The following is a 130,876-nucleotide window of genomic DNA, read 5'->3' as shown; positions in this document are numbered from 1 at the left end:
TGTTCTGCTAATCTTCAGTCACTATCAGAATCAAAACTTGATAGTTTTTGCATAGGAAATACTGTTACAATACAGAAGACAATTGTAAGTGCAATAACAAAGTAGATAAAAACAAAGCTACGTGGCAGCTGAAAGGCCTCATCTTCCTCTCCGGACACATTTTCAGTATGTTACATGAAGTGTTTATAGCTCAAGCAGTTAAAAATTATAGCTCAAGCAATTCTTGATTTTGTAAAGACAATAGTGAAAAAATAAGGGTCATGGAATAAATACAAGAGATGCCATTGCTTTTGATAATCCCCTGAACAGGACTAGGTATTCAATTCTTAAGGAAATCACTGTTACTGACTTTTCAGATTTCATGGTTGGAAGGTGGTTTTGATAAAGAATTACTGGCAGTAAGGTAAAATCAGGTTTAACTGTGATTTGCTACGTCTTAATGAGACTCCTAACAGCACAGGGCTGCACCTGATGCCTTGTGCTAATTGTAGTCTTTGCTAGCTAGCAGCAGTGAAGAGCAAAGCCTTGCGATTAAAAGTATTGTGAACAAAAAGGGAGAGGTCATATAACATATCTTGTTATTATAGGAAAAGAAAAAAGTCTAATGATGAAGACAAATTAGCAAAGAAAATTGCATAGGGGAAGACTCCCAGATTTTCTAGGTTTTGTGATTCGGTTGTTTTGTTTGTGTTTCTTTCAGAAACAAATAGAAAGTATGTCTGTACCCTAGCCATACTTGCTACATTCATATAATTACACATTCCTCTCCCTAGCTCCATTTTGTGTAAAAACCTGCAGTGGCAGGCTCAGGGAATTCACAAGCTATTTTATTTTACTTTTTAATAGCGAAATCCTTTCCATTTTCCAAGCACTTCTAATTTCGGATTTTACTAATGCAGTTGTTGCCCCTCTGCTGCCTATATTTCCTCCTGTCACAGATATGTGTTTGTGTGCATCTATGAGATATATCAAGGTAGGGAAAGATAGACCTTGAGTGCACTAGTGGATACATGGGTTTGCTGCAGCATCTGAGTTTTGGCTTCATCATTTTTTATGTGTCAGTCTCCAAATGCCAGGACCTGGGAATGAGAGAATGAACTGCCTGGAGGGCAACTTCTGATCTCGTGAATGAAAATATTTGTTACAGTACATGTACTTTATGTACATGCACCGTATGTCATTCAGCTGCAGAAACAGGCAGTATCTGCATACTCTTGAGAAATGGGCAGCAACAGAAAGAAGATTAAAAATGTATCTGGAAGTACTTAAAAAGGCTGCTGAAAAACTCAAGGGGAAGACTTTTATTTAATGAAAATTCATGTTGCTGTGTGATAAGTCTGGGTTTACTTAGTAGGGCTTTACTGTTTATTTGTACTTCAACTTTTGTGTTTTAATGTGTAAAGCATGCAGATCAAGCACCTGGGCACTTCTTTTCATTATAATTAACAATTAATTAATTAATGTCCAACCTTTACTTATAGTTTAAATACAGCATGTTTCAAACTCAAGACTCTGGAAAGCATTTAAAATGATGAAACTACATGTTAACAGACACTTATTATTCAAGTTTAAATGACACCATGCTTTGGGAAGTTGCATCTGAAAGGTAAGTTGGTACTTTGGAAGTTGACCCAATTTTAAGATGAGATGTTTCAGATAACATGGAATGCTTAATCTTTTCCACTCATTCTCCTCTCCTTTCACTTAAGGTCTAGTATTTTCTTGGAAGAACCTGGCCATATGCTTTCAGTGTCTTGCCCGTCTGAAAATAAGCTGCAAGCTTCCACTGCTTTTCACTTCCTCTGTATCTGTCAAAAGCTGTAACTGTTGCTGGACGTGTCACCCCAGGAGTCAGCCTTTGAAGAGCTGAGTGAAGGCTGAAGAAGACTGAAAAAGTAAAGCTACTTAACAAGACAGTTAACAAACATAAACCCTGTATTTGCTACATTTTACTGTGAAGGAACTTCAGATATTTATTCTGTGTTTCACCTTTCTATGTCAGGTGTCTGGCAAGATCACACAAGTACGAGAATTACTATATTCGTGGTAACCTATCTCTAGTAACAAGAATATAACACATTTGCAAAATTAAAACTGAAAAGCTGATCATAAGCAATCACCAAAGGATTGACTAAGGGTGGGTTTTTTTGTTTGTTTGGGATTTTTTTTGTGTGTGCTTGTGGATTTTTTTGTGTTTTTTTTTTTTCTATTGGAATAATGAACACTTTTTAGGCAAAATTAAATATTGTAAGATGGCAAAAAAAAAAAAAACGCAACTAGTTTTAAGCCCACTGCCTAAATGTTTTTGTTTAAATAGATGTTAGTAGACATTTAGCTTACTAATTGTCCAACACGGGACTATGCAACAGTTGTAAACTGCCTTCAGTTATCTGACATCATGGACATTTTGTGCTGGTATGTGTTTGAACATACCTGTCACTGAAGGCAAAGATACTATGCTGATTTACATCAGTTGAGATCTGGCCTTGTTATCCTCTGAAAGAAAAGCAAATTTGTTTTCCTTCCTTCTGTGCTCACCTCCCCCACCAGCCCCACTTTCACAAAATCCTGTTCCACCAGCAAATAATAATCATCACCACCACCACCACCACCACCACCACCACCTCCTCCACCACCACCACCACCACCACCACCACCTCCACCTCCTCCTCAGCCCCAGGCGGGTGTCGCTTCGTGAGCCAGGAAGCACGCGAACTCAGGGCAGGCATTCGGTGAGGGCCGGGAGCCACCTCTGTGCCGAGGGGGAGATCCCTTTCAACTTCATGCTTGGCTGGAGCTTTGTTCTCTGTTGAATGCTCCCCCCTCGGAGCCTTTGTGCTGCCGCGGTGGCTGAAGTGTGAGGCGGCCACCAGCCAATGCCCGCACCATGCGTGGACAGAGCATGACCAGTTTGGCTGCAGCCAGTCACTGCTGGGCTCGGCGTTACATCACCGTCAGCCCACGGCTCGGCCAGACGGAGCCGAACAGGCTCCTTGTTGTTTTTCCTCTTTTCATGGACGAGAAGAAAGCCTGGGAAAAGAGCAGGGATCCCAGACCTTCCTTGAGAACAGCCGAATATTGTCTGCATGGTAATGAAGGGAACAAAGCCACAAACTACACATGGCTCTCTGCCCCCTGCAGCCCCGGTGCACAAAAGCAGGGTGTGTAATCGGAAGGAGTGGGCAAAGGCAGCACAGTGTGGTGAGGAAATAACCTGCGGTCCCCCTGCAGCGCCGGAGGAGGCTTCTGCGCAGAACTTGCAGTGGCTCCTGGGAAGGCCAAACACCCAGAGTGCTTCCCTGGCTCCTGTTTCTCATGGCGATGACCTCGCAGTTGATTTGGAGGGTCTGTGTTGATGCGATAGCGCAGCAGCCGGATCTCTTCCAAAAATATTACTGTAACACATGGTGTGCGTTTGTGATTCCAGTTTTCTGTCCCACCCACAAAGTCAAGATGGGTACATACACACAGCTTATCCCTGTTTTTGTGAGCTCCTGATATTTTCTTAAGAGAAAGTGATAGCTTGTTTGTTCTGTTTTGAAATTCAAAAGAAGTTTAATTTTTCTGTTTGCAATGAGTCTCGGTTGTTGCTTCTTTCAGAAGTGGATGTATGTGTTTTGGACACCGTAAGTACTCAAACCTTTCCCATCTGCTGTGGGCAGGACCAGCTCCTGTGAAATTTCTGCAATCACAAACATCCATCTCTTGGCAGCCAGGGATGGTGTCCCTATGGAGGAACACGGTTGTCATGGGAAACTGCGATCATGGAGAGAGAAATAAGTTTCATGAGCGATTAGGGGACTTGTCTGTCTCTACCATGAAGGCAGGCAGCAAGCTGGTACTCCTCTGGAAACCAGAGCAGAGCTTGGCCACAGGGCAGTGAGCTCTTAGAAAGCTTCTGCTGCTGGTCTCTTCCACCGGACCTTTGAATGGGCTGGGGTCTGCTAGGACTCTCCAGGCAGGCATGCTCCCCCATGCCTCACTGTGTTCCCTAGCTCCATTTCTGCTGCATGTGATATTCCTTCTAAAACATCAGGACATAAGGAGGATAAGGATGACATAAGGAAGATGTCATATGGGTGGCTAGGAGGAACCCTGTCTATCCTAGGGCATCTATTGTTGCTGTTATGCAGTTGTGCTAAGTGACAGTGTCATTGCAAGCATTTATTTGGGAATTGAGATCTCATGCTGGACACCTCAGAATTATCAGAAGCTGTCTGTGCAGTCACATTATCATAAGTCTTTTACTGTATTCTTTTGTGACAACATTCCTGCGTAAGTTAAATCAGTCTAACCCTTTTCCAGTGTTAAGCCTTCTATTTTATATATAACAGGCAGTCATTCCTTCCCATACTTCTTTTGGAGACATCCAAAAAGCTGGCCACTTCCTGAGCCACCATTTAATGTTATTCTTGTCTTGCCTATGCATATGGGTTTATTTGTAGAGAAAACTACAATGTGGAGTTGGATGCATATCAAGATCAGGGCCAAAGATGGAGTACATACGTATTCATTGTGTAGAAGACATCAAGCAGCCTGAGTGTTTCAGGGTTCCTTGAGAGCCTTCTTCTCATCTGCTCCACTTTGATCTCATCTTTTTTATCAGGGCTGACCACAACAGTGCACCAGAATTGTATCAGTGGCCTGTAAAGCAGCATTCAGACCTCTCCATCCCTGGTAGAAATGTTTTTCCTCATGTGTTCTACAACTAACAGACACTGCACACCATTGCTTCATACCTATCCTGTGGTTGACCAACACACACAGGTTTATTCCTTCTTTATTACGTATTGTATGTGTGAAAAATAATATAAAATCTCTCCAGAAAAATACAGAACCTTGTACCTTCACTGAATATTTATTCATAGAACCTTCTTGATCTCTAGAGTGACAGGTTTTTCCACCAGTGCATGAGATCTGATTATAGCCTTGCACCATTACAAATGTTACCACTGGTTACAGAATTACCCACTAATTAAAAAAAAAAAAAGTTGCTGTAATTAAAAGTCTTCATTCAGATGTGCTTTTACAAAGAAAGGCCTCACTCAGTGCATGTTGTCAGTTGTGATAGTACACTCTGACAGGCAGAAAATGGGAAGAATTGTCTCAGCTTCTTATGCTACTGTGAACTTGATGGTAATTAATTATGTAAATAGATGCATGGTGTTCATTTCTGTTAACAAAATACATTCCCTTTGCACATGAAAATAAATTGTTGCTTCCCATAAGGAGCAAAATCCTTAGCAAGTGTAGTGAATTTGCAAATAACCCTGATTTCTTGGAGCTGCAATGAGGATTGCAGCCCTTTACCTAAACATGTCAGTTCTTCAGTGGTATCAGCTCAGCTAGAGCAGCGACCTTATAATTTTTACCCTAAAACTTAATGTGACTGACTAGAGACAAATTAAAAAACACGCCTAAATGTACTAGTCTGGTTCACACCGTGTCCTTACTTCTGTCAGAGACAACATGATTTTCGAAAACTACTGACAAAGATGTATTTTTCCTTACTTGGCTGAAAGATGATAAAGCACAAAAGCAAGCCTTGGCTTCAGCAGCTTTTCCCAAAGATTAAAGAAGTGGTTCAATCAACTAAAATAGGCTGTATCAATGTTCCTTTTTCATACAGGAAGTATACATGATGAGCCTGAAATCATTGTAGAGAAAATTTACAAGGTTGGCAAAGTATTCCTCAGCTTTCAGATCCATATGTAACTCTTTAGTGCCCTCCCCTGTCCCAGTTTGGAAATACCTTCCTGGTAGGGAAACCATTTGTCAATGGTGAAGAAAATAATATTGAGACTTTACTCTTAAAATTAAATATTACTGTTACCTGTTTTCTCTTCAAATCCAATTTATTTGTCTCAGAAGTGGGAGAAGGAGCATTTCATTCTTTTGGAGGAAAAGAAAGGAAAGAGCATGATTTCCAGTGGTCATAATGACACTGATTTCTTAGTAAAATATGTCAGAGACGCAAGTGAAAAAAACATTTTTCACCACTGTCTAGGTCCGCCAGATATTTTTTCATCTGGGTCATTTAGGATTGACCATGTTGTGCATTTCATGTGGATAAGAGAGAATATGTATGTCATGTGTGTGCTATCTAAACTGATGTTAATCAAAGAAAGAAGGAACATAAGGGTGGTGGAGGCAAGATACAGGAGAAAGAAGAAAAAGATCTGTTGTATTTGCAGATGTAGGAGGCTCACCTCATTGGTACTTTGAGATGGCTTTACTGGTACTGTACACTCCATCTTCACTGCCTTTCTGCCTTGGAACCATACCCCTGCAGCCTCACTGCATGCCAGACCCATGCAAGGGTAAGAGGTTCTGAGGCACAGTCAAGGACACTCAGATTGCCTTAGACTTTTGGGAGAGGTTTGCTGAGCTGGCTGTGATCCCTTATTGCAAAAGGATTATTGCTGTACATCCTTGGTCCAGCTCTTCAATAATATTTTCTTACAGAATGTCCATCTCATTTCTTTTCTATGAAAGAACAATTTCCCATGTGTTACTTTCTCATCTGTCTGCCACATCCTCCCTACAGAAAGTGGAATTCACTGATTAATTAAGCTGCCACATTCTGGTCTGTCCTTTCTCCTTGGTAGTATGTTCAGTTTGTAGCTTTGATGAGCTAACTATGAACCAACACTGATACAAGATGTATCAGTATAAGCAGCATCAAGGGTTTTGCCCTTTTTTGCTTTTGTCTCTTATTTCATTGTGGTCTTCTGGGATAATTCTGTGACTGTAATTTACTGGGGTAGAGAAATTTAAATCCTGCTTTCTACTGGTTTTCTTCTGCCACGCAATGTGTGCTAAAATAAGAATCTGTCCATCTGTCTTCCTTGGGTACACAGGTACTTTTTGCATGATTAAAATTGGATCTTCTATCCCGCAAGACATTTATATGGGTTAGCTTGTCTTAATATGCTTTAAAGACAAGTAAATGGAAGAAAGACAGTAACTAGAATATTTAGGTCAAAGATTTCTTCATCCTTCAGATAATCCAATTATTTTAAAAAGAAGCAGAAAGTAATCCTAAAAGCTGAGCTTATCCAAATCAATTATAAACATTGCTTCAAAATCCCTTACAGATTTTATTTTATATTGCAAAATATTTTTGAAAATATTAAGTATCTGAGTAAAAAAACCTCAAAAAACAAAAGAACAAAAATCCTTAGGTTGTTTGTTGGCTACTGGAAATGAATGTTTTCAAATGGTGATTTGAAAATGTTCTGATTCCAAGTATTTGAAATGACTGTGCCAAGCCTGCATTGAAGTTTTGCAGCATTTGTCAAAACATGCAAAACAGCCAGGAGCTAGTTTATATCTTGGCATTGAGTATATCACAACCATTTCTACAGGCGAATCTATGCAGAGCTCTCTTTAAGACCAAGGCTTCAAGATAACTCGCACTGCAGACCTAATCATAGGTACCTAGAGAGATGTCTGCCCACATTAGTTCAAAGCTAGAAGGAACAGTGGGTTCCATTCTCAGATGAGGCTAATTAGGAAAAGCATGGGTTTTTTTGTTTAGATTTTTTTTTAATTACAGAGCAAATAAAACAGTATTCCAGCAATGTACCATGCCACACCAGTAATCTCATGTGTCAAGGGTTTGCTAAGCATGACTCAATACTATTTGTTGCATATTTTACAGCATTCACCCGTTGACAGGATTTCCAAAGACAGCACTGCTAGTGAGCTCACCTTCCTCCAGCATCTGCTTGTCCAGTAGTGCTGTCTGCCTGTGGCCTCTCTGAATCAACTCCTTTCTTATCTCTGCACCACTGTGAAGCTTAAGCATGTCAGAGAACCATTATGCTGCTCTTTGTTTATCTCCAAAGACTAGGATAATCTATCTGCCTCTTGCTGAAGACTTTTCCTGGGACAGAGGAACATGTGGCTGCTGTGGTTTGCATGTTTCTGTAGAAAAAGAGCTACAGAAATTTTGTAGCTGTGCTAAGCATTCAAAACCAAGATGCTGTTACAGTTGGCTAAGTGTCATTAAAAGCTTCTGGGTTTAACAATGTGTCTTTGTGAGGGATAAAGGTAAGAAATTATTATGCTTCTGTAGGTAATCAGAGAGCTGAAGTGGAAACACCTTCCATTTAATATAAAGACATAGCACGAATGGGTTTTGATGTATGATGTTTTTCAGATCTGTGGGATGCAGAATGACTGAAATAGCTGAGAGAAAACTCTACAAAAAGCAATTAGAAACAGGCATATGTGAAAACAGAGAAATTTTGGTCTAAGTGTTGTTCAGAAAGGAGTGTTGATCTATGTGCTGAGAAACCTGCCTTTGCTGTTTAATTTCTGTCGAGTTCAGAGAAGGTGACTTTGAACACTTTTTCTAATAATTTGTATCTAAGATATGCTGGACTCTGTCAGTTTCTCCTCCATTTGAAATAACTCACAAGACCCCAGACTCTTGGATACCTGCTCAGGCCAGAAGAAGGTAACATCATCTTTTCTTTAAAAGAGAGAGATTGATTATAATGCTGCATTTATCATGAAATATTATGAATTGCATTGTATTAAAATGATCCTTACTGAGCTGGAGTGAGTTTCTGTTCTGCATTCTAAGTGGGTGGCAAGCAGCAAACCAGTTCATTGCCTGTGTCTCACTAGAGACTCAGCACACAGAAATCAGAATCACTGTTGTCCTTTCTGATTCCAGATGAAAATGGGAAAGATTAACCTAAATCTCCCAGCAGATGTATAGACTACAATGTATTCTAAAGCAGTGTAGAAAATACTGTTATATTTCTAAGTATACAAATACCTTGATGTTATGATTTATAAATTAGGTTCCTGAGTTCTGCTGGGAGCAGGCATATTTCCAACAGTAGGGTTCTTAGGTTATCTCACTTCTACAATCTCTTTGAATTCTCAAACAGGGACAAATTTTTCAAATCATAGTTGATTTATATTAGCAAAATACAGTTTTACTTTTTTTTTTTTTTTTGCAAGAACTGCTTTTGACTTGTTGGGCTGTAGCCTGAAGCTAGGAAATTTCACACAGGCACTTAAACAAATCTAATGTAATGATGTTCCAGCAGTGGTTGTGAAAGGGTGAGACTCTATCAGTTGCTAAATTTCTCTGCTTTGCTCAGATTCTTGCTTTTCTAAAAAAGAGACATTATTTTTGAACCAAGTGCTTGGGAAAACCCACTGTTGGTTTCAGAAGCAGAAGCCCCCAAAGATCTCTGTTGCCATTCAGATAAAGGTTTGCCCTCAAATTTGGTCTATTTCCCATTCAACACTTCTTGTGTCGTAGACATCAGCTGAAACTGCCAACTGCTTGGGATGCTCAGCTGCGCTTCATCACAGAGATGAAGAGGTGTCACTAATTTTGTTTCAGCCTTCCTTTTCTAGGAAAGTTGTTTATTTTTTCAGATGCCGTTGCTGCTTGTTGTAGGTTATTGACTCATGGTATATTAAACCTCATAAATAGAGATATAAAATAGAATTCAAGCAAATAGGTATACGTTGGAGACTTTGAAATGGAGTGTGTTATACTCAATGCACAGAATGGAATGCATAGAAGTCCACCTCTCTAAAGTATTTATTCTTAATTATTTAAAATTCCATACCACAGGATTGCTTTTTTTCTCAAAAACTAAAAGCTGGTTTTATACCTAGCATTCTCTTAATGATACAGTAATTAAACTTCTCAAAATGAAAATCAAACATACTGCAAAACATAATTTACTGGCACTCAGTGTAAATCGTACAATAAGAAAATACCTTTGCAATAGGTCATCTAATTCACTGACCCAGCAGTTTATAAAAAGGAGTTTCACTTCAAATTGCTTATTAGTTAGCTATATGTTAGATTAAATATAATTGAGTTTTTGTTTTAGAACCATTAATTCTAGTTTGAGAAATAACCTGAGCATATTTCTGCATTATATGTTGCATTACTAAGCCAAAAACCATGTCCATGGCAATACAGGCAATTCGTATTTCTTAGAGCTGGAAAAGTTAATGAAGGCTAAGAATTTCTTTTGAGGAGATATCTGTTTATTATATATGTAAACCAGGTTATCTAGTACAATTTCTCTAAGTATATTTGAAATTTATGTTAATTATGTTTGCTTATAAATTATTTACACATTAAATTATATTTGATGGGAATGGCATACAAAACACACCCTGTCTGAAAAGGATATATTAGCAGCGTATCAAGGGGTTTGAACTGCTTTGAAATCAGGCAGTACAGAAGCACATTTCCTCCTGGCATCATGATTGCCTGTGCTGCTCTGGATGTAGAGGGTGGGAGACCTCTACACACCACACTATGTGGAGTAAGTGGGTAGTGCTGATTATGCAACAGGCTCAAAGGGGAGCCCCAGCTACCCATGAGTCCTGGAAGAGTCCATGGACTGTCAAGAAAGCAGAGACTTTGGAGCGCTGCCTAAGGAGGTAACTTGTGCCAAAGGCCCTATGACATGAGAAGCCATGTACTGCATTTACCAATGGATCCTGTCTGGTGGGAAACCATCAGAAGTGGAAAGAAGCTGCTGTGTGGAGTTTCACATATATCAGGACACGGAAGCCACTGAAGGGAAAGATGAATCAAGTCAGCCTGTTGAAGTGAAAGCCATCTGTCCCTAGGGACTGCTGAATGAGGAAAGTGGCCAGTACTCTGTCTCTGTACTGACTCGCGGATGGTGGCAAATGCTCTGTGGATGTGGCTACAGCAGTGGAAATAGACCAACTGGCCGTGCAGAAATAACTCACATGTGCTGCTGCATTGTGGCAAGACATTGCTGCCTGAGCAGAGAGCATTGCTGTAAAGGCATGCCGTATAGACGCTCACCCACAATATTGTTGTGCCACTGAGGAATGTCAGAATAACAAACAGGTGGGTCAGGCTGTCAGAACTGAAGGTGATTGGCGTATTCATTGGATGTGGCAAGGTTGAAATGAAACCTCTTCAGTGAGGTAAAACCCAGAGCTATAAAATAAAAATAATAAATTGCAAGCTATCTTCTGGGCACAAAAATATGTAATCTTTCTTTATATGTTAAGAATATCTGCACTCTAACAGACATCTGAAGCCATCTAGTAATTTGCTTAGCTATTCATCAGTTCTCTTTTTGTCTCAGGCCATAAGATGTTCTGGATATATTTTCTAGTTTTTTCTCCAACAGATTTCTTATCTCTTAACACTAAATTGCTTCTTTTCTCTATTCTTATGACTCCTTATATGTCACATTTTTTTTCACAGTCTTAATATGTCACATTTCTTTTTGCGATACCAGCTGAGGTGAGGTTTGTCTTACAGCAAACACCTGAAGGAGTCCATCCACACTGTTACATGAGAATCTCCTGTAGGCGTTTGTGAGCTTGGACCTAGTGTTAGCTGCAGATGTGAATGCTGGTGGTGCTTAAGTCCAATGACTTAAAGACCTAAAGAGGAATTGCCAATCTTAAATCGCTTTGGGAAGGTAGTTTCTAATTTTGCCAATGAAATGAACAACTCTTCCAACAAGGAGCTCTTGGTCCATGTACTGATAAATGTACCATGTACTGAGAGCTCAACCCTGTGCCCAGAAAGGCAGTTGGCTTTTTTGTTCCCTTTGGAGTTGTGCTATGGAGCAGAGCACTAGGGGGTCATGTTCTTGGGTGCTAGTACCAGTAAAAGAGATTGCTGGGGTTTACATCATTTGAAGCTCTTTTTAATCTCATCATGTGCATTAGGTAGTACAATGAGGAATATTAATCCATCTTTGATGCTATGAAGATGTAGGTGGTAGTGACTATGTCTTTGATAAAAAATCGAGAGGCATAGCCTTCTCATAGACAGTTTTCTCTTAACCACGTAGTGAGAGAAGCTGTGGTTTTGCCAGTTCCATACATGACTTTTAACTGATTTAGCAATAGGAAATGCTTTATTTTCAATATTGTTATTATATAGGGGTCTTTTTAGTCAGTTTTTTGTCCCCTGATATTCAATGTATTGTATGAATTTAATTTATTAGCTTTATTTCCTTGATTTTTAAGCATAAGTTCTGTTTGATGGCTGAAAAGTCTCCATTGGGACATTTTCTTAAACCTGTGTTCAATGTCAAATAAATATTGCGTGCTGTCTTTGAAGCTTTGTTTTGTGTTTTGTTAGGTAATACTCCATTCTTTAAAATTTGACTCAGAAATCTCAATTATTTCAGTGCTCTGATACAGTTACTTTGCACATGCTGTTTCTTTAAATGTGAAAATAACTCCCTAAAACTTTGACTGAACATTAATGCAATCCATCTCCCCATCTTGTGTATATCTGCAACTCTCCTGTATTGCAAAAAATAATGTTTCATAAAAAAAAAGAGAGCTCTTATCCTCATTTGAAGTAACAGATTATTCAGCCTTGGGATCAGAATTTAAGCAGCAACTAAACAAACCTCACAGCAGAGAGCACGTGGAGAATTATGTAAATGAAAGCAGGTGGCCTTCTCAAACTATTTGTCTCTGAATTAATAAGATTATTTATGGAAATGCAATGTATGGAGAAGAATTACAGAGGCACCAGTTGCATCTTATGTAAAAAGCATGCTGATAGTAATGAAAGCAAGAAAATACAATCCTACTAATCAAAATACTGTCAGCACATTGAAAATCGGAGCATCTTTATGCTGAAACAACAGTATTTCTTGTGGAAAAATTATTTCAATTACCCCCCCAATCAATCTATCAAAGGTATTTATACCAATACTATTAATGTTGTTTTTAAGGACCTCACAGATCTCTGCAATGTGTAAAAAAATAAAATCATCCCAGTTTTAGAGATGAGGAGCTGAAGGGGACAAATGGGAACACGGCAAATCTCTTTGAGCAAACAACTGAACCTGTCTTTTCTGACAGGTTACCACCAGTCTGCTCTTCCTCTCTGCTATGCTATCTACACATGCATATATTTCTAGCATGATTTTGACATGTGTTGACATAGCTGCACTTCGAGTTACTTACCGTGCAAATAGATTACATTATCAGTGATGGCACTTACCCAAAATTGTATTGTACTTAGCCTTCATTTCTTCATGTTGTGACAGGTGGTGGGGAAATTGGGCTTCAGAATGACTAAAACTGTACACAGTTTCTTTGCACAGTACTTTTATCTGAAATATTGAAAGACTGACATTTTACTGAAAAACTACCTTTAAAAAAAGGGGTGAACATCAGCTTCTTGGCCTCATGTAATTTAGAGGAGACAGCTTTGGAGAAGATGCTAGACTGACACACAGTGAGCTTTGGCCATTTGTGAGTGCACAAACGCTCCTCTGCATCACTTTCTTTAGCCATGATGTATGTTCCACTGATGTTGCCAGACATTTGGGCCAGAGTGTGTGCAGTGTATCCTTTCAGTAAACTTGCAATCCTACATAAAATAGGCAAGAACATGTCATTTGAAGGTGTTATGATTATTAGGAATAATATATTTTACGTTATAGTAGCATTCATTAAGGTATGTGAAAGTGTTACTAGTGTTGCCTATTTAGTCTCTTAGACTATAAAAGGGAAATGATCTTATACTAATGAACAAAATGCAGTCTTAAAGATCATAAAATTGCTGTCTTTGTAGTCTTCTTTTTTGTGGGCATGGTGCCAGATTTTTGAGATGTAGAGTAATTGGTGTAGCCAGCCATGCAGTCAGTCTGTTGGTCTTTGAATAGCAAAATAACTGAATGAATAAAGTAGCAGTATAAGTAAGAGCCAAAGCCAAATATGTCATGGTATTTTATTCCTTGTGCCCAGGACAGCTAGGACTAGGTGAGATCTAGCTTTCCTCTCAACCTGCCCATGAATTGCAGCCGTTCAAAGAAATTTATCACTAAGCAGCATTAGTAATATATGCCCATGAGAGCTAAAAGTTAAGTGGCTTATTGTTTCCCACTGTCATTGTTTCTTACTCCTGCAGTTTAGCTATACCCTTTGGCTTATGATGTTGTGAGTTTGTTCTACCAGATCTGAAATAGACATGTGGGGTTCATACTCTCAGTGAAATTCAACTGGCCGTAAGTCTTCATTACAAAACCAGGCCACAGTTAGAATATGTCTTTCACAATGCATTCACATATGGACAGCGTATATAAGGAGATAAGTGAATTAAAGACACTGAAGTACTTTTTTTTTTTTTTTTTTAGGAAATAAGTATATGAAACAATGACTACCTGTTACGAGAAATGTTGCAGGTGAAAGGCTTTCAGTGTTTTGACCACGTCAGAAATTCAAGGGTGGATTGCTTGTGTCACATGTAGTAAACAGCAGGTAACTGCAAACATAATTGAAGCAAACGTGTATCTGACAATCTTACATTAGAACTAAATAGACCAGCTCTTCAGGTAGTATAGAAATGTGTCTCTCTATTGATTCTGATACAGATTTACTGGTTTACACGTGGTTTGTTTCTTTGATTATCACTGGGTGATGGGAGATTTTACACACAGAGATCGAGCTGATCAATAGAATAAATATTTAACATTCTTCAGAATATTTTGAGTCTACATGCCAGAGGTTCACCTTATGCCAGAGAAGAAGCTAGCTTTAACATTCAGATTGTGGTGTGTGAGAGGTTTGAGTCTGCTACTGTAATGGCAGACACTTGAGAGCTGTCCTATGTTAGACTGTCTGCTGAAAGACAAGCTGTTTAACAGAGCAAAATGAAATTTTGCCCCTTGGTGGTAAACAGGTATGAACTGTGATAACGTGTTGACTGCTGATGCTTACGTTTGTTTCGATTAACTCAAGGTGCCAGAAAGGGCCAGAATGTTGTAAGAAAAGGTTGAAGAGTTTATGAAACAGGAATTCCTGTTTTCTAGCCTGAGCAGCCCAGCCCATGCGCACTTAGACACTATATCCACCTTTTTTCCATTAAAGCTGCTCCATGGAAGCAGGAGGCATTCTTTAGCGTGTCCAGTAGGGTGCACTAAGAGGCTATTAGAGATGCAGCTGCTGGTAAATTGCACTGAGATCAAACGGCTTGAGGATTAATTTGTGTCTGCTGTATTTTCTTTTAAAGGTGACTATATTAATTTGGAAAACAACAGTACCTTTCATGAATGATCAAAGCTGTCATGTAAGAAATTACAGGGAACTTCACATATTCAAGCTATCACTGTGCTGGATTGGACCGCTTTGCTAAGAGAGGTGCTTCAAATACAATTTCATTTTGAGGACACCCTAAAATTGCAGCAGAATCATTCATAATGTGATTGAGGTCACTGATTTTATCTCAGAGTAGCTCCTGATAATGACTGGGTTTCATGTGTTATGGGTTGTGAGGAAGACTCTAATTACGTTTCCACCCTGTGAAGGGACTGGTTAACACAAAGAAATCTCATCTCCTTTTGTGATGTGCTCAGCCCAGCAGTTACTTTTGTTCTAAATTGGGCCTGGCAGTCTCTAGGGTGAATGATTGACATGTCAATGTGCTAACAGAAGCCAGAACCAATTCTCTTGTCTGACACCTCCTTCCCTCCTCTGAATATTAATGATGAGTGACCCAGCTGAATGAATGGAAAGTGCACACTTCCCTCATGGCTCTGTGCAGATGCTCAGAGATGACAGCAGGACTTGCCCAAGAGAGGACACAAAACCATAAAGCCATCTGGTATTACCCAGTGAGCTTAATCTGTTTATTGACTTTGCCAAATGTTTGGTAAATCAAAAGTTGACAGGAAAGGGTTCATAATATTTATGCTTAAAATACAGTCAAAACATCACAGAAAAATAGAGATCCTAGATGAATTCCTAGAGAAACAGAAGTAGAACAGCTCAGATTTTAAGCTGGGAGGATGGGCAAGAAAAAAAAAAATAGTTAAACAAGAATCTCAAACTGGTAATTTGCTTCAATTACCCTGTGATTGGTTTCAAATAACACAGGGTATTGATGATCACCACAGGCTTTTATAGTACTTCAGCACAATTTCCCAAAACATCCAAACGAGCCAGCCTAGGAAGCCATTACAGTCACTTGATATTTATCAGTTCATAATTAAGATATGATTGAATAAAATCTGCTCTTTCTTAGTCTGGGTTATGTAATATTTATTGTTATATTACAGATTGATAGTATTAAATGTGCACTGAGACTGTGAAGACTGGGTGGTATAATGCATAAGGGACCAGATTCCTTTATTTCACCACGTAAATTTTATTCATTCTTTGAATAAAATAGTTTCCCTTTGATAGTCTATGATTAAAGATTTCCTGCTTAAATGCTTCCAGTGTCTCAGTCAGCAATTCTGCCACAACAGACCTCCAGAAAAAATCCATACTAACATGAAATAGATTATTTCTCATTGTGAGGTCTAGAGCCAGTTCAAAGAGAAAACAAATAGTTTTTTTCACTACATTTTGCGTATTGTGTCTTTTATCTCCACTACAGTAAAAATACAACCTATTTTCATCTTCAGTGCCTTTCTCATCTTCGGAAGACGCTGTGGTTGAATGTCCTCTATTTTTGCAATATCCTAAAGACTGGCAATTCTTTTCCTTCACAGGAGACTTGTATTCATGCACTGAGCAACTTTTTTATTGATTATCACCAACATTTCCCCTAGCCACCTTTTTTATTTTCTTCTCTACCATATGACAGTACAGTCTGATTTACCTGGTTGCTGCAAAATCATTTTGTCCTGCTTTTCAAATCCTTTTGTATGACCCCACTTGATTACCTAATTACGTTATTTCCCATCTTCCATGTTCTTCCATCTTAACCCAAGGCCCTTTGCAGTTCACTTCCCCTTTATGTCTCAGCTGTTGATGTTGCTCCTGTTTTTACTTTGCATGCTATACATCTCACCTAACTGCTGCCTAAAAGCTAAATGTCTAGTCTAACCAGGTGTTTAACTTCCCCTATAGTTAGTGGAGAGAAAGGATACTTTCAGAGCACATTTATTTCATCTCAATTAAGATAAGCATCTAAGTTAATTGAGATGAATTGCCCTCTGGGTATTCTTTCGGTACACAGGGTGTCTAGACAACCAGTTTGGCTAATGCCTTACAAAGCAGGTAAAATGAGTCCCAGTTTTAATCAGCTTCCCCATAGTTTTCCCAAGTACCGTATTCCCTTCTGCTTCAGCGACTTCTTTCTCCGTACCTTATCCTCCTCCCTAGAATCTATTTGATACTATTTTCTCTACTTAAGTGTGCTATTAAAAATCAGGTTTTCAAGAAAATATGTCAACTGTTATTGTAAACACCAACTTAAAAAGAGATTTTTTTCAACATATTTTTTTGTTGAATTCTCAGTGCTTCACACAGAGTTTTTGTTTCTAGAGTATCAGGGTATTGCCATGTCTCTCTGAGAGTGCATTTCTGGTCTTTCTATACATAGGGATTATTAAGGAAAGGGTGTTCAAGCTTACAAATTAAACCAGCAATTTACAACAGAAACCTGTGTAACACCTGTTACATCAGCCCCTGAGAGACAGGGTACACCCGATGGCCAGCACTGTTGTATGCAGAATGATGATTCAGGCCTGAGGTTATGTAGATGCAGCATGGGAAATGTTTTCTTTAGAAGTTACCTGTTTGAACAGAATCCTTTCACTACATTACAGTAGTGAAATCGATAATAAACCCCCTGCCTTTAATATTTGGTTTTCTACTGTTTCAGAATAAAACATCTGACAAAATAGTTTAAGTAAAAAAAAAATAAGTAGCTGATTCATTCTTTATTCTTGCATCTTAAAAACCATTAAATAGTTAATTTCTAAATAGTTACAAAAAGAATCACTCTGGGTTCAGACCTTTGAAGGACAAAATTCAGCTGCAAGCATTTTTTTAATTTTACTTCTTTAATTTTACTTTTCTTACATGCAAATAAAAACCTAAATAATAATTGTGCAGTAAGAACAATAGGTTCAAGGTCCATAAAGAAAATAGAGCTGCGTTTCACAGATTTATGACAACTCTATGATTGGTCTCACTCAAAAGCAAAGAAGGACTTTTCAGCTGTGGTTTGCTGTCTAATGGGTTGTGCCCTTCCAGCTTAATCGAGACAAGATAATGAAAACTTTAACTGATAAAAGAATACATAAATTCTTTTGCTAATATAAACTCTTTTCCTGGAATTAAGAATATATCAACCTTAATTATTCTCTGATTATTCCAATGGACAAAGGCATTAATTCACTTTAGTAAAAACATTTGCTTTCTCATCTGCATGCCAAATTACGCTTTGTAACTCAAAGAAAGGGCTTAAATTCTTCATAAAGTCTTTGCAGGTTCCCTATGTCAACTTACTATTTACCCTTCCATCACAGTGTCCCAAATAAATCTCTACAAGCAATAACAGAAAGGTCTCCAGGGACCTGATCTAGGAAGGCAGTTACTTACATTTTGCATTTGGAGGGTTATGTCTCTGCAAAACTATTTTACTAGACCGTGCTGTGAAAAGGAAGCCTTTGTTTAATTTCTTAAGTGCTTTATTTTGTCTGTTTTTAAACTGATGACAGTGATCAGGTTCTCTGGTAGGCTGTGTTTCCACAGCGTTCAGCCAAGGTAGTTATGGTGCTGGAAACTGAACAGAGATCACTGAATTTTCTCACACCTGTGTGGGCAAGTTCTGCCTGCGAAAGAGCAGAGTAGGTGTCTGTACATATCGATTCTTCTGGTTAAGCCACTCTCAAAAAGGAAAACGAAACAAAAAAACTGGCAGGAGAACAAAGTTAAATCTGGAAAAGCTTTTAAAGCAACAAAAATTCCAGGCGCCTCCAACAAAGACAGTTGACATTAAGTTAGTGCCAAATTTTTGAAGGCTCAGCTGCATTGTTCCATTATTGAATGCTAAAACAGTTTGTCCTATTAGGATTAGATTTAGGGAGGTGGGAGTGGGGACAGGACAAGTTTCCAGTTGCCAGGGCCCAAGTAGAGAAACAGTTTGGATGGGAGAGTTCTCAGTTAAAGGGTAGAGGACATACTGATCTGTGATGGATGCATTTACAACATGGGATGCAGTCCTCTTAACCTGTGTCTCTGCTACATTTAGGATAGGATGTTACAGGGTGTTTACTGTCCACTGCCAGAGGGAAAAAAAAAGATCTGTTGCACTGAGTTAGAGGGGTGCCCCCACCAAATCCATTCAAATACGGATACAGGGCAGAGAAAAAAGAAAGAAGGAATGGACAAGCATACATTATACATGCTAGAGAGAAATGTGTTTTTACATGCAATTTTCTGCTGCTTAGTAAATATTCATTAAGTTTTGCAGTCTGGGACCCTCTTGGGATTCAAACAAATACATTAGATATTGACAGCTATGAACATACTATTTGGAGTTATAAATGAAATGAACTTATTACTGGCATGGCGAAGTCTGGAAACTGTTGATGGAAGACAGCAATTAAGGCACAGAGTACTAAAACTGAAGAGGAGGAGAAGAAAGAAGAAACATTAATGGAAAAAAGCTTTTTATTCTACTTTTTAAACAGAGTGAACATGAGTGATAAAAAAATCCAGCATAGATTTAAGGTTAGCAATTGAAAGGGAGATAAGAAGCTTAAGCCTGTTGCATTAGCACCAACTGGTGCTGCGCATGTGTTCCTGTGACAGCTGATGTAGCTGAGCTTGTGTAACTGCAGAGTAGACTCAGGCACCAGACAGAGAAAGGAAAACAACCAATTTATCAGCTGGGCACACCATAAACTCTGGCTTTCCAGTTTGTCCTACAGGTTAAGTAAAACTAATGAGTGCTTACCAGTGCCTTGGTTGGATATAAGGCCAAGCATCAAACTAATGAGCACTTACCAGTGCCTTGATTGGATATAAGGCCAAGCATCATCCTTTTCCTGGCAGAATTAGCCTTTCTACTGAAGAGGTGGTCCTACCTTACCTTAGCTTACCTAAGTGGGTTGCTTTTATTTACAACTGAATTAAAACCAGTACAAGAACCACAGTGAATATTGTTACTCAGATGGAAAGCAGATTTTCTTCAGATATTTAATTTCTGTTTATTTCTAAGTAAAAGAAGTCATACTTCAACCAAAAAAAACACCCCAACTCTTACATATGCACTGAAAAAAAAATGTTTAAGAAGCACTGTTCTGCTTAAACCGGTGCAATTTTGGCAACAGATAGGGTCTCATTCAAGGGAGGGATGTCTCAATTTGTAATGTCCACATGCTAGCAAAATTCTTAGCAATATATTCCTCAGAATAGGTGTTTTGCTTGAGTAATGTTTATGGAAGCAGGGTCTGGGTTCTCTGCTGACTGTGCTAAGAAAGTGTCAGCTGTGATTTTGCTTCTTGTGATATGGATTAGATCCAAGCTGAGTCTGATTTTTTTCCAAGTCAATTATGAATTATCTGAGAACCAAAGCAGCCAAATGAAATTGCTCTGAGCTTGAGAAAGAAATTAAATTTCTTGTTTACTTAAGAAAAAAGAGAACCTGCTATTTTTGAGGTAGGAAACAAATTTATTTTGTGGCTTTGGTTCATCAGAAGATGCTCAGATATTTTGTTGAAGAAGAGTCAGATAAAGAGAAATGGAAGCAGAGAGGAAGAAAATAGGCCAATGAAACTTTTCATAGGCCAATTGTTGTGTAGCATTTCAAGACATGTACTACAAGCATATTTCCTTATGCAATTCCCCACCAGCAAAGCAGCACCACTATGAAAATGGTATCCTCAAGTCTTGAGGTATGAAAAAGATGAGTACGGGTTTACCATAGTGTCGTGGTTTAAACCCAGTCAGGTAATTCGTTCGCTCACTTCCCCCCCTTTCTTGCCCTCCCCCAGCTCTCGGAGGGACGGAGAGGAGAAGCGAAAAGAATGCAACTCCCACAGGTTGAGATAAGAACAGTTTAGTAACTAAGGTATAACACAAATCACTACTGCTACCACCAATGATAATAATGATAAAGGAAATAACAAGGGAAGAGAATACAACACCTCAGCACCAGCTGACCGATAACTCGCCCCCAAGCCCGACCAAGCTCCGACCGATACCTCCTCCAACCCTGCAGTCTCCCAGCCCTTCCGGCTCACTCCCAGTTACATCCTGGGCATGACGTGCTGTGGTATGGAATACCTCTTTGGTCAGTTTGGGTCAGGTGTCCTGTCTCTGCTTCCTCCCAGCTTCCCCTCCTCCCTGGCAGAGCATGAGGCTCACAAAGTCCTTGGCCAAACCAAAACATCTCTATCAGCTCTGTTCCCGAGCCGAAAGTCAAAACACTGCACTGCACCAGCTACCAAGGAGGAGAAACATGACTGCTACTGCTGAACCCAGGACACATAGAAGCAACTTCTGAGTCTTTCCCAGCTCTAATTTGCTCTGTGGCACTCTGTTTTCCTACCTCAGGTTTTATTGTCAGTACACCTGGAATAAATAATGTGTAAGGCTTAATGTTAACAGATCTGAAGCATATGCATCTCTGACTAAAATAATTTTCATCTCACCTAGCTATATCAGTAGAATAAGATGAAACAACAACAGATATGTCTTCATCCTACCATAGCACAACTTTCAGTGTCTGCAGCTACCACTGCAAAACAGGTGAAATATGCTATAGTACTTCCTACTCTGAACATGGGCTAAGTGGTAGAAAACTGTGTTGTGAGATCTGTAGATGAATTATATCATGTCAGCATTCTTTTTACATCCACAAAGACCCAGTTATAGCAAAATCTAAGCATAAATGATGATCCATCCCAGATGTAAGTAGTGATAAAATCCTTAGAATTTACCTTAGAATTACCTTAGAATGTTTATAATGATTTTGGCCTGGTTTTGTTCTTTCAATGGAACAAAAACGTGAGGGAATCAAATTATATTCCATCTGCACTTTCATTTATGAATCCATTGCATCTTCTGTATCTTCATTTTATTTCCTTCATATGGTACATGTAAGAGCAATTTTATTGATTTTTTATCATTCTCTCTGTAGTTTTGTGGGAATAGATCTGCTTCTAAATCAGGCAGATACTGAAACTGTCATCAAATATTTAATGATTTTTCTAATCCTTGTGTCTTGAAATACTTCTGAAGAAGGATTTAAGTGTCCATTAGTACAGCATTGTTTCCTCAGTGGCAAAAGTAAAGTTTAAATAATGCAAGTGTGGCAGAATACTAAGAGATTTTTAAAGCTGTAATTTGTCACAAATTGGATGACTATAATGTTATTTTATAAAGCAAAATTTATTAGAATTCCCCCCACCCCCTTGCATTCTGGGCTGTGATACATACACATTTCCCCCTTCCTTTGTTATGCATGAAATGTCATCAAAGGTTATTACTATTTAAATTTTGGTTTTATTATAAAGAAAATTTTACACTATTTCACTTCTGGTATTCATATAATCACGCTTTCTTTCTATCAGACTACTCTTTATTAATGAAAAGAATTCTAAATGTTAAAATAAAGGGATTTTCAGCTATTGAGCAATTTATGTTACATGAAATGGATAGAAGATACAGTTCAGGAAAGCTGCATTAAACTAAATGTCTCCTCTCCACAGTATGCTTCCTACTAATAGCTACCCATTTACAAACTCATTCTTTGCATTAAAGAAGAATTAATTATGGCGATAATATCCAGGTAAAGTTGCCAAGTATGGCAGTGGTCATGCTATTAGAAGAGAGGGAGGCAGTTCAGACCAGCAGCAGCAGCTGTGCAGATACCAGCTCTCTCTTCAGCATAGCATGTTGTGAAGAAGAAACAGTGTTCGCAGCCCAAACCCCAGCTAATCATTGAAAGAAATTTTATTTCTTGGTCATTCAAGACACTCCTTTAATCTCTCTGAAGAATAAAAGGTTGAAGAATAAAAGATTCTTTCAGTTCAGAATGCCACAGTTTTTGCCAGTTCCAAAGGATGCAAAATCTATATAAGGTGGGATCAAATCCTTAAAATTTGTGGTTTATTTCTATTCTGAGGGAGGTGAGGGAGGTAAGCAAGGATGGATTTCTGTTGGGCTAAACTTTTTATTTTGTCTTTAATGTGATCAGTTCAGAGACTCTAAGCAAATACTTCTGCAAGACAGTAAAACAAGGCATGAACTCTCTTACATCGGAGAACAGAGAAGTCTCTGTTCTCTTTGGAGGTAATGGACATTGCAGCATACCTTATAAGTTCCTTCTAGAGTTCTTCAGTCCTAGTAACATGATGATCAATTTATAGAAGCTGAGAAGACTCCACACATGGGCTTGTGCTGTTTAGTCCTCATTTTGCTGAGTTTTTCAGATGAACTTGTTCAGTGAACAAGTTTTACACGCAGGCTATAGGTTACATTGTACATTGCTCTTCTCTTCTAGACCAAAAGGTTGATAGTAGCCACAAAGATACCCAGAAGAAGCAACCAAAGGCAGTGTCTGGCAACCTTGCCTAAGGTATACCGAGGATGAATTAATCAATGCTATGAACTGAAAAATCCCACTCTAATAATTGTTTGACTCCTAAAGAGAGCCTTGAAAACCCACACAAACATGAATCTGTCATGGCCAAGCAAAAGCAACCCAGAAGTCATAGTGAGGACTCAGTAGATGTCCTTTGCCCTCTGGGCTGCACAAAAGGAATTCTGGACAGCTTGGTCACATGCATCTTGCTGATTGCGACTGTCGGTTTGAGGAGATGATCAAGTGCAACCTATGAGAAACTGTCACTTCTCCTTCCATAAAGAACTCACAAGACCCACTGTGAGTCTTGTTACATTAATAGTTGAGATGAACATAAGCATAACCAAGGCAAACAGTACATGGAAAGGCAACCTTGAGGAGGTCTTGCTGTAAACCCAAGGAATTGCTTCAGAGAAGTTTGTATCTTCCTTAACTGTTTTTGGAACTCAATAAGGTGAGTTTTTTACTTACATTTTATAAAAGCAACCCTCATGCAGAGAAGTAGTAATGACATGAATGTGGAGGGTTGGCAAAGCCAGAAGCAACTGTAACAGCTATGGAGCTTCATTAATACTTCATTAATGACTACTCACACAACTGGGCAATGACTGATATGTCTTAGTTTGTTTGCAGGAGAAGTCTGTGGCTATAAACTTCCTTCCAAAGTTTTCTTGAAAGCTGTCATTCATAATTTTAGGCAGCACAGTGCTAAACAAAAGCCTGTACAGCATAAGCTTTATAACTGACTAGACTGTACACATTCACTGTGTGAACATCCCAAGTACACTTTTGTCTAGATCAAAGTAAAAATCAAAATTAGTAACAGCATGTTATTCCTAATTAAAAAGCTTTTGTTTTGGTTTAGCCTCCTAAAAAAAATAATATGGGAAATAGGTTCATATTAGGATTTGTGGTGTTATGCAACTGAAAGCTTCCTTAGATAATGTAAGTCATATTTAATTGATGAATTAAAAAGATAAAATTAACCAGCAAAATATAATATGAGGTATATAATACGCATACTTTTCTAAAAAAGTATATAGCATAAGCCTCATCACCTCCATACTGATAGTTTCTAATTCAATATCATTAAACAGTCAGTAATATACAGAGCATGAAAATAAATGCTATCAAAGATGTCAGTAAATTCATTTTGAATGCTGATATTGCAGTGTGTAGAGGTTCTTGTTCATCACAATGCAGTTTATGTGGGCTGTGCTCCATAGAAATTCTCTATCTCAGCAGCTCTGAAAGTCTAGCTTGAGTCAGCAACAAAAAAGTCCATTTCACTTACCAAAAAGAAGAAAATTTTCAAAGATGGGGCATAGGCTGATTTACATTCCTCCCAGTTACATACATGTATTTTTTTAAACTGATTTCTTTTAGAAATCATTAATAAAATACAACTTTAAGGGAACAGTCAAATAAGCTGTAAAAGACTGTCTTGAAATCAACATTCTGGATTATAGGTAGTTTCATTTGAATAGCCAAAGATTTATGCTGCCTCTGCTTCAACACATTTGCCTATTAGGACATGAATCTCCAGAGGTTTGCAGTGCCCCTGAAACGTCTCAAAGCCATGGACCAGTTTCAGCACAAGCAAAGAGGGATGAGGGAGGGACAGAAGGAAGCCATAAAGGAAGGAGGAACAGGAGGACAGATGGATGGATGGATGGATAGATGGATGGATGGATGGATGCTTTTTCATAATCCACTAGGAAAGAACAAAACACATCTTAATCCTGCCTTTTGCTCTTAGAATTTTCAATGGTCTTTCCTATCCAATACCCACGTTTTTTCCAAACATGATCATTCCTTTTTGCTTCTTGTTTCCCCTATAAGTATACACATTTATCCAAATAAAAAAAAAAAAAAAGGTAGTACAAGGGACCTAGAGAATTTCTACATCTCTTTTTGCAGGAGTTGCTGTCTGAAGCCCAATTTCTGAATCGAGGATTTACTTTCTCTCCCTGTCAGACAATCTTGATTACTGAGTTAGAGAAATTGATTAATGAGGAAAGGTTAAGAAGCTAAATACAAATAGCTTGGCTGCATGATGACTAAGACAGATGGGAACATCATAATAGGCTGCAGAGTACTATTGCACTGAGAAGGAAGGGCCTCTTGGGAAAGGCATAAAACATAATCTGGCTCATTTTGAGTCTTCCAATTGTCACCAGAACCATTATGGTGAAAAGGGAAGCAGGTGGCTGCTTTACATGCTATTTTGAATTTAAACAAGTCTCAGCAGAAGCACTTTGTCAGTTATGGGTTATCATAAGAGTGCAATATTTGCCCTGCTCCTTTAGATCAAAGCTTTATTCAGCTGTGAATCTTGCCTCCTGCAACACTGTGAAGCAGATGCTGTGGAGCTGAGCAAATGTGCAGTGTTCCTTCACTTGGTCTTCTCCCAGTTCCCAGCAGTTTGTGGCATAGGGTTTTCTTGAGGTTTTATTTAAGACCATTATGTTTAACTGCAAATTAAATTAGCTCTCCGTTATTCATCTACTTTTAATGCCATTAATAGTTTTGACATTGGGATAGATTTTCCTAGTTTAGTTATGAGTGGAACGCAGCTGTTGTCTAGTCAGTGGGTTGTTCTTGGCTGCTGTGTTGAAAGATACAGTAGTTGTCTTTCTAGTTGTACAGACCTTGAGTTCAGGCTTTATTTCATTTGTCTTGTTTTCCAGGCTGAATAGTCATGGTGTATGTGGTCTCTTCTCTTAAACATTCCCCTTAAACAGCCGTTCCACACTTCCCATTATCTTTGTTGCTTTTCTTTGTCCCCCATTTCAAGTCAACTACACACTTTAAGGTGGGGCACACCCAGTACTCAAGATGTGAGGCTGTCATGAACAGTGATCCTTTTGTTTGCGGACTTTTTGACTTAACTGCTGAGCAGGGATGACATATTAATTGTGCTATACTGTGACCCAGCATTTCTTTCCTACATAGTGGTAGTAAATCATATTGTGTTTGTATCAGTGTTGTTGTTTTATCCCAGCTGTCTAAAGCACTGTATGTTGAAAATGGGAACAGACTTCTGTCCCAGTCTAATATCTGTAGATGTGCAGCAGATAAAGCTAACTCTTTTACTTCTCTCCCACCAAGTACAAAGAAGAAGTTTTTTTTTCTTTTCTTCTCCTAAGTTAAGGTTACATGCAGATGATGGGTTTCAAAAAGCTAGGTCTTGCTTTGGTCCTAAGAGCCAAAGCCATGGGATTACTAGACAGGCAAAAATTCTTATTTTCTATATTCCTTCTCCATGTGTAACAGCTTGCTGCATCCAGGAGCAGCTGTAACGTGTGAAAGATGAAGAGAAAGTCTAGGATTTATATCAGTGGAAGAGAGGGAGACAAGTAGTAGATTTACACAGAAAAAGATGACAACAGGGGGAACACAAGGCAGTTCAACGCAGCAATGCTTTTGGCAAAATACCCAAAGGTTAGTTCAAATTGTGTAGAATACACGGAGCATTGATAAGACTGGAAGCTCTTCATCACTGATTCTTCATCACTGATACAAAAACAAAGCAGCAAAATAAAATTAAACCCATGTACAAGTTGCCCCAGTTTGCTAAGATTTTTTTTTTTTTTCAGTATGGACATTGACCTTTCTTTTGTAATAAATACATCTTTAACCTATGGAGTAGAATATATGATTTAAAATCTCTCTAATGAAGCATCTTTGAAACCTAAAGGAGTCCAAGTTTCCTTTACATCAACACCTTCCTAAGAAGCAGAACCTCTAGAAGAACACTTTCTCTCTAAAAATAAACCCTTTTCTGTTCAAAGAAATTGATAATATTAGAATAATACAGGGATCTGAGAAAAAGTGCATTAGTATACATATGTAGTTTGTGCTATTCAGTAGCTGTCATAGTATATTTAAAAAGTGATGTTCAAGCAATTAACATATTAATGCTAACATCTGAAACTATAACTGAAGCCTTAGGGCTGAGACACAATAAAGATAAAATGTCAAGCACTCGCTGTTCTTTAGGAAATGCAAAAGGCGGATGCAACTTGAACATGTTACAGTGCTTGTTTAACTTTATAATCTTCCAGAGGCTTTCCAGAAAAAAAAAAGTTCAAATACCTTTATCTTGATCTTTATATATGCAAAAGAACATCTGCTGTTGTTATCTGTGATGGCTCTGTGAGAAGGTTTTCCTGAGTACAAACAAAACACTGCCTAGTGCATAATATGTAAAATTTTTCAGGAAAAGCACATTTCAAATGAAATCCTAAATATAAATCATGATTTTGAACAAAATCATGACATGTATATAAGCACTCACAGACAAAATAATGCACTTATATTAATAGTATTATAGTGGATATTATGTATAACATTTTCAGAATTACTGACAAAGAGACCCTGGATAATTTTGTAAGAACTACTTTTCCCAGTAGAAATGCACCTTAACATTCATGAAATACATAATAAATATGGATTTTGCCTAAATATTTTGTCTCCCATTTTTAAATGAAAAATACCCAGTGTAGTAAAAGAAACATTTGTCACTTAAAAAAATATCAATCTACCAGGTGTTTAGTATCAGCTACCACTTCTAACAAACTGCTTTCTTTGAGTCTCTGTTTTGCTGTAATCAAATTCCAAGTGGAGGCCATGTTTTTTTCATAATATGTAATTGGATGGAGACAAAGTAATCCACTGTAATTTCATATGCTCTTAAATCCTGTGCCTTCTTCCACTATCTGCCCTAGTGGGGAAAATGATAAGTGTAGCATCAATTCCATAATTTCCAGAGTTATTCTTTGCTTTAGAAAGAAATTTATCTCTACAGACCTGGATGTCTTTAGTATTATGATTTTTATTTGGAACGCTGAATTAAGACACTGACGAACATAAGACATTCTTTCTAGATTGAAGAAATTATTTATGAGCTATTTTTCTGTTTTGCACTATGGGAGAAATTCCAAGCTGTCCTGGTTCACATACAGCACTCTGAAAACAGTTCAAGCACTGCATGCAAATGTTTTCCCTTTGTAGTATATTATTTCAGGCATTCCTCCTTTTCAGTATTTGTGGACTTGTTGATGAAAAAGCTAAACATTAATTTGTAACTTCCATTCTAAAATCACTCGTATTTTTATACAATGCCTGAGAAGGAACAGTGAAGCAGCCTTCTAATTAGTCTTTCATGTTACTGAAACTACAAGAAATCGTAGAATAGTTAGGGTTGGAAAGGACCTTAAGATCATCAAGTTCTAACCCCCCTGCCATGGTCAGGGACACACTAAACCATGTCTTCCAAGGCTCTGTCCAACCTGGCCTTGAACACTGCCAGGGATGGAGCATTCACAACTTCCCTGGGCAACCCATTCCAGTGCCTCACCACCCTTACAGCAAAGAACTTCCTCCTTATATCCAATCTAAACTCCCCTTATTTAAGTTTTAACCTGTTAGGCCTTGTCCTATCACTACAGTCCCTAATGAAGGCTCCCTCCCCAGCATCCTTATAGGCCCCCTTCAGATACTGGAAGGCTGCTATGAGGTCTCCACGCAGCCTTCTCTTCTCCAGGCTGAACAGCCCCAGCTTTCTCAGCCTATCTTCATACATATTTCTTCATCCATATTTCTTCATTAATGATGAAATACAAATGGTGGTAGAATACATTTGTGTATGCCATATCCATGAGTGGCTTACCTTTTTACATTTTCTGTTTTTTTTTTTAAGTTCTTGCTAATTCTTTTCTGTTTGATAGAGTATCAGCCAATAAACAAGGTAGAAGGAATTGATTCTCCACCATATCACCACAATATTTTGTGTCTTTAATTTTTGCTCTAGACAAAATCATGTGCTGTACTACTTCTTTCTTTTTTCTTGCATCAGGTTTACATTACTCATCTTTACAGCCAATCCTTTAAAAGTGTAACCTATTTGTTATCTCTCATTAGTGCCTCACACCCTCACAGGGAAGAGATACACAAGAGCAGTTTTTCTCAAGTAAAGGGAACTTACTTCTCTGTATTTAAGTGAACTGTGTTTTCTTCTGAAGTGATCAAAGAAGCACTTGCTACAAGCAAAAGTCATTACTGTTCACAATACCTAAAAGGATCAATAAGGGTGTGGATTTTAGAATATTTTTATTTTGCCTCTATTGAGGCAATGTGCAATGTTCAGAACCTGGAGTTAAACATCCTGACAGCTATTTTGCTAGCTGTGGAAGACAAAGGATGTGAACTGGGATGGATGTATAGTGGTAAGGTTCAGAGCCTGAGGCTGTTGCTCCTGGGGGAGCAGAGCAACGAATAGAACTACAGTCAGTATGATTTCAGAATCCATGTTCTCTTTCCACTGACTCTGATGGAAATCCAAGTCAATCTCTGGGAGGAATAGCACATAAAAAGATGTTTCTGTTTGGCCCTCATATTGTACTTACAAGCACAATGACAATCAATCACATGGAACGACGTGAAAACCCTGGGAAAGCGAAGACCTTGTAGAGGGGGATTAATTTTACCTAGTGGTAGCTAATCTAAAAGGTCAGTATCTGACTTAAGCTTGTTGCATGGTCTCCTTCTTAACAGCAGGAAAGGCACTGAGAGAAAGAACATTCTCCAAAAGGTGATCTATCCTACATACCTCAAGACATCTGCCTCATGACAGAGTGGGTGAATTGCCCAGGAGGTGCCCCTCTTTTTATTTATTATTCCCAGTGATTTGACTACTATTCTAGAAAAGACAGCTGATTTCTGATTGGCTAAAGTTAAGTCAATTGAACCTCATACTATCTGACTAAACAGCAGAATGTATTTTGTTGTGTTTCCTAGTTATGCATGGATAATAACTTCTTGTACCATGTGTTTTGGTTATATTAATGCTCATACAATATTTAAAAACTGTTCTTCTATTTTGTCAATCCTTCGAGTTTAAATAATAGAAAATAATATAATAATATTGATTTTTAACTGTATTTATTTTCTTAGCCTGCTTATGTAGTGTTTTCATGCAGATCAAAGCTTAATAAGAAGCATGAAATATTGCAGTGTGTGGAACCAAGCAAATTATGATTTCAGGTGTCAAAAGATACAGAAGGTTCATTTATAAAGGTAAAGAAAACATTGCTCTTTCTAAGCAACTCATTTTTATTTCTTATTGTCTTCTCCAATAATTGCAAAGATTCTGGAAGTCTTCAGGCATTTTACAACCATTATACAGAATACAAAGCATTACAGTAATACTATTCCCATGTTTGGTTTTGTGTTTTGTGTTTTGTTTGTTTTTTTTTGTCTTTTCTCAACAAAGCTCACCTGTTCTTTTTTAAAACAGATGCAAGCCTCCCTTAGGCTGGCTGTGTTGTCCTTGAGTGAGTTTTGCCATTAACGACAATAGGACACAATTCTAGATAATCAGTGGAGGCAGTCAGTATGTAGAAAGGTGTTTTTTTGCTGGCAGCCCAATGTGGGGTGCAACCTTCTGAAATCAAGGTTGGCAGAGAGATAATCAGGTAAGTGGCAAATGATGCATACGTGGTAGCAAGAGAGAAGAAAGTGTACTACAAAGCTGGTTGAGGGATGGGCTCATGATTGAGAATCATCAATAGCCACTGGTAAGGAAAATTAATGAAAAAACAATAAAAACCAAAGGCCAGTAGAGTCTCTGCAAGACCTGATTAAATTTTGTAGGTTTATGCCTTCTAAAGAGTCAAGCTGCAAGCAGGCAGTCTCCCATGAAGTTAGTATTCTGGAAGCTATGGTTGGAGTCCAGCAAGTTAGCACTCGTAGCTTGGCTGGGGTTTCTAGCTCTCAGAGGCCAAGGGCAAGTGTCTATCTTGTCTGTCCTGAGAGCTCACAGGCAGGAGCAATGGTTGGTCTGTACCGAGGTGTGGAAGACTGGGACACCTGCATACCTAGATGTCCTCACATCAGTGTGGTAAATGGCCTAGAATTGGTGCTTAACCATATCATCATATCATATCATATCAATCATATCATATATCATCATATCATACAATTTATTAAGTATTTTATAGCTCAAGAGCTTAGTCCAGTGGTTGATACTTCATAGGACATCTCTGAAGACTCCAGTTGTGCCATAGGCATGTTAGAGATTCAGAGAGGGAAGTGGTGAGGTAGAAGCTTCATCTTAACGAAGAGCATCCATGCTCCATAGAAAACTATGGAGTCCTGGACTTTTAAACTTCCAGGCTGAGGGCCATGACCATTGACACTGTTGTCTCCAGTCTTGTAAGCTATCCCAGATGTGACTTTTTGTAAGCATACAACTGATCCAGGAATCCAAGTTCCATTGACTTTGAACTGCCTGGAGTACCTGCCTGTGTCTTCTCCTTGATAGCAGGAAGACTGGGGAGAGAGAAGGGGTAGCACTGGTGTCTGCAAATATTTGATTTTCTCTTCAAAACAGTACCTACGACTCTCAGAGGCAGATAGTGATTACATTCTTGGAATGTGTAAGTAATAAAACAACCCTTGTGATCAGTTTAAAAATGTATAAAAAAGCACTTGCCTTCAGGAAAGTTAATGTTCAAGTTTCATTTCCTCTAGAGACAAATATCAGTTCAGAGGAGGAGGAGAAGATAGAAAAGAATGAACCAGGTTACTGTAAGAGCGTGGGGTCATCGTCATGTAATTCTAGACATTGTTGCAAAAGCTGGAATATTAAATCTCATGGAGTGGAGAGAAGGATGCAGACTGAGGGCAACCCAGAGGGAAATAAGACTGAACTAATGAAAGTTTGCTCTCTCAGTAGTATGTAAAGAATGTCTCCAATATTGTGCTCACTAAAATTGTGTCTCTGGGAAATGTGAGAATAATCATAGGTAGAAATGACACTTCCCTTCTAGAATCACATGAACAAGAATAAAAACCATGTCTGAGAGAACATGATCTGTAGAATCCAGCAAGCCTTCTCACTCTTAATGACATCTGAGTGTCTTCTGAGATTTCCTGACATGATGTGATTTTGGACTGGGTTAGGGGATGTCTTTATTTTCTTGAATCATAGAATCGTAGAATAGTTAGAGTTCGAAAGGACCTTAAGATCATCTAGTTCCAACCCCCCTGCCATGGGCAGGGATGCTCCACAGCAGACCATGTCACCCAAGGCTCTGTCCAGCCTGGCCTTGAACCCTGCCAGAAATGGAGCATTCACCACGTCTTTGGGCAACCTGTTCTAGTGCCTCACCATCCTCACAATAAGGTACTTCTTCCTTATATCCAATCTGAATTTCCCCTGTTTAGGTTTTAACCTGTTACCCCTTGTCCTACCACTACAGTCCCTAATGAAGAGTCCCTCCCCAGCATCCTTATAGGCCCCCTTCAGATACTGGAAGGCTGCTGTGAGGTCTCCATGAAGCCTTCTCTTCTCCAGGCTGAACAGCCCCAACTTTCTCAGCCTGTCTTCATATGGGAGGTGCTCCAGTCCCCTGATCATCCTCGTGGCCCTCCTCTGGACTTGTTCCAACAGTTCCATGTCCTTTTGATATTGAGGACACCAGAACTGCACACAATACTCCAAGTAGGGTCTCGTGAGAGCAGAGTAGAGGGACAGGATCACCTCCTTTGATCTGATGGTCATGGTCCTTTTGATGCAACCCAGGATATGGTTGGCTTTCTGGGCTGTGAGAGCACACTTGCCAGCTCATGTTAAGTTTCTACCAACACCCCCAAGTCCTTCTCTGCAGGGCTACTCTGAATCTCTTCTCTGCCCAACCTGTAGCTGTGCCTGGGATTGCTCCGACCCAGGTGTAGGACCTTGCACTTGGCTTGATTGAACTTCATGAGGCTGGCATTGGCCTACCTCTTTGGATGGCATCCCTTCCCTCCAGCGTATCAACTGAACCACACCGGTTTACTGTTACTGGCAAACTTGCCAGGGTGCACGCAATCCCACTGTCCATGTTGCCGACAAAGATGTTGAACAGGATCAGTCCAACACCAACCCCTGAGGGACACCACTCATTACTGTCCTTCCTAAAGAGTCAGTATCCATCCTCGGCAGTGTTTCAGTCATTTGAGCTATCACACCTTGTTGCTGTGGTACTGATAAGACTATATGCAACAGGCTTCTAGTTCCTCCTGTTCCCCATGCTGTGCATGTTAGTGTACAAGCATTATAGAGAGGCACCAGGTATGCTGAATTCCTAAAGAAGGTATGACAGATTCTCTCATAATCTCCCCCATAATCCTTGGGGTATTTCTACATGGCTAGCCACAGACAGACCTGAGTGCTTTTGCTCACCCTTTAACCTGAGAAACAGGACAGCTTTGATACTAGCACTGTTAAGCTATATTAGACATGCGCTTTTCTCGCACATTAGTAGCTCTTACAGCAATAGCGTGCATATTAGCCTATCCTAACCCAGCTCTTCAGCCTGTAGGCTGTCATGGGTTACAGGTTACACCCATCTCTGTATTCATCTTGTGTAGACTAGACTGTTGGAAAAAATGAAAAAAACCTGAAATTACAGTTTGGCCACTTGCAAACAAGAAAAGAGAAACAACTTTAGCATCTTCCCCACAAAATTTAGAAGTGGGTTAATAAGATATATTACTAGCTAGGTCCATGTCTATAATTTTGATAAAGGAAATGGATTAAAAAGCTGTATCAAATGAGTTTTTCTTAGTTTTTTCTCATTAGTTTGAGAAAAAATTCAAGGTCATAGTCCCAGCTAGATGCAGCTACTTAAATGACAGAATAACAAGGCATCTAGCTTCTTAGACACCTGAGCAGAATGAATAAACTTGAACTAAACCACTTGATGCCGGTTTTCCTTATTGGACCATGATATAAAAACTTCAGGATTAGTTGCCACTAGTCATATAAGTGTGTTTATTAATGTTAATGAAGAGACTGTTGAATTATGTTTTGTCTCATCAAGTACTGCTGTTGGCTACACCACTGTACTATTGACTATAAAAAGAGAAACCCTCAACCCCTCTTGAAAAGCTCTGTTTTATACACTTGCCCATTCTACTTTATCCTTCCTGACTATATTAACATTTATTTCCGTACTGCATAGATGAAATGAACTGCCCTATTCCTTTTTGCATATTATAAGGCATCTTGGTAGCAGCCCTCTGGTATCTGCGAGACCTCTGTTCTGGCAGATACAGTAAAACTCACCCAAACAGAAATTCTTCTTCCCTAGAAATGACAAATGTTTTAATGTAAAGTTACTTACAGTGTAATATATTGTATCATTTCCTGCCCTTTCTGGAAGAAAAGACAGCCTGTGCATACCTCCCTTCCTAACCCGTCACAGGCACTTGAAATGGGAATACACACAGAGACATTGTTTATTGTTTCCTTTCTAGTAACTAGAAGTTCAGTAACACAACTTCTTCCTGCCCTACAGTGGTATTTCAGAGATGTCCATACCCCAATGTTGGCAAACCAACCAATACTGACAAGATGTGAAAATGGACCTTGAGCCTCTACCAGCAGGAGGATTTGATTCCAGATGAAATGCTAATGTGCCCTGACAAAATAAACCTCTGTCTCCTTGCATACAGTTTATGTTCTGTGTTCTTCCACTGCAGTGCAGTCTAGTATGGTATCCTTGAGTCACTTTGGGCATATAAAATGTTATATATTATGGTACATATCCTCAAGTGTTGCAACCACAAATGGATAAATATGTCCTAGATTGATCAAAATTATGGGATGTGTGTTCCCAATACTGCCTGCAAAAGATTGAAGTAAACCCAGTTTAAAGCTCTGTTGACTAGTCTGACACAAAGGTTTTGGAAAAACATGGGGCAGCATTGCTACAATCACATTAATACTGTGCATTCATCCTCATCTGGTTGCATTAGAGTTTATTTTCTCCCATTTACCTTGAGTACAGAGTTAGGAATCTTGTTTACATGCTGCCTTTGCAATGTGTACTTCCTTTAAAATAGTACATGCTCAGAAAATCCCAAAGATCCCATACAAATGGAGGATGTTACAGTTGCTCCCTGCCAAATAATCTGGAGTTTGGGATAACCTACACAGTTTGCCTACTGGGACTTCTAAAGCAGTTACCTCCACTAATATGAAGACAGAGAGGAAGATTTCACGCATCTTCTAAGACAGCATGAACCAAAATATAATCTAAAAGTCCAATTTATAAACATTTTCTTTTCTACTTGAAGAAGTGGAAACTTGAACAAAATTTTCTTCTTCATATAATTTTAACTTTCTTCTTCCTACTTAACAGACAAGGTGAAATCTCAGTTCGATATGGTTAATATCAATTAATGTTTATAAGACTTGCAAAAGTGACTGAAGCTTAAGTTTGCTGTAAAAGGAATATCAATAGATATGGAAACATTCAAATCACGATTTGTGAGGGTCAATTGCTCATGTTGGTGATCTTTCTACTCATATTAATGCCAAGAGAGAAGTAGGTACTTTTTACTCCAGAAATACAGAAAAAAAGGCAAATGAAGAATAGGCCTTGGCAATATTCAAAAGATAATTCGAGGACTATTGATGATTAATGGAATAGTTGCTGTGAGTCTGCAGAGAGCTATCTGGTTATCAAATCTCCCATTTTCTAAGTGATCTGCTTCATGAAAAGATAACTAAAACCTATAAGTATGAATTCCATAGTATTATTTTTCAATACAGCCTATTGTTTTAATTAGTATGTGGATGCTATGTAAGTCCAGAGAGGCGAGGAGAATAATGTTTTCACATGTGAGAGTCTGGGAATTGACTGATTAAAACTTACAGATAAGCATCGTAAAAAAAATAAAAGCAAGGCAAGCTCACCTTTAAAACCCATCCTCAAAACTGATATTTGCTGTTTTTTTTTTCATCCCATCCAAATGATTTTCAGGGAACTACAGATTTTCAGGGAATTTGTCATTTTATTGTGTGTCAGGAAGCATTTCTTGGGCTCTCAGCCTACATGTTCTTTCCTGTTCTAAAAATCACTCCAGCTTGTTTTTTTTAGGGCCCTTTCTTGCCTTCCTCCTTGTGTGTACTTACACTTTTCAGGTTCTTTCAGATGATTACCTCCTCTGATCAACATATACCTGTAATTTCTCATTTCAAACATATAAACAAAACCACATTCTTGGTAGTGGGAGAAGGATCTCTCCCAAACTTAGACAACTGGAAAGAAAATAAAAGTCCTAGCTAGCCTGTATTCTGCTGGGGAAGACTTTTTCAATGAAAGGCAATTTCTCTGCACAGAGGAAGAGCCTAATTCCTCCTTGTGCCTTTGAAATTCTCCTCTCAGTTTTCCATCCACTTATGTAATCTAGCTGTGCTAAAGGACACCTACAAGATACAAGTGTCAGCTTGAGACCAGCTAGCAGAAAAAACATCCAAATGGAAAAGCTCACTTTCATAATTAAACTCAATTCTCTCTCTTTGCATTGTCTCCTTCATTTCTATTTCTATAATTCTGCTTGTATTATTCTGACAAGGACTTCTGTAAACTCCCAAGATGCCAACCTGAAACTGACAAGAATGGTGGCAAAAATACATAAAGCACAAATTCTTTTGACAGCCTAACGGGATCCTGTTGTCTGCTGGAATCACCTTTCATTTTTCCCTTGTGCATTTCTTCTGCTCTGCCCTCTGCACATACCTCAGCAACAGCCTGAGGGTGTCAGGCATAATTCTGCAAAGACACAGAGAAGGAAAAGAAAATGCCAAGTGTCAAGTCTACCCCATGATCTCCCACTCTTATTACAGAAACTGTGGGAAAGTGGCCTGTTAACTTCTGAAGTCTTGATAGATTTAATTGGTTTCCAAGTGTCTTCACAGCTACACTGGAGAGATATCTGTGTTTAGGATATGATGCAGTGTCCACTGAAATCAATTAGACTCTTTATACCAACTTCAGTGGGCTGAAGGTTGCCCTTGGCTTCTACTGTGACAGTTTCTGTATAAAACCAACCTACTGATGTGCATTTGTAAAGGATAAATATAAAAAAACTCATTCTGCTGGCATGTAAAAATGAGGCAACGAGGAACATTCTGAAGTTTTGTATTAGAGACACAAGTTCAGTGCAGCTGGTTGGAAGCTTAAGAGCTCATATATATGCTGTTAAATAACAATAAAAGAAGCTTTTTGCAGTTACTGCTGATGTCATTTCTACTGTTACTGGCCCAATATTGCTTTATGTGGCTCTTCTGAAGGAAATGTTTGCTGGCATCACTAGCCCCGGTCATTCAATTATATTGCCAATTAAGTCCAAGAAGTAATGTTCAAAGGAAATACTGATAAACACACTGTGAAAAAAGGGTAACTATGCAAAGATAAACCACTGACTCTGATAAAAACTATATCAAACTGCAGCATTTAGTTAACACTTCCCTTTGAATTTTTGCCATTCTGAGTGGCTCTTGTTTTAAAACAGAGACTTTCCACTACAGGAATGAAAAGCTGATAGTCTGCATCTGTATGCACTCAGTTCGATGTTTCTATCATGGTTACTTGCCTTCACTTGCCACAAATGCTGATGGGGATATGTCAGCTGTCTATGCGGATATGTCATAGAGACAAAACAAGTGAAATAATAGTAGATACTAACAAGCAAGCTGATGATATTTGATTTATATAATTATAATATTTTAATGTGAGCATTGTGTTAATAATGTTATTTCTGCTTACACATTGTCAGTAGCTACAGCTTGCATAGGAAGGAGCTGTAGTATGATGTATGATGTTCAATGAGTGTGAAAGGTCAAGTTTAATTTTCCAAACATCTATAAGTTTCTTTTCAACATTTCAACAGCAAATAGAATTCACTTGAACAAACTTGTTGTATAAATAACTTGCAGTACTGAAGATATGAATTCAGAGTAAAACTGGGGAAAACACAGTCCCTGCTGGGTGAAAAGAGCTAACATACCCTGGAAGTCAGAAGCAGCTGGCTGGAGTAGCCACAGCATCCTTTAATGGGAGGTTTTCTAAGCAACCAATAGCAGGCACAGATTTTCAGTGGGAATAATGTGATGTGCCTACTGTTATTCAATAGTTTAATATTTAATATTATAGAATAGTTAATAGTTAATGCCTTTGCAGGGCATTGCAGAGATGAGGAAAGCGTGCAGTAAGTCAGATTCCCTGCAAAAGTCTTGGCAGTGACTCTCACAAAGTAACTGGTCAAGGAAAGGAGAGGTTTGGAGTACATGGCTTTTGTTCAGCCTGAATGCAGATAGCACAGCCCACTCAGGCTGATGCCTAGGGACTCGGGGAGACAGGAGACTTCCTTGTGCTTGCTGACTTTGGTATAGTTATCACAGTCATGACAGTTGTCATAATCTGGCAGTTCTCTTGCTTAGGGTAGTGGTCTTAGTTGCGGAATATGCTGCCAGGAAGTGAAGAGTCCATAGCCTTGCCAGGTATCAGCAAACACCAGATCTTCGCTGTTTTCCTAACCCACAACTTACTGCCCTTTGCTGTAAGTTGGTATAATACTTATTATAGTGTCTTATGGAGCAAAGAAACTAGAGTTAAATGACCTCAGAAAATACAGCTAACTGATCTTTTCAGAAGAACAGGCATCTCATTTTAAAATACCATCTTTTTTCCCCCTAACTTGCATTAGCTTTTCCTTTCTTTTCCATTTTTCTTTTCTCTTTCTTTTTAATTTTTCTCCATCCTCATTCCTACTTTTCCTGTGTCAGCTGCCAGTCTAAAGAGCAGAAGGGGCCAAGGGAAGGCATGAATGGAGTGAGAGATAGTGTGGCAGATACAAATATGGGAAAGAATAAGAGGAATATGGAACAAGAAAGCAGCACATTTCAAAATCAACCCTCTTTGATAAAAAAGCACAAAAGAAATTGTTACAAAGAAATAAAAAAAAAATTGCCTATTTTAAATCATCAGAATGCAAATAATAGAAAAATAATTATTTCTTTTTCCTCCTCTCTATCCTTAGTATAATTTTATTGGAGAATGGACACTGCTTTTTGACAAGGAAATTTGTTTAGATATCCAAAATTTAACAAAAGGATCTGTTCCTTTAGAACAAGAATGCTGGTGGATAGAACAAGATTTCTTGTGCTTTGTCTGGCTAATCGTAGAATCATAGAATAGCTTGGATTGGAAGGGACCTTAAAGATCATCTAGTTCCAATGACCCTGCCATGGGTAGGGAATGAAAGAATAATTTTCAGCACTGTCCATCATTTATTATCTTAGACATTCAGCTAATGCAGTTCAGTTTATCATGTGTCAGTTTTCAACAAACACATGCTGGATTGTCTTTAGTCTGTATTTTTTCCCAAACAGAACATACTGGGTTTTCTTACATTCAGTTTGAAATAGCTGTGTTAAATAGATGGGGCAAATATCTAATATAAAGAAGAAATCTTTGGCTTGATTCTTATCTGTTATTACTGTAAATCATAGATAATTCTTCTAAGATTAGTGGAGTTACATGACTGTAAATCCAGATAACAGAAGGAGATGCTTGCTTCTCTTAAGCATTGTGACTTTTACTAAGCAAGGCTTTGGTAATATAATCAGGAGCAGTGATAAACCCTTACTAGGTACCTATTGTTCACAGTCAAATCATCTTTTAGGTCAGCTGTTGAATAACTGTGACTTACTGAGCAGTGGTATCTCTTCCATTCAGTGCCTGGTATTGAGTAGTATGCTCCTGACAAGCAGAAGAAAATCCAATTATCTACTTTTTTTTTCTTAATTATTCAGGAAATGCTTCAATGTTTAATAAAGCATCTGGCCATATAATACAGATGTTGGTAGGGTGTCTTTAAGAGAATTATATTTTTGTAACTCTTTTTCATAACAGTTTTGACAGACAGAACCAATTTGATGCACAGCTATCGGAAGAAAACAGCATTGAGTCTGTGTCTGGACAGACTCGGTAGGATAATGTAGTCAAAAACTCATGGAAAATATGCTATTGTATTTTTCGTTCCAATCCTTTTGGACCAGCCAGCTTATTTTAGGAAGGTTGCTGTGAATTGTACAACACCAAATGGGAGCTACCTGTCATACAATAATTGTTTTTCTGAAGAGTACCCTATTACTTGCCTTTCACAACTCTGCTGAAGTCCTTCAAAACCATATATATGGCCATAGAGTTTTGAGTTATAGGAGACATTCAGCTCCCAAGAATATGGAGACTTGTGCTTCGGCCTTTTCTCCACAATGGTGTTATCTCAGACAGTTTTGGAGGGTTTCTTAGCTTTTTTTTGTGTTTGTGCCATCATGGTAGAAACAAACTTGGCAGTCAGAAACTTGTTCAAAACCATACTTGTATCTCACCCAAACTTGGAAGCTTAGCAATTCCTCTGAATCATTCATATTTGATACAGGCTTAGTTTGTTTTTCTGATTATTTCCAGGGTAAAGTGCAGGAGAATCTGGCTGGATTCTTGCTATTTTTACAGAAAGGGTACAGGGTAGTTTTCTGTTCTTTATAAATCATAATAAACCTAACTGGGAGGACTTTTGAGTCTTAACAACTGGATTTTCTGTGGAGAATAAATAGTGCCTTGAGAATATATTTCATTGTCTTCAAATGCCACGCGAACCCTCTGACCTTTAAATGCAAACTTTCAAATTTGTGGGAAAAGGTTTAGCCAAAAAATTCTCATTAACATTTGTGGCCATTAATAAGCTGAATCCTTTTCTGCTGAAATAGTTTACCTCTATGCCACAGACTACAAAGCTGTGTGATGAAAGTAAGAGGAACCGCTAATGCCAAACGTGTTTTCAGAACTCATTTTGCAAAGTTCTCGTACTACGGGTACGGGCATATCCTGGACTCATTTCATGTGGGCCTGATGGTTAAAACCTGACGGTATTCTGACCTGAGATGTTCAAAGATTTACTTAACGCTTCTGTGGTGCTGGAACATCAAATGGCTTTTCTCCGATAAGCAGAATGCCTTTTTACAGGATACATTCTTGTGTATTCTGCTTATTCTCTTGAAAGGCAGAGGACCTGAGAACCTAAGTACACTGGCTGTTTCATCACTAGCATTTTCTACACATTCAGGTGCATTTTCTATGAACTTCTGACAAAATTTTCAGAGTTTGGGGACACACTTATTTCATCTGATGAGGCAGGTTCTGCCATTCTCTGAATTTTACCAATTCCTTGGCAGTAGGATTTTTAGTCAGTGTTGTGGTATATCATTAATTCTTTTTATTTCACCATTAGGCAGTTAACCTTTGCATGAACATTATACTTTATAGATGCATATATTTTTAAGGCCAAATGGACTGTTGTGTTAGTGTAAGCTGATGTCCTGTGTTGCAAGAAGTATTCTTACTTAGAAAGTTTGAGAACTGAATGAATTTGAATTCCCTTACTTCTCAAGGGCAGTATGAAAACTCCCCCTGACTTTGTGGATCAAGACTTCATGTCTGCATGACATTTTCCTTGAACTGACGTGTAAAAACAAGTAAATTCCTTCCAGGTTTGGTGCTGTCACCTCAGTAAGACAATTCACTGAAGCAAGCTGAAAGCTAAAGGTTAGAAGATTCTGCTACGGCTGGAACAGTCTCTTGTATAGCCAAAAAGTGCCCCAAAAACCTTTTCCACCTCTGTAAGTTCTTTCTCTGAGGACATTCAGAATTCTGACTCTGAATGCCTGTGCTTGGGCAGCTGAATTGAATCCTAAGTGACTGAGTGAAGTTTAAACTTAGCATTTTTAAAGCGCTAAAATCAAATCACCTGCAGCAGTAGCAGAATTAACTTTGTTTCCAAAATCAAATATGTCTATATTTGTTAGTTTTGAGCTGTCTCCATCACTACTTTCAAAGAAAACTGTATTTCTGTTTTCTGCTACCATTACTGGCTGTAAAACGCCCTGACAACAAGCCCTCCATGTATGTAAGTTTAGAAAATAAGGCCACCTTTCTGCCCATTGCGGTTTAATGGCTTTCCATGGCTCAATTTATTTTGAAACGAGTTACAGCATAAGGCAGTTTTATTATTCAACAGCTTTTGGGTGCAATCTGTTTTTGACTTAGTAAATAGATGAAGCGCTCAGCCTGAATTCTTTAACTGAAAAAAAGAGGCGGGATATAAACTTAGGAGGCAGCAAGCCTCTCCATGTTTCACTATTCTCTCCAAAAAGAAAATCACAAAATACATGGATGATATGCCAAGTTTTCAAAGAGAGGAGAAGACTAGAAATTCTGAATGAAATTATATCACCAAACACTGCCTGTGTTAGTTACATTATCTTGCCACATAAGTATGTGAGCTGGGATGGAGTACATTTTGCTGAATAAGCTGAAAATGCTGCCTCAAGAGAAGAGGCTGATTTCAGCTTTATTCAATTGCTCTGCTTTCAGGCGATTTCCTGATATTTCAGTGACTGACAGAATCAAGCCAAATTCACAAACCCAGTCATTCAAAGTGATATAAATTATGACCTTTAAGATCAGAATGGATATTTTTGAGAAAGTTTGAGGAAAGTACTGTATAGTTATGATAGAGCAGGTGGGCTTATGGTTGCTGTGTGTGGAAGGTGACATGAATGTTCATGAGGAGTTCACCTCATGAGGTTGCACCAAGTAATCTGATAAGTTGCTGTAACCAAGTCAGCGAAGAAAGATTTATTATTGTGTCAAGATGTGAGGATCAAATACTGCCAGAAATGGTGTGGTGGTATTGTAGGATTAATATCATATATTCATTCAGGTTCAAACTGGCAGAGTCACAAGTATCATTATTGCAGTGGGCATGATTTGCCCAGAGAACACTGAGAATAATACGGTACTAAAGAAACTGCTTATAAAACCGCATATCGTGGGAAAAGTATCCTAAAGGAGTTGCTATGTTAAAGGGAAAAAATTCCTGTGTGTCTTATCAAGAAATATGATGTGGTACAAAATGCTACATCTAGAGATAATTCGCAGGAATGCTGTGTGTACCAGCAGGCATCCTAACTGCACAATGAGTAAAACAGACTTCCAATGACATATAGAGCTACCTGACCATGATGACAAAGTAAGAATTAAAAATATAAAGAAATATAAGGAAATGAGAGCTTGAAGACAGGATATAATAGTTCAAATAGGAAATGTTTACTTGCTTGATACAAAATGAGCTTTTACTATGATAAATAGTTAGCAAGACAGACAGACATAAAGATATCTGAGGGAGAGTAAAAAGCCACAGAAAACTTTGAAAAAGCTGAATTTTCAGCATCAAGAGGTCATTCTTTATGAAACGAAGCACTGCAGTCTTTCCAGTCAGATGAAAGCTGCAACTTACTCTAAAAGCAAATCCACTAAGAGATTTTAAAGCTGGAAATACTGATACTCCCAAAAATCACTTTTAAAAAGAAAACATGTCCCCTGATTTGGCAAAGGAGTTTCAGAAATACCTTCACAGCAGTGAACCCATTCTATAGCATCTCCCATCAGGATTTGAAGAAAATAGCTGATATTATCGTGGATGGTGCTCAGCTTCCTGAGGTGTAAGCTAAATGATGCTTACGGAAGTCACAAGAATCTTTGCTTTATGCAGCCAAAATACACAATATACCTGTTTTCCAATCCTCTGAAGTTAACAGTTATTCTGGCATAGGAAATGCCAGTACCATAAACCAATTGAGTTTTGTCACCCTACATTGCATCCAAATGTGGTTTTCACCCATCTGCTGTACGTACTGCTACATGTTCAAGGACAAAACTGACCACCTTCTAGATATGCATGTCTGGATATGGAGTTCAAGAAAGTCAAGGCAGAGATCATCACTGTGAGTTTTTTAGACTTACATGTCTTTCTCATAGTTGCATTAAAATGATTTTATGATAGTTTTGTTCCATGACTGCATTAATCAATTTTTAATAAAAGGAGCATTTATTCCAAACTTAGGATTCTTCAACATTCTGGTTAATTCTGTACTGGAATTTTAGAAAGTTTAATGTCCTAAGTCATCATTTGACTAAGCTTACTGAAACTATTGGCTCAGTTATGAATTCATTATCTTTTATTTCCTACATATCTCTGATATGCAAATTGTTATAGCAGTGAAATATGTCTGAATGCTTTGCTCCCAGTTAATGCAGTATTAATATAAAAATGAACTTCATTACGTTTTGAGATATCATTTTAGTTACATTAAATTAATGTCTGAAACTGCTTGATAGAGTCCTGCAGCTGCCTAAGTTTGGGGTGTTATTTTGTTGTGGGGTTTGTTTTTTTTTTTTTAATTGTTAATTTTTACTTAGTAATACAGCAGTTATTTTGCGTTGGCACTAATGCTGTGCAGAACTTTTACCTCTGTATATCGTCTTTTTGTGAGATGCTGACTTTTCTAAATCACAGGTTAATTATTTCAACCTGGAATTTCACCTCTGGAGGACTGTCTGTTCTAACAGTAAAAATGACATGTAAAGACCTTATGTAGATAGAAGAGGAAAGCCCATCAGAGTACTGTCCTCATGACACTAATGTCCTGTTCACACCCATCCTTTCATACTGTACATCCGAAGTGTTTTAAATGCCAGAGATTGAAAGAGGTTGTGCAGCCAAAAAAAAGAAGAGAGATTTCAAATGAAGAAATAAATTATTCTGTCAGTCTACAGTAGATAAGATAAAAAGCAATGGGCTAAATTGCAGCAAGTGATAGATGGGGCAGACATTGGGAATAACATACTGTGTGGACACTGAAGCCCTGGGACAGACTGTCTAGAGAAGCTGTGGAGTGCCTGCTGCTGGAGGTTTTTAACCACCACTCAGACAAGCATCCATCAGGATGGGGGATAGATAAACTAGGCAATCTCTTAAAATCCCTTCCAGTTTTATTTTTTATGATTCTGTGAGTAGGCTTGTCATACTGAAATATTTCTCTGATTAGGGTCTGGTGCTATCCCTTGCCTACTGTAAGGCCATTTTTCCTTATGTCGTTATAGAACTTTGATGATGAATAGAACACAGATGTCTAGTTTGCTCTCAGAAGCTGATTTTTCAGCTGGTCAAAATATGAAGTTGCTGACAGATTTCCAACAGAGCTCAGTTCTAGAAGCACCCTTGTTTCAGATATAATGGGACTTTCTAGGTCAAGCATCCTGACATTTTCTACAAATATGCTTAAGTAAAGATCACTATCATGCTCAGACACTTAACTGCATTTGCATAACTCACCTAGTTACAGAATTCTGTTGGAGGAGAATCCTCAACCTCATGTGGTCCCACTGAGGTTTAAACTGAGAAGTTCTATCAGCCACCTGCACTGAGACAACATCAAGCCTGAGATCAGTTGCTAAGTCTCAACTGTCATACGGGAACTTGTTAAGTCACAGCACTGTGGTTAATGACTGACTTCAAAGATTAACTCACATTGAAGAAAATATTTCAGGAGTCCAGGAGCCAAACACTAACTGGTACTGTTCCTTAGGCATCCACTTTAAGCCAACCTAGAGGCACACTATGAACATTTAAAGATGCTTGTTCTGACCACCTACAGTTGTTATGCTGTTAAAATGTTTGAATGAAATTTCTAAATTGATTCTGAAAATGGCACTGTCCTGAGTTCTTTGGACTTTGAATTTAGCTCCTTTTGGTTTAAGTGATATTCAGGTGCTTTTGAAAAAGTCATAGCCCTTTTCAAAATCTTCAAGGACACGCTTAACTACATGCACCTCCAACAAACACTGCTGAAGAGGAATGCATGAGAGCATATACTCCTGGACATATGTACTTTCAAACATGTTTCTCATCTCTTTAACTATATCACACCTAAATAAGACAAAGTCTTTTAGAATTTCGATTCTACATGCACAGCTGTCCTGAAGGAATACCCAGAGCAGGATGCTGAGGCCAGTGTAATTGTAAGTCAAAGTCAACAGCAAGAGCTGTCTAGAGTCTTAAACTACTTCAGAGAAAGTGCAGTACCAATATTAGTCTTAATACAGTTATTTCCTTATCCACCATCTTATAATTATTTTGTTTGGTTTAATTCCAGTATTCCATTTTTGTTCCTGATGTCCTGATTTTAAACAATTTAATTCTGAATGTGAATTAGCATCTTTGATATCACACACCTACACACACATTTTTGTCTTATTTGTGTTTTATTTTTATTTCAGATCAGGTGCCTAATTGTAGCTTATGGGACCGCAGGGTGCTTGGATTTTAATTGTATGAAGTTCAGGCAGAAGTGACTATAAAAGCATCAAAGAAAAATAATAGTTTGTAAGTGCAAGCAAAGAGAAGCTGAGATTTACATAATAGATTTAGTCAGACACCCCTACTGTTTTATAGAAGGAAAAGGGCACATACACAATAAATAAATTACACTGTGCCATCAATATGCTGCATCTAACTGCATTAGTGGTTCTAGTTTCCCCTTCATGACTTAGGTAGGATAACATATCGGAAAACACATATTTATTAATTATAGTATTGAAATGGTTTGATAAATCTGCTTACAGACATCAGAAACATCTTTTTATTGCTCCTATGAAGTTATTTATATTTAAAATAAATCCTTCAAGATCTCAAAGTATTGAAAAAATGTTACTGTCATAGTAGGACCCATCATGGCTTGGACCAAAATCTTGTTCTTTGACTACTCCATCTTCAGGCTGCCTTGCTGCATATGCTTTTCATAGTGCCCACCTTCTAAATCTACTCTGTTCAGGAAAGAGCTGTGTAAACCATCTCCTTCATGATGAGGGCATTTTGATCTATTTTCAACAAGACATTGCAAAATGATCTTCTTAAAATGCTGTTCAGATTCGATGAATTTCATTTTAATGTGGCAATGTATTGGTTAGAAATTGTTAAATTATTAAATACATTTTTTGTGGAGACTGAACCTTGTTTGAAAAGGAAGCATATAGAAATTGGATTGGTTTTGATGAAATTAATATATATGGCTTCCAGATTTCTTTTTATCCTCTTCCTCCGCATTTTTTTCCCTGTGTTTTTCTGTGACTTTTTTATTTTAAAAAGGGTAAGAAGAGGAAGGACTGAAGTATGGAAAAAAATAGGGAAAACAAAAAATACTGGAGGTTTTCTGTGAAATTCTATGCATTTTTTCTTTTTTTTTTTTTAAGTAAGAAACTTTAGAATTAACTTTTTCTGTAGTTTCAAAATTGTTAATATTTTAATTCTGGCCAGTTCACTTCTTTTCTCTGTTCAGTGCATTTATGCACTGGAATACATGAGAAAATCTAATATATGTCTATGCTTCCACTTGCAGTAGAAAAATAAAACAAATTAAGGAATGTGTTACTGGAGGTCATAGACAGGATATATTATGGACTTGATTTTGCAAGACACTGAACGCCTGCAGCTTGCCTTGCACTGACTTGTCACATGACCTGCTCTTCTATTAGCTTAATTGCAATGGAAAAGGCACAGCAGTGACAATAGAAATGGAAGACGACGGCAGGAAAAGTCTGGTTGTTAGTTCCATAGGGGTGATGGAAACAGCTCTTCCCAAAGGGTCTTTGCTGAGGAATATAAAAGTAACACAGATGAAAATATCAAGAGAAACGAAAATGAAGATTTAAGAATAATAGAGAATATTTTAAAACAAGCACAAACTATTTCTGGAGCAATAACTGCTCTAAGAAAAAGTTACAAACCTAGATGAATCACATCTACATAAAGGGGCTAATCTAAAATTTAAAAGCATTTTATCAAACAAAATAAGCTTTTCTAGTGTGTGATTCAGTCCTTAGTTAGACTGCTTATCTTTTTCTCTTGTGAGGCATCTCAAAGCATGTGGTGATATTCAGATGAAAAGAAGCTGGGCAGCAAAGACTGGGGACTATCAGATAGGTCCTTCCACCAGTCTCTGCCTTCAGCTAGGTCACTGGAAGACTGGTACCCAGCTTAGAAGGGACTGGTGATTCTCTCTGCCCTTCCAGCAATCCACTGTACATATATTTTGAGGTCAGGCACCTGTGAAGAAATAGTTAAAACTTGACCCTTGGCACAAAGAAAGGATCTGGTGAAGAACTCAAAACCCCTATAAAACCCTGTGAAAAGCAAATCCTCCCTCAGGAGGAGCCATCAGAAGAATGACTATTTTGCCAGCTAACTACTGCTCACTGCCTAGACTCACTCTCAGAACATGCTCGTTGCTGACGGCTCCCTCCTGCTGCTGAGGTCATTTGTTTCACCTGACGATGGCCTGCAGAAAATGCAGGGTATCGTTTAAGTGCTTTTATGAGTATCTTTATTTGCCTGAGAACACATACTGTACTTCCCGCTGGTGTATTCCCCATATATACTCTCTACACGGTTCAGTGATCTCAGGGCCTTTTCAATAATTCAGGCTGTGTGCTCTGGCTATGTTGTCTTGGGAAAGGAGCCCAGCGCAGTATCGGAGCACTGTGCTTTCTATAGGAAGGAGAAGGACGTACATGTTGTAGGCTTCTCTGTGTTCACTGTATCTTTGCTGTAAGCTTCATTTTCAGTCTTGCAGCATGGAGGTCCAGTCCCTCAGATAAAGGTCAAATGTTCTTCAGTGGTAATTTCTCCTGAAAGGTGACAGCAGCATCAAACTTTTCTGCACAAAAAAAAAGTATTTTCCTCACTGAAAAGTCAATATGCAGAAGAAAAATACTTTTGTCCTTTGTAATATAATGCATTTGGAAACATGCTGCCTCCGATGGGAGGCCAAAACAGAGCGTTGCTTTGTTTTATTCCCAGGTTTTCAAGCTCACAATGTTTTCTGTTAATAAATTCAGCCAAAAGAGAGGATTGCAAGGAAAGCCATCACTCCATGAACAACATCTCACCACTGGCACGACCCCGAGATTTACGTGGACCCTCGGCCTGACTCCCGCGGGAGGCTCCGCAGGCGCTTACGCGCTGCCCCACAAATCGAGGGGCCCCTCCGCTACCCACCCCCCTCTCCAGGCAACCACCATTTTGCTCCTCGCACCCCCGGCGGAAGCAGCCGCGGCGCGTCTCTGCGCAAAGCTCCCCACCATTCTCCGCGGAGATCCGCGCTGCGGGCGCCGGCCCCCCACCCACCCTCCGCCCCACGGCGGCTCGGAGCTGCATTGCGCGGGGGAGAGCGGAGCTGCCTCCACTCCCGCCTCTCTCCGCTCCCCTCCGCGCGGCTCCAGCGGGGCGTTTTCGGCCTCCGAGGGCAGGTGTCGTTGCGCTTCTGTGTGTTGAGCGTGTGAGAGTGTGTGTGCAAGGCGGGGCCGGGCAGTAGGCAGCCCCGCGCCAGCTGGTACCATCTGGGAGTCGGGGCGTGGAACGGAGGACAGCGCAGGAGGCGGATGAGCATCCTCAAGGCCGAGGCTCTGTGTGCCTTTCCGGGCTCCGCGCCGGCGAGCGAGAGCCTCTTCGCTACCAGTACCGGCGAAGCACCTGCGGATCGGCTTCCCTTCTCTTCCCCCCCTGCTGTTTATTTTATTTATTTATTTATTTTAGTTTGGTGCTGTTGAGTTGTTTTTTTTTTTGTTGTTGTTTTTTTTTTTTGTTGTTTTTTTTTTTTTAGCTCTCCGTCAAACACAGGGAGACGCTTCCGAAGCGGGGCGAGCGCTGATCTTACGTAAATGGTGCTGCTCCGGGGAGAGCAGCCCCCCTGCCAGCCCCGGGCCAGGGGAGCGTCCGCCGGTGCCGCTCGCCCTGCCTAGCGGCCGGGCACCTCGCTGCCGCTGCAGCCCGGCCTGAGATCCGCTCTAGCACCGGCAGCGGCACCGGCGGGGACAAGCGGCGAGTACAGCCGGTAGTCCGCAGCCCCATCCCCGGCGGCTTTCGGCTCCTCCGCGGACCGGCTGCGGGGATGCTGCGGAGCGTCGGATCTCGCGGCGTGGAGGGCGCTATGTCAGAGAGATAACGCAGCTCTGCCAGCAGCCCGGGGCCAGTCTCGGTGCCAGCCTTCCCCCGGGACCTGGCTGCCTGGGAGCCACTCGCTTCTCGGCGGCCGGACTGGCAGTGGCGGCGAGGCCGGGGAGCCGCGGGGCGAGGCCCGGCGGGGCGGGGGAGCGTCTGCCGGCCGAGTCGGGGCACCCCGCCTGCGGGGGCCAAGCGGCCGGGAGGCTGAGGAGCGCCGGCAGCAGAGGCGGGGAGGAGGAGGGCAGCGCCATGACTCATTTGCAGGCAGGTCTCTCCCCGGAGACCCTAGAGAAAGCCCGGCTGGAGCTGAATGAGAACCCTGACACCTTGCACCAGGACATCCAGGAGGTGCGGGACATGGTGATCACCCGGCCGGACATCGGCTTCCTTCGCACCGACGATGCGTTCATCCTGCGGTTCCTGCGGGCCAGGAAGTTTCAGCACTTCGAGGCGTTTCGCCTCCTGGCCCAGTACTTTGAATATCGCCAGCAGAACCTGGACATGTTCAAGAGCTTCAAGGCCACAGACCCGGGCATCAAGCAGGCACTGAAGGATGGTTTCCCCGGTGGGCTGGCTAACCTGGACCACTACGGCAGGAAGATCCTCGTTCTTTTTGCTGCCAACTGGGACCAGAGCAGGTAAATGCAGAGCCACCCACCCACCCTAACCCCTTCTTCACCCGAGGCAACGCACAGGAAAAGCTGTGCCAGAGCAGAGAGAGGCAGTGGGGACACACTGGCTGGGCAGCAGTGTGGAAGGTAGGGGGGGAAGAGAATGAGGAAATTAAATTAAATTTCATGGCTTAGGGCCTTTTCAACCTGCTCATCCTTCAGGGACCGAATTTTGGGAGGGAAGTAGGAACTGTGCCAGTGCTCTTCTCAACTGGCTGATAGGAGCTTTACACCCTTCTGCCCACCTTTAGCTGAGGTGAGCTGTCATGGTAGATGATGAGCGTATCCTCCTGACAAAGGCTGGTTGTGCTCTCCATGCTGGTCTTTCTGCATTGACACACACAGAGCAGCTCAGGTGCCATAGGAGAAAGTGGGTGATGCTGCGTGTAAAACAGGAGTATCCATGATGGCGTTTGAGCTGAAAAGTTCTGTGCAAGAAGCTGAGTCTCCCAAATCCTTTCCCTCAGCTAAAGAAAGCATTTCCTGAGCCACCTGGAAGAGCCGGGATGGAAGTTGCAGTAACCACTTCTTTTGCCTACTCATGCTGCTCCAAGTGGGAATTCTCCAATCCAAGCTGGCTTTGGTAGCAAATTGAAGGAGGCAAGTGCAGTCCCTAGAACGATTTCAGATCCTTTTTGGGACTGCCTTAGTCTGAAGATGACTTAGCAGGCTGACCCAAGTGCTGTTTCTGACCAAGGCCCATTCTTTTAAGAGTCAGCTTGATACTATGTGACACTATTTGTTTATTCTAAATACCTAATTGTCATGCTCAGTTTCTTCCAGTCTAAAATTCTATCTGCAAAATTTGCTTGATTTTCAGATGTAAATGAAGGAATCCATTAAGAGTGTACTCTCTTAAACCTGCTGTAAGCACTGCATAATTTCCCTAGGCTCCCAACCTGCAAGCACGTTTAGCATCTGAAGCACTTCTCAGTGAGAAAACTTGAAATCTTGCTAGTTGCCTGACATGAACCCAGACCATCTTTTGTGCAGTCAACATAAGTTGGGCATAGGCAGTGCTGAGTGTTCCATGCAGATATCCCAAGCTCAGCTATTTTGAAACATTGGGGGGACATAAATAGCCAGCAGCGTGGATAGAAAGGACTGAATCTGGGGGACAGGCATGCTTAAGCTTGCCCTTTAATTGTTTGTGTAGCTGTTCTTTTGGAGGCTGTGTGGATAGCAACTGCAGGGAGTGATTCCACAGCTCCCTGCACCAGTGTTGACAGCTAGGGATGGCTGCAGGCCCACCATGGATTTCCTCATTTCCAGACACAGTGGCCATATCCACACTGCCTACAGGGAGAGTTTCTTGGCCCTTGCTAACCCGTGAATCATGCCCAGGCACTGGGAGAAAGCAGTCTGGCGCAAATCAAAACTGCCCACAACCAGGCAAACAAAAAGAAAGTGTGGATGAACATATGCACAGCTGGTGCCAGTGTCTTTTTCCTGCTTTGGTTTTCTAGCAGATAGAGCAAAGCAGCTGAGTGAGGAAGCAGCGGTGATGAGTCTAAGGACTCTCTGAATGGGCTTCATTTTCCATATGAGGACCTTCCTTATTTCCCCCTTGAGGATCAGGTCAACTTTTTATTTTAAAAACAACTTCACAAAGTCTTAGAAACCCCTGAAGGAAGAATTAGCAAATAAATAGATACTCTATACTGGATTGTCATTTCTCATTAATGAAAAAAGAAACAAAGCTTTATGTGATGTTTTTCAGGTCATTAGTTCCTAGTCAAAAGAACACCAAGAATTCAAGTTCACAAATAAAGTAGCATTTAAAAAAATAATTGCAATGTGAAAAGAATAGCTGTATTTTCTTAATTTTGGGTGTGCTAATATTTGAATTGATCAGCTGGCACAATAGAAATGTATTTTTTTCATGAAGTCCTATTGGTACAATTATTATTATCTATTTTATAGTAGCAAAGTGACTGGATTTCACCAGAGTCCCTAATGCTTGCAGTTGTATGCTTACTGCTTTTCAGCACTGCACGCCCACAGTACGCCTCTCCTCCAGAGCAAGGGATTTATTTTCAGATAGACCACTCAGACAAAGGGGAGAGAGCTGAAGCCCAGCTGCAGGGAGTGGTTTGCTCCAAGGCACATGACAACTCAGTGACAGATCTGGGAATGGAGATAGGTCACTTTCTTTTCTAATTAATTTAGTGTCTTCCATTATCTGATGTTCAGCAACTGAACCTTGGGAGCACTGTGTATGGAACTTATACTAGAACTGCTGTGCAATATGTCTCAAGCTTATTCCTCAACTGACCTGAGAGCTTATGCATAAAGCACTGCTCCTTTTGCAGTAACAATGGGAGTATTACTCCTTGAAGTCTGTCTTGTTAGGACCTCTTTGTATGCTTCATAAACTGAGTTAATAGAGCACAGCATGCCTCCACATTTATTATGTGTGTACAACTTACTATGGCCAGCATGTAACAATTAGAAATAAAAAGTTCCAATTTGTTATTTAAATGAAGAGCAGACATACTATAGATGATTTATATAGCACCAGCAGCCTATGATGTGCATAGTTCCAATTAGAAAGAAAAGTGTGGGAGGCAGAACATTCCTATGGTAAAACAAGCCTGTATACTAGATGTTAAATCACTAAATTGAAGCAGGGCTTGAAAACTGTACCATCTGAACAACTAGATCAGACATGTATTTGAAAAGAACAAGCAAAAAAATGAATGGTGAAGGATAATGGACAGAGTAGCCCAGCAGGTTTCAGTGGGACCCTGCCTAACTCACCACCCTGTCTCTGCTATGGGGAAAGTGAAGACGGGTGGCACTTCTGCCAAGGGCTGGGTAGCACTCAGGGAGGAATCAACCTTCCTTATTAGCTTGCAGATTGTTGATTCATAGCTACATTTGCCTTGTAGGGACATACGTGCATTTGAAGACTCCCATATGCTTCATGTGTCTAGCTGATGGAGTTCTTTTCTTCAGTTAATGGTACAATTAACTTCAACTGTCAGTGGCAAGGGACCTGTTGTCATGCATCTTCTTCTGTATGCTTTATGGCACCTGTACACAAATTCCCCAGGAAAATCAGTCCATTTTGATGCTATTTATTTGAAATCTTTCTTGGCATTATCTCAGAGTTTTTCCTAGAAAGTGCAATAGAAAAGTGCAGGAGAAGAGTGATGCAGTGATACCTAGTTCATCTCTGCGTCACAGTGACCTAGTCAGCTCACACTGTCCTCAGTGAATATGGAAATCCCCTGCACTCATTACCATTAGCTCTGCTCTTGCATCAGATGATTTATAGCAGGGCAAGGACGAACTCCACTGGTTTTTTTTCAGACCTATTCTTTCATGTGCAGAAGGGTTAGAAACTTATCTTCTCCCATTAAATAAAAAAATTAAATAATGTAGCTATTAGGAGTCTGATCTGTTCCTTGGCTCACCATTAACCACATGCTCACTATTAACACACACTTTCTCTTACTGACCGATGCTATCTTACTGTTTCCTAGCTTTCTCCCAGGTATCTGTATCTGCCTATTACTCGCATTTAGACTGAGTGTTTTGGCTAGGGATCTTTTTGATCAACGATAATGTAAAATTGAGATCAGCTTATTCTGCATCTGTGTCTGTGACTTAGACACTGGGCTAACGTAAAGAGCAATGAATGGTATTAAATCTGAATCTAAAAGCTAATCTGGTAAAATATTTGAATCAGTTTCTGTTTTCCTGTGCATTTTTGTAACACTGATGGTGCTTTTTGGTTTTAGAGTAAGGGCTCCCAGGGCATGCTGCCACTATTTAAGCAGAATAGTTGTAAGGGAAGTTTTAATGTTCAATCTTTCCAACATACAAATCTGTACCCAGACTGACAAATCAAGGAGATATGAGGCATCATTTCTGCATACTGCTTTGTGTATCCTGAGAACTCTTATTTCACCAAAATTCTAAAAATATGAAGAGCAGTAGGTTAGAAATAGAATGATGGCTCAGAGACTTGACCAGCATTCCATTTTAAACCACAGTGGCATAAGACTTCATTTGACAGAAATCTTTACTTTTCCAAATGGCGATGAGCTTAAAATACAGACTGTGTGTTCCTTACATGTTTGAGACCTTCAGGAGACATGCGCCTTAAATTCCGGGGAAGAAGACTTACCATTTATCTGTTCTAGTTAACTCATGAGAGGCAAACTCATGCCACTCAGTTTTAATTCTCAAAATAACTTGAAATTTCTTTATATCGGGGAGGGATGACAAACAGCAATAGAGATAGTAGGGCAACCCTGCCAAATCAGATTATCTGTTATTCAGAGGAAAAGTGAATTGACAGGAACCAGAATCTGGTTAAACAGATGATACAGTGGATGCCACTCATCATCAAGAACATAAAATATTGAAAACAGCTGACACAGCTCAATTTGACATGAGACATCTGTACCCTGCATTCTTCCTGTCTCTTCTCTTTCTGTTGGCCTGATAGAGATCACAGTGGCCTCTGGGAGTGAAGAGGATGCATAGACCATATAACCAAGAGCTAAAGGTGAAAGATCATAATGAAACACTACCAAGAGCTGATAGCAGTGTCTGCCAGACTGTTTTTCCCAGAAAACCTGGGAAATACTTTGAATCTGTTCATGTCACATAAAAAAATTCTCAAAGAACTTTTCTATAAAGGGGAAATTGCTGCCACTGTTAAATTGCAAGAAAGAGGGATGCTTAGTTAATTGTTTGAGCTGTTCTGGTCTTGACAAATTAAGACTTCAGTGAGGCATTACCCTTGTAGCCATCCCAAAGCATTTGAAAGAATCGCTGTCAGTGTGGCTATTATCCCGTGCTCATTGTTTTAAAGTCAACCCGAATGAAAAATTGCAAGAGGTAGCGGAGTGTGTCTGCATACCAGTCCCCACCTTATTTGAACTCAGGCTGGGACTCACATAGAAAAGGAACATTAAGAGTGCATTATATATGTGATAACATATTTCCAGAATTTGTTAATTCACGTTAACAACTGGGCTAAAAAGTTGCCTAAGCTTTCCATCAGGTTAAGCACGGTTCTATAAATAGGGGGCACTAAATGCATTAAAATTAACCACGAGTTCTTGTTTATCATAGTAATTAGTAATACCTTGCTAGCTACAATGCATCCCATGAGAGTCTGTTTAAACAAGTGAATTTAGTCACAAATAAATAGGATTTATTTCTGCACAGCCTATCTCCAAGCTCCTACAGAATACTCACTGCAGCAAGTGAGGCCCAGCACCCTGTATGTACCTGATAGCACTGGAAGGGTCATTGTAAAACTGGGGCCAGGGTAAAATGAGTGGTTAGCTGTCTCCTAAGTACATACTATTACTTAAATAGATTAATAAGAATAAAAGAATACCATCTTGGCCTGAGACTGAGCACCATGTTGTCTTAAAATTAAAGGCTAATATGTTGACACTTTGTTTTCTTTAAAGTAGAATGGCAATCAAAGCCATCATGGACCAAATTTATTTTACACTCACTAACATCCCATTTTTCTCACTCTTCATTAGTTGTATTTCTGAACCTATATAGAAAGGTAATTTCAATGACACAGTCCAGAGTAATTTTCCCACCTTCTCTTTACATAGGATTTTAATTTCCCTAAAGTCCAGCCAAGGATGGAGTGTATTTTATGGCAGAGTCTGTGCATCCTGGTGCTGACATGAACAGAAGTAGCAATGAGGTGAAATGCTGGACAATGTGAGGCTGCAGTGGATTAAAGATGAGTCTTTATGCAAATAACTCTGCTGTGTGAAAGCTTTAGTTTAGTTTCTTTAATCTTGTTGCATTTGCTTGGGCTGTTCAGCTGATACTTTCAGCTGCCATTTGCACTGTCTCAGATTTCATCTATCACACCAGGTTTACATTTCTGGCTCTCCTCAGCACATGTCCAGAGTAAAAGCTGCTTTAAATATCCACTAATGGATTTGTCTTTCTTGTCTGGTTTCCTGTGCTATACTAAAGTAAGGTATTAAAACAAAGAGATGAAGTCCATTACAGGGTGAAGGATAGCTCCTATCTTCAGCTAATTGCTGTGAAGGGCATTTGAGGTAGGAAACTTGGTTGTTAGTGACATGTCCCTGTATACTGATGTGACTTTTTAGACTTGAAAAGTACTTCATATACCTTCCTCTAGCTGAAAATTGGTTTTGCTTCACTATAGCTAGACCTGTGTTCTTCAGGACTTGTTTTCACAGAGTGTCCTGGGTTCAGCAGTAGCAGTCATTTTTCCCCTTCTTGGTAGCTGGTGCAGTGCAGTGTTTTGACTTTCAGCCTGGGAACAGAGCTGATAGCGATGTTTTGGTTTGGCCAAGGACTTTGGGAGCCTCAGGCTCTGCCAGGGAGGAGGGGAAGCCAGGAGGAAGCAGAGACAGGACACCTGACCCAAACTGACCAAAGAGGTATTCCATACCACAGCACGTCATGCCCAGGATGTAGCTGGGAGTTGGCCGGGGGGGCTGGGAGACTGCAGGGTTGGAGGAGGTCTCGGTCGGAGCTTGGTCGGGCTTGGGGGGCGAGTTATTGGTCAGCGGGTGGTGAGGTGTTGTATTCTCTTCCCTTGTTATTTCCTTTATCATTGTTATCATTGGTGGTAGCAGTAGTGATTTGTGTTATACCTTAGTTACTAAACTGTTCTTATCTCAACCCGTGGGAGTTGCATTCTTTTGATTCTCCTCTCCGTCCCTCCGAGAGCAGGGGGAGGGCAAGAAAGGGGGGGGGAAGTGAGCGAACGAATTACCTGACTGGGTTTAAACCACGACACAGAGAGGACCACCTTTTGTCTTTTTCAGTGACTAAACATACATTATTATCATTGTTGTTGTGAACTGGCTTTCTTCTCCAAATCCTGCAACAGGAAATAAGGTTTTGTGAATGTGCCACAGATTTGTGGAGGCCTAGCTCTGCAAACATTGTTTACTCCGTGGTGGTTTTATTCCTGGTCTCATTGGTGCCTGACAATTTTCCTGTTGTCTTGAATGAATTCAGGACATAATTAGGTGTGTTTGTGTTTACGTGTATATGTCTATATATTTATCACTTAGGTATATATAAAAGTATTTCATGGGCAGTCTCGAGAGACCTGATTGGCCTTGTAAGCAAAGAATCTTTATGTTTAATGCACCAGATTTCTAGCAGCCTTGTGCCACTAGGGAGTTGTTAATCCAAGGTATGCAGTGTTGTCTTGAGCTTCCCGGGGAAGGCATTAGAGATCTGCATCAGGAACTTGGGACCCATCTTCTTGGAATGGATGGAGTGTGCTTGCAGCAGCCTTCTGGTTTGTGGAGCTCTTCTGCAGAAGGAGATCCTTTAATGGGGCAGCATAAATCTCAAATGGGGTTGAGGCTAATTTTAGAATTTGAGTATTTGTAATGTCTGTTTTTTGTATGAGCTGTGGTAGATGATCTTCCTTAGACTGAGGATTAGCTGCTCTCCCAGTGTCTCGCCTGATGCAATTTCCTTCCCAGTACAACGTTTTCCCCGGGAGGGCCTCTTACAGGGTGTATCTCCATCTAAGTTGATGAACTGATAAAAAAAGTAGTATTTCTGAGACCTCCATCACCTTGTGGAGGTAACCATAGGTTTGAAGGCAGCTGGCTGTGCTCTAAGCCCAGCTCCAATCCTGAACACTGTAAGCCTCCTTCCGTGAGGCTAAGCGCATGTTTTCATCTCAATGCTGGCAGTTTTACAAAACGTGTCATACAGGGAATTCTTAGTTGGTGCTCTCCCGTGTCTGTGCGCCAGTGTTGTATTGGGTAGGTAGACTTGTCTGGAGATATGCTAGGCAAACTAAGACCTTTTTAGTAGCAGCCAAACCATCTATAGCCTTCATGCTGCCAAACACTCCCTACGCATTCCGTTTTACATGAACAGACTCATTTTGGAAAGAGACAATGAATGATTCTATCTTACCTAAGGTTGCTCTTCGCACTGCAGTGCTGGGGGTGTTTGGTTATATAGAGACCTCACCAATGGTGATGGCATTTTCCTCATGCATCAGTTGGGCTTGGGGGATCTGCTCTGCTTGGGAGGAGGGGGAGCATCAGCCACACCACCATGCCCAAGGTGCTGGCTTTGCCATGCAGATCCTGTGCCCCCAGCTGGGTTTGCTTAGGGCAGACAGGGTGCTCCTGTGTGCCTACTGAAAAAAATAGGGTGCTGGCCTAACATATCTTTGATTATCAAATTGCACTAACAATTTTAAGGATTCAGGTTTTGACCATTGTCTTTCAAAATAGGTCTCAAGGCATGTCCTTTTTTCCCCATTGACAAAATTCCATTTACAAAAGAGTTGGGTTTTTTCCTTTGGGATTTTTTGTTTGTTTATTTGCTTTTATTTTGTTTTTTTTTTGTTTGTTTGTTTGTTTGTTTGTTTGTTTTGGGTTTTTTTCTTTTTTGTTTTTTTTTGGCATATAAGAATTTCCATTGGGAAATGACAGATAAAAAATTTTCTTGTGCTGTTTCCTCCCAGCTGAAAAAAAAAAAGAATAAAAAAGAAGGAGCATACCAAACTTCCTGTAAACCTTAGATCTCAGAAAAGTAAAGCCTCAGAAACAAGATAACTCTCAGAAAAGTGAAAAGTAGAGGAGTGATTACGAAAACTTTTATCCCAGTTGAACAAACCAAATTAAAAACAAAATAAGGTGAGAAGTATCATGTAAAAAAAAATATAATGTTCTCAGGGGAAGACATACTTGTGCACTTGTGTTAGGCTGATATTAAGAGAGTAATTTTATAGTCCCTCTGCTAGGAATGCATAGTTGGGAAGTTCACTGAGTTTTAGTTCACTTAAAAAAAAACAAGATGGAAAGATGTGAGGAGTCAGCCAGAGCTGATTAATTTAATTTGTGTCATTTCGTTTTGCCAATATTTTTAAAAAATAGTTGCATACACAAAAGAACAGTGTACTCATTGTGTTAAAGCAATCAGAATTTATTATAATTTAATAGAATTTCTAAACAGGCAAACATGCTGTTTGCTACATATATAGTATGGTGCAGATTTCCTTGAGGACTCATAATTTTGAGAACTTCTATGTTTGATGCCATCATAGAAGGCTTTTAAAGGGCCTTATTTAAAATATCTGCATAAATACTGAAGAATTAACTCTTTATTTTGTTCCTGGTATACCTACCTGGTATGTTTCTGGTTTAGCTTTCTAATGCCGCATCTGTTACTGTGGTGTAGACTGACAATTTACATCTGTTTCAATAACTACTTATCTTACTTTTAAAGAAGTTTTTTAGACCTAAAATATAGTTAGCCTGGAAAAATCAAAATTTAAACAACTATTTTGATAGCTCTTAAAAAAGCCCAGATAATGTTTTAAAGAAGCCAATAAGCTAAAGTGCAAGTTGATTAATAACTATTGAATGGCAGTCTAAAGATGACATTGCTGTATATATTTAAGCTATTTAGCTGCTGTAGTAGGTGCTTTAGCTTCAGAAAAGAAAGATTATACTCAAGAGAGCCTTGGCAATCTGGAATTATGTCTTCTTTCATAAGATCATCAATCTAAGAAAAAATTATGTGCATAGATGTAAGACACATAATTACATGTGGTACATCTTTGTAAATCCAAATTTAATATAGAAAATCCTAGGACCAATGGATAACACATTCCAGACTTACTCCTGAAACCACATAATTTGGGCATGCAAAGTACTCAGTACTCGGAACGTAGTTAAGTAATTCTTATAAGGTTGCTCTTGCCCTTAACCAGGAGCACCTCAAAGTCCTAGTGTGTGTTACTTTCTGCTTTAAAGATCCTTGAGTAATCAGCCTTCTGTAATACCTTTTGTAGATTTAAAACATTACCCAAAGAGAGGGACAAGAAGAGCATGTAGGAATCCTTTTTTTAGCTGATAATTTTGTGGAAGCTGTTATTTCAGTCCCTGGGAAAAATATAGGAGGAAACTTTGGGTCTAGGCTTCTAGTGTTAGGTTCAGGTTTTGGTATCATGATATTAGAAAAATACAATTTGCACAGATATGTTTGTATAGACATTTAATAAAATGCATAGATACTAAAGCAGCATAGGAGACTGAAGAAAACTTCAAATCTGTTTCTGGTGTGTTCTGTTCCTGTAGTTTGTTCTGTCTGGCTGATGGTCTACATGAACATAATCCTGCTCCAGAGGGTGAGTTCAACTAATTGAGCTTTTGAGAGTTTCCCAGCTTTACATACCCATGACTTCTGAGGACATGTTTGCACTCTTTGATTTAAACTTTTGCCAAGCAGTACAAAGGAAGAGCGCTCAGAATTTGTCCATGTCCATGTCCTGTCCTAACCACATCTCCCCTTAACATTCACAGGTACACACTGGTGGATATTTTGCGCGCCATACTTCTTTCTTTAGAAGCCATGATAGAAGACCCCGAGCTTCAAGTGAATGGATTTGTTTTGATTATAGACTGGAGCAACTTCACCTTCAAGCAGGCCTCCAAGCTCACACCAAGCATGCTTAGATTAGCCATAGAGGGCCTTCAGGTAATATTCTTTCTTTTTCTCATTCTCCTTTGTTTTGTAGTTCATTACAAATCTAAGGGGCTAAAAAACACCCTAACCAAAACAAAAATCTAAGAATTTTTGAATAGCAAGGCTATTAAGACCTAAAGGTATGGGTAAACACCCAAACTACAGCGGCATAAGCTAATGTGTGAGCTCAGTCAGCTAACTGTAGTACTTCTGGTGTGTAGGCTTCTTCTTTGCCATAAATAAGAGGTAACTTTTCTGTCTTTATAGCCAAGTGGCTGGCTTCCTGTAAATTTAGACTCTAATTTCTGCAGCAGCAAGTTAGAAGCAATCACTTTATCTTGTAATTTTGCACAGGCCTAATGAAATATGGGTTGCTGCTGCCACACCAGGTTGGTTTTTTCCATTGATTCCATCGGAGACCTGCTCTACATCATTTATCCTGAAAAATACGGGGCACTGTGATTAGACAGTTAGCTGGGATTGTTTACTTATTCAACCTTCAGCCTGTGCTTGGCTCTTTTGCTAAGTCAGGATTAATTTGAGCAGCAGCTTCTGGGACTGAGTATACAGTGCTCGTTGTAAATGCACTTTACATGGCACAGGCACATTGGTGGGAAGGATGCTACATAACTCTTGGCTTTCTCCTATGATCTCTAATGCTTATTAAAATGAAAAACTAGAATCTGTAAAATAGTTGTTTCCTGTGCAAGCTTGAGTCACTGTGTTAAAATACTGTTAATTCACTCCTGTGGCAGCATGCCTTGGTTTTACAAGGACATACTTTCCCTCTCTGTGATGTTTTTATCATTTTTACATTTTTATTACTCATAAAACAAAACAGCAGCCTTATCTTTGAACTTTCTTCACTTTGATATTGCTATTTTTGAGGAAACTTGTATAGCAGTACTATGGAGTTTTGATCTAAATCTTGAAATTGCTTAACCAGTATTCAGCCTGCTGTCACACACAGAAGGGTAGTGACAGTTATGAGACAAAGATCTTGATTTTCATTTTGTGCTGTTTCCATATGCAGTGATGTGATTCTATGGTCTTGAGAATTACATTAGAAGGTAGCAGTGAGATATGTGCTGAAATAGTGCTGCATTTCCTTTTATTGCTTTCAAAGTTATTTTCTTTTTTGTGCTGTTTTTCAAAGTTAGATATTGCTTTCTTGTTTAGAACATGAAAAAATACTTTAGTAGTCTTTGTTTTTAAATGGAGGTGTTTCTTCTTGAGCATTAATCAGAGATGCTTATTTTGAGGAGAGGTGCAGTGGGTAATTGCATCTGAAAATATGCAGAGTCCTGCCAATCTTCAGGTGAGCTCTGAGATTCTGTGTTCTCCTGTCATTGACTGGTTCATTAGTGAGATAAGGTGAAGTCCTTTGGCTTAATTAGCCTATGTTCCCAGCTTTGTTTGTTCAAATATTCCAAGTCTAATGGTGGCCAGCACCCAGGGCATCATTTTGTGGCCTCTGTCTTCATTCCTGTTGACTTCAGAGATGTAAAACTGGTCATGAAATGCTCTAGAGGAGGGACTGAGAAGGCATGGAAATGGCAATGTAAGATAAGACTCTCCCAACACTAGAGAAATCTGTCCTAATCTGTGACAGGTATTGCTACTTGTAAACAGCAACTTTTACAAGGCCTTTTACCACAAGCCTTTTGAAGAAATTAATTAGTTGGGCTCTCATAATACAGTGTTTAATTTTCTATGGAGAACCACTGAGGCAATGAGGGCTAACATACTAGCAAAATTGTCTCTTTAGTGATATTCCCCCAGTAGTTATACTACTTGGGGGTCTATTAATTTAATTTAACTTAATTTTATTTTATTTAATTTTATTTTATTTTTTGAATATTTTTCCATATAAAGATATATTAGAATCAATGGAAAGGACTAAAGACAACTGCACTGAGCATCTTAGAGGGAAAAACTCACTTCAAAAGCAATTGCTATCAGTAGGCAAATAAGAGGAAAGCATGGTGGAAAGGTGGTACAGAGAGGCCCTTGGCAAGGCACAGGTTTATTTGAACCTTCTTGCAAGATTTCATGACTGAAATGTTACATTTCCTTACTGTCAATGGGACACCTTTTATTTTGGGACAAAAAAATGCATAGCAGAAACATAGAATTATAGAGTCATTTAGGTTGGAAAAGACCCTTAACATCATCGAGTCCAACCGTAAACTTAGCACTGACAAGTCCAACACTAAACTATGTCACTGAGTGCCGTATCTGCACATCTTTTAATTACCTTCATGGATGGTATCTCAATCACTTCCCTGGGCAGCTTGTTCCAGTGTGTGATAACCTTTTCAGTGAAGAAATTTTTTCCTAATAGCCAATCTAAACATCCCCAGTACAATTTGAGGCTGTTTCCTCTCTTTCCTATAATTTGTTGGGAAAAGAGACTGACATCTACCTCACTGCAACCTCCTTTTGGGTAGTCATAGACAGCAACAGGGTCTCCCCTCAGTCTCCTTTTTTTCCAGGCTAAACAACCCCAGTTCCCTCAGTTGCTCCTTGTAAAACTTGTGCTCTAGACCCTTCGCATCATTCTGAATGATGTCAAAGTAAAAAGTTCTTAATCAGGTGGCATGAAAAAGAACAACTTGCTGTTTATTTATGATCTTTGTAAATACTCTCTGTTTAATCAGAGAAATTGAATTTACTTTGGCTTATAAGATTTAACAGGGCTCAAGATTCTGAACTTTACCGTTTGGAGAATTTAAATATTTGTGTTACTTATGTGGAAAGGGACAGGAAAAGTGGGATTAGTGACCACTGAATTTGATGTTAAGCAAATCCCTTTGCCTCCTGAATGAAATCTACTAAATTTGCATTATATTTACTTAGCTTCCATGGTGAACAGAATATTCAATATTGTACATACCAAAGAGAGTTGATTACAAGTCATTTCTGGGATCTTCACAAGTGCTTATTTTTTAGGAAATTGCTTTGGAAAGTAAGATAAGTAAATGCATGAAGTTTTCCACTGAAGACAAGTTCCGCTGTGTGCTTTGCCTGCATATATATGTTAAATGGGAGTATGAAGAGAATCATACCCCTAACTGACTTGTATACATTAGAAAACCCTCCTAGGCAATGTTTTCAGGAAAAAAGCCTTTTCACCATGGAATTTTTAAGTTAAAGCACAGTAATTGTCTGTAAACTAGTGTGAATTTGCAGCGTATCCATCCCAGCAGTGCTGTACCAACCAACTGGTGCAGTGTAGGTCAGTGCTGATTTTTAGATCAAATTTTTTTACTAGCCAAGAGACTAAAAACTCCTGTGGAGACTGGGGCACTTGGCTCGGACTCTTGATGCTCCAGCCCTAGCTCATACACTGGCTTTGTCCTTTTGGAAAAATGGAGTGATACTTTTCCCTGAAGATGCTGGTGGCTACAGTATTTTTGTTGCTTCTCATCAGTGAGACGGAGGATTTGCACTTAGAGCCGCTGCACCTTCCATAGTAAAGAATCAAAACATAAGCTAATACAACACATAATACCCTTTGTTTTCTGACAAGGGTATGTCTGATGCCTGGGTGCCTAGAGTTGCCTAAGGGCTCAGAGGTGTGAAACCCGAGCAGAAGGAAAATGTTCCTGGAAGGGTGAGACCAAAACCCATGCCCTGACTTTAGCACCTTGAGTTTGGCTCTCCTGAGCATATTCAAGGTACAGGTGTTTGTGAATACATGTTTAGGTGTCTGGTTCTCCCCATTCTTCGATTTCTGTAGCCAAACACTAATTTTAGGCTTGTGAAGGAGCTCATGTTATTCAACAGCTGAGCTCCCAAAAGCAGGGTAGTGTTATAGCATTGTGTGCTCACCACCTGAGTGCTTTGAATAAATCCCTTTCAAAAACTTTGAAAAACTTGACAAAATTTTGCCTCTTTCACCAGCAAGGGATTACGAGACATGATTTCTATTCAGCTCGTAATAGTAGTTGCATACATGACAGATTTGCTTTGTATGTTGTCACTCAGGCAGGCTGTACATCTAAATGCTCTGCAAAACTGCATAGCTATTTGTGGCTAAATATTACTGCTTTTCCTCTAGGTAAAACACTGGGGAAAAAGAGATGATACACATTTAAACTGAGAGCTGAACATATGTGGACAGTCAGTATTGTTGCAGAGGACAGAAGACTTGCTTTTGGGTTGAGGATGTTTACAGGACAAGAGAGTGATAGTGTTGTGGGGGACAAGGCAGGTCTTTCAACTGATTGTGTCTTTTTTGTAACAAAGGGGGGATTTATAAGCTAAAACAAACTCGTTACTGTGAACATGAAAGCAAACCAGAAAGATCACAAAGACAGCATGCTTACAGCTGCTATTGCTACCCAAAGCATCTTTCAAGCAGCTGTACTTGTGAGTTGTAAGGACAATATCCCAAATCCTATTTGCTGCAGCAGCATTAAGGTGGAAGTGGTAGAGACCAGAGTACAGGGAATCTTATCTAGACATCATGGTTAGTTCACCAAACACAGGCAGTGCTTGAATATCCCCACCTGATTCTGGACTGCGTCTGTACAACCAGCAGGTTGCAGTGTCAAGAATCTGTTAAGTCAGAAACTTCCAGAACTACGGATACCTCTGTAAACAGTATTTTGACTTCATAAAAATACATGGTCACATGCTCTGTGCAGTGCATAAGATTGTTAATAATGAGCTGAAGGAACAGTTGCTCAGTCCTAGCAATGAGTATCACTGAGCGGCAAACTACAATAAAGAGCATTAAATGCCTTTGCATCCAAACTTAAAACCATAAAAACCGCTCATTCAGCGCTTGAATTTTCTGCTCCTTTTTGAGAATAGGATCCTGACATTTCCCATAGTGCTTGGGAGGATATTAAACAGTAGCAGGCTTAATAATCTTCATTTGATACTCTTTGAATGCATGTAACGCCACGTGAGCTGACGCCTCTTTGAAGCAAATGGTAAGAAGCAGTAAGCTGAACTCACCTTTCACTCCCAGAAATTCTGTTGTGTGGCATCTTGCTGAAACCTGCAAAGATGCTTAATGGAGTTAAATACCCATCATCCAAACACTGCCACTAGAGCTAGCAGAGTAACTGCTGGCAACAGGTTATCATCCTCCATGTGAACCTGCATGAGAAAGAGAGTGGGCACGTTGCCAGTGATTTGCAGATATTTACTGTGTGCAAGGCGTGACAACTTGGATCTGGGGATATGGGCTTTAGTTCAGGCACTTTGATCTAACTAGCACAGATGCTTTTGTTTGTTCCTCCTGTCCTTTTCCCTGTGAACAGCCATTCTTACTCTGTCCTCAGTTCTTCATCCCACTCCTGTTGACATTGCCTTACTTTGTATTGCTCTTCACTGATGTGCCTTTTTGTCTCAGTGGTCTGATGTCATGCTCCAAAACACTGAGGGTAATTGCACGGCATGTTAAGTTCACCTTAGACTCCTTTGGAGAACTCAGCCTCTTGTGGTCTCACTGGCCAAATAGTCTCCACATCTGGCATTTAATCAGCTTCAAATCTCCCAACTTCAAATCTCTTAACCACTCTTCATACCACCCTGGAAAGTAGCACTAGAGAGTGAGTCCTGATCTGTTCATGTATCAAGTGAGTCCTCTAGCCACTAAGCTGTTAAAGAAACAGTCCTTGTAGTTCCTCAGATTGGAGCTGGTCTGCTTGGTATATATAACAGTATTGGTAGGGTTGGGCAGGAGATGTTGGAAGCTTCTGATGATGTAGTGGAATGACTTTGCATGACATGGGAAAAGAAGATTTTTTTGTATCTCAAGTTGTCTTTGACAAAGTAGCCATGGTTAATGTAGAAGCCAACGAAAATGCTCGTAGTTGATTTTTTTTTCCATCAGTTCTATCAAGAGAGAAAAACATTCAATTAAAATTACTGCTGCTTGAGAGAAAGAAAATGAAAGAGATTTTTCTTGTATGTGCAGACTGTCTTTCATGAGATTTTGCTAAATGCTAACCACTTTTCTATCTTCTTTTTGATGGGAAACTGGATCTATCTGTATTAAATGAAGATAGTGATTAACCTGAAAAACTAATACTATGCTAAGGTGAGTGGCACCAGCATGAGAAAAGAAGGGAGGGTACAAACTTGGTGTAGGGAACTCTTGGAATTGCGATTGGTTTCATGTTGTCTCTGGTAGGCCACAGTTTAAAAACTATATGGTTATAACCATTTAACAGCTTCAAAATATATAAAATTATTTTTGGAAGGATTTTTTCTTGGTTAATGTCTTAATATTTCTTTTTGCTTCAGTATCTTAAGACCATGAAGGGAATAAATAGTATTCTTTCTCATAAGGTCACTTAGAAATAAAAGTAATTTCTTCTAAATTGCAATGTCAGAGACAGAAGACATGTTTTAAGATCATAGTTCACCTTCCTGCTAAGGCAAGATTTTCTCATGCATTATATTTTCTAGTACATCACACAGTTTAATTTAAAGTCTCAAAGGCAAGTCTGGCATATTCTTTGGGGCCCTTTCTTTGACTTCTTGCTCTTCAGATTTTCTCTCGGCATTAATCTTCATTTTTCTGTCAAAATGCCACCTCCTATAAAACCCTTTGCTATTTCACCATGTGCTGTTGGGCCCAAAGCAGGACTTGGTGTCTGATTTTCAGTAGCCGCAAAGAAAGGGATTGTTTGATGGAGTATCTATTGGTAACAGCAGTGATGTGGAATAAGGACATGGAGATGTTCTGTCTTGTTTGCCACTGGAGATGGTGAAATGTGAAAATCAGTGGGATCCTTTTTATTTGGGAAGCTTAAGTTACATTTTTTGATACTGTCCAAGTTGACTGTGTTATCAGTCCATTTTGTATACACATCTCTCAGGATATGCTGGATCAGTTTTTGGAATTATTTTCAGTCTAACCTTTGTGTTCTGTGATGCTCATAAATCCTCTGTGATCTTATTAGGCTGCTGACCATTGTCTTTATTTTACTGTCTTCAGTACATACTGCATTTGCACATAGTACCTGTGATATCAGCTAAGCCTTCAGTGCCCAGTCCCCAAAACAGTACAGTGCAATCTTTTTGGTGATTTTTGTTTATATTCCTTATCAAATGTTCAGCTGCTATGGCAATTATTTTTATGAATCTAATTTGACTTTGGTTATAAGCAAAATGTTGACTTTTAAATAAGTGATTGCCATGCAGGAAAAACACTGCTGTGATAGTTCTCTACTGTTGAAAAAACAAATGTAGGAAACTTCTCTAGGGGGAAGCTCCATAAAAATGTGAAATTATATGTCTGGTGATGGTTTTTCTCATCTCATGTTTCATAATCATAAAAAATTCAACAAAATTCAATTCTCATATGTTTTAATAGGCATAACTATGTTTAAATAAGTGCTACTCTGGTGATTTAAGCACACAGAGAAAATAATATTTCTGAAGAAAGAATTAAATATACACTCATCATGTTCCAACTTGGATAATATATTTTTTCAAAAACCCTACCCCAAAACCCCCGGCAAAATGCATTTTTCTCCAGTAATTTCCTGCATATTTTGCAAAGATCAGAATAAGTTCTGAAAAAACATGTCTAACTCCTTATTATGTGCCATGAGAAAATAGTGCTTGTAATCTTTCCCAGTGTCTTCTGTAATGAGATATTTTGTCTAAGTGTAATGAATATCCAAACATGGATATGGGCTGAAATCTGAGGTGGCTGAGCATACCACCCTGCTGATGGAAATTCGGGTGTGCGTTCAATCAAAAAAACTAACTATAACTCCAGTACCTGACACTGAGAATGTCTTATGTCAGCGTCTCACCCAGAACAGTTCTAGCTATGTCAAGGTGCTTGCTGGTTCTCATGGGTTACATTTTTTTGTTCCTCCCAGTATAGGTTTGAGTCCTTACTATAAAATATATATCCAGCCCCCTTTTTTTAGGACACTGAATCCAATATTACACGGTGGCACTGGAAAATTCTAGCTTTAAACAGTGATTAAAGATTGTATTTTCAAATGTATTTATTAATTTCTTAATTCTTTTAAGTTGGTTCTTAAGACTCCTTTAAACCTGTTAGAATCATTTTGGGAAGGGCTTTCTGTCTGAGAAGAACTGGGTTTCAACCCTTTGCACTTCCCCATTGAAAACACTTTCTTGAAGGAGAAAATAATTCTGCTGTGGTCCAGGAAAGGGCCTACCTAAAGGAATGCTTAAACTGCAGTTGTCAGTTCTTACCTGATATTTCACCAAATGTGCCTTAATACCCACAAAATCCCCTGAGTTTGTAGGGAGGTGTCTCCATCCTGCACTAAGCTATTTGAAAGTATCATTTAGAGCATTGGATCTTCTGGCTGAATGCCACCATGCTAAGTAGGAAGGATCAAGGATAAATCATCAAGTACTGGTAGTCCTCCAGCTTTCTTCTCATAAAGTGTTTGCAAGGTACAGCCAGTCCTGAGGTCTGTGATGGATCCTTCAAACCCTCATACAAAACCCCCATAGAGTACACTCCAGAAACAGAAGATACGTTCAGTAAATTCTAGTGTAGTAGTTAAAACCCCAGCCTTTGCAGTAGGGATTTTTAACCTGCGGGAGAGTCTATGGTAAAACATAACTTCATTTTATGAGGAAGACAGAAAAGGTTCTGAAGGGTAGTGCTTAACAGAGGAGAAAAGAGGACAGAAAGGATGTTAAGAGAAGAGAGGACAGTTATGAAAGGACAGGGCAGAGGGGCAGAGTGGAGACCTCAAAGCTGCTCTTAAGGTTAGGTTTTGATGTGTTTGAAAGTAGACAATTCCATTTCCTATTTTATGGCTGTTTCCAATATCATTGATTAAAATGACATATCTAAGCCAAATATTTAAAAGCTATACTGTCATACTGTTACAAAATAAAGATTAACATTTTTAAAGTCATAGCTGACATACACGTGCAGTAATCAGCCTATATTATAATGCCAGATATTATCAGACCCCTCTAATTTTATTTGGGAAGCACACCACCATTACATGGTGGCTTTCAGAGGCACCATATATGCCTTGGCACTGCGTTCCTCCTCAAATCTTTGCTCCACTTTCCAAAGGAAATATGGGTTAGCTACATAACTCTAGCAACATATTTTCATTGTGAGGGGATCCAGTTAAATAGTTATGATTGATGAGGGATTATGTGTCAGTAAGGAACTGGCTGAACCCCTTAACTACTTATTTTCCTGTTCTTTATCTTTCAGGGTTTTAGAGATGAAGAATTGCAGGGCAAGGTTTGACGTATGTTTTGGGCATTAGCTGAGCTCCATAGAGTCATGCTTTTCAAGGCTTTTTGTTAGGAATATTGAGCAATTGATTTTCTCTGGAAAACCTGAGGGCATCTTCATACTATTGCTAGCAGTATGATCCAATTCTGTTCTCCAAGGAAATTCAGCAGGAGTGCAACTTAATGAGACCAGTGAAAGGAATCTGACCACTCTATTTATAGCACACTAATTGATCAGGGTAGCCACAATAGGAGGAAACTTCAGAGAAAATCAATGCAGTATCAAATGAAAATAGCACTCAAGCTTTTAAAGAGAGCTGCATGAAAAGCCAATTAAGAATGAATCTGTTTGACAATCCATGGGAACAGCTTGGACCATACGTGTTCTTGTTTTAAGTTGTAGGAATGAAATCAAACTATGCAGCATCTCACTTGCAAGGTGAGATGCTTTCTTCCTCACCTTGTTGATATTCTGTCCCATTGAATCTTCTTGATGAATTGTTTTACTTTCATGTGGTGGCTGTAAATGTCTTCTTCTAAGAGCTCCCCTTTGACAACCATATGCTTTTTTTGTAACAAGCTCTGATGTCCCTCCCTGAGGATAGCAGCCACACTTCATAGCTGTGTGTCCAGGACACAGACAGAATCCCAGGTCTCAGGGCTTTCATTTAAATGCAGGGAGAAGGTGGTCTGTTTACCTCCTTTCTCATTTCTGTCATCCAAATACTTGTAATCATAATAGATACACAAACTATAACTGTTTGTACTCATTGCTAGTGTTTCTTAAAGCTGTGTAATGGATCTTTGCTTCCTCCTAATTTCATTTTTTCCTCATGGTATCTAATAAAGTCCTGAAGAGCCCCTCCATGCTCCATCCCCAAGAATTTTGGTTTTCTAGCAGATATTCTTCTTTACTGGGTGTATCTCCATGCCATGGGGCTGGATGCCTTTTGGGTTGCTGTATTAAGATTGAGCAAGCAATAAATTGCCATAAGGGCATTTTAGCAATACCTTGCCTCAGAAAGAGCCGAAAGGGGAGCACATGTACACTTTGGTCACTTTAAATGTGCTTTTTGTTCTTGTGTGTTTACATACACAAAATGTTTGCCTCTTCTAAAAAAGATGGCAAACTCAGTGAGGGGGAGAATCGCTACTTGTGCCTTTTATACAAAGCTGTCCAAGCTAATAACGTGTGCCTCCTTTCAGTGCTTGAATATGCTTGCAGATAAATGGATAAAACATTTTATGGCATGTGGGATACAGTGCTTAGGTTGATTTTCTGTGGAAGGATGTGTATTTTTTTCTTTTTCAGTAGGATAATCAAAGGACTGGCATCATGAAGTCACTGCATGAATAATCCTGTTTTTCTGCAGCTGAATGGGAAAGGAGTAAATAATTTGTACCTTCCCTGAACAGTTATTTTCTGTGGGCTAAATTTATATAACACCAATAGCTAAGCATATTCATGGTGCTACCTTTTATTTCATTAAGTCTTAAGCTTATGTAGTGATGTGGAGTTGTGGCTTAATTAGCTAGATGAATAATATCAGAAATATTGTCAATTATCAATATGATCTTCATTTTTCTTTAAACCCCAACTGGGAATCCAGTTCCCAATGACATCAGCAGTTGCCGTGGTGAACTTTCATAAGCTAGTCTTCAATGTTTCATTAAATCACAGGCTAGGAAAGCAGACATGAGGACCGAGATAAAAAAAAAAAAACAACCCAAACATTGCATTTGCAGCACTGATGTCTTCTCTGGAAAAAAAAAAAAAAGCAGGCATGCCTCTGTTTTTGGAAAAAAGGTATTTTGCTGCACTAGTGAGCACACTCTTTCAGCCATGTATATTGTTTAAGCTTCACCATGAAAGAAGAATCTGCAGGATGTAAACAGAGGTGAGATTTGTGGGACTTGAGAGAGGCCAAAATCAAATATGATGCTAGGGCCTGAATATGATGAATGGCTTAGCTCTGCTATGTTGCAGTGTTTGAGAATGGAAGGAGGGGTGGCAAGTTTAGTAAATAATTTTCTAGCTACATTGGGCTTTAGCTGGATATTTTTCAGAGCAAAGGCTGAGATTTTAAAAATTTGGAAAAGTCTCCATGTGAACTATCAGCACAATGTTTGAACTCCCACTGGGGATGACACATGGGGAGAAGGGCAAGGGACCAATGGCAGAATACTTTGGGGATCATGTGAAGCAGGGTGGAATAGGAGGAACACCACTGAGTTGGGAGGGCAAATGGAAACCTGGTTGTGACTGCCAAGCTCCCTGGCATTTGCTGCACTGAGCTGAGAGTGCTGTCACTATTAAGGGACATACAGGTGCCATTTAAAGCTTTCTTTGTGGAACGATGCCCCTGAATAGTAGTTTGGTTCCATATGTAACTCTTATTCGGTGCTATTTTATCTAATAAGAGAGAGTTCTTCCCTACAAAACTTAACATACTTATGTCATTACAGCACTGTGGGGCTAAGAATACTGTCACTGTAGCTTGTTACTGGCACGGGTCTCCTCAGCAGTTCACTTCTGCTCAGGTCCACCAGTGCAAAAGCTCTGTCTCCTGTTTTTGTCCTAAATTAGTCCTGGCCCCAGCTGGGACCAGATGTTGAGCCAGTGCTTCCCTGTGTTTGTTCCCTCTGTGGTGTGGATACTTTCTGGGAAAAGGAGTACAACTGTAATTTCATATTTGCTTTCCTAGACTAGAAATGGGAGAGCCATAATTTTACACTTTGGAAATGGAAAAGCTATTAAAGAGGCAATAGGGAACAGAGCTACAGCTGCTTTGTTTTATTTTGCAAATATATTAATTGAAAAAATGAAAAAACAGAAAAGCATAATTTGGACAATCTAGGTTCTTTTTTACAGATTTTAAAGTTCGGATTGATTTCCTTTAAAGTTATGAAATCTTGCTCACAAAGCTTTTATGCTTTCCCTGAGGCTTCTCCTTTGTGGAAAGATTTTTGACAATTTTAACTTAGTCAAAAGTAGTGCACTAAGCTGTAATTTATGTTGCCAAGCTTTATTTCCCGAGGCTCTGCCTTCTCACATGTAGAAGCTGGTGAAACTGCAGAATAGAATTATCTTTGCCAAGTTTGCAAGACAAGAAGCTGTCCCTTAGAGCACTCTGTCCTGTTTTCCTCCCAGCACTGAATTTGCACTTATGTCCTAGAAAAATGCCATTTGCACGGATGACAGACTGTCACAGGGCTGCGACATAGGTTACTGCTGTGAGATGGGAGCCTTTTGGCATTCTTCTGAGTCACTGGCACCATCTGTCCCTCTTCCTGAGGTAAGGCCGGATGGACTGAGTGGAGCCCAGGCATGCCATTTGGCTTTTTATTTGGCATTCCTGAGCTTGCATCAGTCACAGGCTGATGGGGAGATTGGTTTAGGATAACTTGTTTTGTTCCATGTTCTGCAGTGAACCCCAGGCATAATCTGCTTTGATTCACATATTGTATTGCAGGAGACATGTTTTGCTGCGAAGCAGACAGTTTCAAAGTTACTGGTTTTGCTCTTAGTGCATCACATTGTGCTAGGTGGTGCTTGTTTTGCACACCTTGTTCAGAAGCTTGAATTTCTTTTGAACATATGCTAAAAACTAAAAAGGGGATTTACTCAGGATTCACATAGATCACAGTTCTGGTCACCCAAATAGTGTCAGCCTGGTTTCCTTCTCTGCTTTTACTGAGAAGGCAGAAGATGTGTTCCTGTCCTTTCTCTCGGGTTTGATCCTGTCAACATAGAGTGAAATTCACAGAGCTCTGGATTCATTAAGCCCAAACTGATCAAAAAAGCCCAGCCCTTAAATGGAATAATTTTTAGGCAACTAAAAGCATGGCAGTAGACTAGTAAAGAGAAAGGGATTAGATTCCTCACAGCACTGTGTGGGATGACATGGTGAGTGTTGGTCTTGCAGTGGAGCCATAGTGTTAGAGAACAGGACTCTCCCAAGGATGAAAGTTTACTGGATCTGCGAGGATCGCTGCAACAGCATATAAAATAAAACCTGTGAGAATTTGAAGTTATTGCTGTTGGTGAGCTTTCAGCCAAGTATTGTAAGTGAAGCATGGCTGAGGAAGACAGAACAAATGAAGAGACATGCATTTCGGCATAGGCATAGCAGTGAAATGCAGATAGGGAAAGGGAGTTCTCCAGGGATGATGTTCAGTGAAAAGAGAGCAGGGAATAATGGCTGAAGGCTTTGGGATGGTCAGAGGTGACCTACAGCATTGAAACCTGGGGGGGACAGTTTGTACAGAACAGGAAGAGTGTGGAGGAGACAGAGGAAATGTGTAATGCAGCAACTGAGGGCATCCTGTTTCTTAAGCATTAACACTAAAATAAGAGGTGAGATGAACAGCTAGTTATATTACAGTGAAAGGTACTGTAATGTGCTTGTATACTGAAGGAGAAGGAGGTTTGAAAATAGGAGCTGTCATAAAATGTCTTTGGGAGTACAATTAGGGAAGTTGGTGCTGAAAAGTCAGAATTCTGGGTTGTTTCCCAGGTAACAGGTGAATATGTTGGGGGCAGGTGAGATCCAGGCTGTGGAGTAGGACTCGGGGAAGAGGTTCATGTTTGTGTGCCATTTGTTTTGCCCTTGTTTTCAGAGTCCTGAAATAGGTCTCTTTTACCTTAGAATTACATAACAGTGAGTCAAAACACAGCTTTTCAACATCTTTAATTAGTACTAATAGTCACATTTCTAGTTAACACATTTGAAGTAATGGAAAAGGCATTGCAGAAAAAGCTCAAAGATTACTGGCAGCGAGCATGCAGGTGCCTTTCACCAAAACTGTTCCAAATCTCTTTTCCATCCTTATGAGCTAGACAAGATGCTCCAGTGCAGGAGGTCTGAACTTTCCCGTCTGAAGTGCTGGTGTCTTCCTATGTCTTTATGGTTTCACAGGCTTCTTTGAGCTCTGGCGCAGCCTGCTGCACTCCTGAAACCCTGCAGCTTTGGAGGGCTGGTGGGGGTTGCCTGTCCGAAGACATCCGCAGAACTGGTGTCAATTTGATGCAGATTTAAAGAAAGCTAGGCCTGCCAAGTTGGACAGAGAGTTACTTGCTTGAATTTCAGAATCTGGCTTCTGGTTTGATTCTTGCTTCAGGCATTATTTCATATCCCACATCTGAAGAACAAAATATCTTCTCTGCCTGGCTGGGAGCCATGTCCAGGGCAATGCAGTATGATCTTTGCTGGGAGTACATTTCATCTGCAGCAGTGGTAGATGATGTACTCACTTGTGCACATGCTTTGATAGTAAATAGCATTTGTAATTTTTACTGCTTTGTGTAGCAGTGTAAAACACACTTCAGTATCATTGACATGGATCAGGGAAGAATAATATTTATGTGGACTATATAGAACTATACATCCTGCTGATCATGCCACAATGTTTTTATTTTATAAACTTTGTGCTCTAGTGGAATTCTCATTGCAAGCTTTTTGCATTAATGCTGGGTTATATTAATCTGTCATCACTTGTTTAACAATAGCACTTCAGAAAAGATAATGCGGTTATTTGTGAGCACGTGTACATCTCTATTAAGAAAAAACGCAATGAAGGAGACACCTTTATTCCAAAAAATAAAATCCTTGTAAACTGATTTTTTATTTTTCTGTGAACTGTAAAACCATGAGGAGGTCTTGATCATATTATTTATTTACTATGAATTCAGCTTCTCTGTTAGCCCAGCTCCTATTCCCATCAGGGCCGTGCTTTTCACCTACTGATGATAGGGGATAAACAGTTTTATATTATTATGCTTATGAAGCCTCTTATATAGAAAAAGCATTCAGTACATACTCAGTAGTGGAGGACTGTTTCCAGACAGGTAAATTGTTTTGGAAAAGGAGAATCTCACAGCCCAGATAAGTTATTCTATAAGACTTATCACAAATAGCTGTTGGCGACAATATTTACAATGCTACATGGGGATTTATTAACTGTGTAATCAGACTGGACCTGATTCTTATCTGATGCAGAGTCCAGCTCCTCAGAAGCAGTTAGTTATTTTGCTGTGGCTGAGGTTTTCCAAAACCCCTGAATGGTCTCACCAGATCTGCTGGTCAGTAAGCAAGTGTCCCTCACTTGCATCTGATGTTCAAAGCTGGGCTCTTTCTGCTCTCTCACTTTCCCCAAGTACCAGTTTTGTTATTGATCCTAGTCTTTTAAGGTTGAAATCCTGGAGTTACCTGCTGAGTTAATGGGAATAGAGACAGAACTGACTTACTTAACACTTATGTTAAATATAAATTGCTCAATCCTGTAGGAAAGGAACTGGAATGCTGAATGGGTAAGAATGGAACTGGAATGTTGGATAAGAAAGTATTTTTATTTTAGAGTTGTTTTTATCTTGCAGCCATTTCTAGTATCCATTTCAGACTATACAGAATGTGAACAAGAAGTTTCAACAACAGACAATATGAACAGAAGCATTTGTGTGATACTAATTTCCATAAAAAAGTGCTGTTCAGTAGAGGTCACTACAGTGGATGGAAACAGCTCCCAGGACTCCTTAATATGTATTTGCACAATAGACCTCATAATGCTTGAGTAGCCAGTCTGTTTAATTAGTGGTATTTGAAAGGTTTAATCTGCGTAATCAATATAATTTAAAAGGTCTGTAGCTTATATTTTGAAAGTGAATATGTTTGCTTTGTATGACGCATAGTAATTTAAAATTATTTCTTTTTTTTTTTTTTCTGTGGGTTTCTTGCTGTTTCATAATGGGCAGCTGCCAATGGAGAATGTCTCTAAGAGTGTGACTATGTCTGTACTTACAAACTGACCATGACCAGGGCTGATCCCTGCTGCTGGAGTGGCTATATCCTGGCTGTTAATGTTTTTGTTAACCTAAAAATATAGCTACATCCAAAGAGCTTTCTGGGAATGGTGCCTTTTTTTCTGCTTACTTTGCAAATTGGTTGGGACAGCACTAGGTGGCTCTGACTTTAACAGTTTCACAGTGCAGATAAATCAGGTTCTCCGCCATGAGTGCTTCTGTGTGCTATTAAATGCAGAGTATAGGTGCTGCTTGGGTTTTGTAAAATGTTGTTTTGTGTTTCTTGGTATTTCCTATGGTACATTTTAGTAGAACAAGGACTATCTCTGTTGTCTGAGATTGTGGAGTAAATCTGATGCAGTCAAACTAGTTCAAGTCCACAGCGAGTTCAGGTGAGTGAGCTGTATGTGAAAACATTGCTTTGGAGATCGTTGCACTCACCCTTGCAGGCTGGTGGTGCAGGACTGGAATGTCACAGAGTTGAGTTCCGCAGGCCTACTCACTATTAACTTTTATGGATCTTCTCAGTGTTAAATGTTTGTAGTGATGGCATGATCACATCTCGCATTGAATAAATTGTCATGTCTGGTTTTTTCAATGCTTGGTGGCACTTTGAGGCAGCTGAATGCTGCAGTAAAAATGCTGGAGTCAGCTGAAAGTATAGAGGGAATTTAGATAGGCAAAATGAGATCACTCGAGTTGTTATTTGACCAAGATATTAGAGTTAATGATTCTACTTCTTCAGGGGCACCATGGGACTTTATACAACCCAAAGTGGTCGAGACCTCAGTTGTTTCTTTTTGTGCTGAAAGCTGGCAGCTACAGCGAGCACACTGGTCCTATTAGATTGTGCTAGAGCTTTGGGGCAGAGTGGAGGCCAAAGTAGAGGAACCACTTACTGAGATGTCAACAATGGTTGTGCAGCACTGTGGCTTCCACCTGGAGATTAACCTGCATGGCCTCACTTCACATCTGAGGTCTGTTGCAGTCACAGAACTGGGAAAAGTTTCCAGCAGTGTAACAGCTCAAAATAACAAAGCAATCTGTTTGAATACTGAGGGTGACTTGGGACACACTGGTAGTGCTTGTCTGTGATTCATTTTATCACATAATTCTCCACATCAGATCTGCATGAAATTCAGTTTCTGATCCTGGCATAAACTTGCATTTTGTATGATCACAGCCAATAACTGTGGAATCTGTTAGTATAGCTCCAAGGTGCTGCATTCATATGCACAAAACCAAGGGCACTGTAGTTGTTTTAAAAACGTAAGAAGAAAAATTATAACCTTTTACAGCATAGCCTGTCTAAGAAGAGTTGCAAATTTTCCATCAAAACTAAATGAAAATGTTTATGTAAAGAGTCTCCCTTCAAGAGGTTTTTTCTTTCTGTGTATAAGCATCAACTGGGTCAAAACTGAAATGTTTCAGTTTGGGAAAGCTGCCAGTATTGAGTGGAGCACTCAGACAGCTCACGTCCCCATTTACCTCTAGGCAGTATCTGTTCCTGTCTCCAGGAGAGACAGGAGAGACTACTGTGCACTGCAGGAAAAATATTTCGACCAAATAACGTTGTCTTTGTAAGGAAATGAAAGCTTAGAGCACTCAAACTGCAGCTCCCAGGGCAGTAGTAATAGCTAGCAAGCATTTTGAGATAACTTCCCCCCTTCTTTTATGCATCTACCTTCTTCGCTTCCATCCTGTATTTCAGTGAATTCAAATTCTAAGGTTCCTTTGCCTTTTGTATACTAGCAGATTTAGCTGCCGCATTCTTATCACAAAACACTTAAATATTCATGCTGCTTTTAATTTTAGTGCTGAGAAGCTCTAGTGGATATAGCGATGCAGGAATTTGGGTTCAGAAAATGGAAGACTTCCTAATGCTTCAGCTACGTGTGAAGATTTATCAGACAGGCTCCAAAAGAAGCAAAGCTGACTGGAGTACTACTTTAAATGATCTATTTCAGTAAATACGCAGTCAGGATCTTTAAAGGGCTAAGCATACATCTTATGTGTCTGATGTCTAGAATAGGGCTTGAAATACTGTTCATTGAGGATGAGAACAGGTATTAACAGATCTGTAGTACTACAATGTACTCATATATACACATCAGCAGAGTTCTTTGCTTGAATTGCCAAAAAGAAGTATAACAATGCAACATATTAAAAATGGTCTTGAGGTTATTCCAAGTGGGATTTATTGCATTTAAAGGAATTTAAGTGAATTATCTGTGAATTTCTTATTTCCCTGTGTGCTGGCAGTAGGCAGCCTGTCTTTCCATTGCAAGCATTTGGTTGATTAATTGGCCCCTTGCTTGATCTTTTTTTTTTTCTGTATTGCTTATTCTAGTACTTTCCCTTTTTAATATTGTAACATCAAATTTGCTCAAGGTCTATGAACTAATGTGCATTAAAACTCAAGCAGCAGCAGCCCTTAATGCATAATTGATCTGCCAGTAGGACACAAAGAACTGATTCTGGTTCTTAGATAGGCAATGCCTTCATTTTTTTTGTTCTGCACTGGTAGTCTGAGCTCTTAAATCTATTTTAAATTAAAGTGAATAGGCTACTGGAAACTAACAAATTATCCATGGTAATAAATTATTTAAGAGATTAATTTGATGTCTGAGGCATAATGATTTTTATACACAAACACACACACTATTCGATGCATTATTTTTAGATTTTGATGCAGTTCTGTTCATTGGCATGTGAAAATACATTATATCGAGCAAATGTTGCACACTTCAGGTTTGCATTTGTCTCTTGCTGTGACCCCCACACCTGTTAGTACCAACAGAAGACTTTGCTTACTTAATCTATTTTTTGTAAAAGTGTGAGAGCTTCGTCACATGCTGCCCAGATACCCTGAACACCTGCATCCCTTTGCGAATGGACAGGTTGGGAAAGGCCATGTCTACTTACATTAACATTGCCACTGATTTTGCTTCAGTTTGTCAACATCACTTTTCTTGGTTGTTGAGGAATGACTCTTCACTGTTCAGTTAAGGAGGGGTAGAAGCTTGTTTAAGGTTTAATGTTTAATGAAATTCTTACTGAAGCGGGGAGTTCTGTATTTTCAGGCTCCTTTTGAGGTACACATGGCAGTCACAGCAGGGGCATTTGCAGCAGTAGCATGAATGATAAGTGGATGGTGGTTGCAGGGTTGTGTGACTAATAGCATGTATGTGCCGAATGGCATGGCATGATGCAGCAAAGGCTGCTGATGAATGGGGAGCAAGTGGAAGCCAACAGGGTGTCTCTCCCTTCCATTAAGTCCACTCAGGCATACCATATGTCATCGTCCCAGTATTGTGGTTTTAAATCTCCTGTTAATATCAACCACTAACAGTGGAGTGACAGTAATATAACAAAGCAGAAAATTTAAGCCATGCTGTAGATGAGAGCTGCAGATCAGAAGGTGGCCAAATAAGAAAAGTAGTAAGGAAGAAAGAGGAAGTAGGATCTTTATGTTCCCCTTCTAAAACTGTCTGTGAAAATATGCTACACTCTTTTAGTATACTGTATTGGACTTAAAAAGCTACAATTTGAATAATGTTTTAACAGTAGAGCAATAACCAAACTACAGTTAGAAACATTTGAAGATGTTATATAAGCAACAGCAATATCTTTCGTTAAACAATGCTATATTTGGAAAAAGATATACTTTAAGATGCAACTGCCTACTATTAGGTTGGTAGAGCTAAGAGAATAGCAGTAAATGGTCAGTCTTAAAATGAAAATTGAACTTCTGTCCTAGAGGTTTTGCTAATAAATGGAGTTTATCTGAGTGTTGCAGGCCTGCACCAGTCTGTGAGCTGCCTGTGTTGCCCTCTGACATTTCTGAAAAGCCGGGCTTACAGGTGGGTGTTTGAGCCAGAACAGGGGAGTGTCTCATTCCCAGCTTTTGGAAACTGAGCCTGGTCACTGTAGTGCAGACAGCTTGGCAATTACTACATTTTGTAAATCCTGGTTCAGAGAGTACGGTGCATGAAGTTTCAGGGTTTTCAAGTAAAGTAAGTCTTTGTCTAGGTGGAGTAAGCCATGAATGTTTCCAGCAGTCACTTGTGTTGGGAAGATGAGTGATCTCAAGCAAGCAAAGCACTTTGAGTATATTACACAGGGTAAATATTAACATCTACCTGAAAATCAGTTTTTTTTTAATTTAGTTTGAGAAGTCTGTCATCACATTGGTTGCTTTGGCTGATGACGACCTTCAAAAATAGCACAGCTTTGGGAAGTGAAGTGTTTTTGGAAAGTACCAGCTAAAAAGATCATACGTAACCTCAGTGATTTTGTATCTTTCATCAGTGCCTGACTGATTTGGAACTGTGCATTCTTACGTGGTTTTCTTATATTCAGAAGGACCCTCCTGTGTTTTGGTTTGCCCCCTTGTCCCTGGTGTAGTCACTGGGCACCACCAAAAAGTGCTTGGCCCTGGCTTCTGTCCTCCCTTCAGGTATTTATATGTATATTGGTACGATCCCCCTGAGTTTTCTCTCCTCCATGCTGGACATTCCCAGCTCTCTCAGCCTCTGTTCATATGAAGGATGCTCCAATCCTTTCGTCATCTTCATGGCCCTTTGCTGGACTCGCTCCAGTATGTCCCTGCCTGGTTTATACTGGGGAGCCCAGCACTGTACCCAGAGTTCTGGATGGTTTCAGAACTCAGTTCTTTTCTGTGTGGGCATCTATGCAACCTGGACTGAAGCTACTGTTATTTTCTTTTGCTAAGAAGGGATTTACATGGATTCCACTTTTATCTTAGCAAGAAGAGATTTGCATTTCTGTTTTTGATCTTCCAACTCCTTGGATATGATTTTTCAAGAGTTCCAGAAGTGTGATTTTAGGATAGACTATAGCATCACACTTCTTCATTACTGACATATCCTGTTAGCACAATAAACAAATTAGCTTTGTCCTAGATATGTATGATAAAGCAAATAATGATTTATTTGCCCAGTCACTGTGAATCTTTGTTTTTTATTGGCAGGGTTTCCTCAGTAGCAGCTAACACAGAGACAGCCATGCTTATACGGCTTTAAAAAGACAGGGGATTGGTATCTGAAGTTAGAATTCAACAACAGTGATTGATGATCCTCTAGAGTAATAATCAGAATGACAATTCTTCCTTAAACAATATTGAAATTCCCTGGGCTCCCAGGACCATTTTATGTGTGTGTACCACCAGCAGGCATTCAGGAGTGCAGAAGAAGGGGAAAGCTGAACTTCAGTTACCTCATAAGAAACCGTATCTTTTCAAGACACCAAGGGCTGTCTCAGATAAAGCGCAGCTGAGCAGTTCATACTAAGACTTTCTTGAAGCTGAAAGGCTGAAATAAATCTCCATTCTGTACTATGACAAAGACATTTGAACACTTTTTGGAACTGGAAATAGTTCTGTACTTTTGGGAACTGACCTCTTGAAAATTTGTATGCTGCATAGTTCACGATACCTCTACTTTTAATAAAACATAATACTTATTACTGGATCTCAGGGCAGTTATTCAATTTCCCCAGTAATTTAAAGCTTAATTATTCTACACTCTAGATCTCAGTGGCTGTCCTCAGCTGATTTTTCTTAAATCAGTATCCCTCCAATTTTACAGTTCAGTTAAATTCTCAGGACTCTCATTTGCATGGAGTGACAGATTAAAATTGGATGGCTAAAATGATTACTGATCTTAGTGTCTACTGTAGCGATGAAGATTGATTCTTCATACTATAAGGAAACATATGGCTCGTGAAATAACTCTTGAATCACTACAGTTTTCAGTCTATTGTATTATTGTAAATTGAAACTGATAAAGTGGTAATCCAATTTTAAGGCATTCTGTCTGAAACGGAGAGCTGTATTTTTGGAGGAGCTTTGGATAATAAATTGTAGGAAATGGCTTACAAGTTCTCAATATACAGGAAAAAAAAAGTGAATGTTCTGGCTGGAGAATTGGTATCTTTTAACTCATTAATCTGTGGGCATTGCAAAGCTGTGCAGCGTTGTTTGAAAGCTGCCACAACAAGGAAACTTGCATTTTTGCCTCTGTGCAGAATCTCTGTTCACCCTATCCAGACCTGCACCCCATTGCCAGGAGCGGTATACTGATATACCACTAAAGATAGTGAGTTCAAATGTAGCTTCTTGCAAATTTTGGCTGAAGCCAACCCAGAACTAAAAATCCGTAGGCTGGCTCTGGTTCTTCAGGGAAATTGTTAGTTGCTGTGATAGGCAAAAATTATATGGAAGGCATAAAATATGGTATTTAGTTATCCTGTTTGAGTTTAGGTCTGCAAAATCAGTCATGACATATGACTATAAAACATGGGTCCTCCATGTAGGAATATTTTACGTTTCTCTTTCTCTGCCTTTCTGTGCAAGTTTTGAAGAGGAGAGAGAAAAGGAACATGATTAATATGTTTTTCTCTTGTGCACCATAGTAATATCTTGATATCCCTCACTGAATTACTTTCAATTTAATCTCTCCTCTTTTCTTCTGCTCGTCACTTTTGCCTTATATTCTATGGTTTCTGCCTTGTCATTGTTTCTCTAAGTCATTGTCTTAACATTATCCCCAGGTTTCCATTCCTTCCTTCTGCTTGAAGGAAATGTGAGACAGCACAAGAAATCATATTTTGGTTGAATAAAATAGAACAAATAAGTGTATCTCACTTAAGGCAATTCTAGATATGGTGCTATATAGTCTCCTTACATCATGGCAGTAATCCTGTGGTCAGGGGTCTTGGCAGACACCAAGGGCTGTTTGGGCATCAGAGTAGCCTCACTGATTTCAGGATGCGGGTGGTACAAGCTGAGATAGTGGTGTGGCATTTCATCTCCTTCTATACAGTCCCTGGCCAAACACCTCTGCCTTTAGGAATTTGAATATGGAGGTTTTATGAACAGTGATTTTCTACATTATTTTTATTCCACCAGTATTGTGAAGGTATTGTTAATATACTTACGTACAGGAGTTTGCACTACAGTGTTATTTCCATTAGTCTATAATCTTAATCTAATAAGACATTCACAAGCTGTCTGGAAATGGATATTTTTTTCCCCCAGTGAGAATTTCTGTAGAAGAAATTACCGTCTGATAATTGCATATTGCAAAGAATGATTTCATCAATGGAAAATAAAACAGGATAGAAGAACCTGCTTCTGCCATCTTTCTTACTGTTGTTCTGGGTTTGCTAATCTGGAAAATAGCCTCACACTTTGAAAAAGTTTTGGTATTTTTCACCCTTTTTAATATCTCACATTCCAAATGAAGTGTTACTTAGAATTAAAAAAGAGACAGTGTTGGTAATTGAAAAAAGAATTGTCCTTGGAAATCAGCATTTTTCATTTCCTTTTTAAAATTAAAGCCTTTATTTTTCCAGGTTGAAACTAAACAAGTGAGCCAAAGGAAAAAAAAAAAAGTACCCAAAAGCCCAAGCCCCTGTCAAAACAAGCAAAAATTGCTAAATGAATTTCACACAATTTCTAATTAAAATACTAAAAAATATAAAGCCAAGACTTCTTGAGGTTAATTTGCAAAAATAAAGTAATTTCTAATGAAAATGAGAGGGTTTGTACAAAATATTTCCTTTATGAAGCCAATCTAATAAAAAAAAAAAGAAAAAAGAAAAAAGAGCATGATCTGAGCCTTTTATCCAAATAATGGAAGTACAAAATCTATGTAGATTTTTTATTATATTTATATATAAACATGCAGACATATGTGGTCAGACAGCTTTTATAGCCCTATCCACCTAATTAATTTAACCAATATATTTTTTTAAATGAGTATCATATTGAAATGAAAGATGGAAGATTATTTGAAATTAAAACAGATACTTCAATAAAAAGAGCAATATTCTCACTGGATGGATACCATCTCCTCATCTCATTCAATTTAGCGTGTTTCTGTATGAGTTGTAAGATAAAATGACTAATAGAAATGAAAAGGAAGATTGCCAAAAGTCAAATTGCTTCACTGGAAGCTTCTTAGCAAAATGACAACTTCCAGTTCTAGATAATTAAATCTTATTTTGTAGGAATGTCATTGAATGATATTAATTTGCCTTTAGGTAGTGCTCTTTTGGTTGAACACAGTAACAGATTTATTTGGGCACACTTTGTCTTAGAAATGGTTCAGCATTGTTTAATAAAAATGAAAAGCTCAAGCTAGGAGAGAACAACGTCATAGTCTTGCCAAGGGAAATCATTAACACAGCTATTCCAGGGATCACACAAAATTTCAGCAACATTGAAATCTGAAATTTTTCTTGGATCTGAACCTTAAAGAGCTTTGACACAGAGGGAGAAAGGTGAAGTCTCCTGTTGTTACAGACAATATGGTGCTTAACTTCCTCATGATTTAGTAATCTTTGTCTCAAAATGAGTTTAGGCTGTTTATTCCCACCACTAGAATTACTGGATGTTTGATGATTCAAAGCTGTCTACCACTTTCCAGTCTAGCTGTGTTCATGGTGACCTTTTTCTCATTTGTTTAGATGTCAGTGTTTTTGTTTGTTTTGAAAGGGTCTTTCCTTACCTGCTGTTTATTCTCCATAGTGTGTTTGTAGGTAGCATCTGCCTTCCAGTATTTGTTTCCATAAATAAACCAATCCAAAGTTTTTAGACTCCACAGATTCACTTTCCAGTTTATCATCTTAACATACGACTGGATAGTATCTCAGTCTAAAGTCATGCCTTGAGCATAGGTGATCAGTCTTGCCATGCAAGTTGTTTTATTTTGAGACATTGCAATTAGCCTTGTCAAGGATGGATGCTTGCAGGAAGTCTGGTATTAGGAATGTCTTGTTATTTCATACCTGTAGTGAAAGTTATAGTTTGGGAGCAGGACTTGGGTTTCCTTTCCTGATGTGGATGGCAGTGGCTCTTGGTTCCTCTGGTAATTCAACTCCTGGAGTACTAAGGAAGTGGAATATTCCTTCTAATCAGAGCCTTTTCTTTCTGTGATTTTCCACAGTTTCCTGCTTAACATGCTAAAAATTAAGTTTAGTCATGCTGCATCTTGCATCAGATAGAATGTTTCAGTATCCTTCTAGTGGAACTTTCCATTATGAAGATACTATTTTGGTTCATCATAAATGATTTTTTTTCTTTCTTTTCTTCCTGAAGTACTTGACTTTTTGGAATAGCTGGAGGAGACCTGAATTTATTATCTTCAGGAATAACTGTTAAGTGACATTTAAGATATTAATAGTTTAGTACGCTATCTTTGAACTTGTAATTTTTGTTACAAAGATACAGTTTGCACAGTTTTGACTCTGTAGCCTCTTGCTGCCTGCAGATGCTATGGCCTGAATTCATCACAGCACTCAAGCACAGTCTTAAGTAAAGCGTATGAGTGTGTCCATTTTATTTGCCTAGACACTTTTTTGAAGGATGCCTCTAGACTGTCTGCAAAACCAGTTAACTGCATAAGGACAGCAAACCCTCAAACATGACCCCAGAGCATATGTGCCCAAGCACTCTTGCATTGTTAGTATGCAGCAAGATGTTTATAGATGGGCTGTCTGCGAGTGATGCGCATGCTTGTGAGGACCTGATGTGGCTTAGGCTGCCAGTGCACTCTGGGCACACAGCCATCCCAGAAGCTTCTAGGACTTCACTTCTAAGAGCTGCGCAAACAAATTTGACTCTGCTGTTGACTTCAGCTGGCAGGGCTAATTCTTTAAAAACAAAATTCAGAGCTTAAAATATAGACATGATACCGAAGGATTGGAGAATGCTGTGGCCTTTAAGAAGTTATTTTTTTTACATTTGGTAATGATAAAAAAGGTGGATCATTTTTATTTTCTCTGTGGTAACAGTTCTGACACCACTAAGAAGACTCACACTGATTTCAGTACGAATTTGACACTTTCCTCTCTTAGGTACTGTTGACAATGTCGTATACTGATTTTGCTGTCATTACATGTACCTTAAGAGTTTCTGCTGGCCACAGCAGAGAGTGGGACTCTCTGTGAAACCCTGAGAACTGGGTCAAGTGACAGCTAAGCCCAGCACAAGGTGGTTCTGTGGTTCCCAGAAAGTGGAAACCTGGCTTCTTAGCAGGGGTGGTAGCAGACAACAGCAGCTGGGTCCTTGGAGAGGAATCTTGTAGAGACAGATTGTATAAAATATGTCATGCTGCACAAATTATGTCATGTGGCAGGGACGTAAAACTGCTGTGCTGTGAGTGAGCAGAGCCATGTTATCAGAGATGGAAAGTTAGTGAGGCAGTTTGCTTGGGATCATTCTCCAACACTGGCTTATAGATGTTTGAGGAGAGGTCAGTTACTGCCGTGTACTGGTAGTCACCCAGTCCTGCAAACAGCAGTGTAGGGGTCTGCCTGTTCTTTGGCAGCCCACTATTAATTGTCACTTGTAAGCCTTGTATCACAAAGGCTGTGATCCCTATAGTAACTACCTGCTTCCGTGTCCATGCCATGGCAATGGCCTAAACTGTGTTCATTGAGTCAGGTTGTGCTCTGCTGCATAAACAGATTATTGCGAACACTAAAAAACTCCACACAGTGTATATATAATTTGTTCTTTATAGTGGTTTAGTAATACCCCATCAGATTTATTACTTTTCCAGTCAAGCCCATAGCTCACTTCATGGCTGATCTCCATTTCTTATTTTTTTTTGGCATGGGATTCCTTTTACTTAGAATACATGTGATTCATGGGTTACAGGCTTTTGTGTTGAAGTGCAATGTATCTACAGTGGCAGTTGTGACTGCCACCACACTTGTGACTTAATCTACATAAAAAATTAACAAGGATCAGTGATATACAAGAAATTCCTACCTGCTGTTTGTGTAGGATGGCCATCTGTCTGGCAAGTCCCCATGTGGTAGTCAGATACGACTGAGAAGACCCAAGCAACCTTCTGACGCGTTTCCCCAGCCACTGTAGTTGCTTATTCTACTTTTTCATTTTCTCACCAGGTGCTGTTGAGATTGGGTTTAGGGATCTGCATTCAGCAGCTTTTGAGTTCTAGTCCCAACACTGTATTCAATGCAGAATCACGAAGTCACCCTTTTTCTTTCCAGGCCCAAATTTTGGGGGTTCCTAATTACACCTTAGGAAGTGATCCTGAATTTGGGCATGTCAGTTCAGTCACAGAAATTGATAAGTACCTGATTAGTCAGTTCTGGAAAATGCCTTTAGTATTGCTGAAAAACACTGAGACAAATTGGCTTTTAATGTCAAGCGGCATCTTCTATTTGAGGATCATTCTACATATGTTCATGATCCTCCACCTAAGCGGTTTCCAAGATTCAGGAAAAGATCGTGAAAGTGTCAAAGTGGTGCTTTCTAAAGATACTCCCTATTATCTGCTAGAAGTTCAATATCTTTTAAAGATACTGAGTACTGACGAGTCATCCATTCTGAGCCCATGGTAGAATACAAATACCTTTGGCTCTCTGCTCTGAGTCTTTGTGTGTGCATGGTTTTTGAGATCTTGCATTCACAGGTTGTCCTCAGTTTCTGTGTGAGACATTTTTTGAGCAATAAAGAACAAACATTTCATAACTTGGTATGTGTAACTTTTTGGGCACTTGTATTAATTTAAAAGGTTACAAAATCATGCAAGAAGGCATGCAGCCAGGAATTGCTGGTTTGCTTTGCTGTCTTCCCTAATATCTACATTATAAAAGTGATCCCCATAAACCTTAACACAGTTACCATTCCAGAGTTAACTCCAAAGATACAGAATCATAGAATAGTTTGAGTTGGAAGGGGCTTTTAAATGTCACCTAGCCCAACCCCCCTGCAATGAGCAGGGACATCTCCCACTAGAAAAGGTTGCTCAGAGCTCTGTCCAACCTGACCTTGAGAATTATCTTTATAGACATCTAGATGAAGCTAGCACAAGATGTCTTCTGCAGCTCTAGTGTATGGTACGAATGCTTTCCTGCATGGTACACAACATGCTGCACCAGACTTCTTTTCTGGAGCAGCAGCCACAATAAACGAAATAAACGCAGCCTTCTGTAGATGAATGGTGTCTCCTGCAACTAAAGGTTAAGGTGTCAGCCAGTGATTTATCCTTCCTAATGGATTTGCTGGATTGCTGTGAGAGGGACATAAGTTACTACCTTTTGTACATTAGAAGTTGTGTTCTCAAAATGGTGTTTGGAGATTTCCGATATTGAACGAGGGTGAATTACATGTCAAATTATCAACCATCCTGCTTGACGTTTACTCAGCTCTGACAGGAATGTCGGTGAAGATGACATTTCAAAGCTCTTGTTAATAACCTGTTTCTGGAGAAAACCTGTAACATAGGCTGTTAATGGCATTGACTGTTGTGCTGTGGCCAGCCAGATGTTAGTGATGCGTGTTGTAGCTTTCAGCCTCCCTGTAGATTATTGTTAAGGTGCTGCCTCCTTGACTGCATCTGATAATCCACCAAGTAGTTGCAATTTGGAGACAGGTGTTGCCCTCCTGTAGAGACCTCTGGGTTAGGAATGCCTGCTGGCATTTGTGTGGTATTTTTGAGAGGAGAGAGTGATGTCTTCAGGCTTCATTATTCCCACAGGCTACGCATCCCCAGAACTAAGGAGCTTTCTTGGAACATGCACTTTTTCAAAGTATATTTCTATCTGGAAACATTTCATGAAAGATTTTCTTCCTACAGTTCTTGGTTTCCTTATCTGACAGTTCTTGATTGGTTGATACAGCTTATGCTTTTTTCTGGTCATTTTTTTGCTATGTGCTGTATGACCTTAAATCAGTATGCTTCGAATTACATAACCTGAAAACAAATGGGGACATGTGTCAATTTACAGGGCTGTTTACACCTCTTGCTTCCTTGTTCAGTGCTGTAACTCTAGGCAAGAAAGGAGGTGGCAGCAGCTTATTGCATTGTTTGTGCGTGTGATAAACGTCGCAAAGACAAAATGAGGACATGCAATGAATTTGGCAGAAGTATCCAGGACAGAGTGGTTGCCTTCTTCATGCTACCAAACTCAAAGTATCACAGTATCACAGTATGCTAGAGATTGGAAGGGACCTCGAAAGATCATCTAGTCCAATCCCCCTGCCGGAGCAGGAACACCTAGATAATGTTACACAGGAATGTGTCCAGACAGGTTTTGAATGTCTCCAGGGAAGGAGACTCCACAACCTCCCTGGGCAGCCTGTTCCAGTGTTCCGTCACCCTCACTGAGAAGAAGTTTCTTCTCAAGTTTAAGTGGAACCTCTTGTGTTCCAGTTTGTACCCATTACCCCTTGTCCTACCATTGTTTGCCACTGAGTAGAGCCTGGCTCCATCTTCGTGACACTCCCCCTTTATATATTTATAGACACTTATAAGGTCACCCCTCAGTCTCCTCTTCTCCAAACTATAGAGACCCAGCTCCCTCAGTCTTTCCTCATAAGGGAGATGCTCCACTCCCTTAATCATCTTAGTTGCCCTGCGCTGGACTCTCTCCAGCAGCTCCCTGTCCTTCTTGAACTGAGGGGCCCAGAACTGGACACAATATTCCAGATGCGGTCTCACCAGGGCAGAGTAGAGGGGAAGGAGGACCTCTCTCGACCTACTAACAACCCCCTTTCTAATACACCCCAGGATGCTATTGGCCTTCTTAGCCACAAGGGCACAGTGTTGGCTCATGGTCATCCTGTCGTCCACTAGGACCCCCAGGTCCCTCTCCCCTACACTGCTCTCTAACAGGTTGTTTCCCAACCTATACTGGAACCTGGGGTTGTTCCTGCCCAGAAGCAGGACTCTACACTTTCCCTTGTTATATTTCATCAAGTTATTCCCTGCCCAACTCTCCAGCCTGTCCAGGTCTCGCTGGATGGCAGCACAGCCTTCTGGCGTGTCAGCCACTCCTCCCAGCTTAGTGTCATCAGCAAACTTGCTGATAGTACACTCAATTCCCTCATCTAAATCGTTGATGAATATATTAAATAATACCGGTCCCAGTACTGACCCTTGAGGCACTCCACTAGTTACAGGCCTCCAACTAGACTCAGCCCCATAGACTACAACTCTCTGGCTTCTCTCCTTCAGCCAGTTCACAGTCCACCTCACTACCTGATCATCCAGTCCACACTTCCTCAATTTAGCTGTGAGGATGCTGTGGGAGACTGTGTCAAATGCTTTGCTGAAGTCAAGGTAGACCACATCCACCGCTCTGCCATCATCCATCCACCGTGTTATTTCCTCATAAAAGGCTAAGAGATTGGTCAAGCATGACTTCCCCTTGGTGAAGCCATGTTGACTGCCCCTCATAACCCTCTTATCCTTGATATGCCTTAAGATGGCACCAAGGATAAGGTGTTCCATCACTTTCCCAGGGATGGAGGTGAGGCTGACCGGTCTATAGTTACCCGGGTCCTCTTTCTTGCCCTTTTTGAAGGCTGGAGTGACATTTGCTTTCCTCCAGTCCTCAGGCACCTCTCCCGTTTCCCAAGACTTGGTAAAGATGATGGAGAGTGGTCTAGCAATGACTTCCGCCAGTTCCCTCAGCACCCGCGGGTGCATCCCATCTGGACCCATGGATTTATGGATGTCCAGATTGCTCAACTGATCTCTAACCCATTCCTCATCGACTAAGGCAAACCGCTCCGTCGACCTGACTTCATCTAAGGTCTCAGGGGTACAGGGCTCTTCAGGACTGCCTGCAGCAGAGTAGACAGAGACAAAGAAGGCATTCAGTAACTCTGCCATCTCTGTATCTTCTGTCACCAGGGCACCCATCCCATTCATCAGTGGGCCTACATTGCCTCTGGTGTTAGTTTTGTCTACCATGTATTTGAAAAAGCTCTTTTTGCTGTCCTTGACCCTTCTCGCCAGGTTTAATTCGAAGGATGCCTTAGTCCTCCTAGCTGCCTTCCTACATCCTCTAGCAGCACCCTTATATTCCTCCCAAGTGGCCAGCCCCTCCTTCCATGACCTGTAAACTCTCCTCTTCCACTTGAGCATACCCAGCAATTCCCTATTTAGCCACGCAGGTCTCTTGGCCCTCTTCCTTGACTTCCTATGTGTCGGGATGCTCCGATCTTGAGCACGGAAAAAGCAATCCTTGAATGCCAACCAACTATCTTGGGCCCCTTTACCTTCAAGCAGCCTTGCCCATGGGATTTCCCCCAGCAATTGCTTGAAAAGGCCAAAGTTTGCCCTGCTAAAGTCCAGGGTTGCAATTCTACTTGGTATTCTACTAGTCCTACCACACAAGATCCTGAACTCCACCATCTTGTGGTCGCTGCAACCAAGGTAGCCCTCAACCCTTACTGCTTCAACCAGATCTTCCTTGTTAGTGAGGATGAGATCCAGCAGCGCTCCTCTCCTGGTGGGCTCATCCACCATTTGCAGGAGGAAGTTATCATCCATACACTGGAGGAACCTCCTGGACTGCGGCTGGGTTGCCGAGTGGTCCTTCCAGCAAACATCAGGGAAGTTAAAATCCCCCACGACGACCATGGCCTGTGACTGTGAGGCCGCTCTCAGCTGCCTGTAGAAGGCCTTGTTAGTTTCCTCACCCTGATCTGGTGGTCTGTAACAGACACCCACAACAGGATCCCCCCTGCCAGCCTGCCCCTTAATTCTCACCCACAGACTCTCAACTCGCTCGTCATCTGTCCCTGGACAGAACTCGGTGCATTGTAGTTGCTCCCACACATAAAGAGCAACCCCACCACCCCGCCTGGCTGGCCTGTCTTTTCTGAAAAGGACATAGCCCTCCATGACTACGTTCCAGTCATGTGAGCTGTCCCACCACGTCTCTGTAATTGCCACCAGATCATAGTCTCCTGACTTAACACAGGTTTCCAACTCCTCCTGCTTATTTCCCATGCTGCGCGCATTGGTGTACAGGCATTTCAGGGAGCGAGCTGAGCACACCGATTTCACCCTAGGATTATAGGAGGCCTCCCAGTCTTCATCAATTCTGGAGTGCTGCCCCACTGGGGCAAGCCCAGCTACAACCCCATCCCCCTTCGAATCTAGTTTAAAGCTCTCCAAATGAGCCCTGCTAATTCGTGCCCCAGCATCCTTTTCCCTCTGTGAGACAAACCTTCCTCACTTGTCATTGTCCAGACTGGTGCCCTATAAAGCCAGCTGTTATCAAAGAATCCAAAGCCCTGCCTGTAGCACCAGTCTCGAAGCCAATTGTTCATGAACTGAATCTTCCCATTCCTTCCCACATCAGTGGAAGATGGAAGGAGTGAGGAGAAGATCACTTGAGCCCCAGACTCTTTCACCATCCACCCCAAGGCCCTGTAGTCTTTCTTCATCCCCCTCAGACTGCGGGAAGCAGCTTCCCCCTCACCTGTCTGGAAGACCAGCAGCGGGTAGTAGTCTGTCGGGTGCACCAGGTTGGGGAGCGCCCTGGTGATATCCCTGATCTGGGCTCCAGGCAGACTACACACTTCCCTATGATGAGGGTCAACTCTGCATATCGGGCCCTCTGTTCCTCTCAGAAGGGAATCCCCTACTACAATGACCCTTCTTTCTTTCTTATCAGAGGCAGTCTTAAGGTGCAAAGTCGACCCCCTTTTCCTATGTGGCCTTGTAGGCTGGCCTTGCCCCACATTCTCACCTACCTAACTCTCTGGTGTATTCTCTTGAGTTAGAAACTGAAAATGCAGATCATAATCTTCTGTAGTGAGTTGTATGCCCTTGTATTTTTCAGCACGGAGAGACGTTCTTGTTTCAATACAGATTCCTACATTATCAGATTCCTACATTATCATGCAATACAGATTCCCTACATTTAAGCTACCAGAAAGCCTCTGACTATGTGACAAGAATTACTGTCATGGATATTGCATAACAGTTTATGCATGATGTGTAATGCATTCTCGGTTGTATGAAATATGGAGGATATTAGAGACATTTTGAGTAGTAGTTTAGATTTACACTTTTTTTTTTTTTTTTGAGGTGGAAACGAGAGGGACATTTCTAGTGCCCTTCAATGGCAGTGGAAGATCTGAGATGGTTGCAGTTAAAAATTAATGTAGTCCATAGAAGGGGAAGAGAGAAAATTATATTTCATAGATGGATTATGGCCAAATCATGAATATTTAAATCATTTCTGGAAGTTAGAAATGCCATGCTGTTATTTGAATACCATAGCTGCCTTAGCACGCTTCCTCACTGCTCTGTCCAGGGTGTGTTGCTGCTTGGTATGGAAGGTTGGAACTCAACAATTCTGAAGAACATTTCTTCTTTTTTTAAGGTTTATTATTAAAACTAAAGCATTCAGGAAAAAAATAATTATTTGATGTGTGGGTAACTTCTCTTGAAAGCCAACTCTCATTTTATGTATTTGTTTTTTGACATACAGGACAGCTTTCCAGCTCGGTTTGGAGGAATACATTTTGTCAATCAGCCGTGGTATATCCATGCCCTCTACACAGTTATACGTCCCTTTCTAAAGGAGAAGACACGAAAAAGGGTATTCTGTTTAATTGTCTATTACCTGGCAGTTGTTCAAGCAGGTGTATCATACCCTATTAGAGTAGATATACACAATATACCAGCTTGCTATTGGTGGGAAGCATTTAAATACATTGGCGCTGTAAAGGGTAACTGTTTTGGAAACTTACAGAGCACATTCCTTTAAGGACACAGTCAAGCATTTAAATGTATTTTAATGTAAGCATGTGCTTTCTCCTGGGGGTTATATAAAAAATATTGCCAACATTACCATTACTATTAAGATTATATTCAATTTCCATTACAATTATTTGTGTCTTTCTTTTTAAGAAAAGACGTAGTGAGTACAAAGTCATTTCCTCATGTGATTTCCTTGACATTAGCATGAACTAAAATACACAGCTGGTATATAGTAGTTTGCAGATACTGATTTGAATAAAGCCAATGAAAAGGAATTTGGGTAGATGCATCTGTACATCAGCAGTCTCTGAGATGTTGCTGAATTTGCAGCATTTGCATCAATGCAATTAAGTTAGAGCTTGGTGGTGATAGCACAGAGGATGATATTATTTCTGTAACAGGAAATTTGTCACCCAGGAAAACACAATCAGCATCATGTGCAAAGCCACTACAAAGAATGTGATGATCCTTTTTTTTTTTTTTCAATGGGATCAGCTCTCTAAGCGACTCTGCATTTTTACTCCTCAAACAGTCTACAAGGGCCACAATGGTCCTTGGCAAGTAACTGAATTTTACTGACAGATTCTGCTTGAGAGGCCTCTGTTATTCACAGGTTTTGAACTATAGATCACAAAGCCTTTTATGTAATATCTGTTATAAATATGCAAATGGAAACCCATTTTGCAGGGTTCAGTTGCACTCAGTTGACTACAGCTTCAACAAAGAATATTATAGTGCCAGATATGTTTGAGCCCTTTTTAAGTCAAGTGCTGTATATGCATAACCAGGGAGTAAAGTACAGCTCACAGGCACATTATAACATTAAAAATAAGTGACAAGGCAGTTGAACATGGGTGCTTATCAGTTAACATCTAAATTTTTATTTAGACGTCTGAATCAGTGGCATGTGTTTTCAGAAACACTGACTATTTACAACTGTTTTTGTCTATAGTGAATACCTATAAGAAGTATTCTGGTGGTTAAATATTGATTTAGAGTCCAAAACTTAATGTCAAAATGTGAAAGTTATGCCTGGCACATAAGATTTAAAATCAGCTTTAAAACTACCATAAGAAGTAGAACAAATCATTGTTGAAAAAAGCCCCCAAACCAAACCAAGCAGAATTTTCCTCAGAATTTCATCAGGATCATTATTTATCTGTTTTGCTTATCCTGAATTATTTTGTATTTTTTAATATGTCTGGTGGATTTGCAACTGATGGCTATATTCTAATAAATGTCAGTACTAGGCATGTATAAAAACAATTGCTAAAAACTGAAACACTCTGTTGGAAAGGCACCATAAAACAAATTACTTTCACCATTAATATTTGTTCTTTCACACAAGGATATATTTCTTTCTGTCACGGAAGAACATTATTGGGCTTGCATGGTCATATTAAGCTTCCTGTCTTCCCAGCTGACTGGAAGATGGGCTGAAATAGTGCAAGACAAGCATGTATTTGGTCTTTTTGTCTTTCATCCTTTTGAATTTGACTTTTGATAAATAGGGGTTATACCCCTGTCAAGGGGTCCCTCCAAGGTGAAGCGGAATGTGAACTGATAGTGCTCAACTGTCTGTGCTCACACCTCTGCTGACCTGTGAGGAACAAGAGGCAGTGTACAGCTCCTAAGAGGCAACATCCTACCTTGGCTGCTTCTGTGCTAGTCATTTAAAAAGGGTTGGGCACTGCCATTCCTACTGTTTAATTCTATGGACATTTTTTGTCAGGGCACTGGCCAGTGCCAGATGGTACTTTCTTAGACATTGCCCAGGAACAAATTGGGGATGGCATGGACCAGTGAGAAGTATGGATGAGGTGAACTTGTTCTCAAGATGAAAGGAGTTTAACCATATGGATGTGAACTCCTAATCCCAAAGGGTGAATCCTGGCCCATTTTACTTGCATTTCTAAAAACAGCTGCTGTGAGCATTCTGTGCATCCATACCCAAGAGTAGACATTTTCTCCCAGTGGAAAGCTTGCAGGTCCCTAGTACCTGTCAGAGAAGGCTGTCTAAATCCAGAGGTGCTCTCTTTCTAGTGCTCATTGATCACACATTCCAGATATCTGAGGAGAAACAATAAACATAAATACAAGTATTTATATACGTACATGTCATAATCACAGAATCATAGTATCATAGAATAGTTAGGGTTGGAAAGGACCTTAAGATCATCTATTTCCAAGCCCCATGCCATGTACAGGGACACCTCACACTAGACCAGGTCACTCAAGGCCCTGTCGAATCTGGCCTTGAACACTACCAGGTATGTGTAAAGCATATGTGAAAATCATTCTATGAGAACATTGATGGAAAATATCAAATAGTCCATTAACTATTCCCTCATTGTTGTCACAGGGATTATTTTACTGTTATTACTTATTTCATATATTGTCAAGTATGGATAGTAGTTCCTCATACCACTATATTAAGGAAGAAAATCTTTAAATCTTTCCAGTGGAGTTTTCATTACCCTGTACTATTTATCTTACTTATAGAACTTACGGCTGAATGCTGAAAATGAATATATATTCCTTAATATATATAGTGAATATTAATTTTATTTATTATGTTCTTAATTTATTAATTTAATTCACAGAATTAGAGCAAATAACAGACAGGCAGTCTGTCTATCTAATCTTCCATCCATCTAGTTCTTAGACATCAGTTCTTACTCTCCTTAAGCCCCTTGCACTGCAAACATTTTAAGTCATTTATGCTTTAATCACTTTGTAGGTTTATGAACATAGTATAACCATGCTTATGACAGGGGTGATATGTGCCTTGGTGGCCATATCTGTTAGCCCAACACAGCAAGAATATTGTAACTGTACAATATCCTCTAATAATGATGATGTAATTTGGGCTTTGACTATTTTTATGAGACTGCTTTGTTTTTACCTGCATGTGTACATACAGATATTCCTGCATGGTAATAACCTCAACAGCCTGCATCAGCTAATACACCCCGAGATCCTGCCTTCAGAGTTTGGAGGAATGTTACCCCCCTATGACATGGGGACATGGGCAAGAACACTGCTTGACCATGAATACGATGATGACAGTGAATGCAATGCGGACTCCTACAATACTCCAGCAAAAGATGTAGAAAAGGACCTCTCTCCCAAATCGATGAAAAGGTGAGTTAAAGGTACTGTGGTCTTCTAGGATTGCCATAAAGTTAACATTTGCCTTTCTTTTCTTTTATGAAGCTGCAGATAGTTCCCTCAGTTTACTGTTACACGAGGACTGCTTTTTTCCTTTTTAAAGAAAATCACTGTTGATTATGAGCCATAGAATTGATTATTATACATGTGAGCTCAGTGCAACTAATTATTTCTGCAGTGCCATATAAGTAGTGTATGAAGTAGTGTGTTTGGAATAAGCTGATATCCCACCCCAGCGTGCAGTACATGTAAGAGAGGCAGTGCTAGCTGGAGTGAGCCTTGGCTCGGAGGGCCAATTATCCAGCTGGGTGGTGATGATAACTCTTACTTTCATCATAGCCCAGTGCCTGGTATCCACCAACTTTTAGGTGCCAGGGCATTTACAGCATGTGAACATGCTGTAAACATGTTAGTCACAGTGACTGCACACAACTTGAGAAAATGTAATAAGGAGAACCAGGACAAAAATCAGTACCTTTGTTATACTCAAGTCTGGTAAACATCCTGGCATTATTATATTCTATTTGAGAAGGTACAGTGTAATTGCTGCTGTATTTTACCATTCAAAATAAAGGAAAGTATAGGTAGAGATTAGTTACCTCTCCAGTAACTATGGAAGCAGTGAGGTGATTCACTTGGGAGGGGTAAACCTGGTCCAACCTTGCCAGGTCAGTAGAAGAGAAAGGGGAAAAATTACAGCAATGTGATAAAAAAGGTTGAGCAGAGCAGCAAAAGTCAGAGTGCAGCTCGCAGAGGGTAGGCCTAACAATGAGTCAGAAGAGAACAAACAGGGCACAAACTGATATATAAGCTCATTAAAATAAGATATGAATACGATATCCTGAGAATTCAGTTTCAGGAGATGGCATTTGATGTAAAAGCGAGAGAGTCTCTGGAAGCAGATAAAACAAGACAAAATATTTTCAGACTCCTCAGACAGGAAGATGATTTTGGCTGGAAAATGTTGCACAGATTGGGGAGGACAGTGCAATTTTAAAGGGAGGTATTTTTGGGGAAATAGGGAAGAGACAACAGGAGATTGCCATAGGAATAAAAAAGGAAAGAAACAGTGAAGTTTAAGGATTTTGTGTTGCAAAAACCCCTGCTGTGCATCGAAAGTGGGAAATAGCAAGACACTGGGTGGGTATGAAGTAGGTAGCTGTCTCAGCAGTCATGTTTAGCCTGTGGCTGTGTCCACCAGTGGCTCATGGCTGAAGAAACCAACTGGAGACCTGCCATCCTTTTCTCATCTAACCCTGTAGGGCAGATATCTGTGTTGATCAACTTTGCAGAGTATCTGTGTGTGACTTTGGTCCCTCACCTCTGCTATGGGACTGTAGTACAATCCTGTCCTACTGTGTTTTGGGAGAATTTATTCAGTAATGTCTGTGAAATTATTTGGGAGATGCAGACAAAAGGTGCTGTAGACTTACACAAATGTTTTTCCTTTTACATACCTTCATTCATAAATTGCTGCTGAATGGAATGAAGCAGAGCAGTAAATGCTGATTGAAAACAGAATCAAAATTATTTCTCCTTCTTCTTCAAGGCACTAGGGCTCCTGAGCTTGCAAGTCATAGATGAGGATTTGTTCAGTTCCATTTTCACATTCGCCTTGCCATCGGGGAGTTTGGAGGCCCTGGGAATTTATGGACAGATCTGCCTCACTGAGAATTTGAGGCCAGTTTTCCAGCCTTTCTGGCTCCCCTTCAGTTCCCCGGATGAGAACTGGAAACCTTTGCTGCTCAGACATTGGCAGCTGAGGAAGAGACTCAGCCGCCTATTAGTACTTACAGTCAGTTCAGAATTCTTGAAATTAGTATGCTTCCATAGCATTTTTGACCTTAATGAACTGGATTTTCCAGGAGTACAGCTTCCCACCAGCAAATTTTCAATCAGCTTTGCATTGTCATGGTACCATGTGAAGATTTTTAAAAAAAGAAATTTTAAATTCAGTGATCTGAAGAGTGTTCTAGATAAGGGTTGTGGTACAACTTCAATTAAAAAATAAATTTTAACTATGTTTATCACAAGACAGACCATCAGATTTTAAAAGCTAATTTTCTTCATTTAGTATTAGTAAGAGAATGTAGTATTATCAGAAAAAGTTTTCACCTAGGCTGTAATTCAAATAGGTTTTTGTGATTTTGAAGTTGTGTTCAGATTTTTTTGTGGAAGACCAAATTGTCTCTTGCTGTCAGCATCATTCATTGGTTTTTCGTAGATGATATTAGTTTAGAAGAGTGAGCAACTGACTCTGTATGCATATCTCAGGAGACGTCAGTTTTCTCAGTGCTGGAGCCTTCCAAATGGACAAGTCTGTAGCAATAGTGCAGTCACAGTGTGCTTCCACGGGTCAAAAATAGATGCCTATGTTGTAGAGACATACATGTGCTCTAGCCATCCCAATCTTCTTTATAGACGAGAAATAGGCATGAGATTCTAGCATGAGATTCATCTCACTGAAGGAAATGTCTAAAAGGTGTTGTTTTTACTGTACCCAAGAAGTGTGCTTTTTACAAGCTGAGACACGGGTGATGTAAGACCTCATATTAACACTACAGACTTTGTTTTTACTGAAGTATTTTAATTTTTGCTGGAGGCTGGGGTTTCCTCTTTTTCCATCACACATTGTGCTGAATCAGAGAACCTGGGAAATTTTTACAATCATCATTGAATTTGCCCTTACCAGCCTTTCTTGTTCTATTTAGTTGAGGTGGTAAGTGAGTTTGACAGATAGGTCCACTGCTCCATAAATTCTACTGGCCATGGCAGAATTCCCTAGGGCTGGCTCAGGATGTCTCACTGTTGCATTGAAGTTCTATTCAGAAAAGAAGCAACTTGTGCTTCCAGCTAACACGTGCCACTAATTGCAGTGTGCCATTAGCCAGCTGGGTGGCTGAATTGTATCTTCTTTACCAGCCTGGTTCCATGTAACCTTCTGTTAGAGGGTCAGTGCCTAAGTCAGTAAAAAAGACAGCTTACTTTGTCCTCTGTCGTGTGCTGAAGAAAACAGGATCCATTTTATTCTACCATTTGCTCCTATATCCACAAACCAAGCTTTTGAAGCCATGTAATCACTCCATGAGGGTATTTTCTAACCATCTGCAATGATCAGATGATTGGGTAATGCTGTACCATTATTTTTAAGCCCTGGCAGAAATTAAAATAGACAAAACAAAGCTTGAATTTTACCCTCATTTGTCTTGATCTAGAAATGTCAAATAAACTTGTTATCCCTCTGCAGATCTCAGTCAGTTGTGGATCCTGGAGTGCTGAAACGCATGGATAAGAATGAGGAAGAAAACATGCAGCCTTTACTTTCACTTGACTAACGGTTTCTGAGCATTGGACATGAACTGAGGTGGAAGGCACTGCCTCTCAGCAACAAGCAAACCATTGGGAAAGAGTACCAGCTGGAATCCTATTTACTTATGTTAATGTAGCATGATGGCAGTGGGCAGCAGGTTTTACTATTCTGCCTGAATTCTGGATGCTCTTGGGTGAAAAAGAAGAGGAGAAAAGAAGAAAAATAAAATGACAAAAAAAAAAAGAGGAATCAATAATTTATTCTGTAAGTGCCAACTTGTTTGTAAATACGATATAATCCTCCAATTTGACTTTGTAAGTTATGGTAAACAAATGCTATGGAAATGAATGACTATTAAATATGTCAGTGAAGTGCACCATAAAAAAGAGAAGAAAATGTGTGTGTGCTCACACATGCACACACATACATGCAGAGAAACACATACCGGACAAAGAAAAATATCAAAGCCAATTAAGTATCCTTCTTATAGGAAGCCATATTGCAGCTACTGTATTGACTGCTGTTTTGTTTTCTCTTGCAATGCTCATATAGCATACAAGGATAAAGAGGGACTATAAGAACTTAGAGATGCTGTAATCAGTTGAATATGTCCTAACTGTAGGAATTTATTTCCCAAATAACGTTATGTTTTAGGATTGTGATTTAGCATCAACCATGTAGCATTGTGAAAAGGTAACAGATGAGCTGGAAGCAACTCTTTGACAGCTTTGGTTTTGGCTCTGTGGATCTGTGAGGTTTCTTCCTTAACTTTTCATTTACAGTTTGCAAATAACCTGTCTTGTTACCCTAATCTGGGTGTTGTCGTGTGAGACACATTGGAGTTACTTCTCTTGCATTTTGGGTGCACGTCAAGAATTTTTCCAGAACTCTGTTCTCCGTTGGAATGAGAAAGTAGTCTTCTAAATACAGTGTAATAACTGGTATTTGAAGTAAAGCGTGACAGCAGAGGTTAAAAGTTAATAACTGAATCCTGTGCACTGGGAGACTGGATATATATATATATTTTTCCCAATCTCTGACAAGCATACAAGGTGACATTGTTAGACAAGAATATTTAATTGAAGGTTTATACAAGAAATCATACCTATTCAGTGTACTTAGATATATTATAGATTGTATATTGAGACAATGTCATTATTAATAGAGTATGACTTTCCATAGAACAACAGCATCCCACTCCAAGCAAGGATTAATATGAATAAGTTGTAGTTAAACATCTCAGCCTATGTGTTTAGGACACTTTTGTTTTGGTTGTATTGTAACTGTATATATTGAACATGTGCCATACTAGAGAAATACATTTTACCTCAGAAGGGCAGCAGCTTTTGCTAATGATTGGATAAATCACCTGAACCACAGGGACTATGTCATCTTTGTGTGCTGGTACGTGTGCAGCCTGTTGTATGCTGAGTCAAGGATGCCATTTTGTATTAGGACTTAATTCTGCAATCAGAATGAGAAGACACAGGGTGTCCACCAAGACATCTGAATAGTCAGGTATTGTAAGAGCATGTCTTACAATAATGCAGGGATTAGTTAGAACACACTAACCACAGTGGAGGAGACAACTCAAAGCAACCCTGCCTCCCAAGCACCAGAGTTTAAAGAATTTCTTGTATCACATCAGTGATCGCTGAAGTTTCAGTCACTGATTGTAAGTCACCTCTCCTCACCCAGGATGATTGCAGCTGTAATATTTAGTAGGTTGGGATGAATTAAGAGAGAGAGGAGAGTGAAATCTTGGAAGTGTGTTATCTCTAAGGTTTAAGCTGTAACTTCTGTGATGGCAGTTTGGTATTTCTCAGAGCTAAGAGAACCCTGTCTCTTACAGCATCACCCTAGATTAGCCCAGGCAGCACACTGATAAAGCTTTCCTACTTTGCAGTTCATTAGCAACACTGATAAATAGTGTATGCCCCAACACACCACTGCATTAAAGGAACTTTGATTAAGGAACTGAACAAGTCATCGCCTTTCTGCTCTTCTAATTTCATGATACATGTTATGAAATGCAAAGAGAAAAGTTAGGGAGCCTGAACATCTTTTCAGTCTGTCCTACAAGTTTTCAGTAGTAGAAATGGTTTTAATACAACTTCTACGGTTTGAGAGACTTGAAAGATTGATGAATTATTATATACTATTTTATTCAGTCCTATTTTACACATACCTTGTAACATCGTGCTGGATATGTGCGATTTGTCTCTAAGATTTGCATAAGTGCTGTATTTGAATGTATGTTATATATGCCCACACTTATGGTTAGTAGAATAGTATATTGTCATCAATCTGATTTTTAAATCCTTATCACATAAAACTCTAACATTGGTAGAAATTTTCTCCTTGTAAGGGCTTCAGGATTTAGTCAGTATCCCATGCGTATGCAAACTGTGACACAGTGGTGATCAAAATCTTCATGGATGATTTTAGATACATGGGCCAAATCTTGGTGCAAACCAGCACAATGCTGACTTCAGAGTACATGAGCTGTCTGGTCAGAAAATACAAATGCCTCTTATGTCCCCACAGAGCATCTTTGTAGGAAAGTGTATATCTATCTGCTCAACTGTATGAAGCTTAAAATTTGTTTTGAAGCTTATAGATTTGTTTTGTTTGAAAATCCTTTATTTATGCACTTAGATGTAATTTATGTAATGTTTTCTGATGCCTGATTTCAACTTCAAGTTAATGAGTATTAATATATTCTTTCCAGAAAGTGAAAGTAGGATATATTGTAATTTTGTGTAACTGGGACCTCATCTTTCACCAAGAACAAAACCTATTCTTTCCACAAGATCCTCACTGTTAAAGAGTTGGGCTATAGATTTTCTTGGCTGCAGCTTTTATTTCAATGAAGCAAATTCTGTCAGTGGTAACTGAAATAGTGACTTTGGATAAGAATATGAAAATTGATAAGAAAAATAATTATCCGTTATATGCTTTCAGTGTTCTTTGAAGGCATTTCTCTTTTACTCATCAGGGTACAAAAAGGATTTTCTTCACCTTCCCCTTGCTTGTAGAAAATCTTTATAGATAGGTCAATTTTTAACAGATTAAATTTGGACTGATTTTTTTCCAGTCTTTATTGTCATAGGAATCAATGTCTAGTTTTTATAGCAGAATTGAAATGCTAAAAATAGAATTCAAATGCTTGAGAAGGATTCTTCTTAATTTCTTACCTTTGTTGTGTAGTGGATAAATAAACCTTGTTGTAATTATGCATGCCAGTATGCACAGAAAAAAAAAAATCCTGCAATGTGAGTAACTTAGTGGAAAAAACAGATAGACCTCTCCAAGTAACTAAGTGAAAAAAAAAAGGAGGGGGGATGGGAGAGGAAGAGGAAAAAGAAAGTGTAAAATCAATAGTTTCAGGCCTTTGGCAAGATGTAAAAATAACCCCTTACATGGTGTCTCTTCCGTGAAGCAAATGTTTAAAAATACGTAGAAGAATTATGGAAACTTCCATGTCCAAAGCCTTCCTCCTGTAATCAAAGACGTCAATAGTCTCTTGGCTCTATAAAGCCAGGTAATCAGTCCCACTATGCTCCAATATATACATAGGGTCCCAATAGTTATTAGTTGTAAAATAGTTTAAGATGTCTTTACAGAAATGTAAATTTACTGTATAGCATATTTAAAAAGATGCTTTGCACTCTATAAACATGCTATGCCTAAACACAAAAAATATTTGTAAAGACATACATAAACTAAATATGAAATTAAAAAAAATAGAAGGGACCTCAAGAGGTCATTCATATGTGGAGGAGCAGGTTTGCTTCAATGTCTCTCTTAAAGAATTGTTTTAGCTCAGTACCTTGCATGGAATGTTCTTTGTATTATTTAATTAGAAAAGCCTAAGCACATCTGACAAAATTGTAACCTGACAGTATTTTGTTCACGCCTTTTATTTACCTGTTTCGTTTGGGAAATTCAGAAGTTTGCCAAGTGTCACAAGAACTACCATTTAGAACTACCTGGGAAAATCTTTGCAATAAGCTTTGGTCATGTCCTTGTTATTATATTGTTCCTGTTATTATCAGCCTATGTATTCATCAAAATTTTTGAAAAACTCATGTTTGAAAGAGCACGGAAGAGAGAAAAGTTCAAAATCAGGCTTCAGGATTTTCTGAAGAATATTAAAATAGTTTGGGGAGGATGTGCTGAATTTGGTTTTAGTAATCTTTGCTTGCCTATGGGGAATGTCCTGCTGAGCTATCAACAGCATTGGGTGCCAGGACAAATTTGGAAGACAAATGTCAATGTGAAAGGCAAGAGCAGATGTCTCAAAAGATTGTATTGAAAAATCAATCATGTGGCTAGTTGTATCATGTCCTTCTGAAGAAAGGAATTTTACAAGTAGCTTATGAACCTGTATTTGTGGTGCTGAGAATAGTACTTTTGTGTCCTATTTCTCAGGTAGCAAACCACAAACAGCCAGTTAAAGACATTAATATCTCAATGGAAGATATTCACATTGTGTTTATATATGCCAAAAAAAAAAGAAGACAGACATCTTGATCCCTCAGTCTGGTTTGAACTGCAGGACAAAATAATGTGTCCCTATATTGTGTAAGAAGAATGTCTGGTTCTTCAGTGATGCCTAGTTTCTTTAGAAACCTAGCTAAACATTTTACTATGAGAATTTTACAAACCAGGGGTGATCTGCTTTCCTGTGTAGTTAAATCTGAATGTATATTTTACCACTTCTGCTAAGGAATTAGTAAACACTGAGTTTTTCCTTTAAATTAAATGCTTTTCTTCCTATATAATTGAAGAAAAAAAGGTAGTTTACTCTGAAGACCCCTGAAATGAAATCTTGGATGCATTGTGAACTTGGTCAGGAAGGATCTCTTTTTGAGGGCCTTGAAAGATGCTTCTTGTGTATTAACTATGCAAGGAACACTGGCATTTTACTTAGAGGCAGGCTTAAGTGACCACAAATGAAAGTGCAAGCCAGGTAGATAGAAACCCACATCCTGTATAGACTTGTAATCTTAAATGATCATGTCTCACAGGTCTGTATTTAGCACATGGACTTGGACCTACCTCTCAGTCTGCATTTCAGCTTTCAGTTGTGTGGGAATTTTTGTCCTATCAGCTTTTGAGATCTTAAGTTTTCCCCTTCATGTGGGTCTGTTGTCACAAAATGGCATTGCCCCCTGTTAGATTGCACAATTTCCAGTGATTTTGTTGTTTGAAAATAACAACCTGTGATATGCTGGGCAGTACTGAAGTTCAAAGGTAAGTCACAAACTCCCTATACTTTGTCATACATTCCCCAGTGTTTTTTGTGTGTAAACTGCTTTGATTTATAACAGATGTCAGACTTACATGATAGGAGCTTAAAAAGAGAAAAAAGAGAAGTTTCTGCAGTGAGTTCAAAATATGAGTTGATGGTGTCACTGTGGAATCCAAATGGATTTGTTAAAAGATGGCCAAAGTATTTTATCTATGAGGGCTATGATCACCCAGCTCTGTTGTTTCTGAATCAGTCACTTACAACATGTCCTCTCTAATAGAGGTGTGACAAGGCTTCCTTTTGCTGTTAGCAGAGAATTCACTTCCAGAGAACTGGCATATCTGTCAGTTTGCAGCAGTCAAATGGGGGGGGGTTAATTAGGATTTGTATTTGATACGGAGATGCTGCTGTGATCCCTTAAAGAGGCTGTTGCATCATCAGCAACACACAGCAGTGCCTAAAGGCAAGCATCTCAGATCAGGTCCCTTGGTTAATAAAAATTTAAGGGGAGAAAAAAGCAATGGAAAAGATAATAGAAGATGACAAAACACAATAATTAAAAAACAGAAGCAAGCCTGCAGTGGAAAGCCTTATGAATGGCAAAAAATATATGCGTGAACTCGTATGAACACTTCCAAGAAGTGAATCAGTAGCCAGTACTGTGTTCCCCATCCACATTATGAGCAGAGTTTCCATTTTTCACATGGTCTACCTTGTGTGGCCATGGTGGAATTTCCTAAATCTTTTGAAAAAGCTTGAGTTATCATGTGAAATTGTAGGTGCAGTAGCTGAGCTTGTGGACGTGGTTTAATGGATCAGTTCATGCCACCAGAGCCTCACCCCCAGCCTGACTCAGTCCTCGTACCTGAAGGAACATGTGAAATGCCATGTGTTCCCTGACTGAAGAAGTCATGCAGGGAGAGAAGGAAAGGAGTCATACACTCATAAGGTGGGAGTTCGGCAGAAAAAACAACAGGGAGTTGGAGTGAATTGATCAATCATTTTAATGTAATGGTGGGGAGGCTTTCACTTGCTCTGTGATACGAGAGAGGACTTGCAAACCCCACCATACATCTGTCATCAGAAAGGAGAGACACCATCTTTCTCTCTTTCCAACACAGACTTGGTTTCAACATATTTAAATCTGTTGTACATGCCAAGCCTGAACTGCCTCTGATGCTGCTGTTTCTGTGTGGGTCTTGGGATGTGCGTATCATGTAGCATGCAGGAGCTGGAAGCTAACGTTCACCAGCCTGTCCATAGGAAGAGAAAGGAGGGGTGTATTCTGCAACTCCCTGCTGTAGAAATAATTTTGGGGCAGAATTTAGTGCTTGCCTGGAATAAAGCCTGTCTTGCCCTGCCATCAGTGTCCCTGCCCACTCTGTGTAGGAGGCAGTGAGTGTAAGCAGTGTGAGAATTTCCCCTGCACACCTCAGTATCTTTTGCTAATTATGCCGCCTTCAGGCTTTAACTGGTGATCTGTGTCCTGTGTCTTTAAACAGTTCTGCTGGTGATGTTAATTGTAGCCATTAGTCACTCAGAGTGGAGATGATTTATAGGAAACTGACAACTTTAAGCATTACACTTAATTCTAAAAATATTAAATTGATGATTGCTACAAGTAATGCCTCAGATTATGCTAACAAAGTTTCAGGGTTTGGTTGCATTGCACACTTGATGGGACTTAGTGTACAATTGCTTTCCCTTAAATATGGTTTTCTCTGAGGTCCATGTGCATTTTTCACACAGTGGCAAAAGGAATTAATAGAAAATGTAATTCTTAAACTATGAATATATTCAGAAGGGCGCAAACAGAATACCTGACGCTACTAAAAAAAATAAATAAATGTTTTGCAGTTAATTAGCGTTCAACTTGAAAGAATGTCACTTTAAAATCATTTGGTTCTCTAGCTCTTTTACTTAATGGAGTGCTGTGTGGACAGTATCCTACAAATCTTTCTCAGCTCTGCATCCTTTCTTCTTCCCCTTTGCATTTAACAACATCCTGTCTTCTGTATATACTTCGTACTTTATTCTATGAATAACTTGAGAAAACTGTAAAAAAACGCCAACATCCTGAAAATCTGCGGACTAGAGCTTGACAGCCACTATTTTAAATATTTCCTTATCCAAATTTCTGGTAATAAATGGTGAAATGGAAAATAAGAGCAACAGCCAACATCATCATAGAGAAATACAAGACAGACTCTGGCTAGGAGTCCACGCGGGTGTAGATAAGGGATCATCTGAGACAGCTCTTGTGATTTAAGATATTGCCTTCCCCTGACTATTAATTATCACTCTTCAGGTAGGGACTGCTGTCCCAGCAATTGAGCAACTGCTCTCCCAGTATTTGAGCAACAGCTGATTATGGAAGTACTTCTGTCCCAGTGTAGATTGTGCACAACTCATGCTAACTCTGTTGATTCTGCAGTCATGCTAATGTACAAGCACTCACATAATCTATTAAAACAACTTTGTTATGAGAATAATGATAAACAGATAGTTGTGGTGGCATTTAAAATTGCTATATTGGCTACCTGTGCCTTAAGGCTCATGTGATCTGTAGTACTTGCACAGCAGTAACCACTGAATACAGGTCATTTTGCATACAGTAATCTACTTTGGAGCCTTATGGAAAAAAAAATAGCACCATATAAAAAAATAAAAAATTAAATTACAGGAGTAATTTGAAAACAGTGCTTGTATCCTCAGGATAAAATTTGTTTGTTTGTTTTTTTCTCAATTTAGTATTGTTAGGACTCAGGGGGTCTGCGATTTGTAAAGCCTGGACAAGCCTATCAATGATGTTCTCTCTCTGTATAGTTTCAATGACAATTTGATTTTCACAACTTGTTGTCAGTTTGAATTTTATTCTTGGACCTAATCAGATGCTTACTTTTGGTCTGTTGTGTTGCAACCTGCAATCTGAAGATTAAGCGACTTTGTGAAATATGTCACTATTTATATTGTATATTGAAATATCACCATTTCTCTGTGATCAATGGGCTGCTTTGGAGAGTACTACTTCTATAAATCATTGCTGGTAACTGAGGAAGAATGACATTCTGTTAAATAAAATATGACCAAATGAAAATTAAAATACATATATATTTTTTGTGTTTGTACATGGAAGTGTTTGTCTGGCTTGCTTGTGCTAAAATATATATGGAGGACATTTTAACTGGATTAACTGTACTTGATTTTTATCAAGGTTTTGAAAGAAACATGAGAAATATCAGAATGTAAGTTATTTTCTGGTCATGCTGAATGTCTCTTTCTGCACAACAGGAAGTTTTAGAAAGCCAACATATTCCACATTTACAATACTGGGCCGAGTTGTCACTTCTTGGAAGTCTGCAGGTCTTGAATGTCCTCACAGATTAAGATAATGCAGAGATGTAGCACAAGAAAAGCTCATTTTCCCCTCAAAGATATTTCCTACTCTTCTGCCACTTAACTTCTTCTGCACAGTGTTCCCTAGGACCATCTCAAGTTCATTGACTCTTCTAATGCCACATCAGGGGGAAGGGATATTAACCCCCCCCAGAGATGTCACTGTCTTCAGGGAAAAAAGCAAGAGCTTTCTATTTAACACATAATCTCAGTGGTATATTCAGATGCATTCTTTGTGCCAATTCTGCAGAGTATAACTTCCCAAGAACTACAGATTTCTCCATTACCATGTTGAAAAAATATCCATGTTTTCTCATCTACATGGGAATGTAGGCCTTCAGCTCCCAGGCACTGCATTCTGTTATACATTATATAAACCACTGATGCACAAGGCTGCATCTCATCATTACAACTGTAACAAGATAGATGTCAGTACAGCTTTCTGCTCCCTTTGAAATCCTTCACTCACGTCCCTCTTACTGAGCAGACCTGAAGCTCCTGTGAGCCATTGTGGTTTGCTACGACACTTCACCATGGCGCTTTGAGTTACAGCTATGATCCATTTGTATGCTGCTGAGCTGCTTTCACCTGAAAACAGAGTGACCCCAGTATGTAAGTATGCGTGTGGGGGGGATGTGTGTGTGAGTACATGTCTGCTTGTCTTACCCCACCTCCCATTTTGGAGCCCTTCTACGACTGTCACTTATCTTTGGGAAAAAGACGCCTCAAAGCTCACATCTGTGCTGGCATGGGATGGTATGGTGTGACGTGCCCGGGTTGACTTTGGCCTTCTAGACACGTACAGATAGTTCGCTGGTCAAAAGCCCTTCCAGTACTGGAACACTTGACTGACAGTGTCCCTTCCCCTCTGGATATATTACCAGGCAGTCGAGCAATCTTCTCTTCATCCATCAACTTTTCAAGCAGTTGAAAACTCTGGACTTTAGCAGCTGAGAAAGTGCAGATGAAGAAAAAATATGTCACACTGGTCAAAATGGAGATTTTGGATTTTTTTAATGCTATAATTCTTTTCAGAGCAACAACTTTTTAAGGTTTGTCCATTGTGAAAAGTTTAACAATTTGCCTCTTCTCAAAGCTAAAGAAAAAAATTCTTAAAAGAAAATATTAATGGAATATCATTGTTTCAATTTTATTCCAGCAGTGGTAATGCTGGGGGAAATGGTTAACTGTATTATTTGATAGCAATATTTTTCATTTCAATCTCTGGAAAGAAATAATTTTTTTTTTTTTTTTTTATTAACAGACCTGTAAATTCTTCCTTATGAAGCAACAAACTGAGAATGAGATCGATCTTACCATACCCAGTTCCTAGAATTCCTGCATAAAGGATAACTCCAATAGAGAAGTTGTCAAAATGCTGACCTTAATGAGAAAAACCCCAGTTATTTTACCTCAATGTATAAACTGGAAGTTTATAGAATTTAAATATAAAATATTAAAATTTTAATTAGTTTCTAAATTAACACAGTGCTGGAAAATAGAATTATTTTAATATTTATAATTCTTTATCTTTTTTTTTAATGCGTATAAACTTTTACAGTTCAGATCAAGCTACAAAAAATCAACAAGAAAATACCCTGAAATCTTAAAGAGCTCAGAATAAAATACAGGGTACAACTGTGCATCATTCTACCAACTGGAGTTTGTTTTGTTGTCAAAAAAATACATTATTATTAGTAGATGCTTTTAATGCTCATATAGTGAAAACCTCAAGGAGAAATAAATAATCTTGTTTGCAGAAAAAAAAATCAAACCAGAAAAGAAACATGGAACTGGCATATGGCAGCTTATGCTGATCTTTCTTGATTGAATTCCTTATACAATGACTTTCTTTTCTTCTTAAAAAAAACCTGCAGCCATGCATTTCAGCCCATGTGTTTGGAAAAACCCTTGCAAAGATACCTGTCAGGTATATAGTTTCTTCAAGTTATGGTTTGCAGTTTGGGTATGATGGTCTTCAAGCTCCAGAACTAAGGAAAGGGGAAAAGGAATATATTGACTAGTAATTCATGTAAATCAGCTGATTTAATGAGAGAGAATGCTTTGGAAAAGTGGATTTAGCTTAGTGTTAATGTCTCACTATGGGAAAACTGCCTCATTATGAGGTTTAGTAAAAGTCAGAGGCAACTGCAGTGCAGTGTGGATTAATTATAATTCAGGTATTAACTAAGATTGACCTCAAGTCATAGTTCGTGTGAGTAACATCCTCTTCCACTTGCTGTTTTTGTTGAGGATCTGACAGAGGGTTTCAGAGAAAGTGGGAAAGTGACCTAACTACCATTTCTTCTTAAATTCTCTCGAGATCATTGCCTTGAAGTTTCTCTGCTAACTAATGTCCCTGCATTGTGAAGGGAAGCAGATGGATCTACTATATAAGAATTTCTTTAGTTTTCATTTATTGGTGGTTACTGTCTTCTAATTTTTTTGATGCTGAGGTGTTTTCTGTGTTAGAGCTTTTTTGTGGGTGGGAAAGAGGGTAGATGATTCCTTTTTTCCATTTCAAGGCAATTCATCAAATTATGTTTCCATAACCTTGCAGCTGCAGACATTTAGTTTTGACTGTTTAACACTCCCTCTCCCAGTTTATTATTCAAAGTTACACTGTTTGTAATGATTAAATATAAGCACCTCAGAAATGCGTAATGATGCCAATTTTCTGCCTAGTTTCCCTTTCCTAGAAGCACCTTATCAGTGCAATATAAAGCCCACACTGACAGCAATTTACACCTCTGCAGAGACAATAAAACGCAAATAGCTTGGTTTATGTGGAGTATTTTTGCCAGGAAATAATTAGTTTTACCTTCTCATTATTTTCCCTCGTGAAAACAAAAACAAAAACAAAAAAACCCACCACAAACCACTAATGACTGCTGTTTTGTTTTGTTTATATTTATTTATTTATAAAGCTTAGATAAGAATTTATCTATTACAAATGCCTATCAAGAAAAGTTGTGTATTTGTTGGATGCTACTGACGAGGTGCCTGCCTGCTGCTTTTTATCACTGCTTGTTTGCGGAGTGACATTTGTGGGTTTGAGATTGCAGAAGTGACTTTGTGTTATGGGCTGGACTCACAAAACAATGCGGGGCCTTAGATACAGCCCAGCCCCTTCATCTGGATTTGAGATACACAGACCTCTACTTTATAAATTGTATTTTATATGGGTTCTAGTTTCTGTGGGATTTTTGTAACATAGCCACACTGAACAAAACCACTGCACCATAGGGAAAAAAGTATTGGTGCTGTCAGAGAAGTAATATTCGGAAGGCAGAGAATAAAACTGTCAGCTTTTCCAAGCTGAGAGTTTCCCAAAGGGGCTTTTTATTTTGTTAGGAAAACAAATGCTTGTAGCATTACTGGTATTGATATTAATGTTCCAGTTTGCAGTGTTTTATTTGCCAGAGCATTTTGATTAAAATGATTTGTCTTTGATCTTCCTTCTCAAAACGGCTTTGATTTAAAATTCATTTTATGACAGTTTATAACATACAACTAAAATGGTTAAAGTATTTTTTAATCAAACCCACTATGCTGATTATTAATAGGAAAGTGATATTATGAATCTGAATTATTAACAATATTTTTTTAAGGAAGTCTCAGGTCATGTTTTGTTCTCAGGTCATGCTCGGCTCTATAAACTCAAATGGCAAACTATCACAGTTTCTCATGGAGGAGAAACTTAGATTGAAGCTGCTTTGTCTGAATAAGTTTTCTGTCAGAGTGAGTCATAGATAGCAAATATATTGGTTCCTTTCACTGATTCATTCAAATAAGATTAAAGAGAAGAGGATGCTGTAAATCACTTACTTGTTGATCTACTGAACTAGAAAAATAACCACATCATTAACTTCCATCTTAAAAGGTAGGACTAATCTTCTTTAAAGTTTAGTTTGTGCTTGCACCTGCTCTATAAATTTAAGCAACTCATCCCTCAGCTTTATTACCTCCATGACATCCATGGAGGTCCATAATTCCAGAGCACAGATGATTGATGTCCCCCTATTTGGATTCCTTACTATTGCCCAGCATTAGAGATCATCAGAAACTGCCTACACCTGCCTGAAGAGGCAGGCAGGATGGGAGGGGACTGTTTTAAGCCTTTGATTTTTTTTCCATCATGAAGCTTTTCTTTCCCTGTTCTCAGTGAGAACGTTCAGAATTTGTCAAAGCAGCTCTTTCCTACTTATGCTTTTGGGATTGTGTTTGCTGTTTACTGTAATTTGGTTGGCTAGTTTCAATAACATATGCCTCTGCTCTGAGCAATGACTTTGGGAGCTTGAGCACTGGCTGAACATTGGCACACATGTGGACAGGGAATGGAGATGCAGCTCTGATTCTTGGCCCACCAGACTGCACAGGAGGAGTTACTATTTGCTGCTTGCACTGGTCAGCAGACAATTATTTTGGTACTCACTAGTCCTGTGACATCTACCCTTGTACACACAGGCTTTAAAGGAGGCAAAAGAGCAAAAGGAAAAAAAGACGGTAGAAAAGCATTTAAAGAATTAGGATACCAAATTCGGTGTGTGAGTTGGAGCTTTACTCTAATGCTACGATTCTATGACGGCTAGCTGTGCAGTCAGTCACAGAAGTCTGGAGATAGACAAAGATGTGTATGGCTGTCCTTCAGAACGGACAGGGTACATATCTAGAGCCAAAGTCTGCATATTGTTGCTGTATCTGAATTTGCACTTTTTCAGAATGACGAACAGTATTGTCAGAAGATTTGGGAGCCTGAAAACCAAGCGTGGCCAGACAGTATCTATTTCAACAGGAATCAGGACTTAAAGGCCCGAGTTTATTTCAGAATGAGAGTTTGCTTCTCTTACCAGTTTTAAAAGCTCTCCTTTCTGTCTTTTTATAGCTGCCTGAGCTTGTAACACATCAAGTAGATCTTACCCTTCTGCACATTGGTATACTGCCTTCCTCTGGCTCCAGCCATACAATTGGCTATATTTCCAAGTACACGTTGTACCATCATCCTGTCACATTTCCATGGAGGGGTGGATGGTAACAATAATTAGTCTGCAGATTTGACCAATATTTTCTTGGTTTGTTAGGAGGATTCTGTGGTAGGGCCACCTAAGGCCAATGAACAAAAAATAAATGGTGTCAGTAGTGGTTAAAAGATAATTTAAACAATTAACACGAGGAAAAAAAAATGCTGTACACAAACTAGTTTGTAAATTTCAAACCTTCTTAAACAGAAGCAGCTGGTAGCATCCCCATTGTGAATACCAGGCTTTTTTATTGAAAATCAATCATTCGTCCTATGGGAATCCATTAGGAAGTGTTAATCGTAGCAATCTATTGCACCTCACTGATAATTTTTTGCAGCAGTATGATCTCCTGGACTTGTATTTATCAATGATTTAGGATGGCTGGCATCTTTAAAAGACATTAATTATCCGTACTCCTACTGTGTTTAAATTCTTGCATAAAGACATTGTATATTAATCATAATTTTCCTCTGGGATTGCAGGAAACGAACTTGGTATGTTTAGGAGCTGGCTTCGTTTAATGCTAGATGACTGAGCATATTAGCCATAAATAAAAATGCAATGGTAAATACAAGGGGAGGAAGAATTTACAATAACAGTGCAGCCCCAGATGATTTTGTGGCTCCTTTGACAGGGTCTGCATTATGTTCCCCATCCCCATGACATCAGCCCATGGCCTCTCATTTTGTCTCTCCAAAAAAGATTCAGCAGAAGAGCAGGCTATAGCTTGAGTTTTGAGCTTGGATTGGCTCAAAGGAGCTCCTTGAAGAACTGGAAGGCTATAGAGGAGAACTCAAAACATTTGTTTTGAAGAACAATAGGCATTTTATGTCCTGACATATCTTTAGCTTTTACTGTGATCGTAACCTCCATGTGCTTCTCTCTGTCCTTGAATGTGAAGGCAGGGCACCCTTCCAGCTGGGTGGAGAAGGTCATTCTCATCTCCTGCCTGCTCTAGGAGAACAAGAGTGTGTGCTTAGCAAAAAGGCATGTCTGCCTGCTCTCACATATGGGCTGCTTAGGGTTAGGGTTTTAGGTCAGATATTTTTCTGATATGGGGACAACCTGTAGTAGCCTTCCTCTCAGATCCAAGCATGTAACGGAGGATATTAGTACTGACCATTTTATTATATTGGTCCAAATTTGATATTTTAGTATTTGTGCAGATATTTAATATGACTCTTCTAAATACCATATATGCAATCAGAAAGCAGGTGTACTTTTGGGTGAGTACCTAAAAGTTTTCAGGACAGTATTTGGACCTTGGGCATTAGTATGCATTTTAATTTAGTGGGAGAAAGAGTTCCTGTTAGTAAAGTAACACGATTAATTTATCTTGTGGTGTATTTATGCATGAGTCAGAAATGTTTGTCTGAGCAGTCTAAACTAGTTAACTGGGAAGTTTTAACGTTAAAAAACCGTATTACAGATCTCTGTGTTTTCTAAGAAGCTCAAAAGTTTAATGTTCAGCAGTGCTGTGGCTCCAAGGACATTAAACAGTAGATGTATATTTAATAACTTGTTACAGTCTTAATAATAGCTTATGTATGCTATTTCAGCTATGTAATCTGAAGAAAATAGCTTGTTGAGGAAGGGAAACTCTTCACAGCACAAATCTGTAATGTGTCATTTATCTTGTTTTATCTTGATAAATGTGACATTTATCTTTGTTATCTTGCTCGTTATCTTGTTTGTAGTAAGCAAAGAGATACCTTGTGGGTCTTTCTCACTGTTAGAAAGCTTATTTGAAGATTTATAATGAACCTTTAACTTACTACTTTACTATGCAGACATAAATATTTCTTTAAGAATGTCAGTAGTCAGGTGTGTTTGGAAAGATTTCTCTTCCTGAAAAACTGTGTATTTAACTGATTTGTGTCTGTTCAAAAGTCCAGAAACACACAGCTGTACATCAGGCCCTGTTGGTGAGGTAAGTGCTTGCACATATTTTAATTAGAATAAAGAATGCTTTTCCAGTTGTCATGTAATAGGCAAGTCAAGTTCTGTTGAATAAATGCAGTGTATTTTTGGCTTCACTGTACAGTTGTGAAAGGGTTAGGAGACTAAGCACGTCCTCTAGGGAGGGCTATTAAATCATGTTTTTCACTCAGGATCCACAGCCTATCTGCTGATGGAAATGAATTTATTAATGCTCCCTTTCTTTCAAAAAACAATAAGTCTTAGACCTTAAACCCACAGCTGATTTCCCTGCCCACTCTTTATGCAACAGGGTATTTGCAACAAATGCTCCTAACAATGAGAAGACTAAGGTTTGCCCTGAAGAGGTAACACATTTCCCATCTCTTTTGTATGCTACATCAGGCTGTGGAGTAGCTAAAACTGCTAATGCTGTGCTGTCCGGTGGTTATGGCACACTCCTGCTCCTGAAACACCTCATATACTTTATGCAATGGATGTTGCACAAAGGAACAATACAATATTATGTTAAACAGGCAGTGAGCAAGATTGGTGCTTGTGTATGAAGATAGTGAAAATTCTTGGAGATTTCTTCACTAGTATTCAGGTGCTGGCCTCACCAGCATCACATCCAGAAGTACACCCTCATCCCCAACCTCTGCTACAATATTTACACCCTTACAGTGAACTCATTAGCCTCCCCTTTCACCTCATCCTGTATGGTTCTCACTGAATCCCCATGCATATTCCATATGCAGTATTTAATTTCATAGGCATGGTCCAGATGCTTTGGTCAAGAGAATCTTGGTATCTATAAAGATCATTTGTTTGAGTGGGTCTAGACTTACAAGTTGGACATCTTCATCATCATTATCTTCTATTCTGGCAATCTATGTGTCATCCACACATTTTACCAGCAATAATATTGTGTATTATTTGAGCACATTAATAAAACATTATTAAATTAATCCCTGCAAAAGGATCATCCTGTTAGAATATTCCTCACTTCAATATGACTTTCCATTGACAGCTGTATTTGGGCATCTGCCAATTAGTGAGCTCTTAATCCACTTATTGTGTTCTCTATTGGTTTATAAGACACTAATTTTGTAATAAGACTCAGACGTGGTACTAAATCAAACACCTTAGGAAATGCAAAATTTACTGATTACTTTTGTCAAATAAGTTAGAAATCTCATCAAAGAAAACCATAGATACAGTCATCCTTTGGGCTGAGCTACAGAACCTGAATCAAAACATTTGAACAAAAAAGTACTCATATATTTCTTTAGGGCTAATTTCATTGAGGGAATTTAAAACTGGAAGCCAGAACTGCAACCCATTTGCAGCCTACTTTCAGGTAAATTTATGAAAAGTGAATTAGTATCAGGTGTAGCATCTTCAGTGGAAGGGAATGAAGGTACCTCTTCTTGCTCCTTTCTTGCTGGCAGTTTCTTCCTTGAATACCTTACTCAAATTGTTTATAATAGGTTGTGAGAGAGGTCTTAGTGCACTGCTATTGGCCAGAAGGAATGGTGAAGCTTGGGTGCCAGTTCAAGCCTGCTGCTCCAGACATAGATTTTTTTAAAAAGCGCTGGTTCTTCCTTATCCTCTGAAAGCTTCAGGAGAAGACAAATGAATTTCCTAAAGGAAATAGGTGTAATAAAGTGCCTAAGTTCTTCTCTCCTCTCCTTCCATCTCTGTTTTTGAATGGTTGGTTTAGATTTCTCCCATTCTGACCTTTATGCAAAACCATTTTTTGGTACCTGAAAGGGTATCTGCACAGACTGTTGCCTCCTGATACGCACACGCTCTGCCTCAGTCTAAGCCTTGTAAATGTTGATCTTCATAGGTTAAGCTACCATTTTAGCATGGCACTCTGCTAGAGTCAATACAGTTTTCCTCTTCAGAGGAAGCAACATTATACTGTACTTAGCAGCCATTTCTATTCCCAGCTCCACGGCCAGAAGTGAAAATAATAAACTCTGAGGTCTTCAGCTGAAGCCATGCTTTCAGGACTGCAGTGCTTTTGTGGCTTTAAGTACCAGTATTTGGGAAGGAAATATCCACCTTGAAATAGAAGGAAACAGAAGGAAAATCCACCTTGAAAGTTGTCGTGGTTTCAGCTGGGACAGAGTTAATTTTCTCCCTCGTAGCTGGTGCAGTGCTGTGTTTTGGCTTTAGTCTGAGAATAGTGATAACACAGCGATGTTTTAGTTGTTGCTCAGTTGCGCTTACCCTGATCAGGGAGTTTTCAGTCTCTCATGCTCTACCAGCGAGGAGAGGCACAAGAAGCCGGGAAGGAGCAGAGACAGGACACCTGACCCAAAGTAGCCAAATGGGCATTCCATACCACAGCATGTCATGCCCAGTATATAAACTGGAGGGTTTCACCCAGGAGGAACAGATCACTGCTCAACGATGGGCTGGGTATTGGTTAGTGGGTAGTGAGCAATTGCATTGTGCATCACTGGGTTTATTGGTTTTTATATTTTTCCTTTCCCCTTTTAGTTTTATGTTCTCTCCCCTTGTTATTTCCCTTAACATTATTATTGTTATTATTATGAGTAGTATGATATTATACTTCAGTTATTAAACTGTTCTTCTCTCAACCCATGGGGTTTACATTCTTTCAGTTCTCCTCCCCATTCCACTGGGGAGGGAAAACGTGGCGGGGGGGGGGGTGAGCAAGCGGCTGCATGGTATTGAGTTACCGGCTGGGTTTAAACCAGGACAAAAAGTGTAATATGAGATCACTTAAACTAATATCACATTAAACTTTTTTTTTTTCTTTTCTAATCTGTCTTACTTCAACAGGTGCCTACAAACTGAGAACAGTAGCGGCACCAATCTTATAAATATTAATAGGCCAAAAAAAAATTTAAGGATGTTCTTTACTAATACTGATATTACACAAAATAACAGCATGCAAGGAAAATAATGTAAACTTTTGGGAATGATAACATTCTGTCATCGCAGATCTATCCAGACATCTATATCACAATTTTAAAATACCATAATTCTCTTATATCTGCATCAGGCAGTTTTATGAGCTTTAGGGTAATTTAACTGTGCAGGTGTTGAAAGATTTAGAGTTACTGTCATCAGCCATTCCTTCAAGTAATCATTGCTACTAGAGGAAATGGGAGAAAATGGATTTAAAAATCATGATCTTGACAAATCGGAGTAATGGTCTGAAAAGCCTATGTTGTAGTTCAGTAAAAATAAGAACAAAAACTATACTTAGATGAACGTAAGAGCAGCACACAAGACAGGAAAATGTAACTAGGTAGAAGTTCCAAAGGAAAGGATCAAGAGTTTTATTATAAATATATATATATAAATAAATATAAATATACCTATAAATATAAATATATGTTTGTGTAAATATATCTGTGCAAAGCATTCAACACTGTCCTGCATGACATCCTTGTTTCTAAACTGGAGAGACATCAATTTGACAGGTGGACCACTCAGTGGATAAAGAACTGGCTGGATGGCTGCAAGCAAACAGTTGTGGTCAATGTCTCAATGTCCAGCTGGAGACCAGTAACGAGTGGTGTCCCTCAGGGGTCTGTGTTGGGACCAAGCTTGTTCAACGTCTTTGTCGCTGACATGGACAGTGGGATTGAGTCCGCCCTCAGCAAGTTTGCCGATGACACCAAGCTGTGTGGTTCAGTTGATACGCTGGAGGGAAGGAATGCCATCCAGAGGGACCTTGACACGCTTGTGAGGTGGGCTGATGCCAACCTCATGAAGTTTAACCATGCCAAGTGCAAGGTCCTACACCTGGGTCGGAGCAATCCCAGGCACAGCTACAGGTTGGGCAGAGAAGAGATTCAGAGCAGCCCTGCAGAGAAGGACTTGGGGGTGTTGGTCGATGAGAAACTTAATATGAGCCAGCAGTGTGTGCTCGCAGGCCAGAAAGCCAACCATATCCAGGGCTGCATCAAAAGGAGCGTGACCAGCAGGTCGAAGGAGGTGATCCAGCCCCTCTACTCTGCTCTTGTGAGACCTTACCTGGAGTATTGTGTGCAGTTCTGGTGTGCTCAACATAAAAAGGACATGGAACTGTTGGAACAAGTCCAGAGAAGGGCCACGAGGATGATCAGGGGACTGGAGCACCTCCCATATGAGGACAGACTGAGAAAGTTGGGGCTGTTCAGCCTGGAGAAGAGAAGGCTGCGTGGAGACCTCATAGCAGCCTTCCAGTATCTGAAGGGGCCCTACAATGATGTTGAAGAAGGACTCTTCATTAGGGATTGTAGTGATAGAACAAGGGGTAATCGGTTTAAACTTAAACAGGGGAAATTTAGGTTAGATATAAGGAGGAAGTTCTTTACTGTTAAGGTGGTGAGGCACTGGAATGGGTTTCCCAGGGAAGTGGTGAATGCTTCATCCCTGACAGTGTTCAAGGCCAGGTTGGACAGAGCCTTGGGGGACATGGTTTAGTGTGAGGTGTCCCTGCCCATGGCAGGGGGGTTGGAACTAGATGATCTTAAGGTCCTTTCCAACCCAAACTATTCTACAATTCTATGATTCTATAATTCTATAAATATGAATATAAATACAAACATTGCCATATGGGGTAAGGTCAGAGGTCCACCTAGACCGGTATCTTATTTCTGACAGTGAAAAACATTTCATGCTTAGGTAAAGACTACAAGCAACAGGAAGGGCAGAGTGCCACCTCTCCTGATGAACTCTTTGCCCTTATGGCAACTCTGATTAAGAGCTTACTGAAGCAGAGTCACAGTTCCATATATTATTTTAGAATACCTTAGTCGATCTTCCATGATTAATTAAAAAAATTTCTGGACCTACTCATATTTGTACAATCCAAATTATCCTGTGGCAAAAAGTTTCACAATTTAATTGTGTATGGCACAAACTTTGTTTCCTTTTGCTTGTGTTAAATCTGCTGCCTACAATTTCAATATATACTCCTTATATATTATGCAAAATAATACATGTTTCTTATTTATGTTTTCCATAACATTTTTTTTAATTTAAAAATAATTTTATAAACGTTGATTATGTTTTTCTAAATCGTAAGAAGGCCTCTACTCTAGGAAATCTGTCCTCAGAGGCCATCACATGCTTTTAATAATCTTTGATAATTCTTGCCAAATTTTTCAGTGCCTCTTCTGATTCTACTTTACCAGTTTCTGATATCTGTAATTTCTGATATCTGCTGTATAATTTCTGATGTGTGGTGACCAGAATTACACATAGCATTTGAGACCTAAATGCCCAAGGATTTTATTCAGTGATCTTTCCCTTTTGAGACAAAGAGGCACAAAATGAAATACAAACCTTTGAAAATAAGTAGAATCAGTTTTAAGTAATGTTAAGTTTGATGGCTTTGTAACAGTAGCAATGGAAAATTACTGAGGTGCATGATTCACACAGAAAAAAAAAATAGGGTGTGACTAAAGAACATACTGAGTATTCTTGTATAAGATAAACCATTGTAGCTGACATAGTTTTAGGTCCTTATGACCTTAGTACAAAACAAGTGTAAGAAAAACAGGATAGAAAACAGGATGTAATAATAAGGTGTATCTAAACAGGATGTTCTAATAAGGTATATCTGGGAATAGCAGGTGTCCGGGATGGGCTGCAGTTAAACTAACTGATAAGCAGAAGGACAGGATGATTGCTATGTCTGTACTGTTAACGAACCAATTAAGCTCGTATAAACATCTACTGTATCTGCTTTAAAGGCTGCCAGAAGTGGTGAAGGGTTAGGGTTAGGAAGAAGTAGTAAACAATCCCCAAAGACCCCCACCACAATTTTGTACGCATGTGGGGAAACTTTCTGTAAGAATGACGTAATACATAAGTAGCCTCATGAATATGCATGTATGTACATAATGAATATACTTAGTGACTACATAAGGATGGCTTGTTTAGCAGTTCGGAGCTACACATTAGGAGGAGCTATCCCCTGTGTCTCCTGGTGCCGCAATAAAAAATACCTGCTTGTCAACTTGAAAACTTTGTTGTCAAGTCTGTTCCTGGAGTTTTCTCCGAATCACTTTCTTAAAAAGTTTCATATATTCTAATTGGTTTTGTGTCTTCTGTTGAGTATTGGGCTAACAGTTTCACAGAATTGTTTGCAGTAGCTCTGAAGTCCCATTTCTGAGTAATAAAATCTTACTGAAATCCTGTTATTGTACATATAGAATTAAAATTACATATTAAAATTAATGTTCCCTTCATGGGATTTATTTTGCATTTATTGATTCAGAATTTCTCCTGAAATCTTTTCTTGTTTTACCATTAGATCCTTCTTCAGCTATTTTCAGCCACTTTAGCTGTGACTAACCTGAATATGGCAGCTAATATTGCACCCCAAGTGTTAGCTCATCTCTGACTTAGAAGTAGAACTGTATATTTACATCAGGCTGTCTATGTGCACAGCCACTCAGAATATAAGTATCTATGTGTAAGGATACCTGATTTGTGATTACCCAGCTGACATGTATGCACATAAATCAGGTAGTCACAAAGATCTGTGTTTGCCCATTGCTGAAAATCTGGTCATCAGTGAATTAAATGCCATTCTAGTTAAAAAACATAGCTTCATGCTGCACAACCACTGTGTGTATATAATGCAATCTATTAGTCCCAGGGCTGAAAAAAAGTCAGTCCTAATGTCTGCATTGGTGCTACTGGTGTAAAATTCTTCTCAAAAGCTTAATAGATTGCTGTGGAACAGAGTTTATAAACTGATGAATGGCCACAACAGTATTTTGGACTTTGTAAAGTTTTCATACAAGGCTGAACTGATTAAAAAACCCAAACCAAACCAAAATCTTACAGGCAGTGTTGCTGGGCACATTCTTTGTGAACAACTGTGATTTTCCTTTTTGCGATTTTGTAACTATGAAAAATTTACTCTAAAGTGTATTTTTTATTACCCCAAATGTTAAACTTCAGCAGAAAACTAGGAAAATAATTTTCAAAATTAGGTGTGCCCAATTAGGTGTGAATTAGCTGAATGCCTGTTTGCACACCCAATTGGCACATTAAATTTGTAATGGTTTCTTATTCATTTTGGGTAATTGTGCATGCAAATGAACAGGTAGTCATGTAACCTATAATTTCCAAAAGTAATTGGCATATTTCCATTTGTAATTACTTTCTTTGTAAATGAAACTCAAATTTTGACTACCTTAAGGTTCATCAAGCACATGAACTTTGGTCCTTCCAACAGGAAATGGAGTTAGGTGGTCCACTGACAAAATGGAGTTCACCTCAAAAATAGGGAATTATCTGTCCAACCTAGATTATCCTAAAATGTTCTCTTGCTGACTGTCCTGGGTTCAGCAGTAGCAGTCATTTTTTCTCCTTCTTAGTAGCTGGTGCAGCGCTGTGGTTTTGACTTTCGGCCTGGGAACAGCGCTGATAACACTGATGTTTTTAGTTACTGCTCACATGTTTAGTCTGAACAAGGACTTTCTGAGTCTCATGCTCTGCCAGGGAGGAGGGGAAGCCGGGAGGAAGCAGAGACAGGACACCTGACCCAAACTGACCAAAGAGGTATTCCATGCCACAGCACGTCATGCCCAGGATGTAAACTGAGAGTTACTGGGAAGGGCTGGTTCACTGCTAGGTTGGGCTAGGTATCAATATCAGTCGGGGGGTGGTATTGGATTCTCTTCCCTTGTTATTTTCCTTATCATTATTATTATTGGTGGTAGCAGCAGTGATTTGTGTTCTACCTTAGTTACTGGACTGTTCTTATCTCAATCCATGGGAGCTGCATTCTTTTCAATTCTCCTCCCCATCACCCCGGGAGCTGGGGAAGGGAAAGAAGGTGGGGAAGTGCGAAAGAGACTGCGTGGCTGATTTATGGCTGGCTGGGTTTAAACCACAATGCTGACCTAGGAAGGGGGGTTCCAGCCTGGATCAGTACTGATAGGTAACAAGATCCCAGCTAAATGTAAGCCACAAGGATCTAGATATAAAATGATCATTCTTAGTAGCCACTAAGTTACTAGGATTTTTTTTTAGAAATGGGAATAGCTGGCCAGCCCGTCAAAGGTTTCTATACTACATACCATAAACACTTATATAGTCATCTATATATTAACATAAGAAACTTAATCTCATCACTGTCATGAAGTAACTGGCATAACAGAGATGGGATAACTCATATGACTGGAAAATGAATAGAGTATGCTCAAGAAAGACAAAGAAGACAGGAAAAAGTATTATATTGTATATGCAAAATAACACGCTTAGTGGTTGGAATCATTGTGTATGCCACAAGGGTAACAGTTAAAGAGATGATGGAATAAAGTGCGCAGGTGTGTTGACAGAGCTTGGTAATTTGGTCTGAAAAACAAATCTTAATGGCAACACGGATAGGAGTAATTGGCAAAACAGAAATAGGATGAAATACCAGATCTTTGAGACAGAATGTGGGATTTATGGTGGACCACAAGCTGAACATAAGTTAGCAAGGTTGTATAGCTGTGAACATCATGTCTGGGATGTATACTCAGAAGCACAGCCCACGGGATTTCTATTCCTCTCAGACCAGTATTGCTAAGCTGGGTTGCTTTGGTCATTACATTTTGAAAAAGATATGAAGTGACCAGAGAGAGTCCAGGAGAATCTCTACAAAAGCTGACCTTTGGGGAAATACTAAAAAAACTAGACCTGGGTAAGGTACAGAATAGGAAATGGTTGGAACACTTAAGTCTGTTACAAAGAATAAGCAGATAAACTATTTTCCAAATCTTTGGTAGATAAAGAAACAGCAATAGGCTTTGTTTTCAGCAAGAAAAGGTCAAGTTAGATATTAGGAAACACATTCTACTTGTAAGGTAATGTGACAATGCCAGTCAAAAATATAGCTTTGTGCTGTATGAGAAGACATCTGCAGAGATTGTAAAATCTTAATTGCTGGAGATATTAAAAACAGTTTAGCCATATGTGTTTCATGAACAACACAGCAATAATTGATCCTGCCAGAGTTGAGCTAACTGATATTTTCAGGGTTGCTCCCAGCTGTTCTTTATATAATCCTACTATTTTATGGTTGTATTTAAAATTATGTATTTTTAGTAATTGTTTAGGCTTTTACAAAAACAGAATTGAAAAACATAGGATTGCTATATCAGATCAAACCACTGGCTCATCATATCTTACCATCTGTGTCTTGCCCTAATTAATATCTCAGGTTTTAAAAAACAAGTTAAAAATCCTGCCATGCACCTGGACTATTCAGCATGATGCTGTATCCTTTTTGGGTATCAACAGGATTTCTCTCCGACCTCTTTTAATGGATATGTTTCTATATCTAATAGTTTATTATCTGTACTTCAGATACATCATTGTTCTAATAATATAATTCACTCTTTTCATAAAATAAGTCCATAATATTTCATTTAAGGGGCTTAAAAAAAAAAAACAGTCCACAAATCAATGTGAATCTGCAAGAGATTTAATTAGGTACTAATGGGGCAGACCAGGAGTCATGATGGTTTTGCATGCAAAGACAGAAATAGAAAATACTTTGATTGTTATATTGCTCCTTTCTTTCAAGAACAGCCCACCATTTTAATCTTTGGCTCTTTGTTACTTGGTGATGGTCCTTTGTCTACAGCTAAGATCATAGCAGTTTGCGGAATCAAATCCATCTGCTGAATGGGATATGAATGCATCGTAGTTATGCTGCCGACCTTTTTGTCAAGAACATAAATACATGCTCTAAGACACAGAAGAACTGGTTGTAATATCAGGATTTCTTTTGTAAATTTTTCAATTTACTGAAGAGCTACGTTTTAAAATAACTATTGGTCCATGTAAAAAAAATGATGCACAGATGGAAGGAATCACTTCAACAGGCCTGTTTCTGGAGAAGCTGCATCTACCATACTGTTAATGGATAGCTGATTAATCAGTGAGCTGGCTGGAAACCTGTGTTTAGTTCAGTTTCCAGATCTCTCATAGACTTAGAATCATAGAATCATAGAAAAGTTAGGGTTGGAAAGGACCTTAAGATCATCAAGTTCCAACCCCCCTGCCACGGGCAGGGACACCTTACGCTAAATCGTATCACCCAAGGCCTCGTCCAACCTGGTCTTGAACGCTGCCAGGGATGGAGCATTCACAACCTCCCTGGGCAACCTATTCCAGTGACTCACCACACTAACAGGAAAGAATTTCCTTCTTATATCCAATCTAAACTTCCCCTGTTTAAGTTTTAACCCGTTACCCCTTGTCCTATCACTACAGTCTCTAATGAAGAGTCCCTCTCCAGCATCCCTATGGGCCCCCTTCAGATACTGGAAGGCTGCTATGAGGTGTCCACACAGCCTTCTCTTCTCCAGGCTGAAGAGCCCCAACTTCCTCAGCCTGTCCTCATACGGGAGGTGCTCCAGTCTCCTGATCATCCTCATGGCCCTTCTCTGGACTTGTTCCAACAGTTCCATGTCCTTTTTATGTTGAGGACACCAGAACTGCACACAATACTCCAGGTGAGGTCTCACAAGAGCAGAGTAGAGGGGCAGGATCACCTCCTTCGACCTGCTGGTCACACTCCTTTTGATGCAGCCCAGGATACGGTTGGCTTTCTGGCCTGCGAGCACACACTGCTGGCTCATATTAAGTTTCTCATCGACCAACACCCCCAAGTCCTTCTCCGCAGGGCTGCTCTGAATCTCTTCTCTGCCCAACCTGTAGCTGTGCCTGGGATTGCTCCGACCCAGGTGTAGGACCTTGCACTTGGCATGGTTAAACTTCATGAGGTTGGCATCAGCCCACCTCACAAGCGTGTCAAGGTCCCTCTGGATGGCATTCCTTCCCTCCAGCCTATCAACTGAACCACACAGCTTGGTGTCATCGGCAAACTTGCTGAGGGTGGACTCAATCCCACTGTCCATGTCAGCGACAAAGATGTTAAACAAGACCGGTCCCAACACCGATCCCTGAGGGACGCCACTCGGTACTGGTCTCCAGCTGGACATTGAGCCATTGACGACAACTCTTTGTGCATGGCCATCCAGCCAGTTCTTTATCCACCGAACTTGCATGACCTTGGGTAAATTACTCTTGCTAGATCCTTGAAGGAACAACCATTGTGCCATTTTATGCACTCACAACCCCTGTGCAAGGAGTAGAAAGCCATTTAGCCCAGCTTTGTATGACCTTGCTGATTTACTATGGTCTGAACTGACCCTGCATTACTTAGCTACCCAAAGCAGGACCAGAGCTTGCATTTAAGTTAGGGGAATCACAGGGCAGTTCTGGTTAGAAGGAAGCTCTGCAGGTGATCTGGTCTTACTTCCCGCACAGAACTGAACTGCTGTTACAGTGTTTGGTTAGGAAGTGACTGGGCAAGTGAAATTTTGAAAATCTCTGAGGATGGAGCTTCCACAGCCTCTATGGGCACCTCTTCAGATGCTTGCCGCTCTGATGGTGAATTTTTTTTCTCTTGCTGGAACTTGTGACCATTGCACCCCCAGAAGAACCTGGTTTGTCCTTTTCTGTAACCACACTTTAGGTTGTTGAAAATTGCAGCTAGTCTTCAACCTTAACCTTCTCTTCTACAGGCTCAAGCCCACCTGTTCCCTCAGCCTTTCTGCATGTACTGTAAACCACTAATCATGCTACTGGCCCTCATCTGGCCTGTCTGCAGGTCACATCACTTGTACTGGAGTGGCAAAACTGGAGGCAGGGCACCACATAATTCTCACAAGTGCCAAGTAGAGGGGAATAATAATTTTCCCAACCTGCTTACTTTACTTCTGTTAATGCAGCACAACATGCTGTCAGCCTTCATTGCTGGAAGGATGCACTGCTGCCTCAAGTTTCATAGAATCCCAGAATGCTTTGGGTTGGAAGGGCTTCAATCTCCCTGCCAGGGACAGAGGAAACCTTCACTACACCAGGTTGCTCAAAGCCCCATCCAACCCAGTTTTGAACACTTGCAGGGATGGAGCAAGGTTAACTGGTTTCCTACCATAACCACCATGGTTTTTCTGCAGAAGCATTACACAGCCAATCACTAGCCTGTAGTGTTGTATGTTATTTTTTCTACCCAGAGGCACTAAAACCACTATTTGTTGAAGTCTGAATCATTGAACACAACTTTGAGCTATTTTCTCATCCAGAAAGTGATTCACCTACCTCATAGTCATACAATCCATCTCCCCATATCTTACAGAGATTTGTTTTAATTTGTTTTCTGTATTCCTAGTCCCATTGTTAAAATTTTTCTCACTGACTGAATGATAATAAAAATACACAGGGGAAACAAGCTTTCTCTTTTCATTCAGTAATAAAGAGGATTTATTTTAGTGTTTGAATATGCTATCAAGCAGAAGATGTTCTGGAAAATGTCAATAGCACAAATACTGCAATTTTATTGCAGTGAGAGAGGAATACTGGGACAGGCTGACTGTGGAGTAGATAGTGTCTACCTTAGCTAGTGCCAGGAGGCACTACCAGGGATGGACTATGGCGTCAGTGGCTGAAAGGATGACAGAGCAGTGCTTAGCATCTGCACAGGAAGTCTAATTCTGGGGACTATGAACATCCTGCCGTGTACTAAATGCAGCAGAATAATTATTCCACAAACTGCAAGTGGATGCCAAAGATTAACTGTCCCAGCCATCTCATCTATTTCTTGCTTGCTGCCCTCCCTTCTTGTAGGTCAGTTATCATTTTGTGCAGTTTACTGGCTCTGCATTAAACTCCCATTGACATGATTCTAGCAGGAGTTAGCACATTCAATTTCTTTGAAGAAGAAATGCTGAAAACATATACATGCAGTTCATTAAATTTTGTTCTTCTCATTAGAGTTTTATTAAGCATATTTATTTGACTCCTACTGCTATTTATCCTGCTTCCTCTGGATCATGCATTTACTGGAGTCAAGCATTAACATTATCGATCAAATCAATTAATGCCATTGATCAAATTTTCAGTGCTATTCCTACTGTATCTTTAATTCAGTAAGAGTTCTGACCTCAAGAATAAATCAGATTTAAGAGCAATGGCCCATTCACTCTAAATAAAAATTAAATATTTGCTATAAATGAGTAATTTCAACACAGCTTGTACAATTTTTTGAGCATATTTCTATCCCTCTATAATGAAGAAAGCTTTTATTTAGAGAGCGCAATGAAGTAGTTTTCCTGTATGAAGGACAGAACTCTAAAGAATCATGTTAGGAGAGAGAACATGTAAAAGCACAGCTGCCTGAAGCAAAAGGCAAAAGGAGACAACCATTAAGTAATTGGACTAACCTCTATTTGGCCTTTTTCAGCTGAAAGAGATTTATTTTGATAACATGCTGTTTGTTTTCTTCTAGGTTTGCACACAATGTAGAAGCTTTTCTCAAAGACTGAAAAAGAAACTGAAGCCTGCATCTCAGCAGAAGTCCCTGACTGGGTGATACAATAATACATCTTTCAGTAACATGGAATCTGGAACAAGGTTGTCCCAGAAGCCATAACCTGAATAATAGACAAATGGAGATATTGTCTTATACACAACTTTTTTCTGAATTGCAGCTGCAAGGGCAACCTGGGGAGGAAATAAGGAAGAAAGCTTCTCTCACTTTACTTGAAAATGGATTTACTGAAGAAAAAATATGTCTTTTAAAGTAGAATGAAACATCAGAATCAATGGCTTTGCAAAATAGAAAAAGTAAAAAAAAACTTTAATTAAAATAAAATATATATTCCATTTAAATTTTCACTGAGATCTAAAAAATGTGATTGTGCTTAAATTGACTATATTTAGCCTAATTAAAAAAAAGCCCCAAAGTTATTTTAAAGCAGATTTTTTTGTTTGTTTTGTTTTGTTAGAAAAGATCAAAACTGTTAGGTTTGGCAATTTTGAAAGTTAAAACCCCTGATATTTTCTTCTGTTAGCTTATTGTACAAATATGTAATTGAAAAATTCTGTAACAAACATACATTTGCTAGCAGTTGTATGAAGCTCTTTTTTTTTTTTTTT

The 130,876-nt window shown here is 39.5% G+C and overlaps 1 protein-coding gene across 1 annotated transcript; it reads left to right on the top strand.

The window, feature by feature from the left end:
- Positions 1-49,984: 49,984 nt before the first annotated feature.
- Positions 49,985-104,307, top strand: CLVS2 (clavesin 2). Its single transcript, XM_057409468.1, has 5 exons — positions 49,985-50,721; positions 61,074-61,248; positions 94,550-94,660; positions 97,745-97,965; positions 101,240-104,307. Exons 1-5 carry the CDS (start codon positions 50,333-50,335, stop codon positions 101,325-101,327), a joined length of 984 nt encoding a protein of 327 aa, XP_057265451.1. The 5' UTR covers positions 49,985-50,332; the 3' UTR covers positions 101,328-104,307.
- The last annotated feature ends 26,569 nt before the right edge of the window (positions 104,308-130,876 follow it).

The sequence above is a fragment of the Pezoporus wallicus genome, unplaced genomic scaffold (assembly GCF_028554395.1).
Source record: "Pezoporus wallicus isolate ANWC-B61680 ecotype Strahan unplaced genomic scaffold, APGP_CSIRO_Pwel_v1 contig_3817, whole genome shotgun sequence".
Lineage (NCBI taxonomy): Eukaryota > Metazoa > Chordata > Aves > Psittaciformes > Psittacidae > Pezoporus > Pezoporus wallicus.
The sequence above is the reverse complement of the archived record's forward strand: the minus strand, read 5'-3'. Positions and strand labels throughout refer to the sequence as shown.

Coding starts and splice junctions, on each gene's coding strand:
- CLVS2 (XM_057409468.1), top strand. CDS start 50,333: ATGACTCATTTGCAGGCAGGTCTCTCCCCGGAGACCCTAGAGAAAGCC. Junction 50,722..61,073: donor GCCAACTGGGACCAGAGCAG/GTAAATGCAGAG, acceptor TAACATTCACAG/GTACACACTGGTGGATATTT. Junction 94,661..97,744: donor AGGAGAAGACACGAAAAAGG/GTATTCTGTTTA, acceptor GTGTACATACAG/ATATTCCTGCATGGTAATAA.